Below are 144,179 nucleotides of genomic sequence, written 5' to 3' on the forward strand. Positions count from 1 at the left end.
GTCTTTGAGAGAGCACTAAGGCGCACAAGAACCAGAGTGACAACCATTACAAGTGGTAACTTGTGGGTAACCCTGTAACCATCTCCTGTGTGCTTCTTTGGGGTGCGCTCTGAATTGCAACACATAACAAGTTTCTCTTGAATTTTTAAGATTTTCTAACATGCATTACAGTGGTCTCCCGCATCCATGTGCCTGTGCAGTAGCACCCTATGGAGATTTCCCTCGCTGTCCCCAAGCTTGGTGGTCCCAGTGCAACTAGAGGCATTCCTGAACTCTGGGAAATTAGACAGCTTGCTAATTTATACTAACATTGCACCTATACGACAAGGAGACAAGGATCTGAGGATTCATATTAATACGACATTGCTGCTTTATCATTTAGGCAGAAATATCTAACGTTTAATTCAGGGAGGGAATGTCAGTATTTCTAGCAGTACCTAAAAGCAGGGGTTTTTCTCCACAATAATCTGTCCTGAATACATCATTTCAGTTCATCTGCCACCTACCATCAAACCTGGTATTCTAAGGCAAGCTCATACAGACTCCACTTACAAGTTTATTCATGTTAATCCAGGGTCAGAGGCGGCACAGACAGAGGCCAGGGCAGGATGCTGAATCTGTCTCTCTGGCACTGATGGATGACTGGCACAGAAGGTCTGTTGCTGTCAATGGATACAAGGGAGAAATCCATTCTTATTCTCCTTAATATCTTTGCAGTATTTGGCACTGTTGACCTTATGTCAAGTCTGACAGGTGGCATGAATCCAAAGTAAGTCTTCAAGTAGACAAAGACCCATTCTTTCTCTAGTCCCTTTCAATGTCTACATGAATCCAGCCACAAAGTGAGCTGGATTTAAAAGCCAGTGATATACAGATGGCACGGAACTGTACTTCACCTTCCCTACATATAAATTCTTTGTTATCACTGAGGTTTCTGAGTGCTTGGATATGGTCCAGTGCCTTGATTTTCTAGAATAATGACAATCTCTGCAGCAAGAATAACTCATTGCAATGCAGGATACAAAGCTTATCCATGCAGCAGAAAAGCAAGCACAGATAGTATTTTAGCTGTGGAAAATTCTTTTAGGGTTCTGGTTATGAAATCAAAAAAAAACCCAAAAAACAAACCAAAACAAACAAACCAAACAAAAAAAACCCCACCAAACAAAAACCAACCAACCAAAACAACCTCCCCCCCCCCCCCCCCCCCCCCAAACTTTTGTGTAAATTACAAAGCAGTTATTGGAAGTACACATGTAGTAATTTTTGGGGATAAAATAACACCTAGCTCTAGTATTTTATATTAGGGCTTAAATGGATGCTTCAATATTACATTTGGGTTTCCTTATGGACCAGAGACAAAAATGTCACACATGTTCAAACAACAAGAAGCATGTCAGAGTTCGAGTTTGGACAATGCTCTCAGGTACATGGTGTGATTCTTGGGGCGTCCTTTGCATGGAGTTGGGTTTCAACAATCTGGATGGGTCCCTTCTAGTTCAGCATATTCTATGATTCTATGGTAAATACTTTCACCCTATTGCAAATCACACTCTGATGAACTGCTTTATTACACTCCACCACTAAGCATTGATATTGATTAATGACAGATAAAAGCTGGCACCAAAAACTCCTCTGTCTGCCCACAGCAAAGTTAGTGAACATTTCATAATAAAGTTCTGCCTTGCATCATACAGTTTTTAATCCAAAATAGCAAGCAAAGGGGAATATGAAACCAAAGAAGTGCTCTGGGTCATTGCTACTCTGTCTTATTTCCTTGCATTTTAAACCGTAGGTGTCCCACACCGAGCAAAACACAGTGCAGTCTAAGCTTGGCTTGGCTCTGTTCAAGCCTGGGATTTGTTTTACAGTTTGAACTGAAGTTAAATAGGTAAAGTTCTTTGTCCTTAACCCTGGCGCTTATTAGGTGTGAACCACTGTCTACAGAGCTTCTAGAATAGGGCATAAGTCATACTTACGAAAAGTTTTCCTATTTAGCACATAATTCATTCTGGGCTAATTTTGACCTATAAGGCCCAACCCATTTTGAATCCTGTATATATTAATAAGATCATTGATTTCAACTTGACAGATAAAGAATTTAAAGAGACAAGGCTTGATGTGTGCATCTGGCTGGGGCTAAGTGCACACGGGATGGGCTTGCAACTGAGCAACTGCCAGCTCACCATCTGGTATGATCTGTGAGGGAGGGTGATGTCAAAGTGCACCCTACTTGCCAGGTCCTCTGGAAATTCACACCTGCGTCTCAAGACAGGACAACTTCAAGAAAAATAGTTTCATTATCTAGAACTACTTTCTAACACTCTGCTTAACAGAGCCCAGGTCTGTTTTTTCTGAAGATATGTTTTAAGACTAATTTTCTTTCCCAGATGATATTTTTTTCTTTTTTTTTTTTTTTTTTTCAGAGGAGGTTTTTGTGACAGACAAAGGCTTTCTTGCATTGATGAAGCAGGTTTGGCTACGCTGGCTAACACAGGATTAGCAGCTGTCTAGCAACAGGGATGCTCTGTGACATATCTCAAGGGCAGCTGTAGAAAGGGTACCTTGTACAGGGATTTTATACATCTCTGGTAAAGAGTACAACCTTCTGTATGTGCAGTCCATATATACAGAGGGTGAATAGTGTTCCTGTGTAAAGTATTTCTGTAACTTTCTTTCTCTCACCTCTGCTACCTAATGGTTCTGCTGTTTTTCAGGCTCTCTATATCCATCCAAGTGAGACAGGATTTCCTGTGAAACTAACACATCTGGAATTGCCTTTTTTTTTTTTTTTTTTTTTTTTTTTTTCCCAATTTCAGTGGGGCAATTTATTTACTTATTTTAAAATGTTCCCTTCATAAAGTTCTTACACAGGGTCTACCATTAAAGTTCCTGCTACCTTTGGCAGGAGTTGGGTTTTACAAGCATGAAGAGTACCATGAAAAGACAGTTTCTTTTCCAATAATTGCATCTAATTAAGGGTTTCAAGTTTTCTGAAAGCCTTGCTGTTCTCTCACATTCTGTGAGCCTTTTCTACTATGCCAGTATTATTTGTAAACTTTTGAGAGAATAAGGATGACGATGCTAGTAAAAGTACCTGGGCCCTGGGGGTACCTAGCAAAGCACCCACAGCCCTTTCTGGCCCTGCCTCTCCTGAGGCCTTTCCCCATCCCTGACCATGGCCCAGGACCTCATTTCAGCTCAGCCCGGGGCTGTGCCATGTGGCAGCTGCACCCTATCCAAATCTGCCTCTCCTTGTTTTGCCTTACAGCTGATTTTTGCAAGATACTCCTTGGAGATCAATTCAGTTTTAACCTTGCTGATATGATGCCAAATGTTCTCATTATTCATAAATATTTCCAGTTCTCTTCTAAATTAAAAAAAAAAAAAAAAAAAAAAGTTACTATAAACTTTGTTTTGTTTTTCTTCTAGTTACAAGGTTTGTAGACTAACTATGCTTTTTCATAGGTAAAATCAGGTAAAACACAATGAAGACTTCAATTTCTTGTGCAATTATTGCAATGTCCAAAACAGGAGGGAGAATTATATGGGCAACATACTGCAGTACACACCAATGTTTCCTTCAGAATACTTCTTCCCTACATATGAACTTTCTTTTCCCATATGGGGTGCAACAAGCCTAGCACAGACACAGGAAATACAGACAATATAGACACTACAGCTAGCTCAATCTCCAGTGTTAATAGCTGTCCAGTTGTTTTGTTACACTGCACTTCAGAAACCCTATATGATCTCAGGCATTGGTTTTAAGGTGTCAGATAAGTGCTCCACAGAAGAGAGTTTTGCATTCACCCTTTGCAGATATTGTTTCACCTTCATTGCCATGTGTGGGATACTGAACAACACAATTGTATGCTTGATTCTGTACTTCTTGACACTCACTGAAATCTCATTTCCAGAAATAGATGTGTACTGCTTTTTGGTCTTTGTTAACAGGAGAAGAGAAATTTGTTCTCAGGACAAGAGAAATAAACAGCCAGCATACCAAGTGATCACAAGGAATATTAGCTTAACCTTTGATTTGCAAACCTTTACTAGTAGTGTTATTTCCACTTAACTACTATGCACTGATTTCCAAACCTTTATTAGTAGTGTTATTTAAACTTGTATTAATTTAAGAATGTTCAGAGGATTTAGTTATAATAATTTATCCTTTTAGCCTAATAGGTCCTTTGTTTCTCTTATTGCTTATGCTTTTGTCATCTTCCCAGCCATGGTTCAGACTATTCCGATTACAAAATAGCCAGCAGTATCAGAATAATGAATATAGCATATAATCCCTGCAGCATGCAGTAAATACATGATAGCTGATAACAGCAAATAAAAACCCCCAGTAAATTATTAGCCCAGAGTCCATGTGGAGCAAACTCACATTTTGAGTCCAAAAACTTTGAGTTTCTCTTTGATACTTCATCAACTTTAATTGCCAGTGATCACAATGAAAAATCACTAATGTACCGGGCTGCAACTTGGTTTTGTCCCCGCTGTGAACTACAGGCAGTGTTGTGCAGTATTGAACTGGTCACCCCTTTTTGGGACAAAGAAGGGGAGCAAAATAACAAGAAACCTCATCAATAGGGGAGTGTCATGGGATTAAATGCTACCAAACTCTTTCACACTCCCAGCTGTTACAAATTCCACCTGAAAATACAAAATGTGCAATGCTTTCCCATCTGCAAAATCTCTCAAAAGACTGATAATTGTATTTAGTCAAGTTTGAAACACAGGTTAAGTGAGAATGGATGCCTTTCTGTGTCCTTCAGGAGTAAGTGCCTGGGACCCACACTGATTGCTAACATTGCCCATGTGTATGACTGAGAGACACACAGGATATTTATAGATGCCAGAAAGCAGAATTTTAAGCTTGGAGGTAATTCTTACACTTCAAAGCATGTTTCAGAACTAAATATTTAAATTCCTTTTTCCCTTAAAGAAAATGAAAGAAAAGAAAATAAATTTTCCCTGTGGAAATTTGATTTTGCAGAAACTGCTTTTCTGTCACAAAAGATTGTATTGAAAAAGCTCTTGAACTGCTCTGGGTGTTCACATAAAAAGTAAGGAAGAGAATATATATCTGCTTAAGTATTTCACATGAATGGACAGAAAGCCTTAGATTATTTTTCAAGAACAGAACAATTCACTTTCAAGGGCATTTATTTCTTTGCATCAAATTTGAAGATAATCTAATCCTCTTTTTTAAAAAAATAAAGGTATTAATATTTTCAACTTAATAATAAAGGTTTTTTTTAAAAGCAAACAGTCTAACTGTTAAAATAAGTACTCAGAGTTTTTCTGTGTAGTAATGTGTGTAGAACAAACAGGACATAGCTCACAAAGTTTGCTGTTGAGTATTTTGCAGTAGGGAAAATATATCGGGTTTCCCCTCACATAGGGTTAAGACCATATGAACGAATCTCCAGGACAAAGTGTAGCTGATTTCATTTATTGCAACATGCTTTAACTTTTGTCATTTGTTGCTTTTTCCATTGGCCATGTGCAGTAAGTTTTTTCAGCTGTTTCCCCTCCTACTCCAGAACATGTTTTTTGAAAGACTGAAAATAGTGGCTTTTCCCTGTGACAGTAAAATCCTCATTTATTAACCTACAGCAGTTAAATCACTCTTTCAAGGAACTTAGTAATATGAAGAACCCCTGCCAAGGAAAATTTAATGCAAATATAATGATTATATTGGATGGTAACACATACAGACTCTTGCACTTTATCTGTTCGGAGAGACTATGTAAGTCAATTGTCTGCCCAGAATTCAGCACTGACCCAAGGAACAACCTTGAATAAGGTGCCTTGCCTTCTCTCCACAATGATTTCTCCTGCCATTCTTTGTCTGCTTGTCTTGTTAAAAATTCATATTTTGTCTTGTGTTTGTGTAGCATCTTTTACACTGTCAAGTTCTGCTCACAGTTGGAGTGGTGAAATCAATCTATACTTAATGAGGGTAAAAATTTGCAACCTTAAAAATGGCAATTGCCATTATTAAAATGTTATTCATCTTCTTGCTGTGCAAAGGAGAAATGAATCTGTGGGAATTGCTCTGAAGTCTACAGACAATCTACCTTGTTGGTATGCAATGTGCTATGGATTTTCCCCTACTATGAATCAAGCTTTGCCTCCTAATTCACCTACCATGCACCTAACTGACCTCCTGAAGTTCCAAGCTGTCAGTCCTTTGCAGAAGGCGAGCCTGAGGAGATGTGGTTCACCACTGTGCTATGATTTGTTTGAATGGGATAGTGAGTCATAGCTGTTTGGATGTTCATTGCAATGTCCCTTTGCCTACTTTTCCAGTTTCTACAGAGCAGTCTGGGGAAGAACATGTGCCTCCTACCTCTCAGAAGTCAAGGCAAGGCAGAGCACACAAGCACCAGGTTTCTTTCTGCCTTCAATGAGGCGTGGGCTGTTGCCATCTCCCACTTGAGATCAGCACTGGCTGTGGAATGCATTTCTTCTTCTCCATCTGTATCTGCTGTGAAAGAGGTTACTTTAGTGCCTTGGAAGAATGGACCAGTGTCAAAGGAGCTCATCTTGATCAGCTCTGCCTGGTCAAAGAGGCAGTCACTGACTCTGACTTTTACTACATTTTGCCAGCGTGAATCATTCTTCATTTAAGATAAACTGATTGACTGATAGCAGCAATTTTGGTGGAGGCCTGGCGCTTGCTAGAGCATGATTCTTTTCAGAGGTGACTAGCAGAGCACGCAGATCCTGGGTTTGATTGAGGACTCGTCATTTTGAGTTGTTCCTGCTCTGGTGAGATGCATGTTTGAAAACTTGCAGTATTAAATTTTTACAGGTCAGGGAACTGCAGTGCACCATATGTAGAGATCATGAACTCCTCCTGCTGTGGCCACAGACTTGCAGAGCTTGGGTCAAGTTTTGCCAGTCTCATGCTCACAGACTCAAATTAAAGATTGACTCCTCGAGCGTTCTGTCAGTCCGGCTTCCTCACAGTGCACACAGAATAAATTACCTCCATGCTCTGTGGCTTGTTCCTGATCTCATTCTTTCTCCCATCTGAAAGGCATTTTTAGCACCCCTTTCCATGGCACATCACATTATAATGGAATAAATTTTTTTGTTTGATTTTCTTTTTTTAATTGGACATGCTGGGAAGTGGATTTGTATTTGGTTTTGAATTACAGCTTTCTCAGTCCTAAATATATGAGAAATTCAAACGTTTATCAAAAATTAATAATTTCAATGCAATGTAAATACTCTGAGTATATCTGCAGCAAATCTGTGCAGCCAGAAAACTTGGGGATCACTCTTTCAGACCTGTAACCCAGGCTCCAGGCATGGGTAGATAGAAATGATGGAATGATAAAAACAATCAGCTGCACAACGAGACCTGTCCTCTGCAGTGATTCCATGTGCCCACTAGCACAAAAGAAAACTAACTGGACCAAATGAGGTGGCTTAGAGCAAGACCTAGTGGGTGTTTAGTGAGTCAGGGTACCTCCTGGGAATGCTCTCCATGAGACACCTAGGGCAGAAAATGCATTTAAGATTGTGCAGTTGCCCTGGAGCAATAGCAGGATATACATGATAACTGAGTTTGCCAACTTGTTACTGGGCAAAGCTTCAAGCTGCTCTCGATTCTGGCCTTCCCTTCAGTTTTGGTTACTCTGACATTTATGGGAAGAGTCACAGCTGACAACTGAAGTGTTGAGGGAACAAAGTCTGAAGCAGCTGCAAAATGGGAGCAATGAGAGGACTCTGTGTCCTGAAACAGCCTTCTAAGAGCTTCCTTTGACCTGATCAGGTGTACAGCCTGAAGGGGCAATAGATCATCTCACTGGATCTCCCAGTTCAAATGGGAGATCCCACTTCTGCTCTATTACCCAGTAACTCATACACTGAGGTTTGGAGGGTTGACTACCATTTATGAAAGAGTGGCCAATCAAGCACTTTCCAGGCATCCAGTGTTGGCTAAGTTTCCGAGAGACAGAGGTTCTACCTTGGTTGTTTAATGATTCACAGTGTTAAATGTTACTTTATTTGTATTGTTAATAAACCTGACTTCAGACACTATTCTCTCTTCGACTAAACTGGGATTTTCATGGTTTCTTTGGGATTCATCATCCAATCTTCACTCTGGTCTCCATGCTATTTGTCAGTCAACATCTTACTAAAGAATCTGAAGGAGTCACAATGTCTTCTAGCATGTCTTCTCTAGGCTTCACATGAAGCTTAAGACTTTCTTCAAACTTTAAATTTCCAATTTAAAACTGTGCACACATGACCTGAACACATTTCCAATCATTAGTCTCTTCAGTGTTCTGGGACATATCCCCTTTTTGGCCCACCAAGTTACAAAGCTGAAACTAGATTCCTCTTGGGATTGCACTGAAAGCTCTAGATTAATTTCTATTAATTTTCTACCCTTGAATCTTCTTCTGAGTCCCTAGCTTCCAAGGTGTCATCCCTCATTCTTTAAATGTACCCTTCCTGCATCTTAAATGCAAAGAAGAAGTAAAAGAGTGGATCCAAATAAGTAAGAAGACCAGATATTTTTGAGTGTCTTATTCTCATTATAAAATGAACTATGCAAGAAATATTTTTGCTGGAGCATTAGAGAAGAGAAAAATCTTCATTGCATGAGTGCACTTGGGATTGAAACACTAAAATGAAAATTTTTTAAGCTATTCATACATTGTCATCTGGCATCTTCTCCCTGGATTTCCAAGGAGGCGTGGAGGTGATTCATAAGTATGTGGAACATTGTAAAGCACAAATAATTAGAAATTTATAGGATTGTCTGATTAAAACCACAACCTCTTGTATTTAATGCAGAGTTTATGGATAAAAAATAGATATAATTTTGCTGGTTTTCAAGCTGTACATTTTCTTCTCCCTTTTCTCCCTCCCCAGTTTGATAAAATTTACTGAAGTGACACATGAACATTTCCACATTGTGACAACCATGGTTAAAACATGCAAATTCAAGGAGTGGTTGCAGAGGAAGAGAAATGGAACATTACTTAAAAAACAAACAAACAAACAAGCAAACTCAAAAAAACCCAGACAACCCAGAAAGCAGTCAAATATTTATGCAAAATCAGTGTAGCTTTATACACTGGCACTGAACAACACAATGCTCTGTCTCACACAATACTGTCATTCATGTGCGTACATACTGCCACAGGCAAAAGTCCCACACAATGTATTTTTATACAATTGCTAGCATATTTCATTACAAGTTGTATTTTTAATTCCCTTATGCAGGGATTCTCATGATAGAGACATTCTGTCTCCCCAGAGTTTCCTAAAAGGAAGAAGGGTTGCTGTATAGAAACTAGAGAAAATCGTGGAATAAAACATTGAATTTCAGTTTTAAATAGCATTAGCAAAGAATAATGTTATAGCAATAACAAAGGAGATGGAAAGAAACTTCTTCTTCCCTTAAGAAAACACACTGAGTTCTATTGTGTGTTCTCAGAGCTATCATGTAAGCAATTAAAAACACAATGCAAAATAGAATTGCTAGTATTAAATTTATAATACACAGCACATTAGGACCTGAAATATCTTAGTGTAAATAAGAACTGGAGCATACCTCTGCAACTGAAACACAGAGCAGAAATACCCTTTTACCCCAAAAAGCAAATATTTAATATCATTCTACCCACCCAAGTAACAAGTGACATGATGACAGGAAATGGCCTCAAGTTGTGCTAAGGGAGGTATAGATTGAATATTAGGAAAGATTTCTTGACTAAAAGTATTGTCAAACATTGGAAACATCTACCCAGGGAAGCAGTAAAGTCACCATCAGTGGAGATATTTAAAAGATGTGTAGATGTCATGCTTAGGGACATGGTTTAGTGGTGGACTTGGCAGTGCTAACTTAATGGACTAAGTTATGGGTTTGGTGACTTTATAATTCTTCTACAGCCTAAATTATTCTACAATTCTACTTTGAAAGAATATTAAAAGGCAAATTTCCAAATACTTAAAATTTGGGCAAGGCTATAGAAAAGCATATGATATACTTCACTTTAGTTGTCTTGAAAGTAGTTGTGATGCAAAAGCCAGGGTTGAACACATAGCAGTCATATGCACGAGCTGAATCCTGGAGTGTGGGCTTTCTATTAAGCTGAAGCCCTGTGCACATCATGGGCAGTCTTCACAGGTCATTTGGTAGTATCTGGTCTCAATGTTCCTTGTTCCAGCACTTGGAACGCCTGTGAGTGAGGAAGGAATTACATATACCAGAAAATTGTGTGGCTTTCTCTGTTCTACCCTCCCAAACTGGGCTGCCCCTCTTCACTCAGCATGGGTTAGAAATCAGAAATATGGAAGCATTGTCTAGTTCTTTCCCCTACAAATAGACCCATAATTTCCTGGGGAAAATAAAATAAATTCTCTGTGGAAGTATCTAGTGAGGAACCAGCTGTTTGTTCTTCTCTGAGATACCAGAGACAATGAAATGATGAAATCTGCACACAAGACAAAGTCTGCTTCATAAATGAATAAAACATTGTTTTTAATTCCTCTGTGGGGGCTTTTCTGTGAAATCCAGGTGTCCTTTCCATTGAAACTCTCAGAAGAGGGAAAAATTGCACTATTCATTACTCCAGGCACAGCATTTGCATAGAACACTTTTCATACTGTGGCTCTTGTCAAAATATTCCTCTCTCTGCTACATCAGCTCCCCGCCACTATGTGCTATTTGTGACACCCTGACACGTGTTTCCTATGTCCACTACACTAGAGCACGCTAAACATCCCATACTGTGCATCCTCTTCCCCTTTGCAGCATGGTTAAGATTTACCTTCCTTCCTCTTCCTGGCAGACATCCTGCTTAAAATCCATAAATCTGCATGAAAACTTCAGGTCTTTATTAGAAGGGACACATTGAATGATTTGAAAGTGGACACCCTTCATGGTGGTTTTTTCTGAGATCATTTTTCTCTAACATTTTTCCCAGTGGTTCACAGATAATTGTTTTGGGGGCAACCAGTTTGTTTTGTTAGATTACAAGGCCTTCACATAGCTTTCAGTGTTATTATGAAGCATAGAATAGGTAGGGTTTAAACAAGCCAGTTCCTGTAACTTCATGCCTTTTAAATACATTACTCCTCTTTTATATCCTCTTAAATAATTTATGTACACATCATTATTGGACATATCATACTTTACATTCCTCATGTAGTGGCATAGGACACTCACAACAATGTGAGCTAATTAAAGCTACAGGGTAAAACTCTGACCCTGTTGATGTCAAAGGGAATTTTGTATCTTATTTCAACAGAGCAAGTATTTCACCCTGAGGCCCCTTCTGTCCCCCCTAGTCTTTCTGGTTGTTTGTGCAAAAAGTCCTGGAGAATATCAGGTCTCAGAGAATCAATTAGCCCAAGACAGCTGTATAACAAAGCTTCTCCAAGCCAATGTGGGGCGGGCAGCCCTCTGCCTCCAGGAATCAGGCCCAGGCTGGAAGAGTTCCGAGCCAGGATGGAACTGTGGCTCCAAGTGGCAGCCACCATGGGCAGAAGGTGAAGGCAGAGGAGCTGCTCTGCTGATGCAATGACACACAAGACTGGGTACAAAGCTCTGTGAAAGTCATTGAAGGTGAGAGGAAAGGGTCTTGAAGCTGTGTTGCCAGGGCAAGTGATCTGAACACTTGAAAGCCAGATGTTTCCCTAATTTCTATTTAAAATGACAACTCCTGACGAGGGGCCCCTAACCTTCCCCTCTGGGAGGGACACACAGCTCCCTGCAGTTGCCATTGAGGAGCAGTACATGATGACATATGCCCTGGGAAGGACCAGATGTCCTACACGTGCAGAGGACATGCAATATTTTGCTTTTATTTTCTGCTTTCCCAAGGGCTTCTTAACACAGCAGAGAGGGTAGGTAGCTGGCTGGAGAAATCACTCCTGCAGTGGCAATCCATTCCCAGTTGTTCTGTGTCCCATGGGGTCCTTCGGCCTCTCCTAGCTCATTTAATAGATGTGCACTTTCCACACAACAGGAAACTGGGTGGCAGGTGGGGCTAGAGCAATGGGTTGACCCATCTCCACATGAAAAAATGAAATGCCATGCGAGATCTCTAATCACCAACACCACTGGGTCATGGTTTTTAAAGCTTTAAAATGTGACCTACAAAGATAAGGGCTTGCATGTACAAACTCTCCAAGCTGATTGCTGCTGGGAGGGTTGTCTGAGTAGCCCAGCAGGACTAGTTGCACCAACTGTAAAGCTAGGGTTTGAAGAATGTAAGTGTATTCTGATCTGAAATATTGAATTAAAATTATATTTCCCCTTGACATATTTGGTTTCAACGGAAAGGATTTTGGCATGATCTGTTCTTAATATTGGACAGTACATTGCAGATCATGCAGCGGGAGGATCATACAATAATTACAAGCTGTTGAGTGCTTGGGTGGGTATACTGGTACTCATAGAATAGTGCACTTGGACTAATGTTCTTGGACCATAGTTACACTCACTGAAACTGAACCTAGAGAAGAAAAGCAATCCTTGAATGTGGTATTAGATCAAGGCTGTTTGGAGTTGTTTGAGATTCTTAAGCCTTATGAAAACGTGAATCAGACATTGTTCACCTTCCAAATGACTATGCCATGGCCTGAAGGCCTCCTTGGTGCTTGAAGTTCCTTGCTATTTTCACTTTACTTTTCTCTGTGGGAATTGAATGTGAACAAACAGTGTTCATTTTGGTACTCTTGTGCTGCAAAAGGTCAGGTCCAATTCTATAATTCTATGTATTCATCTTTACAAAGAAGTGTTGTGTTCAGTCTGGACAGAGAAAGATAGTGAAAGCTCTTTAAACTGGTCAAAGGAAGACATGGGCTCATTTATCCAGTTAATTTTGTTGTTTTAAGAATAGTGAAATACCGCTTTTGAAAAATCTTTGCTGAATCGCCTTGAGGAACCTTATTGAAACCAAAATCAATATACATGTAAATACTTAAAAAATTGCCCATGCCATCATGGCATGAAGTTTTTTTGTCTCCATACTGCAATCATTGGAGAAAATAACATAGAAGAGGAGCTCCACTGTATTCTTATCAAATATTTAGATTTTTTTTTTTTCTGAAATGCTTTATCAACATAGGGGTATGTTAGTAAGAAAGGAGGTCATTCGAAAAACAAAGTTATAAAAATGAATGACCATAAGTTTATGTATCCCTGGCAGTGTTATTGATGAAATACTCGAGTATTCCGCATCGTTGGATAAACTGGAAAGAAATAGCTCTATTCTAGGCCACATCAGCTGTGGAAGAGTTGTTTAATAATCCCTTTACAAATACAGACCAAATAATGAGATTACATAACCAACCCTTCCATTAATTTTATTTCTAGTGCTAATGTTAGCTAAAACCAACAATGCTCTTTTTTTTTATGACAATATTTTTTGGTATGCAGTAAGAATTAGTTTTTATTCTGGGCAAGCAGAACTGGGAAACTATCAGAAGACCACGATAGATGGTCAGGGGTCTCTTATAGATCGTACAGCAACAGCCTATATTCCGGGCTGTACAGGGAAAGACTTTCAAAAAGGGATTTTGGGTGCATTCTGGTGAAAAGATTTTTAGCCAACAGGGAAGAATTGGTCACTGTTTTTCCTCTCAAAGTCACTTTTGATTAGCTCTTGAATTTCTCAGGCACCTGAGATGCAGAGCTCAGTGAACTTGCAATCATCTTCATCATCAACGGAGTTAACTGAGTGTAACCCTAGGTAGAAACTGTTAGGCCAAACCCGGTCATCTTCCACAAAATATCACCACCATGCAATGTACCTCATGGAATGGTCTTTCATTGTAACAAAGTATGATGCATTGAACCGCATGATTTCTTCCCAATCTTAATTCCTGTCACACAGCAGCTCTGCTTTATGGGTGGTAGAACCAGCTATCCAGAGATACCAATCTTCACATGTCCAGGGACTTGCTAGGCACAAACTTTGTCCAACTGAGGATACTCTGAATTGCCAAGACCACCGCGGTCAATACGGTCATGGCATTCAGTGTAAATGCAGAACTAATCTTACAGCAGCTCCAGCTAAAAAGAGGCGTTTTCAAGGATTCACCAAGGCACTAACAAGAGGCATTTATGGAAAAAGAGGACCTTTGACTGAAATGCTCATGCCAGGAGTGTGACTGTTCTAATGCCCTTTCCTCTGGAGAATGAACAGGTTTTATTCACAGCACTTTGAACAGATGAAAGAAAAATTTCTTTAATCCCACGCTGTAAGCAGTACTGCTTGCACTGTCAGTGTCATGGCTTGCATTTTCAATCTGACCCGTTTTGTGATCCTCTGTGAAGGAGGTGTCTCACATGCTAACCAGGCAGTGGGGAGCCTGAGGACAGCGGCAGGGACTGTGATAAGCAGGGACCCGCTAGCATCTGCTGTACCTTGTGAGTTCCCAGAGCAGGACAGATGGATGTGCTGATGTGCTGTATGAGAGGGACTGAAAAGGAAAATGCAGTGCATTGGTCAAACCCAAGTCCATTAACGAAATCATTTGAAATCAGTGGGTCAGTCAACTGGAAGCACATGGTCAAGGCAAACATTCCCTGTTCACAGTCTATGATTCCTCCGCCCTCACTTTCCACATGGAATCTCCCTCCTATCAGCTGTGTGCTACCCTTCCAAAAGTTACCTTCAAAATAGAAGTTATTATACCAGATCGCTTGCTAAATTGACTGCTGTATCTATCTATTCCTTGACTGCTGTGAAGAATTGATCTCTTAAGACTGGATATGATCATAGTTCCTCCTCTATCCTGATATAAGCATGTCCTTCAAACGTGATATTTTTTGATCTTGTAAGATGACAGTTATACCACTATGTGTTTTTTGATTAACCAACGTGAGTAGCATCTTATTTTGCATACCTTCTGCAGCATTTTAAATGAAAGGCTGAAATATAATAGAGTCATGTATTTGGAAATGTAAAATCATATTTCCTTCCTCATATATATCATACTTTTCTGATGAACACCACCCAAACCCTGGCTTCCTTGACTGTTGAAAGGATTGATTTGCATCATTGAATAAGGATGGTTCTGCTGCCCAGCCATCTCCAAAACACTTGTTCTCTCCACTCTTTCTAGGTATTATAGGGAAGTGCTCTGGACTAATCTAAATTATGTAAATACTCTTTCCTATCAACGATGCTTCTCCTTAGAGCAAGATTAAAACAGTTAAGGAAGTGTGCTTGATATTCCCTTTAAAATTCTATGTACTTAAACTGTACTTTTTCATGGCTTTTCTACTGGAATGAATTAGGCAAAGCAGAATTAACCTTGTCCATCACCAAGTCAGTTTCTGTGACACAGAGTACTATAACTAAGAATACAGAAATAACAAGAGAGGGCCCCAATACATTCACCCTCCACTGATTCCTGCACAGAGTATGTAAAGTGCTTTGGGGTGCTCTGAGGAGATAGACTCAATATAAATGTAAAGTAATAGTTAGCAAAGCAAAGCCTTTTTTGCCTGGAAGCGAAGGGCAAGGGAAAGTATCATCAGGCAAAAAAAGAGTTTCATGTCCAAACCAATGGCTGGTGAGGGAAACTCGACACAGACCTGAGACACAGAAGCAAAGTACTGAGCTGCTGACTGGAATGTGTGCACTGAGCAGGAGTCTGGATAAAGGAAATAGGCTGCTTTATCACAAAGCAGAGGAAAAGGGAGAGACCAGAACGATGAAATGACTTAGAAGGGAGAGACCATGTACAAAGAGATGTGAAAACTGAGTCTGTGTGGGGGTAAACCAGCCTGAACCCCAAAGAACGGTTGCTAAACCTTCTTGTTCTGACTAATCTAGTCTGGTAAAGGCAGGTGATAAATGGGAGCAAGGCAACCATGTGCTTCTGGAAGTATGGTATCTGCCTTTCTGCTGATATAAAACCATAGGAACACCGTCTGCATTACAAAGGGAAATGGTTCTAATTTTATATGCACCTTATCTCTTTCTCTCTTGGCTGTCTGAAAGTCATAAGCCTTTACCAGCCCCTCAAGCCTCAGTTGTTATTCCAGTCACATGTTCCCAAACAAAGGGCAGGATGGATGCAGAACAACACAGCACTTGGAATGCTTCTGATGATGCTCTTGAAGTTGGGAAAGACTAACTTGTTCTCAGACTGGGGCAATCAGAAAAAAAGGGGAAGAATGAGGTGAAACACCAATTGAGAACTGTTGAACAATATTGTTAGATATCAGTATGTGACAGAATGCAAGGGGTTCTGTGTCAGAGACACCCTGGTCCATGCTGCTATTGAGCACAGACAGCAGCTGGGATAACAAGGCAGAAATCCTGTAGTTGGCTTCAGCACACTGACACAGCCCTAGGACAACTATTGCATCTGGCACTCATTTGGGTACCTCAGCATCACACCTTGTTGCATGGTAAAGACAGGACCATGGCTGACTGGTTACCAGGAGCTCCATCAGTACAGTTCCATGATACATTTGCTTTAGAAACTCAAATTTGAGTTCCACATTAGACAGGCTGTTCCTGGAGTAACTTGATGAAAACTATTCCCACTGCACACTTAAGAGAGTAGAGAGATTCTCTGAAAAAAGAGCTGAGGGTTTTGAATTTTTTAAAACAAACCAAACAGCAATTTCCAAAATTGTGGGGGTTTTAACGTTATCAAAAGTTCTTCTCTGCTGTCAAATTTGTGTTTTGAATTGACAGTGCTCCTACTTGGTAACTCTGAAAACATGATGCTCTTTACAAAGAGTATCTTCACAAAATTCATAGACTCATGTCACCTACTATAGAGCTCTGTAGTGATAGGATGTTCCCCAAATTGAAGATAAAGTGCGACGCAATAACCATTATGTAATCATTAGTAAGTAGCCATTTCAGTTTTGTGGCGTTTTCTTGCCACATCTGGTTAATAGAGAAAGGAAGTCCTGAACACTCTGAATGGGAGCTAGGGGTGCAATATCCTGCTTTTTTAGGAGCATTTTCCTGTAAAAAATTCAGTGCAGCTCAAACAAATCTAATTGTTAATGCACATGATTGACATAAACAGAAGTGCCTATAGTCAGATGGAGGATCCAACAAGGCTCAATGTATAATTGCTTCCAAAGCAAAAACAGATGACCAGAAGATCTGTCCTATAAAATTTATAAATTAAGTAAATACAGCTTTTGTTTCAGAGATCAAGTACTCCCCATTAACACTGGAGCACTTGACAAATCCAAATGTTTTCAGCAAGCTTTTCTTAATTCAGTCTTTCTAATAATGGCTAAAGCAATGAAAGTATCCTTTGGTGGAAGAAAAGGAGATAAACTCGAGCAAAGAAGAAGCTCCAAGGAGAATATGTTATTTCAAAAGGGCTTGCCTTCCTGAGCTTTAACAGAATAGCCTAATTTTCATTATAAAATGTTGCCAAAATAGAAGAAAAACATATCTCAAAATGCTCTTTGTCTGTGAATGCATGTTTGTGTAACAGCAGCAGCATCATTATTCTGTGTCAACCCTTGTTGACAAGCTTGTTTGAGTTCCAATAATGGAAAACTATCATGTTGATTTGCTTCAGATTAACCTCATCTTCTTGTCATACTACAGGTATTTTCCATTACAAGAAACAAATATATGGTGATAGGTAAAGGATTTTGATAAGGTCTGACAAATATTTTAAAACAGCTGCAGAGCCATTTATTTTGTTTGAGAAAAAGACAATAGCATCACAAAATGGCATCTGTCAGATGTCTTTGGTAATTTTATCATTAGGTGTTGTCATGACTTTCTACATCTGGCTATAAGATACAAATGCTTTTTTCTGTGTTATAAACATAATTTTGAATATCTTAGAATTCTAAACCAGTCTGTAAGAAGAGCTGAAAATAGTGAAATCACCATCAAAGATAACATTAAGGACTGTAAATAATTGCTCAAACCAATTATAATAGGTTAGCTTCAGACTGCAATAATTTTGTAGCCCAGGCACAGAACTGCTGATTGTTTAATTTATGTTTTCCCCTTCAGATGTAGGACGTGGGAAAAGTGAGTTATTCTGATCCTGTAAGGACAATACTAATGTCACAGTGCAGAAAGTACCAAAGCATACAGAGGTACACACTCATATGGTGTTTATAGTTAGTTACCAGAAGAGACTCAAAGTCAAAACTAGTTTTGGTTGTAACAACACTTACCTCTTCAGTCCTTTCCAATACAGCCACAACTCGCGCAATTGAAACTTTGGAATTCTGTTTCAGAAGGTAAGCTCTGCACTTACTTAAAATGTGTAGATGTTGCAAGCCTCTATTTATCCACACCCATACAGGCACTGTGGTGTGCACAGTAACCGCCTGTGAGGCAAATAAAATACTCACCCACTTGTGCTAAATGCTACCAGCACAGGGCTGAAACTTGAAGACAGTTTCTGCTCTTTTTCTACAAATTTACCCTTTCAACACCTTTTGTTTATCAAGGGATGGAGGATGCTTGGTTGGTAAAAAACTCTTGTGGTTTCAATCCTTCAGACTTCAGTGTGCAGCAGAACGTTGAATTGTGTTTGGGTTGGAGTCAAGTCACCGAGGAGAGAGCTTGAACAAAAATGGGACTATGTGAAAATCCTTGAGATGTCATCTATATTCCATAATAATATTGACTTCAGAGATTTTGAAACTACCAGTAAAGTTTGTAAGGAAATCTGCAGGTCTTGGTCTGGTATGGGAAAAATGTACCCAAACAAACAAAACCCATGTGCCTAAATGACAAACCTTATCTCCACTATAGAAGGACCTGGTGGTTTAATGCAGAGTGTTTTAAACCTGAATCTTATTGCTGTCTGGCAATAATGCCTAGCTGGTCCATGTGATAACATTTTTTGGTCTCTTTCCAACTATGATCAGAGAAACGGTCCATCTAAAAATTCCAGTATCATGATTAGCACTTAATGAGCCATCCTCAGAAAAAAAAGAGAAGGGCTGAACAGCCAGTAAGGCAGAGCTGAGTTCTCTGATGTGATACCTCTGAAATAGGATCTCCTTCCCTTGACCAAGGACAGGAAGGAAATTTACCTTGTCTCCACCCTCTCCATGGGTATCACTGTCATGCAATACCAGCTGACCAGCTCATGGGATGTAAGACAGAGACCCATTAAAGACCACAGCAGCTGAGAACAGGACTCCTCCTCTTGTTCTCAGTGCTCTGCAATCTCTGAGCACGTAACCCAGCTTGCCCCTTCAGTTTATGAGCGTCCTCTCTCACAGCCATGATCCCACTCTAGCATCCATTTCCTTTCTCCTACCTGTGCGAGGGAAGCACTTGGAATCGCATGAGGGTTTCTATTATTTCCTCCTTGGAAGATTTAGTGCATTTTTAGTGGCATTATCTGTCAGTCCAGGCACGAAAGTAAGGTCAGATCTATTCCTCAGGCCCTGTTGGCATCTATGACTGCCTGATTTGTGCTCTAACCATATGTGACACCCACCGAGTGAATTTATTGTAGCAATCACTTTGAGCATATCTCAAGGATTTCATCATGATATTTTCTTGTTTGCAATGCCAGAGAGAGAACAAGAGCATGGAATGCAATGCACAGAACTTCCCCTCTTATGAAAGAGAAATGAAGGAACAGAAAACAGGCTGAATTTCTCCAGGGTAATTTTATGTAAAAGAAAGACCAGCAACATCCTTTAAGGCCTGAAATGTCAAGCTTGTAAAAATAGTATTCTTGGGAGTTGTATTTGATCATTTGTTAAATACTGTGATATAAAATTTAGAAATCCATGTGTAATGCTTCAAATCCCTAATCTGGTTTAAAAGGTCAGTTGAAGCCTAAAAGGACTTGACATTTTCCCTTTAAAAATCTGACTTTTTGACTCAGAGCTAACAACATTTGAGCCTGAATGACCTGAAGGATAAATACAAAAGCTGATTTCAATTGAACTATTTAGAAAGCAGGGGATCTTCTAATTTGTAAGATAGCATTCAGGGAGGTTTTTCCATTAAGAACTCAATCGACTGAAAAATTATTTCCTTGGGTATTCCACAATCTTCAAATGCTTGTGTAAATTTTACACAGGAGGAGGCAGCGAGTGAGGCTGAAGATATACATAGCACAATGCCAAGGGAGCAGAAAGCCTCTTATGAAACACAGGTAACTGGTATTTGCCTCAAAACGATGTAGCCTTTTTACCTCCTCCTCCACTGCTTTGGCAGACTGGGTCTGCTTCAAAACCTTTTGTGTCCAGTGCAAATGAAGCTTGCAAGTGAGTGCTAGTGTCTTGATAAGCACGAGTACAGTCCTTTCCAGCAACACGCCTTCCCACAGACCTCATTTGGCTTGCAGTGAGAGCTCCATGGGGGTTTGATGGCTGCTTCTATGGAGGTGTGCACTCACCACATTCCCTGGCTGTGCCATGTGGTCCCACGCAGAGCCTCTGGCTCTTCTGCCTGGCTCCAGCTGCACCACAGGTTCACTGTAGCAAGTGAAAGCACAGTCCCTTTCTCTTCCCCAAGCCTCCATGGTTCTCTGATGGTCCCCCACCCTCGTGCCCTGCAGTGTCAGACCTCCTCCTGCCTGCTCTGCTCCCTCTCACCCGATTTTACCCACGCACTGGTGGAGAAAGTCGGGATGCCTGGTGGAGGGTCAGTCCCACCCCTTGGGCCGCTCACACCCGGGTGTTGGCCCTGCTGTGCACAGTCCTCCAAAGCGCCCCGCGAGGCAGCGGGTGATGGAGAGGTGACGCGCTGTGACCCCTCACTCTAGATCCCCCACGGAGGCTCTGCTCTGAGCGGGCAGGCTGTGAGGGTGCCTGCCCTCCCTGGATGATCGCCCATGGCTCCCCGAGGTGCGGGAGCGGGACCGCTGTGCCACACTGACACCCGTTAGACAGAGCACACCCATCAGTCACCCCTGGAACAGAACTACCATTGATTTAACAGAGTGCTGTCCCAGGATGAATGTCTCCCTTCTTCCCCCCGGTATTTGTTTTTGATAAATGCCTCCGTTTCGGCTCACATCCACCCAGCAGCTGGGGATTATTTTGCTGTGACAACCTTCTATTCCATTGTCACAGTGTCAGATGCCTGAAAAGGATAATAGGTAGATATTTCTGCTCTTTGGATATTAAGAAGTAAGTGGCATTCCTAGTCCTTATTTAGTTACTTCTTAATTTTAATTAATGGCTTTAGTGATAATTACCAGATTCCTATATTGATAAAAACTGGCACATTCTGCACGTTAATAATAGCACAAATTTGATATTTATGAACTGCTGTTCTTTTGCAAATACAGACATTTGGTAATCATCATTATGGTGATAAAATTCATTAGAATTTGAGAAACAACCTATTATCCCTTCTGCCCATCATCTTTTAATTAAGTAACACAAAAAGATTTTATAAGACTTTTCTACTCACACTGCAGAATATTGTTCCTCTAAGGGAGTCTTTCTGCATCAAAATACCTCCCTTTCAGTTTTGATAGACTTAGTGAAAAGACCAAAAGAAGACTGACAGTAGATTTATTCTAAAATGTTATTTCAGACATTTCAAAAATTCTAGCCATGCTTAGTTCAGCGCACACTTGAATCTGGTTTGGATGTAGACTGAAGTTTGTGTGTAAACTGGAGACTAACAATGTTAGAGTCAACAATACAATATGGTAGTTTGCAAAAGGGGAAAACATTTATGATAAATTATTCTTCAAAAATTTCTAGCAGTATGAATGCTGGAAAAATTGTGGAGTCAGTCACTCACATCAAAAGTTCAGTTGTATCTTATTAAGCCTCTCTTTTAATGTGGATTTAGTCAAAAAACAAAAAAAAGTATTAGGATGGATTAGATTCAGACACATTTAAACACTGCAGGCATTTGATGAGGTTCAGTTAGAGCTTTCAGTCCTCATCTACTTCTGATCTACATCATACTTAAAAATTGTAATCTGAATTTTGAATGACAAAAATATAAACAGCATTAAAATAAGCGGGGGGTGTGATATCTTAGATATTAATATCTGGACAGAATAGAGTTCTTAAGTAGTAGGAGTGTTTTGTTATTATGACCATGGCCTTTAGGACTACATCCACCATAGACACGGGTTTTTTTCTTTGATAATATCCTAAATTCAAGTCTCATTTTGTCAACATACACCTGAAGTTACATTTTTAGAGCATGTATTTCCATGGCTTAACCAAAGATTTATACTAATTTCCTTTGATGCTTTCTTCTACTGTAATCAGTAGAACTGTCAAAAGTATGGCTGAGAACTTATTTTTAGAGTTCTTTTGTATTTTCCTTTTATTCCTGATCACTTTGGTGCTAGAGAATAATTATGTGGGTAGCACAGCACAGGGAAATATTTCAGAGAAAGATGCAGGCTGTGCCTACCTATCTTTGCCTTTTTTTCTTAACCAGGCCCTAATATACTAACACATCCCGGCAGATTCTCATGCATACTGTGATATATCATCACTGTGTTCAGCCAAGAGTGAAGGAAGCAATTTTGTGAGGTCACAGGATGGTCAATGCTCTTCTATTTGAGATTTTCTTGGTTCATCCAGGCAATTTTAATCTCAAAAGGTTGTTCCCCTTTACATAGTTAATTCCTTCTTCCAAAAATCTGACATAACTCATTTGAAGAAAGCTACATAGGCGTTTCTTCTTCCAGACACAATCTGGTGTCAGAGAGAAACCATGATGACACAGTAACAGGAAAAATAATACAAAAAACCTCATGAAACAGAGGTTCCATGCTTAGCCCAAACTTCACCCTCATGTTTGTTTGGAAATTACTGAAGATAGCTAGGGAAGTAAAATTCCCAATACAAACAAACAAACAAACAAACAAAAAAAACCCAAACAAAGAAACAACCCTGAACAACAAACTCTCCCCACTATTTTAACAAAAAATAAATACTCAAGAGCTGAAATACTTTGTCCTGAATCCAAAGATTTAAAATGGAATATGATTCTGCACCTGGGATTTGCTTCCTTTCTGTTCCCACAATTTTCTGAGGGTTGACTTTCTCTGGCAAACTGGAGCATTCACTGATGCATAAGAACCACTTCTATTTTTGAAGAGTAATGGTATTTCATGGAAAATACCACCCTGTTCATCCAAACACCAGAAGGAGTCAACTGGACTGCAACATTCAGGATGCGCGAAAATTGTACCACAGACGTGGGGTAGGAAAACAAACCCAAACAATTGGATCCTCAAATTGGGATCTCTTCTGAAACATTTTCTTTAAAGTAAACAAATCAAAGCACAGTTATTTTTCCCAGCCTTTGTCTAAAAATCATGTAGAATCACAATTTTTCGATGAATTCTGTGATAATTTGCACATCAAGAGAAACCTGCTCGGTTTCCCTAAGTTTCAGAGTCTAAAGTTACCTGAAATTATGCTGAATTTCTGTGCAAACATTTTTACACAATTCTTGGTAAATACACAATTTTGTTGCTTTGAAATGGCAGATAAAGCAAGCTATTTTAGCACAGACAGTCTGTTCAAGTGCCATCTTTCACTAATAATAATAAAAAATGATGGGAATATGATTTATATCTCCAGAAATTTCCAAGGCACTGCCAAATGTTGTCTTCAAGCACCCTGCTTGTAGGCAGCCACTACAGTGAAAACATTCCCAACATCTTTCCAATGCAGCAAGCAGGAATAATGTAATACTCTTCCTCCAGATGCATTACATTGTTAAGCACTTAATCTCAAGGACCTTTTTGAAGTTCAGATAGTCCTACTTTATTCATCATCTAGTGTTTAGTTTAAAGTAACAAATGATTGAGCTGAAAGTCTTTCAGAAACAAAATTCCTTTTTTTCCCATACATAAACAGAGTTGCAGCCTTTGCATTTTTTGCCATCTGGCCCACAGTGTGAAATGACATTAGTAGCATGTCAGGTTTATTCCCTTTTCAAAGAGAGAAATAAAGAAAGCAAAAGAAAGAAAAAGCATAATCCTAATCTATAGTATGAAGAGTATTAAAATGAAACATCTGCCTTGCTGAAATGAGTGGATGAACTCTGAAGTCTACAAGCTGCTGGAGTTTGTCAAGTACATGTTTACATTGCTGACTGTCGTAAATTTGCAGGATGATGACAAGAAGTCCACAAACTAAAATATCTTATTCAAATGTTTTTAAGCATCTGTTTCAAACAGAAAAGGCCAGAACAATGAAGTGGCAGAGTGATCACAGGCAGACAAGGGACGCAATAATAAGACTAGGGTTACATAATAAAAGACGATGGCAACAGAGGCTTGTAACTGCAGTCACCAGCTTGTGCTCTAAAGTCAATTGATTGGAATGCTGAGAAGGTTGTGCTTGTCGTCAAACTATGTGACTCTATCCAGAGTAAGGACAAAATATGGTCAAATGCTCCTTAAAAAGCCCGCTTTTGCTAAAACACCTGCCGATTACAAAGCCAGATAAATTCTGTGCTCAGAACAGCTTTGAACACCTTCAAGAATGAAAGATGTCAGATTTCTCAAGAGCTTTGAACAACCAAGAAGCACTTGACCAATGAGATTATATTGTTTAGCAAATAGACTTGGTCTTTGTTATTGACGGACTTTCCTGCTTTTGCTTTGCAGGACTTCAGATTAAAGTCCTAGGATACAGATTTTTTTTATCACCAACATGAACTTGAGATGTTGCCATGTGCTGAATAGTAATCTTTATTCTCACCCTAAAAAATACTGAGATGATTTTAAAAAGGGTACTAGATTGTTTTGCTTCTCACTCTTTTGAGACACAGCCAAGAATGAAGCAAGAAACCTCAGTATCTTCCTGGTCAGTACTCTTTTATAAATCTATTAAAAAAAATATTATTACTCCTTAATTGTCTTCATGATATGATAAAATATTCTTCTGAAAATATCTGAAGTCCTTTGGAGAGTGCTGACACCTAAGCATTTTTATATGAAGTAGGGATTGATGTAAATCTTGGATTTTGATGTAAATCTGGGATTTATATAAATCCTTAGCTCTAGCAAAATTAAAATATTGCACTGTCTTCAAAATAACTTCGAACTGATGGAGCACAGTGCCAGGAAGCTGGGCAGGGTGATCATGGCAAAATATAGCTATGGCATAATTATGGCCAGGATTTTCTGGAGTATTTACTGTTATCATGTTCTCCCACCCAGCTTTGGCACATGTCGGTCAGCAACTGGCATGCAGAGTACTGAGGGAGACTGAAAGGAAATAGGATTGCTCACAGAGTGATTATGTTGGACAAAACTGTTCCTGTTTTATTTTGGAAACTAGAAGGCAATGTGAATTAAATTTTATCATATGGATATGAGATGTGTCACTTGCTTGAAAGTTAGCAAATAGTTCTTGGCCACTTTTATTTCCTAGTATCTGTATGATAATTTATTGCAACTAGCATTACCACAAGCAAGAAAATTTTACTGTGTATTTGATTAATCCAAATGATGATACAAGAGTATATTTGCTCTGTATCTCCCCCACATTATCCTGGAAGAATTAATTCCCAGCAACTTTATCTTTATGCACCCGGGGTAAGGACACTTGCTCATGTTTGTAAAGGAATGACACTATTACTGACCTCATCAGGACAGAGCAGGGTGAGCTGTCTACCTGCAAAGGAAGCGTGTGTTCCAGGCGTCCTGTCCAGGCTGCTCTGCCAGGATGCCCAACCTAGGTGCTAAAGCATAAATGTAGATGGAGTTTCTTGGGGCAGTCACATAGCAGCACGACCCAAATTGATGTTGAACCTTCAAGGAGAGGAAGTAAGATGAAAGCAGGAAAGGGAAGAGGGGTGATTTATAAGTTAATGATAAGGGAATGAATAAGGCTCCCTCATCCATCGCCCATTACAGGGCAGTACAGGTCTTTGTTCTGGAGACATAACTCAAGTTACAACTTATACCTAAGAATGCAGTTAAGCCTCACAGTTGAGCTTAGTTAACATAGTTATCTGATTGGTTTCAGATAGCTTTTATTATTATCTTTTCAAGATTAGTGCCTGATTTACTGCATCTTCACATTATCCCAGCCTTGCTAAACTTACAGTTAACACTACTGATTACAGGTTTTCTTCTTTATTTTTAGGGTTGTTGCCCTGGAATTCCTTTCAAGGGCAGGATCTCAGTAGCAAGTCTTCATTAAACTCTCTATGTAAAATAAATTATTTTCTCAGGGACCCTGTATGACTAAAAATTTAAGAGCATGGCTATCCCTTTGGATAAGATGTATTCCTTATTTGTGCTTGCTCACAGTCAGATCCAAGGCTAAGGATTTGGTTTCTGTAGTGTAGGATTTCACGTCATCCTTCAGGGTCCCGACAAACCTGGGCTACATTACACAGAGTAAGCATGGAAAAATAACAGCCCATATAGGAAATAACACAGGTCTTATGAGTGGTTTAGATAACATATATCTAAAGTAACTTAAATGAAGAAATTACTGAAAAAAATTACTTCTGTAAAGATCTTTTTTTCTCTAGAAGACTCCTAATAGACTTAGAAGGCTTCTTCATAGACTTAATGCCATTCTTCATACACTTAATAGTATCACTTGGTCACGTAAATACTTTTTTAAGCTGAGGTTGAACAGAGAGGTGGTGGTCATGTACTTGGAGAGGGAATTTTGGTAGAAAGCAAGCTATGGTTTTACAGAGGATACAGGAATGGATTGTTTATAAAGGTGTGAGAATCCAGCAGTAACTTAGGCAACTTGCTTAAAAGAATCTTCAGCAGCAGTAAGAACCACTGGTTTGTACTAACTGAAGCAAAGGACTGCAATTCTTAAATCTTCTGGTTAGTTGTCCCAGACTCGGCTCAGTTTCTGGTGAAATCATTGCTCTTGATCACATGATCCCAAGTTACTGTGAAAAATTTTTCTCCATCAAGATGAAATTTGCTCCATCTCTTTTTTATTAATGTTTTTTATTTCAGTTGAATGTAGTGCCCTCTTCTATCTAATTGTTCATTTATTAGGAAAAAAGACTGCTATCATGAACTTATGTACTGGATTTTCCAACACCTTGGTTGTCAGTGAGCAGTGTTCCTAATTTAGCCTACAGTCTAGCTCAGCTAAAAACGCTGGAGTAAAATCTTTCAGGGTGAAAATTTAAGAGCTAAGGGATATGTGGAATCTTCATTCACTTAGTAAATCTATTACTCAAAAAACCACAAAACTTACACAATTGCCAATGTGCAGGCATGCCTGATGATAGAAGGATGTTTCTTAAGCCTAGAAACAAATAATCACACTGTAGCTAATGACTTAAATGCTATTTAGATGGGAAAGAGTAGCTAAATACCCCAAAAGAAGTTTCATTTTCTGGCTGGTTCTCACACTTAATGTAGTCATATAAATATAAAGCAACCTTTACACACAGAACACAACTTTCTTTAATATGTCTTCTAGGTTCTCAGCTCATCAGACTGAAGTTCAAACAGAAGGCCAGAATAATGCAGAGAGTGTAGCAAATGCACAATCACAGAATCTTCTTCTGTGGCCATTATTCCAAGCAGTGGTGAAGTACTGCCTCATTGGATATAGGGATATAGGGATATATTAGGTATATGTAAATACATCTTGTGGAGATATGTGAACACAATGTGTGCAGAATACGCTCAATAAAAGGTCATTTGCTGGACTACTTTTATACTGAGGGGAAAATTCGCAGGGAAAGAATGAACAAGTGACCTCACTAAAAATATGCTTCCAGCACGCTGCCTGGGAGAGAGTGTGACAAGCCCCTGTGGTGCTGGGAGGCTAAACTGCATTTCATAAAGGGCCTTCTGAGAAGCTGTAGCAACACTAACAAAGATTTGTCATTCTGAGCACTCAGAAGCTGTGTCAGCTCCACACAAATGCAAGTACAGCACAAAGCCCACTGGATCCTCTGTAGAAGTCAGTGGAGTTACACAAATATATAATTTATTAAAATCTTTATCTAGACGCAAGGTTTCTGCTGTAGTTAGGCTGCCAGAAGCATTGTTAGCTTCTCCACTTCACTTTTCAATAAAGTAAAAGGAGTGATCAAGTACATCACATGCTTGGGTTCACCTGCTATACTGCATGGTTACAAAAGAACAAAAAATATTCATGAGAAGATAATGTTGTTGGAGAGTTCCTTCTTCATCTGTGAACAGAAAATTATTCCTCATAATTGTTGAAATAATGAAACAGATATTTAATGTTAGAACTGTATTTTGTGTATGCATTCAAAAATATTTGAACATAATTTGAATCAACAGCAGCATATTTTAACATTAATTTTTTTGCTGCAAATTAAAGAGAAAACATTTTTACATGAACAAACAATGGAAGAAATTGTGAACATCAAGATAAATTAAGTGAAGAAACCTTTCTTACTCACTGTTTTGGTTGGGAAAAGGGAAGGCTGAGGAAGGTGTCTTTGAAAACCAAACTCCAGACCACAATTTAAATTCCAGAGACTTTTAATCTACAGAATTTTGACCAAAAGAAAGCAAGCTGGCAATAGGGCAGCCCTTCAAAAGCATGAGTATTTGCAAAGAAGTAAAAAGTGCAGGGTTACTAAGACTGTTGTAGATAACAGTTTTCTGAATGAACAAGAATTGCATACAATGGAAAAAAATTATAACAGAGTATTTAAAGTATAGTAAAAAAAAATAAAATTGAGTTATGACTAAATATTTTGGGAAATACTTCATTCTATATAAAAATATTACAAAAGTTGAATAATATAATGTACATCACTACTGGCAGTGCTCTTGTTAAGGAAAATATCCAATTTGCCAAGTATCTTTTATTGAACATAGAATCCTTCAGCTTGACTTTAGCTCAGTAAAACTCTGAGTTTTCCTACAGTGTGTTTAATACTTCCCTGGTGGACTCCTGAGCCCTTCTCAAATGCAAAATATTTCATGAAGGGACAAGCTTTTTTAATCAAAGTGCTTCTGCTTTCCAGTTTCTCTAAAGTACATTATTGAAACCCTTTTCCTTTCACAGGAATTTTGTCTATTGTTTATATAGGTATCACAGAGAGATATGTTTGATACAAATTGTTTCAGTTGGAAAGAGCTCTGCCAAAGAAAACAGACAGGCAGCTGTTTGCATTGCATATAAAAATTTTGTTAAATATGGCTGCACCTGTGTAAACACAAATTTATTTCCAAGAAGTGCCCCTGCAGCTGCAAAAGCTTTCAGATGTTGCCAGACAAGTTATTTTTATTAAACCATGTAACATATTAAATAGCTCTTTCAATGGTTGTCATGCCGTAGGAACATTTAATGTAAAAAAATCTTGTCTGTTTTTAGGGAAGATTTATTTTGTTTTCATTTTTCGAAATCCAACAGAGCAATGGATCCACTCTATAAATCAGCATTATGCTATATTAGGATGAAAATTTAGGGAAGTGCATAGATGTATATACTTTATGAACACTATGCGTGTGTGCGCACACATATGTAGAGTTTAATTCTTTGTTAGAGCCTCAGCATCGGCCTAATCCAGAGTCTATCAGAGACGATAGAGAGATTTTTAACTGCCTGCAGCAGACTATGAAGCAGAGTTAACTTGAAATGCGTGTTACCTGGCATGGTATTTTATTTTCTGTGCTTCACCTCCAAAAAGCCTAAACAAGATCACGAGATGCTCAGATGCCCTGTGGTAGGCAGAGATGGAATCTGGGGAAGGCACAGGGTTCCTACTTTCCAGTATTCACCAACACACTGCTGCTTCAGCGAGACAGGAGAGAGAGCTAACAAACCTCCTGGAAACCTGCCTGGATTGTGAGGAACCTGCAACCAAATTAAATGCCCAAAGAAAGCAGAGTGCCCATGCAGGACATAAACAAGACAGTGCTTTCTAACCATAAGACAGAATTTCTTCCCCATCTCTGGTCACCCTTGAAGACACAAAACCACCTTGCCAAAGTGGGTAGAAACAAGTCTCCAGGGACCACCTCAGTGACCAGGGGCCACAGTCCGTATTTACAAGTATGCATTCTCCACCCTCTAGTAGCCTCTGGGGTAGGATTAATAGACATGGTGTGCCTCAGCTCTGGATTTCCCTATGCAGATGCATATTATGTAATTTGTCTGGGTATTTGCACTCACTCTGAGGTTCATCCTGGTCCTGTGCCAAACTTGAGACTGAAAATACAGATATCGTTATTTAAATATATACATACACACATTCAGTCTATGTGCAACCCATCAAGAGGTCTACCTGTGCTTAATAGGTTCACAGATCTCCCACTGACATTTATTTTAGTTACTTTTACTAAATCATTTTCAGAGAGAATAGAAGCTCTTTTATGCACTCTGGGCTATATGAATGGCTTCTCTAGAAAGGCAAAATCAATAGTGTTTAGTGATTCAATCAGTGTTAGGTGCAGCACCAATTCAAGGGTTAGGGAACTTCACTGGATGGGGTAATATGGTGCCAACGAACGCATCTGAGCTTAGCTCTCCTTCTGTCTCTCCAGGAGGATGCAGGGGACAGGGTGCTAGAGGCACTGATTCAATTATAAGGTGAAATAAAGGCCATTGTTTTAATTTACAAAGTGATCTAGCCATACATAATTATTTTTAAAGCATAATTCTGGTAATTAATGTGCAAATGCAAACACACATAGACACACATTATCAATATACTTTTTAAAGACATTTGTCAGTCATATCTCCCTTGACAGGTGTGTCTCTGTCACCAGTTTGAGCACTAGAGAATGGATCTCCAGTAAATGCCACAATACTTCTCGGTAGCCTCAATCTCACTACCCATGAAGATGTCAAAGGAAAACTAATTGGTAGGCAGGGTATCATGGAGCTGCCAGAGCAGCATTCAGTGAGCAATTTAGGCATCAAAGCAGGTTCTTACACATTTTAACACAAATGCAACCTGAATCAGTGGCACTATTAATTCACCTTTGCAGGAGGAACAAGCCTGAAGTTCTGAGGGAAGCAGACTAGATAGAATTGGCATGTACCTGCTTGAAATAAAGCAGCCATATTTCACATGCTGCTTCCCTTCTGAACAGAAGCTCTAAAATTGCAGGGGTGATAGAGAAACCAGTTTGGAGAGGGGAAAAAAATGAAGCCTACAGATGCAGGGAAGAAAGAAAAAGCAAAGGAAGCATGATGAAAGGTGATCACCAATGTTTGCTTCAATTCCAAAGGGAAGCTTTTTCTCTTCTTAACAAGAAAGTTGCCTTTGGCTCCTGCAAGCCTTTGGAGAATGATTTCTTTGAACGTGTCTGCAGCAACAAGCACTTGGATCTGCCATGCTAGGTCAGACAAGATCAGACACATGACGAAAATGTATATGGAACCTACAAGAGGCAAAGTTAGAAATAATTTGACTTTCAGAAGATCTCAGACAAGTCAAAAAAGTAGGGATTCCTGTACTTTTGAAGACTGAACTTTCAGACAGCTGTAAGAATGAAGTACTGAAATACTGTGATTCTGGAGAATCTTGCTACTAAAGTAAGTTCCACATATGCAAAAAACCAAGTAAAGTTTAAAGCTGTTCACCACTGAGGAACTTAACATTACTATTTCAAAATTTTAATAGTTGGTCAAAGAAATTAAATTATGGAGCAAGTTTCAAACAAATAGGGTTATAAATTCAGCCACAGTTGAAAAATTAATATATAAAAAAGATGAACCATACATTCACCCCCAAAAAAAAAAAAAAAAAAAAAAAAAAAAAAATCTCAAAACACAAAACCAGTAGGGGACAGGGGATGGGGGGAAAAAATCCCTGATCCAAAGAAACACCCTCCCACATTCATGTTTCTGCTGGTAGGGTAAAAATATGAACCTCAGACTGTATGTGCAGCTCTTCTACCTTGTAACAGATGAGTTCATGCAGAAAGTGTCCATCCCAGAATCAGACTGTAAATAAAGGACCACAAGACTGAATTAAATTGTGTCCAGATCCTGGCACCATGATGAGCAAAGAGTAACTGCTTTCTCCGCCATTAGTATATGAATGAAACTTTGGACCATGGTCTGGAAGTGGGTTACTCTGTATCTATGCTGATGGCTATAATTTGACATGTTTGAACTTGAGTTTTGTAAACAGCATATTTTTATGAGGCTGACTAGTTGGAAAATAGCACAAAGCTAACAGAAAAATAAAAAAGACAAGGTCAGTATGCTCCAGTATTCTTGGTAAGTAAAACTTAGGAACGAGGTTTGTCTCCACTCATTGAACAAGCCTTCTCCTTCAACACAGCGCTGTGTTAGGAGGCAACAGTAGAGTACAATGCAGGACGAAGAGTTTCCTCAGTGGGAGGCATGATGGCATCTGTGATGGAAAAACATGGCCATCAGTTTTCCTGCCAAATGGGTAAGGAAACTGATGACGGCCATCAATTTGGGGGTTTTGCTATCCAAAAAATGGATATGACATTTTTCTGACTGTCTGCACTGTCCAGAATGTACAGGAGTAATTCTGAGTTCCTTATTCCTGAGAGAAAGTGCAGCATGATTGCACAGCAATCACTGTGCGAAGCAATGCATTGTCCATGTGGTAATTCATATTTTATTGAAGAAAGCCCTAAAATATAAATTATGAGTATAAATTATGAGTTGATTATGAGTAACCAAATCACACTAGATGTCCATAAGCAATTTTAATAAAATATTAAAATAGTTTTATAGTCAAGCAAAAAAAAAAAAAAAAAAACAAAAAAAAAACACACCAACAAACAAAAATATAGATCCACATACTTTTGATTTAGTTGCTTCAATTTCTGTTCTTGTACATTAAAAATGTATACAGGAGCTGCCATTTCAGTTGCATAGGATATCAAGCCACTTTGTTTTTTGAGAAACATCAACCTAAGTACAGTTGATTTGCTAAGTCAGAAATATTTGCCCCTGCTAAGCTGCATATAACTGAGTTATGCTCATGATCTGTCCTTAAATAATAAATTTAGGATCCTTATTAGAAAAAGTGTTGCTGTCTAGCAGTTGGAGATAAACTATGCTGCAGAAGTCTCTCGAAAAAGATAGAAATAAGTCGCTTAATAAAGTCTGAATCATTCCTTAGGTTAGCTAATAGAAGCACCCCTGGTTATAAAATTAATCAGTCTCTGCTATTACAGCAAATTGGTGAAGATTGTATTGACACATCTTCATCTGCATGTCTCATCAGAGGTGTCCGTGCCATTTAGCTACAAAACCCTGGAGGCTTTACTCTGCACAGAATCTTATAATACTTCAATTAAGGGACACCAAGCTGCCAGCCAGACAGCAGAGCATTTATTTCTTGATGACTCCTTAAGTTGTGCCACAGGCCTATCATTAAGAGAATATTTTTCACAGCATGTTGCAAAGATCCTCATGCCATTAAAAGGAATTGAAAAAGCATCAATTTGTTGTTTCCACCTAACACAGATATTTTTCATTGCTGGAACAGCCATTAAAAACAATCTGTTTTATTGCGTTCTGAAAAGATCACAGGAAGTACACATTGTGATTTATTTTAAGTATGACAGTATTAAAGGTATAGCAAATCTGAAGTATTTGCAATAAAAACTTAAAAATGCATAGTATTAAATATGCTTTCTTAAAAATTTTGGTTAAAAATCCTTTACTATGACTTCATATGAGACCTTCAGAGATCCTTCAATGACCTTGAGGGGATCTTTGTGTTTTGAGAGAGGGTAAGACTGTTTTGGCCCTATGATATTCAGAACTAATGAACAACCCCATATAATGGTTACAAAACTTAAAAGTGAATTTTTGATCTCATATACCTCTCCTCGAGGTGGGGTAATACATCTAGACCAGGAAACAAGGAAGCTTTACATGGAATATTACATATATATATATATGTATGTATATGTATATATAGATGTATATATGTATATATACACATGCGCACATACACACCTATATATAAATTACATTTTCTCTAATAATCTAGAACTGATCTGCAAAGGGACTCAAGCATTGCTCAGCCACTTGAACTGCTTAACTTCAATAGCAGGAAAGCAACCAAATCCCCAAGTGCCCACATTTCCTTAGGCACCTCAGTTATCACCAATACATCTGCCAGTGTGAGAATGCATTTTAACTTTACTGACCAGCTGCGGGCCCAACACCTGGATGATCTGGAGAGCAGCAAACCCACAATGATGTCTCATGCAAACCCTAATCTAGGGCTCATTCCCAGACCTGCCTCCTCCCTGGACTCAGGATATTAGGGTCTAGCTGAATAACGCATACTGCACTGACCACTGGGACTCACAACATGGGAGGGACTTGGTCATGCTGGAGCAGGTCCAGAGGAAGGTTGTGAAGATGATCAGAGGACTGGAGCACCTCTCCAACGAGGACAGGCTGAGAGAGCTGGGGTTGTTCAGTCCGGAGAATGAAAGGCTACAGGGAGCACCTTCCAGCACCTACAAGAAGGCTGGAGAGGGGCTTTTGACAGTGGCATGTAGTGGTGGGACAAGGGGTATATAATAAAACTGAAAGGGGTTAGGTTTAGATTACATATTGGAAAACAATTCTTTACTGTGAGGGTGGTGAGGCACTGGAAGAGGTTGCTCAGAGAGGTGTATGCCCCATCTGTGGAAGTGTTCAAGGCCAGGCTGTATGAGGCTTTGAGCAACCTGGTCTAGTGGAAGATGTCACTGCACACGGTAGAGGGGGTTGAAACATCATAACCTTTAAAGTCCCTTCCAACCCAAGACATTCAATAATTACTATGTGATTCCATATGCTTGGCTTTACCAAATTGGTGGGTGAATGGTGCTCTCCTGATTTTTCTCATCATTCTGCCTGCTGTAAAGCAAGAATATAAGCAAAATCATCTCACACATCCCATGGGGATTCCCCCCTTCGCCAGGGTGTGCTCCCCTCTGGAGTGGGTCTCCTCTAGTGTCCCTGTTGGAAGTATTTTGCATCGCACAGCACTGTAAAGGTAAATAAGAAAATGAAGTGACTGTCTTCCTAAGCCAATGTGTTAGCTAGCACCTCAGGTAAGATTCCAAAAACAATGGGGTCAATACTCCAGACCTGGCAGTATGGGGATTTGAAGGATTTTGCATCCCCAGTGACTCAGTCATTGTGCTGTTGTCATGGGTTGACCCAGGCTCAGTGACAGGTGACCATCAAAACTGCTCCATCACTCCACCTCTCCACAGTCAGGGGAGAAAAAAATATAATAAAAAGCAGATGGGTTGAGATAAGGGCATAGAAAGATCACTCACCAGTTACTCTCACAGGTAAAACTGACTTAGGGAAGTTAACTGAATTTATTACCAATCAAATCAGAGCAGAATAATGAGAAATAAAACTGTATCTTATAAATAAAACTGTATCTTCCCCCCACACCTCCCTTCTTCCTGGGCTTAACTTCATCCCCAGTTCTCTTTCCCTCTTTCCTCTTGCCAGTGCAAGGGGACAGGGAATGGAGGTTCCTCACAGGTTATCTCTCACACTCCTTCCTCATCAGAGAAACAACTCCCCACACTCTGCTTCTGCTCCAGCATGGAATTCCTCCCATGAGGGACAGTCCTCCACAAACTTCTATAATGTGAATTCATTCCCTGGACTACAATTTTTCACAAACTGCTTCAGAGTGGGTCCCTTCCACAGGGTACAGTCCTTCAGGAACAGGCTGCTCCAGTGTTGGTCCCCTGTGGGTCAGAAGTCCTGCCAGCAAATGTGCTCCACAAGGACTGCTCTCACCATGGGGCCACAGGTCCTGTCAGGGGCCTGCACCAGCATGGACTTTCCAAGTGGTCACAGTCTCTTTCAGGAATCCTCCTACTATGGGGGTTGCAGGTGGATCTCTGCATCCCCGTAGGCCTCCATAGGCTGCAGGGGCACAGCTGCTTCACCACGGTTTGCACCACAGTCTGAAGGGAAATCTCTGCTCTAGCACCTGCAGCACCTTCTCTCCCTCCTTCTTCACTGACCCCGGTGACTGCAGAGATGTTGCTCTCACATATTCTCACTCTGTCTCTCTCTCTCTCTGGATGTAACTGTACAGCAACTTTCCCCCCCTTCTTAAATACATCATCCCAGAGGTGCCACCACTGTTGCTGACAGGCTCAGCATTGGCCAGTGGTGGGTCCATCTTCCACTGGCTCTGTTGAACATGGGAGAAGCTTCCGGCAGCTTCTCACAGAAGTCACCCCTGTAGCCCCTCTGTTACCAGAACCTTGCCAAGGTTCAAGAACTATGCTGCAGCTATTGTTTGGTCTTCATACTTTACCAGTTTCTCAGATTTTAATCCTGACTGTCCTAGGTACAGAGAGGTGGATAAGAGCCTCTTGAGAGCCCATAAAATGTTTAAGTTGCAATTTTCTCCTGAATACCACCACTGCTACTTTTGTGTCCCACGATAGCCTTCCAAGACACCTCATTCTGCTTGTGCATGAGGGAGAACTAACTGCCACCGAATATTAAAGTCCTGGATGATCTCAGCCCTGGCACACTAATGCTGTAGTTTCATGGGGAATTTTGGAGGAAGTGCTTCCCCCATTTTTAACTTTAAAAGGAGCATCACCTTCTCCCTGATGCTGGAACAGCTATTTGTACAGTCACGGACTTCATCTGGACAAACAGTGGGGATAGAAGCTAAACTGGCCCCAAGAAAACAGCTGGTTAGCTTTCAGCCAGATTGGTCCTTGACGTGATCAATGTATGGCTCCACAATGGCGTGAGTAGACAGGGCAGGGTGGGCTGAGAAGGCAGGAACAAACAACGTTGAGCAGAGAAAAGCAGAGCAGAAATCCTTTCACCTGGAATAGAGTCAAATTTATTACTCTCTCAGGGAATTGTACTGCTGGTATGTTGTTTAATTGCAGCTGATTAAGTATCATATCCTAAATCTTACAAAAAATTTGCTTCCTGAACATGCCTTACACAGAAATTAAACGTAGAACTGAAAGTGTTTGTCACCCAATTTTGATTCCTCAAATTGCTATTCCAATGGAAAATGTTTGCTTAATATGGACCAAAGAGCGATCAATTACATTAGCCATTTGTTTATCTGGCCTTGATATTGATCCTAGAATCTTGACTCATGAGCAATCCCACTAAATGAAATAAGATTCTTAACATGATTAAAATCTACTTCCTGAAGTAAAAATTTTCTGGGATTAAGCTTCTTATTTGTTGGAAGTTTTTTTAGGATGAGCCGTTAGCAAGAGACATCTCCAATTTAAATCAGCAACTAAACTATTATGTTAATATATGAGAGATTAAATTATCTGGCCTCCTACCCTTACTCATATATGTAAATTTTTGAAAATATATTGGAAGAAGTAGCATTTGGAATTTAATTTCCTCTGCAATTAATTTATTTAAAACTAACATGTATGGCAAGTGGCAATTTTGTTGAGAAAAAATACATTATATAATGAAGACCAGACTCTATAGCTCTAATTCATGTGAATAGCTTTGCCTGTGTGAATAGTCCCATTAGTTTCAATGGACTATTCACACCAGTTCAATGGGATTATTCATATATATAATACACTATAGTATTTGGGATGAAAGACGCTATATAAATGTAAACTGTTATAAAATATTAATAATTTGCATTTTAACTTACAGCTAAATATGCATTTATCCTAGTAGCCATTATAGCTGATAAGGTAAACCACGTTTGAGCTAAGAAACTCCAACTGTACATCCAAAACACTTATTTAACTGTGCTACTAATAAGTAGTCTTTTTGTGAAAATACAAATACACATTTACAAAAGTGAAAATACTACATGTACTTATGAAAAAGCTTTTGAGAGCTTTCAGGTAAATACTATGTATGTTTTCTTATTCCATAAAGGCAATATATTTTCTTTCTTCTTTTTTAGATTAAACAAAATACAAAGGTCCAAATTCATCTCTGCAGTAGTCCTATTGATTTCAGTCGAGTTTACCAAAACCAGGAAGGCAATTTCACAGAAAGGGTATCACAAAAAACCTCTACTGTCAACCATTTAGAGGACCAATTTGCAATGTAATGTGTGCAAGCAGTTCTTCCAAACCAGCATGCAAACCCTTCAGCAACTTCAGAGGAGCTGAATTGCACATTATGGCAACATTCACATTTCTAATGTCAAAACCTAAAAATCCATAGTTATCATAAATCCACAGAAATTCATGGATATCATTCATAGATTGCAGTAATAACAATAATTAGAGAAAAACTGACAGACAAGTTACATCTGAAGAACCATTCCCCAGTAAAATGGTGTATAAAAAAAAACTCTGTGGGGGCACATCCACAGCCACTGTGGCTCTGCAGTCTTCAATTCAAAGTCAGCCAACTCCTTAAGAATAAAAAAGGGGAGAGAAAGCATGTGAGTGATGTACAGCCTTGTGCCTCTCAAACTAATAGCGGTGCAGTGAATTAATATCATATAGTCTAGGAAATCAGTCACTGTCATGGAAACAGTCTGCTAATTTACTAGTTTATTATTAGTCTATTTTCTTATTGATTTATTTCTTGCCAATTCTTCAGGATGCCCAGTAAAGCAGTGAGTATAATGCAAATCCCAGCAGTGCCCCTTTGGTCTGAGAGGCAGACCTTTTTAGGTAACTGTTGCATATAGGTAAAGCCTGATAAAATAAGGGCCTTGTTACCCTTGTAAAACCATGGTTCAGGCCTGCTACTTAGGCTAAGTAGAAGGGAACTATGGGAGAGGGACTCAGCTGGAATAGGGGCAGAGAAACAGGACAGATGTGTGACCGCTGCACATCCACATCTTGGTGTCTGGTGGTTGGCTGACTTGGGCTTGTTTGTGCCTTAAAACTATGTAAACAGATAACTGGATAACTGCTTGAAAAGGCCTGGCTTCTGCAATAAAGGGGCTCTCCTTTGCACCTGCCTGGGGACTCTACATCACTTTGCTTCGTTCAGGTAACCAGCATGGCAACCTAGCACAATGACATTCAATGTTCGTGCTAGATGGGGTAGCTCCTCAGCTCTCTTCCCACTTCTTATTCATTCTGCATAGGAGAGAAAATCGGTCAGAGATAAGGGGGTGGTGGCTGGTCTTCAAACTTGTCCTTCAAATGTTGAGCACCATAACTTCCACTGGTGACACCACATGTGTGTCAGCACTTCTACCAGTGTATTTCATCAATGTGGTTTTTTGGTGTTTCTGTGTTGTGTTCTAACACATGTGGGTTTACAAAGACATGGAAGAGAGGGAGTGGGGCCTGTTCAGCCTTGGGAAGACAAGGGGACTTCATCAATATATGTAAGTATTTCAAGGGAAGGTGTGAAGAGGATAGAGCCAAGCTCCTCTCAGTGGTGCCAAACAATAGGACAAGAGGCAATGGGCAGAAATCAATGTACAGAAAGTTTCACCTGAATATGACAAAGAACTTCTTTACTCTGTGGGTGACTGAGCACTGGAACAGATTGTCCAGACAGGCTGTGAAGTCTCTCTGACTGGAGATATTCAAGAAGCTTCTGATGCAATCCATTCCATGTGCTCCAGGATGACTTTGCTTGAGCAGGGAGGTTGGACCAACCTGACCCATTCTGTGATTCTATGATTACCATAAATTAGTATGGCACAGAGTAGGAGGGGCTGAGGTTTGATTTACTGGGGCCTTGAATAGCTCCAGTATTGTAAGTCCACATTTTAGCTTCAATGGAGAGGAGAGGAAGTCTGGACAAGGTTCCAGTCTAGGCACACACTATCTGTCCACAAAGGACAAACTAGTGGAGGATTCTGAAGCCCCACTGTAGGTGGATCACACAAATTTTGTCACTCTGTGTCTTCAAGGGAAACTTCAAGTGTAATGGTGTGTATGAACGCATATTGTATTGCTCCATGTATAGTCATAAGGCAAATTTACACCCAAAAGAAGCCCTCCAATTCACTATATTGCCACTCTCAACTGAGACTTTAACCTTCTCCTTTCTTTCTTCCCTACTCCTGGTGCTGTGGCACCAGATAATTTTCACATGTTCTGCCCTACTTAAACGTACATCCCATGTGTCAGACTACAGAAGAGAGAAGAAATGGGTTAGAAGAAAAAATCAGAAGTTTCTCCCGGACACGTAATCTAAGTCCTGTCACTCTTACATTTTACAGGTACTAATTTTCCAAGCTCTTTCAAGCTATGCTGGACTTTCCAAATTGCATAATAAATGCTAATCTAAATGAGAACTACAGTGAAATTACTTCAAAGTAATAGCTGAACTTGAACCAGAAGCATGCTTATCCACATCCCTCTATTTGTCTCCTTTTCTTGGCTTGCCTTGTTTTTGTTTTCTCCATGAGGTGACGCATTTAATCTCATCCCTACATTTTCTTTTTCAGTTTTCCATCCTATTCCTTCACAAACAAACAAACCCCACAACAACCAAACAAACACTCCCCCCCCTCCCCCCCAAAAAACCCCAACCAAAAATACCCAACCAAAAAGCTCAACCCCCCCCAAGTAGTACATTATTCTGTAAGTACTCCAAAGTAAAATTTACTGGTCCCTGGGACTATTCTGTTTTCCTCTTTCCCCATTTGCAGTGGGGAAAGATGATTGATCAACTGAAAAGAATGAAGTTAATAGGAGGGCTGAAAGTGAATAACAAGGAGCTGCACAGCCCAACGAGAAACCTAATACAGTGACCTAAATCTTACACAGTTTCAGTCCTGAGCTTAGTGACTGGGGGAAAGGAGCTGGATGCCTGAGCTCTAGCAGGACACAGGAAGATCTGAGAAGTTGAAAAGGAAATGTGTTTTGTCCTGTCAGACCCAGCTCAAAATCTGGGCAGGCTTCAGTCTCTCAGAAAGATCAGGCAGACCCATTCCAGTGGCTTCAAAAGGGTGCTTGAAAGCCTGGAATTTTCATCAGCATCCTAGAAAGACTGGTATGTTCATCATCTTTAGTGACTCTTTTTGCACAGGACTCCTATCTGAAATCAAAGTAATAAGCAAGTGACAAGAAAAAAAAAAAAAAAATTTAAATCCACCATTGTTTACTGACTTAAGATAAAGGTCCCATTGGGTCAGTCATGTTTAATATGTATGAATGAACCAATCTTACATAAAAGTCTAATATCTTTGGAAAAAAACCCTGAAACCCAGCAAAAATCCTGAACAATAATGCACCACTTTTTAGTCTTCACAATCTTGTAGCAATGAGTCCCACAACTTCACTATATATTTTGTTTTAACTCCACTGCTTCATCTCCCCTAAGCCTCTAAAACAGTGACTGGAGAGTCACTCTTACTCTCTGCATTTGGTTAATCTCATCTTCCTCTTTCATCTGAATAGAAACCCAAATGTTTTTCTCATTTTAAAAGACTGCTCTTCAACTGTCACTGTATTTATTTCTTGTGTCTTCCATTCCAAAAATCTTGAGTTTTTCCTGTTCAAAATTTTTTTCTTCATCCTCTGCAATCTGACTTCTACACCACTAAGCCTAGAAAATTGCACTTGAATTTCCCATGAGGATTTTCTGGCCACTGAGGCACTGCATAAGAAAGAAGCAGTGGCATTAATTCTTCTCCCAGATGTGCTTTCTATGGGAAAACCAAATTTTCATAAAGCTGCATCTTATTATTCTCTGCACAGCCAGACTAGAATTCTCCTTTTTTTTTTTTTTTTTTTTTTTTTTTTTTTTTTTTTTTTTTAACCTACAGCAAACAATGCTAAGACTGCAGCTTGTTTTAATGTTCCATTTCACTTCCTTACATCCATCTGCCATATATTTTATCCTCTGAAACTTACTGAAGCATGTTTGGGTTTTTTTGTCCTCTGCTTGTGCCTCTCTTTGTACACAGAACTCTGCTGTGCAGCTGAGATTCCCAAATGCTACCAAGCTGCAAGAAGTACTAATAACTTCACATCCTGCAATCAGTTTTTTGAATGTGGAACATGCACATATTTCCACTTTGTATGCAATGTGAATCAAATTTTGTCACAGGTAGAATGGCACATTTTAAAAAAGCCAGGTACCTATTGGGAGGATGTTAAGTATAAATGCCAACATTTTTAACCAAGGGTTGGCGCCCCACCTGGGCTGGGGCAAGCTGCGTTATCAACACAGGCTGGGGATGTTGAGAGCAGCCCTACTGAGGAGGACTTGGGGGTGCTGGTGGATGAGAGGCTGGACATGACCCAGCCATGGGCCCTCACAGCCCAGAAAGGCAAGCGTGTCTTGGGCTGCATCCAAAGCAGTGTGGGCAACAGGGCCAGGAGGAGATTCTGCCTTTCTGCTCTGCTCTGGTGAGATCCAGCCTGGAGCCCCCAGCACAGGAAGGACATGGATCTTTTGGAACAAGCCCAAAGAAGGCCACCAAAATGACCAGAGGGATGAAGCACTTCTCCTATGAGAAAACGAGATCATTGGGATTGTTCAGCCTGAGAAGAGAGGACTTCAGCGTGACCTAACTGCAGCCTTCCAGTACCTGAAGGGAGCCTACAAGAAAGATGGAAAGGGCCATTCTACAAGAGCATGACAGGACAAGGGGAATGTGCTTCAATTGAAAGAGGAACAGAATAGGGAGAGTTTAAATTAGATACTAGGAAAAGCTTCTTTATTGTGAGGATGGTGAGGCACTGCAGCAGGTTGCCTGGAGAAGATGCCCCATCCTTGGAAGTATTTAAGGCCAGGTTGGATGGGGCTCTGAACAACTTGATCTAGTGGACAGTGTCTCCAGGTATGGCAGAGGGGTTGGAACTGGATGATCTTTAAGGTCCTTTCCAGCCCAAACCATTCCATGACTCTATGATTTTCTCCCGTTCTATCACTCATTTCTACAATATTTTACCCCTCTTTTCATGAAAGGGATGAAGCTGAGATACTTTTCCTCCTTTAAAAATAGTTCTGATGAGTACTAAACCATTTTTCATTCTTGCTGGAAGTTAGGGTCATGGTTACTGCTTGACTGGGGTTACCACCAAACTAGAGACGAAATTAGGGCATACTGAGATGCTCATCATTCAGCTACTTATTTACACGCACATGAAATATATGTGTTAATCTCAGAAGCTCAAATTATACCTAGGCACAGAATGAGAGTAATAACATCATACGTTAAATAAACAGGGGAAAGAAAGATGTAAATGCAGGTGTTTGTGGGAATTTTTGACACTGAAAGGAGAGAACATTGACAAGATATACCCAAATCCTGCAGACATTGGTTGGAATAACTCAGGCCCTCAGCGCAAAAATTTGTTTCAGCATCTGAGGTTCTGTAACCAGAAATGCGTGAATATTCAGCTGATTCTTTCTCTGTAAGAAGACACCATAACTGAGCCATGAAAACTTTCTAATCTCTACCAAAATATGCTTGTAAGTAGAATAATACCATAAACATAGATGAATGCTCATTCATGCTGCACTTTTTGCAATAGACTTGCAAGTCACTGTCAGATGATTTGTTTCTCTAAGATGTCTCATTATTCTTATATAATTTAGGCAGCTCAAGGCCTGTGCATTATCTCAATCTAGAAGGAAAAAAACCCCCTCCATATACAGAGTTTTGTCTTATTCTGGCAAAACTCCCCCACGAAAGAACTGATGTGCTTCAAGCACCCCACTAATGGTACAGTAAATTACATTTTCACATTTGGAACATTGTAATAGATTTCTCTACAGAGTGATTTATCATGCAACAATTAGGAACCCTAGGGAATTAGATGACCATTTTAAATTTTATCAGCTTGTTTCAATAAACTGTTAATGTGACCCTAATGTTTGGGAAGCACTTTAATATAATCAGATTTCAGTTGTTCAATCTACTGACATTAATGGCTACCTCATTAATCATGGGATTCTCACTGAGACCTCAGAGGCTGCACTAAGTTCAGTGGACCAGTCCTTACAATAAGAAAACCAGGCAATTTTCAACAGGGAAAAACTCTCACTTTAACCGAAAAACATTGGGTTTTGTTATCCTCCAGGAGACAACAAGGTCATTTAATAATCCTTAAAAGCGTGGAAAAAACATCATTTTTGTGTAGTTCATTTATTTGTAAAGTGGTCAATTAAAAATTGTAGTCATAAGAACTGCAATCTCATGCTTTAAACAAATAGTGCAGCCTAAGAGGTAAAACATGGGAGGAAGACAATGTAATAAATGGTTCAGAATGAGTACCACACGTACCCAGGGACAGCGATGTTTCCACCCTGAAAGCACATGCATCCCACTGTGGTGGCTCTCACCTTGCCAAATACACCACTAATTACTAAAAAAGCTTGCCAATATGTCAGATATTACTAAAATATTGCAGTGGCTTCCCTACCATGACCATCAAAGTATCTTGCTGTCCCAAGCTGTTTGATGGAAGACCAAAGCTTTGTATCAGATGGGGTGTTAGAGTTTGTGCCTCAAGGTCTAGGGAAATTTTTATGATATTCTTATAAAGGTCTTGACTGTAGGTGTTCATATGGAGTGTGTTAGGAAACACACAGACATATTTCAGTGCAAACCCTGAAGAAAGGTGTGGGCAAAGGATATGAAGAGCAAATTAAACAATTTCTGAGAAATTAGAACTGCAGCAAGAATTACTAGTATGATAAAGAACTGTAAACACAATTCAGTATGACTTTTTCCCATTCTGCACAAGCAGGTTTAGCAGCTGATGACCTGTTTGTCAGCCTTTGATGGACAAGCAGAATGGTGGAAAATTGCATTGCCTCTGAAAGAAAACACTTTTCCTAATGAAGTGTCTTCCGAAAATGTAGGACATTCAAGAGCAAAATAATTGCTCTTAACTCTTAACACACAGTCTGAGAGTATCAAATGGCAGTAAGCACTGAAACAGTTAATTTTAGAAGCTGATTTTAATAGGTCCAGGTTTCTTTATTGAAAATGTAATCTATTTTTGTATATGTACTTGATACGTTATTCATCTGACAGTCAATACAGTTAGTGTGTACTTGCCTTATTTGCTGAGTTAATCTGTCCAAAACAGGTACATGGTTGCAAGCAAAAGAGGGTATGTACAGTATTGACATATTTATCTAACAGTTTGTTGGAGCTTCAATAAAATTGGTTTTACCAAGTTAAAGTGTCAGTTCTTTAAGGCATTAGCAAGAATCATGCATTTTGATTCCTACATTGCTTAGTAATGAAGTTAACGAAGACCACAAAATTAAGTCTATTTTTCTAATACACTTGTAATAGAAATATATGACTTTGATCTTATCAAGTAGATGTGTTCAGAGGAGGAAATGTTATCAGCACTTTGAATAAACTGGAAGCAGCAACACAAAGCCATACAGCAGAGGTAATTGTTTATACAGCATCCAAGAAAGGGATGTAGAAATTTGCAGATATGTTTTCAAGGTCAGTGAAAAAAACCAAGGATCACTAAGTCTACCTCCTGGCTATCCAAGCACCACACCAGCACCTTTCCTTAATGCCTGTCTTAAAAAGGGTCAGTTTTCTTGCTATAAATGCTCTGATTGAAAGGTATTCTAGTCCTTCTGTTCTCAAATGGTTAGAAATCTTCTTAGTAATAAAATAAGTCATCCATGGTCAGTTTTACCATTGTATTACTTGTCCATAAAGGTATTACCATACTCCTTTTGCTATTTGATTAGCTTTATCATCTAGCTTAAATGTTTTCCTCCCAGGCTTTGCCATTCTCTGGGCATATATCCCACCAAACTTCAAGTTTTCTATTCCACTGCCATACAAAACATATCTTATTTACAAGAGTATCCAAAGCTTTTCCTTGTCTGTTCCACATTCACCTAATTCTTCTGGAACATGGCTGATGAATCTTGCAAAAGAGTGTCATCAGAAGAGAACCCAATATATGTGTGCAGAGGGTTATGACAAACATAATGGTAGATTTGTAATCAGTATAGAAAAGAGGACTCTGATTGAAGACCAAGAGCTGCTGCTCTGAACTAGCCAGATGAACATAGGTATGGCTATAGGAAAAATTGCATGAATTAGAGAAAGTAAATTCATGAGATAAGCTATTGTATGACAAGTTCTCAAAATCTTATCTTCTAGTTCTGTACAGATTTTTTACTTATCAGAAAAAAATCCTACTAAAAAATCCCAATTAATTTAAAAGGGACAATGTGTGAGAGCTGGGATTAGTTAGGGCAGAAGTAACGCTGTAACAGCCAGCATCAGAAGTTTGAAAGCTTCTTTAATAGAGGACCTTTCTATAATATGCAAGTGCAGGGACAAACTGGAGGGAAGAATTTCACAGAGGTGACTGGGGAGAGGAAAAAAGAGAGTATAGCACAATGATGAAATAAATCGGAACGAAGATACAGGAAAATTAATGGCCCTACAAGATTTGGAGAGATTAAGTAATTTTAATTTTGACAAAAATCCTTAAAAAAAATTTCAAGTTATAATCTGTTAGTGATTATGTATGTGGCCTTAGCTGATAGTCCAGTGCAGGAGTTACCTGATATATGGCTTTAGAGTGAAATGTGACATTTTTAGTGCATGTTATTGGCAGTGATCCATCACAGCATAATATGTAAGATTACCCACAGGTACCTGGTCATTTTGCTTCAAGTGTCTATCGTATTATAGCGTATATAGTTTGTGCAGAAGCAGATGAAGCAGTGAATCTAGGCTGGCATTGGAAGACTTCAAAAACAGAAGCACCTTCTTTCTGGATTGTGCTTTGAGATAGGATACTGTCAGTTGAACATCTCATGTTGAACAGATATTGTAAGCTTTAAAGGGACACTTAACTCCAGGACATAGATTTGGCTGTTTGTGTTTTGAGAGAGAGAGAGGGTATAATGAGTGTTGGTGTTTCAAGGGAGGATGGAATTGCTTGTATTTAATTTATTTTGCTCTTTCTCACTGCTGTTTGGGAAGGAATGGCTTTGAACTCTTAATTGTATATTTTGTTTTTATCAGACCACAGACCCATCCTGTCCTTTCTCACTCCCCCTCCTTTTCTCCTGCAGTCCTCACTTTACTGCTTTCTTCCTTCTCTTTTGCCTTTCATCTCCCACCCTGACAATAAACAGTCTGGAGTTGAATCCAGAGAGCAGAAATAGCTCTGATTTCCTCCCCATCCAATAGAGATCTCCATAAAACTTTAAAATGGCATCCAGATCTTTGCTGTGTGGAATAGGGTCTGTTTCTGGCACAAAAGAAAACACACCACAATTAGTCAGGGAGAGGGATTTTCCTCAAGCAGCCTTCCTCACTAAAGAAAGCGTTCAACTCCCACATTAACAGGAATGTTTTTGTATGAGGAAATGAGCACTAGGAATGGAAGAAGCAGCAGCTTGGGAAGAGGTGGAGCTTGTGCAGAAAGAATGATGAAGATGCTAAGGATTAAGAGACTGGATGCCTCTTGATGCACCAGGTATTTATGTCAGTAATTCTCATTAGATTTAATGTGAATAACAGTCACAAATCCCCTGAGGACTGAGAGAAGAACAGATTTCTTAATGTTTCCATGAGGAATACTTTGAAACCTTCATAAAACATTCATATTTGATGGAAAGGAAAACCTACTTTAATAAAACATGTTTACCACTATTATACAATCAGCAGTTGGTATTTTATTTACTTGAGTATAATGTATAACATTCTTGCATTGTTATTATATATTATTAGGCTAAGATTTCTTTACTTCATATTATTGGTTTGTTTATCTAACGTTAACAGTTCATTTTACTGTAACCTGGAAACTGAGCATTTTAACTAAGCAAGCCAGAATGAACCCAAGTTTACAGAACAGTTTCCTCTTCTTTCTCTAAGACACTGCTTCTGAATGTGGTTCAAAGGCAGATACAGGACTGATGAGTTCAAAGCAATTGCTGTTTAAGATTTATTTTGCTGCCTTAAAGACGAAGTTAGTTTGGGGTCCTTTGTTCTGGGCACTGAATAAATGCAGGAGATTTTCAGAGGGCTGGTTTGTTGAGTACAACCGTGTGTCACAAGACACCTGATGTACCCTAAGGTACTTCACTTGGCTGCTTCCAAAGGCAAAAAATCCTGCAGGCTCTGTGCCTTATATGACGGTCCTGGGGAGCAGGTTCTTAATACATACACCACAGCATGCAAAATAGCATTAGATGCCTAAATTCAGGCATCTTAATCCCATCTTTGAAACATTTGATGCTTCCAGAATACATCCAGGGACATTTTGCTTGTGACTGTACACCTTCAATGTCCTTTGGCTACAGAGTAGCACGAGAGCATTCATAAAACAATGCACACAGCGACTAAAAATACTCAGGTTGCACATACACTGGTACCAAAATAGATACAAATAATTCCAAGGAGAGCAAGAAAAACAAGCTCTGCTCCATAAAACCTTTCTCTGTCCCAATAGTATTCCAAGTCAAACTCATGAGTACCTTTTTTTGATGAAATTTACTTATCATAGGTTATTTTTAACTCATGTGTTTACATTTTAGAAATTGAGGATAAAACATGTTCAAGTTCCTGTGCAGCTGAGTACGTACAGGTGTGTGATCCCAGTGTTTTATATACCTTCTAAAGGTTGCTGGCATTGCAAACATTGTGAAAATAAGAGCAGCACACGTTTAAAGCTCACATATCATGAGTAAAATCTGCAACACTTCTTGAGGAAATGTTAAAATGTTCAACATCCATGTTCTCAACAAGTAAATAACACATTATGGGGCTACATTACGACCAGATTATATCTATTAGTTACTGCTGTGCACCATGTAAATCTCCAGATTCCCCTGGGAAATGAGAAAAAATCATTTCAGACTTCAATAACTAACAATCAGTTATTGCTCTGGGCAATAATAAAGCTGAATGCAATTACCTAAAGTGAAGTTAGCAGTGTAACAAATGAAATACAGATTTCTTTCTCTCCTAAAATAAATGTAGCATCTCCTCATCACACACTACTGCATGGTATAATAGGGTCTTCTAAACAGCGTTTTGTCTGAACAGCCTACTTGAAATTTGAAATATATGTAATTAAAACTTATATAAAAGTTACTTTTTATGACATCACTTGTACAATTAGTGCTAGAAAAAGACTAACGGCTATGAATCTGAAAAAGTAAAACAGTCATTCTAGAAAAACAGATTTCAGAAAAAGATTATCTGCTCCCAGTAGTACTCCTCTTCCCATAGTAAAGACAATTTACCCCAAAAGAGAAATAGAAAATTTTTATTCTTAAAATGCCTTTGATCAGATTTTTCTCAAAAATCATTAGAGCTGTAAATGCAGCATTTCAGTCTTCATACTTATCCTACCTCCTGTCACATTAATTTATTATTTATTCAGTTAACATGAAAATGTTCAGTCTGTTAAGAAGGGAAAAACTGTTTTTATTTTAAGATGTTTTTTAAAAGAAGTATTTGAGAACTGAAGTCCCTAGAAGTTAGAGCTTTTCTTAACTTAGCACAAGATTGTATAATATAAAGCACATACATAAATGTTTGCAGGATGAAAATTTTTTGCATATAACTCAGGAATTAATAATATTTCAGTAAGAATGAAGATATCAGATACTGGATGAAAGAATCATATGCACAAAAATATATAACTAAGAATAACAGTGTTTTCAGCTATACTACCTTTCACCTTATTATGTAGAGTAAGTATTATTTCTCCATGCTGAATTATTGATAATTAATTATTTGCATGTATTTTCTCTTTGTCACTACAGAATTCAATTATCCTGGAAAAGATTTCCCACTAGAAAGTTAATCCTAATTCCTGATCTTTCAAGAAAACATTTTTTTTTATTTATTTATAAATACAGAGTGGGCTTGAACCATGAATTTTCCAGTTATTTTGAGCTACTTGAGCCTTTATTTACACCTGATGTTTAAGAAATAGCTTCTTATTATGTAATGGGGTGTTTTTTCATATTTTATCCTACACTGGTGTTGACATCTTTTAACATGTCCTTGGAAGCTACTGACCCCCTTTGAAACTGTGTCCACTTTTTAGTTGTTGGACACTAGCTCACAGTGTTACATGAAGCTCATTTTCAGATATTTTCAGGCAAAGAATATCTTTCTTGTTGTATATTTATATAAAGCATAGTTCAATATATCATTAGTACTATCAGTATTAGTAATGATGTATTTACAAAATGTGTTGAAGATCCAGTCAAATCTGGCTGTCCTTCATTTTGGTACATGTTTTATCTGAATAAAAATACTGAAAAGATGGCTCACTTTGGCTGTACTAATCTTGAATATCCTTTTGAGGTAATTTTAGCTTATATTTAGATCATTCTGATACAAATCTCATTAAAAAAATAAAATCCATGCAGCCATTAAAGCGAAGGGAACATGAAGAAGAGCCTCAATATACAGCAGATAGGATAAAACATTACAGTGTGAAACTGCATCACTTTAGTTCACTATTGTCTCAGTTAAATGGAACAGCACCTGGCAATTACTTGTAAGGTTTGAGAAGTTCCAGCTTCTTTCTGCTCTAATCTTATTCTACCACTGCAAAACAAGGAGAACAGGGATGATCTCCAAGGATACTGTACCACTGTGCTGTTAAGATTCTGTATCCGAATTCTGGGTTTGATAACATTTAGACATAGGGGAGAATGAAACCCACAAAGCCACATCTCAGTAAAGGACAGTTCAGGACTTAATTACCTTACGTCTTTGGACCTGTGGCCAGCTAGCAAACATGGGTTATGTCTGTACTTACTTTAGTGGTTTGAAGTGCTGACAGAAAAAGCATCCACATTATTCTTGAATTCGGGCTGTGTAAAAATCCCATCTGTTTTCCCTCACAGGTGATGCCAGGATCTTTCTAGGAAGGATCCTTCTGTCTTGTGTCAATCATTACCAAAGAGAAAAGGTGTTGGGATGGGCAGCCTTGCCAGGAACAGCATGCCAGACACACAGCGAGTGAGCTGGTGCCTGTGTGGCTGCAGAGCACTTGCCATAATTCTGCTGTCATCCCTCCCAACAGCAGAAAAGGACCAGCAGCAAACATGGTACAGGGGATAGTCCTGAAATTGCTCTCACAATTCAATAGCCTGTAGTCACAGCACATGCCATAAGTAGGGAGAGGCTTAAGCTAAAAGACCTGCTTTCTAATTGTGAATTTGTTATTAAACTTACTGCACAATTTTGTCAGTCCACTTGTGTTTGTGGGAAGAAATTGTGAAGAGTGACTTTCCTAGTAACAAATCAATAGAGCACACATTAAAGATATTAAGAAATAGACAGTGAACCCAAAAAAATAGCTATTATTGATGACATACTTCTATTAAGGTTTTCCAGGAATGACAGTGAACCAAAGATGCTTTAAGGGTTTTGCCAAAGCTCCAGTTAGGAATATAAACCCATTTTTTATTAAAAAATGAGGACAAATATGTTGTTTAAAAGGCTGATGGCAAATAATATTGAGGATGGAAATAAAAGAGTGATAAGAATCTGTTGTTGGTCTGGAACCATTACACCATTTTTAAATGAAGCCAAACAAAGAATTACAAGGGATACTTAGAAAGGTGAAAAGTTTTTTCAGAAAACTAATGTTTTGAAACTATTATGGCCACTGCTTCCAAATGATTCAGTGTGGTTTGCCAAAACAAAGCTTTGACAAACTACATGCTTAATTGTTGGACATAAAACCATGAAATAAAGTAACTTCCAGGCTTAATGACATACTTTATTTCTGACTTTGTCACTGATGGGATAGTTTTTTGTAATCAATCATGCACTTCTATCATCTGTATTTTGGAAAGCATTTTGATATATTAGGCAGACCGCAGTAGACAGCTGTAAAAATTATGTGAGCTGAAGGAAATGCCTAGTGGTAAGAAATCTTAGCAAAACTTCCCAAATCTCAGTTTATTAAAAGTACGGTTAGTCTGTGGTCTGACTACAGTATATAAGCACCTCCCCAGCAAAAATATGCTGAAAACTTCTCTGATAGATAGACAGAAGAAGAACCATTAGCTGAAAGAGGGAATCAAACAGATTCAGATGAGATATTAGGAATAGTTTTTTTTATTATTTATTGGGTTTTTGATTTTAATTTCAAATGAGATTAACCATAGAAACAAACCAAAGAAGAAAAATGTCTAATTCTCCTTCTCCAGATTTTTTTGGAGAGCGTACAACACATTTTATTCAGACTTGTGTCCCCGTGCTCAGCAAAACTCAGCACAACAGTGAGTTGACAAGTTTTCATAGCACAGCATACACAGATCTGATCAAATGATCTAACATTCACTTCTGACTGTAAAATATGAATCTGGGGAATGTAGACAACATTGTACTGCTGTCTGTGACAAACTAAACCTTCTCTGAAACACATATCATGAGGAATGAGACAAACCTCTGTAGGAGCCTTACTTACTTTGGTCTGTATCATGTAATCATTTAATTGAGTAATTTTGTCCACTGTCCATAAAATTTATTAATTATATAAAAGTTTAACACTGCTCACGTTAAACAAACATTAGGTGAGAAGAAATATTTCCAAGTAGCATTAACCACTAACTATAATATAAATGCTAGTCTGATGGCAGTAACCTTAAAAAAATAGAAAATCTTTTGTATAAAAGAGATGAATGCCACATTTATCCACTCAAGATGCAAATCTACACAGAGTTTTAACATACATTGGGGTATGGAATTTCTGGCTAAATTAAAAATTTACTGTCAGAAAGGAACAAAGCGGGGCTCATCCACAAGGCTCAAGGCCAGGAGCTGGAGGCAGCCAGAGGGCAGGAACTGCCCTCACCAGCAGGACGCAAACCCATGGCATCTGATGGTCATAGAGTGTGGGCAGAGAGTGCGAGATAACTAGGTCCACTGATCACCACAAAGCAAGAAAACAGGTGCACAGTCCAGCAAAGATGTCTGTTTTTAACCTGCTGCCTGGGATGGTTTTTTTCCCTTGCTGTCCTCTTCTTTATTTGGTTTTGGAAAGCAACTAACAATTGCTCCTTATTTACACACTCTGCAAGCAATTACTTTCTCATGTTATCTTTGTTCCAGGATGAAGAGTGTTCATCTGTTTAATCTCTTCCACAGCAGCCACATCTGATCATTCTTGTTACCCACCTCTGTAAGGTTTTTAGGTTTTAGGTGTCTTTCCTGAGACAGGATGATAAGATATAATGAAACATATCGTGGTATAATAAGGACTTCTGTTTTGTTCTGTCCTCTGTTCCTTTCTGAGCAACTATGATTATTCAATTTTGATTTTTTAATCTGTGCCAGCTCTGAGCTGAAGTTTTCACATAACTACTTACAATGACTTCAGGATTTCTTTCTTGACTGGTAACACAGAGACAAAAGTAAAATGAGCTCTATCAAAGGCTGACGCTGGGCACTTGCATTTGATCATCTGTGCTACTAAATAGCTACAAAGTCACCAACACAGCCTTGGGTTTGGCAGTTCTGCCAAACTACTCCTGAAAGTGGTTCAAGCCTCCTGAAGCACCAATCATCACCCACTAGGGATGATTACTGACAGGTTGCTGGCATGTGAACACACTGTTCTAAAGGCTTAGAGGGCATATGCTACGACCTCAGTGTCAAACTACATCTTGAATAAAACATGCAAATATGTTTAGGCAAAAAAAGGAAGACAGGGAAAGTGTGAGCTCATTGCTCAGTGAGATAGGGGTCCTGGTTACACAGGACATGGTAAAGGTTGAGGTGCTATAGGGATACCTTTGCCTCAGTACTAGCAAAATGAGCCTTCATATTCACAGGTCCCAGAGACCAGGGGGAAACCACGGAGAAATGAAAGGTTGGAGCACTTCCCCTCTTTCTGTTCCATTAGAAACAAAGACAAGATTTTGGGTCCCACCCTCGCTAGGAGAGAGTCTAAAGGATTCTGCTGTTGGATAACTGGTGTAGTACAAAAAGCTCTCTGTTTATCCTACTGATGTGTTCAACTCCCTATTAGCTACTGGGACAGTGGTGTAGAAAGGGAGGTGGTGCATACTTAAGGCACACATCTGGGCTGGGAGAAAATTAAGTTCAAGTTCATACTTAATAGAATACTTTATTATTCATACAAATTGGAAGAGATTTCTCTGGGAAACTGAGGAGAACTGTATCAACCTAGTATATTTGGGGCACTATCATGCAATTTGGAGAGTATGGATCCTATTATATGATATTACATAACGTTCCATTATGATACTGTATTATAAATAACTTATAAAATTGTAAATAGGTTTTTGTTTCCTAGGTGACCACACTGATATTTGGAGGCAGAGTATTTCTTAGGTTAATTTTGTGCTTGCAAAACACACATTTATTCTTGGAAGGTGAGCTTTTTGTTTGATCCTGTAATAGATAACTATTATGTTGATACTTAGCAGGTTAGCTTTTCTTAAATAAAATGGACCAAACTAGTGTTAAGAGTAATTTTCAAAATATGCTATTTCCCCTAATATGGGGGGGGGGGGGGGGGGGGGGGGGGGGGGGAGGAATCATTGTAATTATCTAATCAAATCAGTAAATAAGAAAATTTTCTTCCATAACAGAGACGACAGTTGCTCAAGTATAACAACTATATTTACATAGAATAATATTTGCAAGCAGAAATTATAGCAGAAAAAGATTTTATTATAATGCTATTGATCTTCAGCTGGAATCAGGACATACAATATAGATATATGGGGATGTGTATATATATATACACACACACCTTTGAGGTAAGTGGGGACTTCTAAGTGTCCAAATTTGCTTCATAAGAATGGAAAATCTCTATCAAATAAGAAATCTGTTAATATTGTAGAATATAAATAAAGAGTTTTTTCCTTTTTTATTCTTCAAGGTCTCCAAACAAATCCCAGCTTACTTCTGTCTTGCAACAGGGCCTGTTGCAAAGACCTTTGATGCTTCCTATTGACTCAACAGGCTTTGGATCTGGTCCTAAAATAGTAAAACCTTTGCAGAATGTTTATAAATAACCACTTAGTCCATGCCAGCTTAAAGAAAGCAAAAGGAAATAAATTAAATGCATCTTCCAATGACATAAGTCTCATGAAGAATTAACTAGGATAAGCACTTACTTTAGTTGGTGCACTGTCGATCTGAACAATGCAGACAAAAATAATAATTAAAACATAGCTTCATGCTGAGATGAAACTTTCAAGAGTGTCTAGCGTGTTAAGATTATGATTTTTTTTTTGTTTTGTTTTGTTTTATATTTGCAAGCATAATTATGTCCCAGAGGCAACAGGAGCTAGAGTTTGTCAGCCCCCATTTCCCCCTCCAATAGGAGATTAATTTCTTTACATAGAAATCCAAAAGTTGATGCCAGAGCAATAATAACAATGTAAACAAGTATTTTATTCTTTTAATCTGGAATGCATAATTTAATGCCATAGTTGTGTAAATAATGAAAATATCATGTTTACTTTAGACAATTAAGGGTAAACTGAAGGTAACATTTAATGTAGTATTGATTGACCACATCAACAAAACAACGGCAGACATCTGTATGGATGACGGCAGCTAGGAAAATGCTACCGAGTCTATCAATACAGATTAAGCAGGGTGGGATGGAGCAGACTTGATGGCTCAGAGTCCTGGTAATGGAATATGAAGCCTTTCACCTCCAGCACGCTGACTTGAGCCAGCCTAGGTCAGCCTGTCACTGAAAGTCATTACCATCAGATGGTTCAGTGAAATGGGTTTGTCCTAATGGCAGGCTGCCTGTGTCACAAAATGCACCATCTATCATGACTGACATCACGTTGAGATTTTCAGCTGGGAGGCTGGAAGGAGAGTGGATGGGCTCCACAACACCCCTATCCCCGCAGGAAGCATGGGTAAGGACAGTTGTCTGGGGCTATGCTGCAGGGATTTCAGGAATGCCTGATTTTAGGGATAGTGGTGTCAACCACTAACCTAACGTACAGCAAGAGGAAGGTATCTGCACTGAAGAAACTGGAACTGAAATGTAAGACCAGACATGAACTAGAAAGAAAAAATGCTAAGTTACGGGAGAAGTGTGATAGGAGTAGGCACAGCACACCAGCAGCATGAAGTTACAGTAGCTCTCTTTTGGATGGATTTGAGAGAACCAGTGACACCTGGGAAAAGCAAAACAGGGCTTGTTAAAAAAAAAAAAAAAAAAAAAAAAAAAAAAAAAAAAAAAAAAAAAAAAAAAAAAAGATAAATTACAAAAAAAAAAAAAAATGGAATTAGGCAGAGGGGAGAAATTATATATGAAACAACACAGGATAGGAAGAAAGGATTTGAAAATTAAGGCAAAGTATATACAGAGCCAGCATTAGGAGACATTGGAGAGATGCAAAGTGAGGAATTACATGGATAAAGGGATGAGCTAAGGCAATTGTTTCTTTCAGTAGCAGTTCTGGTTGGATATGAGGAGAAGAAGACTCTATCTGTCAAAGCCACCAGAAACTACATTGTTAGGAAGTGACAGTAGCATGAAGTGAGTTTTAGCTTTGTGGTTAGATGGGGAATACTGTACCTTTTAAAAGTTCTGAGGTGAGGTATTACTTGAAAGTTTCAATGTTAGCCTGAACAGTAGCCCCAGTCAAATGGCTGTGTTATCAGCAATATTGGCTACAGTTCAGGATAAGAGATGGGACAAAACTCTTACTTGGTGATAGCAAAATTAATACAAGAAAAATAATTAAGAACATTGTTTTCCATCTTTGAGCTTAACTTGGTGTTTAGACATACTTAAGAAGACAGCAGGTTAGACAGTAGACAAGTTGTTGCACCTTGGGGAGATAGTTTTCTGTATGTTAATTTAATCTCTGTTGTCAACTTGGAACAAAGATGTTGAGCATCATGTTCCAACCTTTTACCGAAACTAACTAAACTCTAAAAGCTCAGGAACAGCTTCTCAGAGCTTCGTAAAACATAAATAAAAAAGGAAACCTATTTTCAATGGGCTTAACTACACATCTGTTAAAGAAAGTTTCACAAATCATAAACTTCAAAATCATTGCACGTGATGAGAACAAAAAGGGACAGATTCTTGTCAAATTGTCAGAAGAAGCTGAAGATCTTGTGAAAGAATGAAAACACGAGGAAAACCAGGAAAAGACAGTCATTGAAAACAATGGCTGATACATTTCCTTAAAAACTGTGAGATAAAACTATGTAATTTAAAAATACATTTAGAGTTTTACACTAATCTGATCCAGGGATATGACAGCAAATTGATGGGTGTGGCAAGATCAACAAAAATGTCTGATTGACAGGCATTTTAGTTACAATCACATAATAGTAATGGTACTTCTATTACTACCTGTAAGAAACAGATTAAAATTATCCTAGCACACACATATACCCAGGCTGCTTCTAATCCCACAAAACACAGCAAGCTTGTCGGTAGCACTTCACTGTCTAAAAGTTGTTTCCATTCTGACCAGTGTGAATCCTTTCTTGCAGAAAAAAATTGCAGTGGGAAACAATTTTTCCATAAAATAAGGGTTAAGAATGAAGACATGAAAGAGTGAAATGAAAATGGTGAAAACATCTCAGTGCTTATAGAGCTCTTTTTCATGAAGTCATAATTCCTTATGGCTTCTTTACAGATTATGTATTGAGGCTGCTGGGCATACGCTGGTTTATTACTTAGAAGAACAACTAAGTAGTGAAATTAATATTGTGATTAGGTCATATTAGGTGAAACTGAACTAAAACCAGATGTATTTTGCTACTAGGGCTCACATGGACAAAGTCCTCAGCAGTGGTTCACATATTACAAAATAATGTAGCCAAGAACACTTATCCTGGTATTTCTTCATGGAATTTTTTTGGTAGTGATTCTACAGTGAAAAACTATGTCTAATGTCTATTTGAATGTGATTGCTGTTTTTTACATAATACTATATTCAAATACCCATGAGCATATTCATGACTTGGGTTTAAGTGAATCTTATTAAAACAATCAAGGAAACAAAATGAAGTATTAAAGTATTTTATAAGTATATGGTTTCTGCCCTACCATTAAAAGTATGGATGAAATAAAATTATTGTTGAAAATTCTGAATGGAGAAATTAGAAAAATCAGAGAAGGTGCCCAAGTTGTAGCAACTCCAGCCCCAGAGGAGAACAAGATTTCTTGGGAAGAAGACTTGAGATTGTGTCCAAGGACCTGCCACATTCAAAGCAGCTAAACACCCTTAGTGTGAGATTTCTTGACAAAAGAAAAGGGTACAAAAAAAGTATTTTGTCTTGTCTCTCAAAATCAGGACAGGCTATCCTTCTAAGAAAGCTGTATCATTTAAAGCAGCTATTAAGTTGGCTGTAGAAACGACTGGAGAAAACTGGTTTGGTATGCGTGCCAGACACAAATCTTGAGTAATCAACTTTTCTGCAGGCTCATTCTCCACTCTGTACGCATGTCATTGAGAAAGATGAGAAAGTTCAGCTGGGTATGGCTTTCACTTCCAAAGTAGCAGAGGTAAACAAATGCAAATATTTCTTTTTCTGTGTATCTTTCCTTACTGGGGAGTGCTACACTTGGTTACCAAGTGCCATTTTGCAGGAACCAAGGCATGCGCTTGCAATATTAATCAGTAAACTGTTCTGAGTCAGTGGCTTGCTTCTCGCACAGAAGTAAAAGAATTATCTGTTGCAGAAGGCCTGGCACCTAAGGTAGGCAAAGAATTACCTGTTGGAGTTCATAATTTTCCATGTGTTTTGTTTCTAGGGCTTTGAATGTTAAGTTCCCACGTGGCTTGTGACGAGTGAGAATGATGGGGTGCTAGAATTAGATGATTTTGACGGGCCCTTCCAACCCAAACCATCCTGTGATTCTACATCATGAAAGCGGCTAATTGCTTTTTTGCTCTACAAGTCTGGAGCAACATCTCTAGCACAGTCAAGAAATGCAATGGTAAAAAGTAAGCAGTGAGTGGGGCATGCTGAAACATTCCGCGGCTGAGCTTTCAGCCTGCCCTAAAGCATCTTCCCCGGAAAACCCTGCAACACACTCGACTACCACAGACGAGCGAAAGCCACCTCAGGAGCCGCGGGGCCGGGACACGGCGGGCGGGACCGGGAGGCGGGGACGCTCGGGCAGGAGGTGGCGGGAGCCCCGCTAGCACAGGAAGTCGCCCCGGCGAGGGAGGAGGCGGAGCTCAGCCGCTCGGCCCGAGGTACCGCGCCGCGTCCCGGGGTGGGCGAGCGGCCGCGGCCGCCGGGCCCGAGCGGCCCCCGCCCCTCCCGCGCCGCGGGGGCGCCGCCATTGGCCCGCGGGCAGGGAGGGCTCGCTCCGGCGGCGAGCTCGGCCGGCCCGCTGACCGCCGCGGACCCGCCCTGCTATTGGCCGGCGGGAAGCGCGCGGCTCCGCGATTGGCCGGAGCGCGCTGTCAGTCCGGGCGGCCCCGCCCCCGAACCGCGGCTGGAGCGGCTGGGGTCGGAGAGGGTCGGCGATTCCGCCGCCATTTTGGGCGTGGGCGGGAATAGCTGCGGTGCTGCGTGCGCTGTCCCCCGCGGTCGGTGTTCTGTTTCACCGTACCGGGATCCCTCGACTACCAGGGCTGCTTTTCCGTGCTCGGAGAAGTACAACCCTCATCAGGCCGTCAAATTGGAGGGAAATAAACTTCTCGCCGGTGTCTCCTCGTGGGGGCCGTGTTCGAGGCCTGGCCTGGGCACGCCAGCGGAGCCGCGCTGGCCGAAGCCACGGTTGCCTCCATAGGAGGGTAGCTCACGGTGTTCTTCCGTGAGCACGACTGCTCACATGCTGCAGGCCCATGTGGTGTGGCTTGGTGTGTGTGTGAAAACACGTTTTGTGTGAGGTGTTAGGGTGTCTGGAGCTGGACAATCTGCTGCTCTGTGTATGCTGACCTCCCACGTGCAGTGTAGTGCTGCTGGATGTGGTCGGCTGGCTGTGGGTGTGCAGTAAATCTGATCCAACCTGGAGTGTTGAGCTGGCTGTGTTTGCCTTACAGGCGTGATGTGTTCCGGGTACATTGGACTCCTTTGTGTTCTCTGCAGAGTGCTCTGGTCATGCCTGTGCTCTGAAAATCCTGGACAGAAATATGTGACGATATGTGAGCTGCAAAAAACTTCTAAATGTGAAGTATTGGCAGGGGGTTCTCTGCCACGCTGTTCATGTGGCTCTCAAGCTGCTCCACCTTCCATCAGCCCACACAGTTACAAGGACAGATCGTAGTAGGATCAGAAGCCCCCTCTGAAAGAGCTTATGGTGTAATTGGGCTGTATATACAGTACACACCTTCACACTCAGTAATTCAATTGCATGTCATCGTTTTTGAGTTTCTTCCTGCTGGGGCCCTGTCTCATTTCTAAGGAGCTAATCAGAATGGAAGGGTACCTGCTATTAAAGATACACTGAATTCTAATGCAGCCTTTGTTACTGATATGTGGCTTATATAGTGGAAAACTGTATAGAGAGATGTTTAAGAGATATGCAAAATTCTCCAAATCTGAGGAAAATGGAACTGTTTCTTAGGTAATGCTGTTTGGCATGTTATCCTTGGCTGAATCGCTTTACTCTGGTACAAAATGGGCTGGGGACAAACCATTGTTCAGAAAACAGCTTGTCTGCTCACCTAAAGAGAAACTTGGCCAGCTTTTTTGTTGACATGATTGTCTTTCATCTTGTATTAATACCGCTTACCTTCTAGGACTTCTTTTCTGTCATTGTGGAAATTGGAAAGGTGTAAATCTACCTCAGATACAATTTAGTGTAGTCTTCTAGCTAAACCTGGTTGAGCAGGAGTAGACGAGCGGAAGTAGAGACACCCAAGAGGTCCATCAACAATCTTGGGAATTCTCTGAATTTGATTCATGCAGCTAAGAAGAGATAACCACAATATTCTACAACAGCTTTCTTACTGTGCTTGAAATAGTACTTTCTAGCTACAAAAACAGTATAGAAAATACTTTTTCAATGCAAATGTGGGAGCTCTTCAGACGTCTAGGTTTTGAAAGATTACTTCAAATCAGATTACTAAAGCAGAGATTCCTGTTAACGTGTATTTAGCTTTAAGTCTTATATTGAGTTTCGTACAAAGACATGTATGTGGCTTTTGTAAAGTCATATAAACAGGACCATGCCTTCTATTTCAGATACAAGCAACTGAGTTCCAGAGTTTATTACTGCATCACATTGAATGACCAGGATTTTCCCATACGTCTTTTCTTTAGAACATACTTTAGCAAAAGGTAATATGCAATGAGATATGTACTTTCTTCATAAAATCAGGAGTAAAGGCAGTATCTTTGTTACTGGTTTTTGTTTTGTTGGTTGTGGGGTTTTTTTTCCTATGAATTTGAACTCTTCAGAGTAAGTTTATAGGCACTGAAAGATGCTACACTCACTTCCACCAGTTCCGGATTTCGTACTTTTGTACTGCTGTTAGACACTGCAGCCTCTCCAGATAAGGAAGCCAGTTTGTGTGCCAGTTTGAAAATCTGCCTCACTATTGGTCAAAAATACAGAATGAAGTCTAGTCATGTAAGCTAATATATTTATCTGTGGTACTGACTCAGATTAATATCTGTGGAGTATCTTTAGGATATACTTAATTCAGATATTTCAGCCAGATTCCCATGGCCTGATCTAAAGGGCATCTGAAGCTCAGTGTACTTTATGGAAGTAGCTCCAGCAAACATCAGTTGTAGTAGACCCTATGTAGAAAATATGACAATGGTTGTTTTCTTTGGATTATATTTTTGCAGTGAAGATACTGTCCTTATATTTTTCTGTGAGATTTGTTTCTCTAGACCATGAATTCGTTTTGGTTAGATAATCTTAAATACCTTTCCAAATTAATTGATACTGTCAGGACAAGATACAGTCATAGTTACTGTTAATCGCAGTTAGGGTTTTAGAGTTTATGTGAGATTTTTATCATAACAGGGAAGTTGTTGGATTTTTTCATTTGGATATTTCCATATTAATCTAAGGTTTGCATTCAGCAAGGCAAGCTGTGAATTATAGGAGAAGATAGTAGTGGGCTAATATTACAAAATTTGGTTGCCTGTTAAAAAATTTTAACCGGTTTAATGTTGTAGGGAGCCGATTCACTCTGTTGTGAAGAAAAAATGAATTACTATGTTTACATGTTACGAGATACATAAAGAGAATGCAAGGCAGATGTGTGTAAGGTGTGGACAAAGAAGCCAGTGATTTCTATTTGCAGTAGAAGTCTCCCCCACCCCCCAACTCACATACAGTACTATTGTTGTAATGCAATTACTCCTGGGAAACAGAAGTGTGAAAGTCAATGTTTTCTGACCCAAACTCTGCCTTAAATTTTTCTGCTCTTGTGAATTTTTTCATTTGCTTTCAGGTTTACTTTGCTTGAGGAAAAAATGTGAAAAGATTTACAGAATAAATACTAGCTGATCATTTTTCAAAATAAAAAATGAAGTGCTTTTCAGTGAACGGCTATCCTCATTCCAAGTGAAGTCTGCAATGATTAAATATTAAAATGATCCATGGTTTAAATGAATACAAAAAATTTTCAGGAGATTATTACAAAGATTAACATTTTTAATGTTTTAATAGTCCCATAGTTTATCAATCACAGGCCCAGTGAAACTGCTTTTAGCTAACAAACCTGATGATCTCATATATCATTGCAGTAATATGTACAACATGTACCTCGTGGTATGGTTGGTAGAGATGAAGAAACAGTGTATCTTATAGCTCTTTAATAATCAGGTTTATTCTTGGAGTATTTTTTGACACACAGAATAAGCAGGTAACATTTTTTTTCCCCTATGGAAAAGAAAATAAGGAGGACAGTTAGTTCCAGAAAAACTGTGGTGTTTGCTGGAGAGGAAGGAGCTGTTGTTTGATGTAATGACAAACATAGATGGTCGCTGGTATGGCTGTGGAAGAATAATAAGTTCTTGCATGTGTGTTTTCAAATAGAACTTGCATTAGTGCAGCTTTAATATTGTGGAATTATCTGCAACAGCCTGATACATTTTTATTCTTTAGAATTATGTTTGAAGGTCATGGGAAAATGTCACGGAATCCCAGGTGCTTTTATATCACTAGCTGCGTGCAGATTCTCCTGTAATCAGTGAGTTGAGTAAATACTTGAGGCATTCCTGACATGGACTGTGCTAATTCCTTTGTTTCTCATTTGTCTTGCGTTTTTTTAGCCACAGGGCTAAAAATCTGCATTAATAATTTTTTGGATTCTGCCTTTCTAAACACACACTGCAGTGATACAGTGGAGCTTTGCATAATACCATTTATTGTGTCCTGAGATGTTTTTCAGTTTTAAATATAATTCATACATCATCAAAATAGTGTTCATCCATGCGTTGTGATTGTTCTTGTCATCGTCCTTCACTCAGTATGTTTTACAGTCAAAAAGAGGCTGAAGTGGGGAGAAAAGCTGATGAATTAGCCAATATAAACCCAGAAGGGTTTGTAAAGGATTGGAGATGGGAAAGGAAGGGTGAAGTAGAAATCCAGGCCTAGATGTTGAGCTGGTAAAATGATTAAATAGGGAAAGACTGTTCTGACAGCAGAAACCTACGGTGGAGAAGTCACAGCAGAAAAGACGAGTGTGAGAGGGGAAAAGAGCAAATGTTGGCAGTAGGTTAGTGTTGGGAATGATAGTTGGAAAATTGAAATCCAGAGAACAAGCTGAAGCACACCATTTTCTACACAAGTTAGTTGTCACTTATTAATGTTGTTATTTCTAGTCTTAGGTAAGACAGCAAATTAAAAATGACGTTGCATTATCTGTAGTTGGTTGCGTCTAACCAGAAAGCTAAATTAATCCTCATGTATTCCTATTGAAATAAAACAAATTGTGAAACAAAATAATAACCTTTTATGTCATGGACTGTTTTTTATATTGGGGAAACAGATAGGGTTGAAAATGTAGTAGATTTTGAAGTCTCAGTTGTTTTCTCCCTGGCTGTGCTGTGTGGTGTAAATGAAGAAAAGGTTAAGTTTGCCCCTGATAATTCCCTCTCACATTTTCATTATCAATCAGCCTTTGTAGGTTTTTTTGATTTTATCTATTGTGTTTTCATTGTAATAGTACATATGAAGTTCTCAATTCTACAAACTCTTATGCTGAGATTTATTCACAAACAGCTCTGACAGATGTACTCTGGAAACTTTAAATGCTGTCGTTTAAGATGGTGCCAGCTGGTCGCTTCTCCCCGCCCTCAGATTGCAGTCTGGATGGAGGAGCTGGCAATTCCTGCACCTCAGTTCAGTTCCTTCACCTGAAATGCGAAGAAATCCTTCGCATTTCTTTTAGGGTGCTGTGTGCTGATGTGGAGGCTGGGAATCAGGTCCTGGGTCCTGGGCACAGAACATACCCTCTTTTGTTGTCCTTTGCCTCCTAAACTGTGGCAGGACATTAAGCACCTGGGTTGTCTTAAAGCCTCTCAGACACCCAGAGGTTGTTGATGAGACTCCTCTGTAGTTTTGAGTTGAACATGTTTTAAACTTTTTTTTTAAAATTACCTATATTTTCAATTTGTCACTGTACCCAGTCAGTGAGAGGAGCATTTTCCAGCTTGGCTTTACCATATCACCATCTTTGCTTAAACTCTGACTTTTGCCTGCTTTTAAAAGTAGTCATGCCTAAAAGCTTGTATTAAAAACCATAGATCTTTCTTTCATGTAATATATATGCTCTAGAAATGTTTTAGTAAGGCGGTGTGTTTCTCTCATTGTTTGAGGAGCTGGTAACATTGCCTCCAATTAAGATTGCATCACTTACTTTACTGCTAGACTAGTTTTGTACTACTTAGGCTCTTGCCAAAAGGAAATTGTTAACCTGAAGCAGTGGATTACTTGTTTTATTTTTGTGTCTCGGCTGCCAAATTGAAAGCACAGTATTTATATAGCTAACATTTAAATTTGGTTAGGTCCTTGATTTACTGTTGCTCAACTAAAATTAATTTTAATATTAGAACTGTACAGTGACAATAAAATGGATAAAGAGCTGGTGAGCTGCCAGCACACAGAAGTAATGGCTGGGAGGCCTCTGTCAGTGGTTGAGAGCTTGTGGGGACTTTCCGCAGTTTTTGCATCAGGTGTGATGCGCTCGTCATTTTGGTCAGTTGTCTGTGCGTAAACATACAGTCAATAGTGGCAAATGGTGGATAGTTCAGTGATTGCTGGATTGATGAAGAAAGGATGAAGCCATCTCATGGCTGAGATTGTGGTAACATGAGTCTGTTAGAATGTAGTTAGTGTGCACGTGTCGAGGAACAAGGGGTGCTAGGTGTGTGTGCAGAAAGGAGAATTTTTGTCTTGTAGAGTTGTGGCTGAGGGAAGGCTTAAGAAGTTTGTGAGGAAGGTCCTGTAGAATAGGGGATTCAAGTGCAGGGCAGTGTCAACAAGGGCTGGTGCTGCCAAGGAGAGGTAGGAGCATGGTAAGAATAATAAGACCAGTGCAAGAATGTTGCATGTAGTTTTATTTCTGTGGAAAACATGTCCTGAAAAATTTGAAAACATGATGAAGGTCCTCAAAGACACAGACTTAGTTCAGTTAGTAGAACTGCCCTTAGGAGATGGGTTTGAGGTCGGGCTCACGCTTGCCGTGGTGTTTCTGACCACGCATCTGTCTTACTCTGTTAGCTCTGCCTCCCACCTGGTTGCTGCAGAGGCCTTCCTATGTACTGTTTAGTGTCCTAGGCAAGGCTATGCTGAATCTGTCTGAATTTGTAATTTCTTCCATTTGCAGAGGACATGAAAAGAATTGTTTCTGTTTTGTTGTGTATATATGCAACATGGAAAGCTTTCAAGAATGTTTTTTCAACGATTTTGTATTATTTTAATGGAACTACTAAGAATTGCAGCAACTAAGAGTTTACTGGTTTGTTTTTGGTTTTTTTTTTTTTCTGAAATCATGAAATTATAAAAGCAAGGGCGGGTGTTGCTTTGCTTGGAATTTTTTGACATGCTATTTAATTTATGAATAAATCTTTCTGTAATTTGGAGTGAAAAGGTTAATAAAATGTTCTTAGATTGATGCTTACTTTTTATTCTGAAAGATTGGATAATTTGAAAGCCTGGGTTCATTTGGTATCTTTTTGTATATACAAAGCTAGAGACCAACAGGCTAAAAAGGAATGGTATTCTGGAAAAATTATTATAGACACAAAACCTATTGAAAAAATCTTGAAACTATTTTCATTTCAAGTACACCAGTGGGGTTAAATAATAACAATAACTTCTGTTAGAGTAACAGATCATAATAATTTAAAACTAAAGTTCCCAGCACACTTGCTAATATCTTTTATGGCTTCATTAAAATACATCTGAAATAATTTACAGAGCAAAACTTCTGCGTGAATTCTTCCAGTTCTGCATGGGAAGAGTGCCTGTTTATCTTCATGCATGTTTATATAGACCCCTGGAAATTATGATGTAAATGTGGATGCCATACTAAAACATAGCCATATATGCAGAGTAAGGAATTCAAAGCATTTGTATTCTGTCATTTATTGCGCATAAGTAATATATATTGTATAGGCTTGGTTCAATTCTGTATCCTGACCATAGAAGGACACTAGAGAGTATGTAGTCTACCTTGAGGGGACCTTGAAGGGGAGGGAATAATGTGTGTAGGAAAAAGCTCAGGACAATGACTCTGACAAAACTTGTCTCTTTCCGGCTCTGGTTTTGAGCCTTCACATTTATGCACTGTCATTGCTGGAAATAGTGAAGAGCTGGAAGGGTGTTTCTCTTGTACTATACTGTTACACATTTTTATTTACTAACCTTATTAAAATAAATATGTAGATCACTGTGGAAACAATTTGGACAGCTGTAAAGCTGAGTGCGTGTGATAAAATCATCTGAAAGCTAAAAGAGGGCTTAGCTTTGTTTTCAGAGTTTACCCAGCTCTCCTTAAATTTTTAAACTTAGCTATAGAGCTGTTGGTACAGCAGTAGCCACACTGGGCAATTGTAGCAGGAAGAGAACAGAGCTGCAGTTTCTTGTGATGGTGCTGTGTTCCTAAGAAAACCAATCTGAACTCATTTTACTGTATGCTCTAGAAGATTTTTTGTCATTGTGTGTCATCTACAACACTAGGTTTCCAGCAGTGCAATCACCTTCTCCTAATAAAACTTTGTGGCAGAAGCACACATTCTGCTTTGACTCTAGCCAAGGGCATGTGCAAGCCCCTTCTCCTGGTTTGTCACCCCAGGTCACCCCTAGTGCTTAGAGAGGTGCACTCAGGCATTTTTTGGCATTCTTCTGGACAGTGAGCCCTGAAGCAAAATCTCTTCTTAAACAGACACCTGCATGCTGTTCAGGGGCAGAGGGAGGAGATGAGGATGCAGTCTCCTCCCACCCTTTTCCCATTAGTGGGAAGAGCCAGGAAATGGCACAAATGGTCATTTGCACAAATGGTTTAATCCCAAATCTTCATCTGGTCACATGACATTCTATTTCAACTGATACTTTTCTGCTGGTTGATAATTTTTCATTTTGCTGCCTTTCCTCCCAGCTGCACTCTACAATTGTTTCTGCCTTAAAATGAGTCAAGGAAACAGTTTACCAGATTTTTTGATTTTTATCAAAGCTTATTTTTTCATTTGGTGCATATAAAGGTTTTAGCCTGATTTTGATCCATTCATTTAATTTAATCTTTGTTCAAGGTTCAGGTTGTAGATAGGTATCAATGATCTTCTACTCCCCTTTTTGCCCAAAATATAACGTAAAGCTCCCAAAGAGATGTTATCATGTAAGCTATTACTTACTTCTTTATCTTAAAAATCATTACCTTTAATGGGATCTCTGGGTAGTTTTCAGGAGAGCCAAGCCTTGAGCAATTTAGATAAAATCTACAGGGAGTGTGCTTGGCCTATTGTTTTGAACTACTTTGGGAACTACTGTGCTGATGTTATTTACTCCATATTAAACTTTTCACCCAGTTATGGCCTAATCCTTCAAAACCAAGTAGGACTTTGTTTTGAAAATGCTGCTGTTAACATCTGTGGGTCTGTGTTCACTTAAGCTTGACTATTAGGCTCATTATTAAGTGTTGTAGGGCTGAACTTTACATTTTATTTGTTAACACTAAGTTAGCTACTGGTTATCTACTGGTTTTCGTCTAAATTTTAAAGCAAGAACGTGCCAAAAAGATGTATTGCGTTAAGGCTGAAGGAATGCATGCCAGCTTTTTGCTCTGATCTTTATGGGGAAGGTCTGCATCTGGATGCAGTCCTGTGCCACGTGTTCTAGGAAGACTGCTTGATCAGGCATGTTGGACCAGATGACCCACTCTGATCTCTTCCAACCTGATTGATTCTGTGGTTACTCTGTCTTTAATCAGATGTTGAATAATGGAGGAGAACATAAATACAAAAGCCAGCAAATTAAATCTCCTTACACTTCATGTTTCTTTGCCTGGTGACTAGACTAGATGATTTTTTTTCCTGAATGTCTAATACAGCATGTGGGGGGGGGGGGGGCGGGGGGAAGGCATAAAACTACTTTTCTTCATTCTTAGATCAGCCTATTTAATACTTATTGAGCTGCAGTAGCTTCAGAGAAAGGAAAAAATGCACATTTGTTCTGAATGCTGGACGGAGAGATTACCCTTTAAGTCCTTTTGAACACCAAGTTTAATAATGGAACTAATAATTCAGTTTTGCTAAGTGTTACAATTAGGTTTATGTGGACTGAAGTATTATTTGCTGCTGTCATTTGTAGAGTTGCTTTCAACTTTTGCAGGCTTGCTCAGGGTAAGAAGGGAAGCAGTCCTTAGGCTGTAAACGCAGTGACCAATTTTTGCAATATTATGACTTGAAATTGTGTGATGGAACGTTGTGTTATACTACAGTGAAATATGTTACAGAGGGGCACATTTGTCTGCCTCCCAGCTTTGGGCCTACATGGTGTATTTGTGGCTGTTTTCTCTTCTGGTTTTCAGTTCTTAAGATAATTTTATTTGCTGAGAGTTAGGTTTCTGCTTGAATGATAGACACATTCAAGGCAAGTGAGTAACAGTATTAGAATTAATAGAGAAAAACTGAGACTTAGCCTCACATACTTTAACGTTTGGGGGTTTTCTTATAAACAGTGTGAGAGCATGAAAAGAAAGGAACAATTGCTGTAGTTTCAAATTGTCTTGTTTTGATATATTACTTCAAAAAAACAATTCCAGTTTTTAAATAATTTACTCAGAAATTTTATGTTTTTAACAGTCTTTAGGTAAGGCAAGTGAAAAGAAAGGCACCATAGAAACAAAAGCGTGATAAATATGAAATTTGCTACCTGTTCCAATTTTTGTGTGTGTGTGAATAACTTTAGAAGTTACAAGATTTATTTTCAATAAAGGTCATTATCCCATTTTGCAGTACTGAAAACTTTTTGAAACACTGTTCTCTGGATGGTTGAGAGCTTTAGTTTAAGATGGATATACTAAAGGAGAGGATAATCCCTAAATACTTCTTCTCATTTGAGGAAGAAATCAGAATTTCATTTCCATCAAAAGTGAGCCTAAGCTTAAAAATCTACAAATGAGAAATTAACAAGTCTATATAATTAAAGCATTCAGGCTTATAGCAAGGCCATGGCTTGTGGCAGTCCCAGGAAAGAGTTAGCATTTAGGAAAAGTGGAATTTTTGTCAGTTCCCAAAACTAAAGAGGGGAGAATAGAGGGCCTAATTTCTCATTTAAAGAAGGGAAAGAAGTCACTCTTTCCTTGCTGTAACACCTAGGAGGGCAAAACAGAGTCTCCGAGATTTTGGAGTAAGACTTTGGTAGACCATATGGGACTCTATTGAATTTAAGAATAGCAATTTCATAACTTACTGGAAGTGACGTGCTTAGTCAGACTTAGCTGGTTTTGAAATTTAAGGTGTTTGACCTCTAGCTTCATACCTGTTATTTAAGTCCGTCCCTGCTTTGTCAAAGGAAATGTGTGCTGAAGGGGTATTTAGCAGGAATCAAAGAGGGAGTAAAATTGCTGGAATTTAACGGAACTGTAAAAATGTCCTCTGCTGATGCGTCAGTTACTGAGACAGAACAAATAATAGTTTCGCATTGTTGCTCCTGACACAATGAACTTTTAACTCTTGAGGCAGAGAGCTGTGTCCATACAGCATCTGCAGGCACTCCCATGAGAGCTGTATCCATCCTTGGTGGATCTGCTGCTGGGCAGTGGGGTGGTCTGGATGTCTTCTCCTTCTACCCTTTTTAGCTCTGATTTCTGCCATAGTCCCATGTCCTTCCCACTCACCCCAAAAATGTTTAGATAGATTCTGTTATTTTGAAGAATGTTACTCTGAAATATTGCATATAGTGTCATTTACTGTGTAATTTTGCCTTTAGTAGAGATTACTCTTCCTTCTGTGAAGTACTACGTTTTGAACTGTTTGGTAAGGCAGAAATGAAGCACATGTATGGTTTTTTTCCTTCGTGAACTTCTTTAAGGATATTTTCTTGACACATCAGTGCCATCATGGATTCATAAAAATGGGGGGGGGTGAAGAAAGTTCCTCTTTGAACATTTGGAATTTTAAATTTGCTCAGATGAATATCTATCTTCATATTTAATTGAATATATGTTTCACACATGCTGTAGCTCTACTGATCTCTGAAGTAAGTAGGAAATATTGTTCTGAAGGCATAACACTAAGGAAAACTAAATGTAAGGTGCATGGAATCACTACAGTTAGGAATATTCTTCTGCAAAATTTCCTACTATTTTATAACAAGAATGACATCAATTGCTAAATAGATCTCTTCTGTGTAAGTAGTGCTTTTATAAGTGTGTTTGGGCTGACTACGTTTTTATCCTGTAGAAGCAGAGACAAACTACTCTTCTAGGAATGGAAGGCTCCTTTTAACGTTTTTAATGCTCTGTTTTTGCTTAAGAAAGCAATTTTACATAAATATGAAGTCCTTTCAAAAAATCTTATTCAGGTTTTGCCATCCTTGAAATTTTCACTCTTTTCCTAGCTGTGAGTACATTTAAGGATAATCTTTTTCAGCCCTTGAGATGTTTAAAAACATTTTATGTTTAGCAAAATCATGTAGACTTTTCACTAGACAAGAAAATGCAAATATTTGGGTGTAAATAATCCCACCAAGTTTTAGGCACTCTGAGGAGGTTTAGGAACATGACAGGAAAGCAAGATTGCCAGAGGTGATTTGAATTCCTAACCATTACATTTCTTTCTCCACCCATTACAAAGGGAGTGGAGATGGCCTGCTGTGTAGCTTGTGTGTCTCAGTTACGTTCCTGAAATTTAGTGGAACTAATCTGGCTTGTTGATAAAATTAGTTTTTTGGAGTATATTGCCTTAGGATTTTGAAACATTGATGAGAATATGCTCAAAATTCCTATGAACTATTACCTGTTTATTACTTTTGTTAAATACATGCAGAGCTAATTTCATGCAGTTTGTGGGTATTAAAAAACTGCAGAGCAGCTCCTTTCCCTTAAGTGCAGAGGGTACTAATTGTAAGTAACAATGTGTGTTTTGTTCCTAGTGCTTACATGAAGCTATGAAACAGCCTGCTATTTGTCTGAGTAAAAGTTGTAGTTCCTATATCGTTTGAATCTTGGCATGTGGTACAGTGTTCGTTGTCCTTGTGTAGAACGTTGAAATTATTTTAATATCTGTTCTGACTGGAGTTATGGATCCTGTGTTTTTGATTCATTTTCCTAAATTTAATTAAATTTAAATCACCTCTGCTGCTTTCAAGCTTAAATTAAGTAAATAAGTATTACATTCCTTTTATTAACCAAAAAATAAATAAATCCCCAGATAAAGCAGAGATAGATTCTGCAAGAAGCACCATAGGCAGGGGACTCTTTCCTTTGAAGGAATAGTCTTGTTCTTTGAGAGAGAATTTCCAGAGGAATGGAAGACTACTGTAAGGCTTTCCAAAAGAACATGAATGTATTTTGTTTGTAGAAGTTTTTTTAAGGTAGTAATAGTAGTAAAGATTTTATAATTCTTTTTATTTGCTACAGTATGGTTAAATAATTAATCTACATTATTTTAACAATTTTGGCTGCAGGCTGCTTCCACTGCTGTGTAGACAGACTTTAGTTATGTACTTCAGCATTACTACCAAAGAAAAAAGCCAGTTATAATAACCAGCAGCAACAATTTCCAAAATACCTACATGCAGATGGCTTCCCACTTTAAATGTAGTGCTGCTGGTTCTTTGGGATAACTTGATGTTTGCAGATGATCTGATGTACTCCTTGAGTTTTACCTGAGGTGGATAAAAGGCTAGTTTTGCACTCTTGTAACTTGTAAATATTTTGATATCCATTAGTTATTAAACTATCAGCTATGGAGTTAACTGGGAGAAGACCAGTTCCTTCAATGATACCAGTAAGTTTTCATATCATCTTTGAATCATGTTAAAAACCACTTGACGTATGACTTCAGATGATCAACCTGCATTACATCCAACAAAGCAAACAAAAAAGGAGTTACATTTAAGGTAGATATCTATTTCCAATTAAAGATGACGAACTTCCGCATATATACAGATTCCAAAGACTTGGTCCGGTAGCTTTACATTCTGTTGTGGCTCTTTTCTGTCCTGAAGTTTTACTTGCTTTTCTCTCAGCTGACTAACTATATTTCATCTAGAAAACCAGTAATTTCATTGATTGTTTCTTTAATGTGCCCACTGTTAATATTTAGGCAACCTGCTGTTGAAGAGTGCAGACCTGCCATCAAATATCACTGCTAAGAGGGATCGCACACATGCAGATATGCACGTCTTTTGAGTATTCACTGATTTACGTTTTCAGGCTTACACTCTTATTGATCATTTGTATCACACCAGTAGTGTACAAAGTGCAATCTTAGAATATATAGATCCTATTCTCATTTTTTATTAGTATTTCTAAAGTCATTCATTGTAAGTTTATATTTCATTAAAGTAATTGCTTCAATTTTATTTTTTATTTAATTGGTGTAGAAGATGCTATGTATACATCAAGAACAGTGAATAGGGATTTAAAGTGTAGCCAGACCTTGAATGGACATTTAGGACCTATTTTAATCTCACAAAATGCTATTGACAGTTAGAGGTGATAATAAGCAATTTATTAACTGTTTTAATCATTAACAGCCACTGCTTAGGAATAAAAGAAGAGAAAAACAAAGTCATGTGTTTTTCTGAGTGTGTAACTTTCAAAGGTGGATTACTAGAGGGGAAGGCAAAGGTGGTGAAAAAATAGTGAAGGGTATCACAAAAACAAAGATTTTAATCTTGCAGTATCTCTGAACCAGAAATAAATAATAAAAAAAAATCACTCATTGGAGTCTTGCTTTTTTTCCTTAAAACCACAAAAGCTTGAAAGTTCAGGACAGCTCACATTGCTTTCATGTTATCTAAAATTCCTTTTCAAGTATTTTCAGTAGCCAGGAAAAGGAGCAGTGACAAACTCCTTTACAAGTGTTTTTAAATGGTTATGTAGTCATTAAAACTCCAGGGACTTGAAGGCTGCTTGGGATGCATGCAGTATGGCATGCTGCCTATCTCTTTGGTTTGGCGAAGAAAGGCGGAAGCCAGATCCTCCATTTGCTGATGTCAGAAGCAGCAAAAGGGTCAGAGACCTGGATGTAAATGTCTTCTACAGTAAAGATGACCAATTATTGTAGGATGACTATTCCTATTTTAAATGGAGAGAATTAGTTTTGTAACTCACAGAGGTTTCAGGCTTTTTCTTTATCAGGCAATGGTTGGAAAGTTGTATTGAAAACCGCTCCTACAGCAAGATTCATAAATAATAAATACTACCTCTTATTAATCCATATTTTAGTTTAAGTCTAGCTCATGGCAAGTTGCCTCTTTGGGGAATGTGGGATTCTTTACAAGAGAAGATGATGAGCCTTAGTCCCCAAGGAATTAAATTGTGAAAACAATCTAACGTACATGCTAATACAGATCTGTTGTTCTCTTTCCACATCTATCACAATGCATTCTAAATTGTGGCTGATCTTCTATGCAAATAGCTGTCTTATTAGACACTGGGCTCTGTGTGCCAGTGTCTCTGTGGGTTTCTCAAGCATTTGCTATGTAAACATCAAAGCAGTGGGAATGAATGATGATTGCTGCATCCCTTTGAAGAACAAAGGGGACTCGAGGTTTGAGGTTCTAGATGCTAGTCGGTGACTCTGAGCCACACAGGCAAACGCGAGTATCTCTGTGGCTTATTTTAAGTCAGGAGATAATTTTTGGCTGTATTTTCTTCTGTTTTATTTGCATTGCTAAAACTGCAAGCATCTTTCACAGCTGATGTTTTATTATAAACCATTAGTAGACTGGAAATTGCAAAAGGCCAGTCAAAGCAGTCTTTTAACAGTGGCAAAAAAAAGCCAAGAATTAGTTTTGCAGTGTAAAAATGTATCTTTTACCTCCTCAATTAGCTGGAAGTTCAAACAGTACTTTTATTTTTCCATTCTAATTATTATGATGTCAATGTTACGAAATGCAACCCAGTCTAGAGAATTTCTGTGAACCATAATAGAGGGGGAAAGAAATGCAACCCAGTGAATTACAGTTCACTGCTAACATGTTTTACATAAAAAAGGGAGTATTCTCTGAATTCAACCAAAGTAATGTATGGAAAAATTCAAACACTATAATTGAATTTTCAGTTCTGATTATTAGTGGTACTCTTCTCTACCTTGCTGTTATTCCTGAGTACGTTTTAAAAAAGGTTGCTGACTTTGGAGCATCCAAGTTCATTATATGCCATGTGTCCCAGAAATAAAATAAAGGAGCCTGGATTTGTCACTTGACGTCAAATGCCAGTAATTCCTGTAGAATAGATAAATATAAAATAATAAACTTTGTGGTTTTAAAATGCACAAATAACTAGTGGGTGTAATTCCTGCAGCTGTATTTTAAATCATGTTTAAAGCTATGGAGAAAATAATGGTGAATGCTTTAAATTTGGGATGCTGGCAGTAGTGTTGAGCAGTGCCACGGCATGCTTTTTGGGTCGTGATTTGGCATCTCAGTGTCTTCCAGGGCTGCACTTCCCAGAAAGCGTGCCTTGGCAGCGACCAGGGACGCTCGTCTTGCTGTAGCACAGCTGGTTATGCCTAACAGAAAAGTACAACTCTTGCAGTTACTCCACAGCCATATGTGCACAATCTGCACATGGTTTGTGGCTACCCAGGATGATTCAAGGTTTGCCCTTGGCATGGTGCTCACCAGGGCCAATTGGGAAGAGACAGAAGTTGGCTGCTGTGCATCTTCTGTGCTTGAAGAGTAAATCTGACACTTCTCAAAAACGTTAGTCCTCTCATGAAGTGGTGTTGATGTTGGGACTCTTGTGTTGTAGAGGCAGTCAGATGGTGGGGTTATCATCACCATGGCAAGTAATGTCTTCAGCCCAGCCAAAATGGTTCATTCCCAGTGTTTTGATCAATAAGCATTACTGTAACAGCCAGTTATTTCTTAACCAGGGAAAAAGAGCATGAAATGAGCATGTTTGTAGAATCTACCACTCGAGTGGCAGCCCTGTGAGGGATGAACATGAAACCATAAGGTTTTGCATGTTAAAAGATACGTCAGGAATTTGCTAGAATTTGTTCAGATGATGCTTTTCAGTTACATGAATGGTGTGGAAGCACCAATATACCAGAAAGAACATCTTTGTATGGATGATTATGCAGTTCCTTGTGCACCCCTAGTGTCCCCTCATTGTGAGGAAGGAGGTGTGCAACATGACTGTGCAACATGAGAATCCCATTCAAGAGTCGGGATGGGTGGTTTTAACTATCGCTACCATGCCCGAGAGGTGTAAAATGCATACAGCCCCAGCTCTGTTTTTGTTCTCCACTTCCTTCCTTTTCATTCACAGATATCTAGAGCCCATGGCAGGAAGATAGGAGAGTGTGGGGTTGCTGTGGTATCTGCTCCTCTCTTTTCTCAAGGTGGCTGGAGGGCTGCATCTGCAAGTGGGTTTCCTGAGCAGTTTCACCTGTGGATGCACACAGCCTAGTCCTGCCTCCAACTCCTGTGTGTGGTATAAATGTATTTTCAGTAATGGAAGCAGCTCACAATACATTCATTCCCTGGCTTACTGAAGAAATAAATTGTATGGGAATGTGATTCAGTGGTACCAAATGCTGAATTACAGTGCAATCAGTTTAAATCCTTTCTTTTTTCTTTATTTCCATTCAAACTAGCAGGCATTCTGTAATGTTAATACATGCAATAGAGAAAAAGGTATGTTTAGAATGTGTCTAATAGTCTTCAGAATAGTGATGATTAACTCCAGTGTCTCATTGTACTCTGGGAAGGCTTATGTTTTTGTGTACAATCATGTAAATGTTGCTTGTTACCGTTATTCTGATGTTATAAGCAATTGATTTTGTTAGTAATTTATTTAGGAATAATATTGTGGTTGTGTTTGTTTTTTTGGTTTTTTTTTTTCCTGATACTGACAGTGATTTTTGGATTGAAAACAATGGGTAGAAAAGATGCCTCTACATCAAGGACTCCTGTTGACCAGTACAGGAAACAAATAGGTAAGAGTTTGAAAGAAAAATTTATGTGCTTAAAATAAAAACAAATTATTTTTTTTTCCCAGCGAGGTCCACTAGTGTAACAAAATGTAGCATTCAAAAATGTAATTTTGTATATTCTGCTGAGTAATTCATTCGCCTTTATGAAGACCTTATTTTGAGCGAATTTAGATAAAGTATATGCTGTGTGTTTGGAAGCACTAATGAAATGTTGCAGTGAAGTGGCTTCACAGTATTTCTGAACTGCTGGAACTTTGCTGATTTTCCTCTTTGTCTCTAATTTCATATATGGGCATTTCTAACAAGATAACTTTTGTCATTCATAACAATTTTTGATACATTGAGTGTTACAGACCTTTGCATTGTATAACTGTGTTTACTGTCACACTAATGGATATTTTAAACATGTTAATTTTTTTCCTTAGGACTTTTTCTCTACTTACCGAGTACATATGTAGGTAACATGGATACAAAGTATGTCCAGGCACACATGTACCTTCACGTAGGTACTTACATAGCAAATGCAAATCCCTCTTTCTTTGCTTAAATGCAAAGGTGAGTTATTTTTGAAATCCGTATATGAAGATTCTATCTCTGTATGTTAAATAATATAAAAGAGTCACAGTATTTTGAAAGTTTATATATAAGATTAAGTACCTTCATCTGTACTCAGTTATTTAAGTAAATTACTTTGTTTTACAGTTGCTAAGCACACACATCTGCTTAAATATGCAGAAAACAACAAGTGTCTGGGGAAAAAAGGTTGTTTACAATGTGCATTCTCATGGTGAAAGAGCTAGAGTTATGTGAACAGTCTTATATTTGTAATATCTTAAATTTTTTTAAGTGCTGCCTGATTATTTTAATATAATTGTTTTGTGGTCTTCTCAACTTCTCATCAAGTTGTAAGTAAGGGATTATTTTGTATTTTATTTGTTTTAGATAGGTAGGGAGTTGTCTATGTTTGCTAATCTTGGGCAGTTTGTGTGGCTGATTTCCTAGGATCATTCTATGAGAAACATGGCTGAAAGCTTGTGACTGCCTTTTTGGATGGAAGATACAACAGAAAAATGTTATAAAATATGAACTCTCTGCTTTTGGATTTTTTAGGTTTTGTCTAGAAAACCTTGCAAGGAAACTGTTACGCAGTAGAAGATGACACCACAAATATTTCACCCAAGTGTGTTTGGTGAAAAATAGGAGCCCTGCAGCTTGTTTTTGGGACAATTCTTCCTATGTAACTGGGTGCTTGGATAGAGGATAATTGTATCAGCTTTTTTGGTATTTCTACCCTTGTTTTTCAACCACTACCTTTAGATTGTCTTTTGGGGGATTTTTTGTGAACACTTTCAGGTGACCATGGTTGGAGTTGTTTTTTGAAATCCCCTGCAGGGTGAAAGTGTGGTGGTCAGCCGGATACCTGGAGAGACTAGGGCAGGTGTAAAGCTTTATTTAAGTAGGATGCTCAAATAATTACCTCCCACTCTTTCACAGCTTGTGCTGTTTCATGCACATGACTGCTGCGTGGCACAGCTGAACTTCTCAAAGCTGTGAGATGCCAGGACTGATCAGCTGTGCCTTGAGCAGGGGAGAGGACACTGTGCTATTAGCGAGGTGCTAGGAGTATTAGTACTGGATCCAGCGCTCAAAGGTGCTGTTATGTTGCTGACTTGGCAGTTTTGGCCTGGTGTGTTGTCTGAACATTTTGGCACCTTCCCTGTTATACACTGCAGCATCATCATCATCCATTGGGTACTGCAGAATATGGAGGGGGTTCATTATCTCATTTTCTTTAGATGCAACACATTGCTCTTAACCTGGCGAAAGCAAGTGTTAAAAAATATTGTAGGGAAGAATGTCATGCTGGCAGGCAAATAAATTATATAACCTAGGAGGTGTTTCTGTGGTTGTAATACTCCTTAGAGGACAGAGAGTACAAATAGACTGCTCTGCCTTTTGCTCTGATAATTGTTGTTTCAGCTCCCACTCTGGTCATTTGCTGATACTGCTATAGAGTATGCCGGTGGAAATCAGTTCTCTGAACTTAATGAAAGTTTTGCAGGTGTGTTTGAGTTTTATGTGTAACCCTTTTGGGCTATCTTTAAGCCTGGTTGCTGAGTTTGGTGCAATGAGCCCTCTAGTCTCATTATGTTTTTAGGTGTGTTACAGGACAAATATCTGTATTATTGACAAATATCATCCAATATTGCCCTAATGAATATAAAAGTGGTGTTGTGGGGGTTTTTTGTCATTACTTCTTGATATTTTTATTCTTATATAGTTTTGCATAACTGTAATAATTCATCCATTTTTTACAGGATGGTTAAGGTTGACATGGACCAGTGGAGGTCATCTCATCCATCTGCCCTGCTCAAGCAGGGCCACTTAGAACTTGTTGCCCAGAACAGTGTTCAAAAGGCTTTTAAATATCTCCAAGGACAGGAACTCCACAACCTATCTTCCTGTGCTTGACTATCCTAGAAATAGAAGGTGTTTTTCTTACATGTTTCTGTGTGTGCCCATTGCTTCTAGTCCTGTGACAGGGCATCACTGAGAAGAGCCTGGCTCCGTCCTCTTTGCACCCTCTTTTCAAATATTTATATACACTGATGAAGTCCTCCTTGAGCCTATTCTTTTTCTCCTAGGTAAACAGTCTCTGATCTCTCAGACTTTCCTCATAGGAGAATGCTCTAGATTCTTCATTTTAACTCCTCTTGGCCTTCTTCTTGGCCTGGTTTCATTCAGGTATTTATTAGAAATTATACAGAAAGGTTTTTTTTTAAAACACAGTCATTCATTAAGACTTAGATTTGACATCTTAGGTACTTTTGCAGGGCTGTTTTAGTGTGAAGCTGTTCGACAGATGATCCCTCAGAACACAGAATTCCCTAATGCTCCAGACTCGTTTGTTTTGCAGCTGGACATTTGATCACCCTTTCTGAGGTAGATTATATCTAGAAACAGTAAAAGTGAGGCTGCACAGGGCCTGTCTTTAAAGAAATTAATTTATTAAATGCATTTAAATCTCAAAATCCATGCTTGGAGTGATTGCCGGCCTTCTTTTCCAGGCATTTGGTATCTATGGATTGTTGAAAACATTATGATAGATGCTGGCTGAATAGCTATCTCCTGCTGACTAATGGTGTGATGTTATTTTTTAGCTTACAGCTTAATGTTTTCTAGCCTTGCTGATTAGAAGGTAACCAGATTGAAACGTTTTTCATACCTTTTTTTTTGATGGAAAATGGCAGCCTTCAAGGAACAACATGTCACGAAGTCATATCAACTTCCAACACAATTTTCAGTTAGATGTTTAGTGGAGTAAATTGAAATAGAAGCAGATTTTTAATTTAATTTTGTTCCAAGCTTTCTGTTTTGTTCTGAGTTTCCATACGGCGTGCCACATGTTTGCCCTGTGCCATGGTTCAAGTTCATGTTGATTACTTCAGTTCAGCCGTTTGCCTTTTTCTCTTCTCCATGAGAACAGGATCACTCGTGTCTTGTTTGCCTCTGTGCCACTAGCGGTTGCTGTTTGCTTCAGTAGCATTTTCAGAGGATTTCCCTGCTCTTCTCTGTCAGCTGGCTTTCAGCCATCTCTCCTGCCACCAGCCAAAATTTGTCTGTAGTGCCACTTAAGCTAGTGCTCCAGTATCTGACAGTGGCACTGCCTTCTCAGTGGGGAACGGAGGCAGTCTTTTAGTTATCAGACCAAACTGGCAATGGTTTCGTGAAGCCTATCCCCAAGTGCACGGGGGTCAACCACAGCAACCTTTTCAAACTGGCTTCAGCTGTGCCTGGGGGAAGGAGGATGGCACCAAGGGATCTCTGCCTGTTCAAATCTCCATGAGCAGCCAAGGCTGCAGAAGAGACATGAGGAAAAGTAATTTTAACACTTCTTACTCATCTCTCACTCACATACCCAAATATATACCTGTAGTGCAGCAGCAAACAGGAAAGCTCTTCTGCAGAGCATTTCCTTCTCCCTGCTGCTGTTTGTGCTGCTGTGCTTAATTTGCTGGAATCAGAGGAAAGGTGTGAGGCAGTATGCGTCCTTCTGCATTTATGCAGCTTTGCTCCACAAATGCTGTGAAAATAGCAACAGGTTTTGTACCATATTTGCTTTGTTTACTGTTATGTGTGCTTTAAGTTCCCAGAACAATTCCACATGTATATTTTCCATCCTTCTTCATCTGGTGTGTCACTTGCTCGGCATGGAAGCTGCAGGATTTGTGGGTAGTGTTCATGACTTGTGTGATTGTGGGATCCTAAGCAGGCACACTGAGAGGATTATAGCATAACTAAAACCTGGTCTACAAATCAGGAATAGACATACTTTTGGCTCCCATTACTATTGTGTTGCTGTAGCATAATTTTTCATGAGGAGAGGTTGTTTGCCCAATCATTCAACCTTCAATTTGTAGATTCAAAGGTCTGCCTATTGTCTGCTCTGTATCTCCTGACTTGACAGCTTGATCTTTTAGGGGGTGGAGCTCATACAGGCATAGCCCAGGGGTTCTTTGGAGCAAATAAGGCTCCTCAAATCGCCTGGGGAGGAGTAAAAGTTATGAATGAAAATACATTCTCTTTTTGTTTTGAAAAGCACAAAGCTACTCACTTAGAGTGAGCATTGTGACTTGGTGATGGAGGTGGTGCTCATTGGCATCACATGTGTGGAGCAGTAGGGATGGGGACTGGGTAGGAGTCCTGAGTCCTGCTGTGGCAGCATAGGAGTGAAGAGAGCAATGCCCATCCGAACTAACAGATAAAATGTTTTGGGTAAAGCTGGGCCTTTTAAAAATTCCTTGGGGTGGCGACTGATGACTTGTCCAGAAGGAAGGTGCCTCATCCTAGAGCCAAGGCTGTGGTGTCAGTGTAGCCCTGAGATGGAGAAGAGCTGCCAGGGACTAGTGGCAGCACGAACATCTCCGGGCTTTCCCCCTCTAGCTACTATCTGGAGCATGTACCTGTTGCTTTCTTGTCTCCAGAGAGAAGCCCTTTTTGTGGCAGATTGCCATTTCCACTTGCCCTTCTGCTAAAGGAGTTGTCTTTACTCTCTACCACCTCATCTTTTCTCTTTTCTGTTACTGTTTTCCTTCTCTGTGTTTTTATGGAGTTAGTGTGCCTCTACCTTCCTTGTCCTGAATAGTGCTATTGCATACTCAAAAAAAGTGGCTGCTACCAACCTTCCTTTTCAGCTTAAAAAGAAGGAAAATGTTGTATTTTGATACTTTCATTGAAATACATTGCATACTTTGATGTGAAATGTGGCTGTTCTGTTTTGGATCAGGAAATATTTGTAATCAGCATGAAAATTTTAGATACAATTTCTGAAATAACAGCAGCAACAGCAAAAAATGTTTGAAGTGAATTTGTACTGAAAATTTCAAAATTCCACCCATTTGTCACAAGACAGCAATTCCTCTATCTTTAGTCTGTTAAAAAAAGGCACGGAACCAGCAAGCAACATCTACATCAATGAGATTGCTCTCCTCTGCCATAAGCAAATATGTAGCAGGACAGATGTCAATGAAATAAAAAATCTCCAGTCTCTTTTTTTAACTAGTCATATCTTTTTGCCCTATTTTAATGGCTGTCACCTATTTACTGAAAGGAAAGGAAAGGAGGGGAAAGGAGGGGAAAAGCACAGAAACAAATACTGACTACTTAGGAAGTCTTCTCCTACTGTTTATTTATAGTGAAAGAAACCCCAAGAAATAGACATTTCTGGTGTTCCCATTTTTTTTGCATAATGAAGCATTACATGTGCTCCCTTGAATTTTTCTAATAAAAATCTATTACTAAGCATGTATTAAAGAGAAGTAGGAAAAAAGGTCCTCCTTTTGCTCTTATTGGCAAGTTGGCAAGTTTTGGAATCTTAGTTTCGTACTTCACAGTGATAGACCACTGATACCATGTATAATTCCTTTTTTTGGGAGGAGGTTTTATGAAGAATGAATGTTGGTGTCACAGAAAATGAACTACATCCTTTGGTCAGTTAGTGCTGTTTTGATTTTAATTTTATGCCAGTGGAATCACTTTTTGGAAACTAAAGTGGGAGCAGCTGAGGAAAACACTGCTGTGAAGTAAAGCCTAGTCTGGCTATACTAATTTAATCCACATTTTTTGACGATTGGGATGTTTTTAAATATGTTCTGTGAAGACTGATGATGGATGTTAAGCACATGCAGCTTGTGATCACATAGTTTTTAAGTCCAAAGCAGCAGAGCTGTGTTTTATTGCCTTGGCTGAGAGCATGAAAGGTGATGGTAGATCTGGATATGTACTTAGGTTTGTGTGGATATTATTTAGTTTTCATTTGTTGGGCAGACATACACTCAGTCTCAGCAAGAATGGCAGGAGTGGCTGCAGATCCAGAGGACTGTGCGAGTGTGTTTGCACTCCTTGAAGAGAAGCTAAGGAGAAAGGTTGTGTATCTAAACCCTTGGCTCCTGTGCCTTCTCCACAGCAAAGGTTTCTTTGAGCTTGTTTGATTATACTGATTTTACTATATGTTCATACTGCTCTTGTTTAGTATTCTTATACCAAGGCTCATAGTCTAGTCTTTTTTTTAATTTCATCAATAATAACACTGTTTCACTCAGTGGATTTGCTACACATTTGTTATAGGTGTAAATGAGAGTGAAATTTAACATATTTCCAGTTGCTGAACTGGCTTTCTGTATGGTGTTATTTCAAGCACTTGCAATTCCTGTAAGGTATCCAGTGTCTACAGGGCTGTTGCAGTGTTACATATTTATGTTTGTAGTTACTCTCAGCTTCATTCAGTTCTTCAGTGAATTCATTTCTGCAGTCAAAGTCAGCTGAGAAAAACCTCTTATAATCCTTTACAAAATACATAAAGTTTTCACTGTAGACACATATAAGCATGTATATATTACATTCAGAGGCAGAGCAGTTTAACATTTTTAGAAATTCTTTCACCAAGTTTTGAAAATCTTAGCTCATGTGTGAAAGCTGGACTTCAAAGACTCTCATCTCAGTGTGAATATGTAAATCTAATTTTAGACGCCAATTTCTAAAAAATCTCAGACATAATTTTTTGGTGTGTACAGTGTTCATATATACACATTCTCTATGTGTGGTACATGTGTAGGTACTATTGCATTAATATAAATGCAAGGAGAGTTGGGCAGTGAGCTACAAATTGGATTTCCTCTTATTTCATCATAACAAAGCAGTGGAGCAGGCATGAGAATGAAATGCCCAGCACAAATGCATCTCTCAGGATGTGCTTGATAGATATTTAAGGTGAACATTGTAACTGCGTTTCTTTAGCTACAGTGCTGTGTAAAGTAGCTCTGGGGTTTTGGGGTGCAGTTATATTTTGTCCAGCCATTGTTCTCCCGTGGAAGGCGGTGGTCTGTTTAACCTCTGCCTGCTTCTCCCCTGTCTGGGCTAGCAGTAATGAAGGCAGCAAGGAGTCTGACAAGCATTGCAGGGGCAGTGGTCTAAGAAAGACATTAGAGTCACTTTGGATCAAGTCAAGAGATTTAACTGAAGGGATTTTTGTATTTCATGCTTCAGGATCTGACCATGTACATTATGTAGTTCATCAGGTATTGCATCTATTTATGGCCTTAAAAGAGCATGTTAGATGTCCATGTTCAGGGAACACATGACCACAGAATAGTCATCTGGCTTTTGTAATGAATTGAATGTAATGAATCATGTTGGTGATTGCTATCATGCAGTCCATGAATTGCGTGTTGTCATGGATTTCTCTAACTGGATTGTATTAAAAATATTTTTCTTTTCAGTGGAAGCTTTTGCTTGTATTATGCCTTATTTTGGAAGAAAGTTAGGAACTGGCTGCGTTGTGCTTTTTAAGGTCTTCAACTATTTATGGGATTGTCTGCTCAGCTCTACATATTGCCTGCAGGCTTAAAGTGTTGGATAAGAAAAGAACTTATGGGTCAGAAGGAGAATGGTCTTAGGAAGCTCAAGCTACTAGAATGAAAATAAGAAAGGCATTTGCTTGATTTGAATTACAGTTACAGAAATCTCAAACCTCATGTGACAAGCTTTTGCTTTTACTTGATGGTAAAGGCTGATTAAAATAAGCACCATTGAAAGTATCCACACATTCAAAGTTATTTTGAGATATTTCATTTGTGTAGTAGTTGAATCAATACAGAAAAGTGCTGTGAAGTGAACGAAGAGCTCTACAATAAGTGGAATGTGGGAAAACAAATAATTTGCCCTGATTGAGCACTCTGGTTTCAGTTAATAAGTTTACAGATAATATAAGGCAAGTCACTAATCTGTTGCTTAATTTTTTAAATACTTTACTTGAAATCTGGTCCTTGTCATTGTCTCAGTTACATAGATGCCCTATTCACTGTGGGACCAGCGGAGGGAATTTTGCTCAGCTAAGGTACTCATACTGTTCTAAAATAACTCCTAGAGCAAGCAATAGTATTTTCAAGGATTTTGACCGCTTAGTAAATAGGCAAATTGGAAAAGCCTATTTTCTGTGAATATTTTATCATTATCAGCATATTTGCATTGGTGCTGTAAGATTTGTACCAAAACTGATATCCTCAGTTGCAATATTTGATTTTTTCATTTACTAAGTAACAGGAAGTTTAGAATGCATGGAGGGGGATCATTAGAAATAATTTTCCTGTGGTATTTTAACCGAATACCTGTGGGCCATTCATAAGCATTGATGTTTGGATGATCTAGGGTGCGATGGCTAAGAGATTGTGACACAGATTGTCAGTAAATCACTTGCTTAGGTTCAGCCTGGGTGATAGTCATGGGAAGATGGTAACTGCCTGGCAGATGTTGGGTGGCATTTATGATGCGATGTTTGTGCATTCAGTTCCTAGTGGAGAAGTGTTGAAAAACATCATTATTTGTTGGCAGTCAAAACAGAGAGGAGCTGGATAATGAACTAGCATATGGAGTGAAACAGTGTCTCAGCATTAGACATGGTCCCTTCATCTCAAGGTTACAGCATACTGGTAAGAGTGTGGCACAGATTTACTGAAGCTGTTTGGAGTAAGTCTGAACTCACACTGTGCATTAAACCCTTCATCCTTGGGCCTCCTGAGCACAGTGCTTGTGTTGACCTCTTATCAGTGCTAATTAACTTGGCCATGTTGCTGTGTACTGTGGCAATGCATCTCCTGCTTGCATCTTACCGGTTCACATCATGGGCAGAATGAGTCTGCAGCTGTTAGTTTAGACCTGGCCTGAGAGACCGGTGGTCACTGTGAACTGAAGAGCAGGGAGAACTTTTAAAGTAGAATGTGAATGCTTTTGCAGACACTGAGATGTGTAAGAATGATCTCTACAGGCTTCTGTTCTAACAGGTGAAGGGTGAGAGTTTGGGCTGGTGATTCATGTCTGCACTTGTAGGTTAAGCAAGCATTGTACTGCTTTCTGGCAGAGAGGTCAAATAACCCTGATGGTACTGTTAAACTCTTTTATCCCTAAAACAGAGTGGCTGCTTGCACACTGCCTGTGGAAAATTGCTCCAGGCAATTTTCAGTTTCTTCTTGAGCCGTGTGTAGGAATTACCTGGGAGAGGGTGATAGTGGGCATATGTGTCAGGCACTGTTGTAACAATTGGAGTGAGCATACCCTTTATTTCCAGTTCCTATTCACATTGTCTAATACATCGGTGCACCTGCAGCCAGATAATCAGAGGGTGCAGTTCAGCATGAGAAAGTGACCTTCAACAGCACCTACCTCTCTCCTTGTTCCTGTGACATGTTCCGCCATGTCACAGTCTATAATACACCATCCTCGGGGATGGCAGAGCTGTTTTTTGCCATTTTGATCCAGCTTGAAGTAAAATATGTGCTGAGCAGTTTGTGAGTTGAGTGAACTCCCTGATCTGCTTCCTCATCTGGCTGAATGCACAAACTAATACACATCAAAGCCAGGACAGCACACTGCCGGATCTGAAGTGTGTGGCAAAACTCAGGCCAGCAAGTGCCATTAGCCAGTATTACTGTTGCATACGTGGCAAAGCCAAGCCACATGTCAACTGAGTTTAGGAAGAATCTTTATTCCATATAGCATGCAGATTGAACAAATTAGGAAGTGTAAGAAGGAAATCATGCCCTGTGTAAGTTTCCCTCAGCTTTTCAGAATCATTTTTGATTTCAATCTGGTGGCCTCTGTAGGTCAGATCGGGCCTGCTTTATCAATAATAACTACAATAGTTTAAATCCATGTATTTTTAAAGGTGGTATTTTACACTGTCATCAGTGAACAATGATGTTGCTTTTCATACGTGTGGAAGGCATAACAAAACCTGAATGCAATTCTTTTTTTGACACAGCCTTTTCCATAATGTTCAGGTATAGTACAATGGTGTTTAGTCTATTGAACTGTGGAAAGAAGTGGAGTGAAATGACTAGTGGGGTTGTCTCTGAAGAAATACTTTCACAGAAAAGATCGGCTGCAGTCCTCGCTGCCTTTTCTGGAATAGATGAGGACCGTGCAAACTAGAATGCACAGAGAGAAACATTGAATAAATTGCAAATCAAACAGAACTGGAGGTACAATCCTTAACATGCTTCATAGTGTGAAGTGTCTCAGAAAATCCACCTGTTAAGTACAATACCAGATGGAAAAGATTGGTAGAGTTACAAGAAAGTCTCATGTCTGTAATCCAGGAGGCTCTGTGTGTCTTGATAGGCAGCTTGGAAGACTACAGACCTTGTAGCATATACACACCATGAAAGAGCTTCTATCCAAATGGTTTAATGGAAGAAGGAAAAGTAACTCATATTTGTGTGGAGAAAATGATCAAATTCTGATGAGTAATCATCGTGAAAAGGACAAAGAGGGAAATACTTTCATGTATTCCTCGGAGAGGGAGGCTAAAACATTTTGGCTCTACAAAAGCAGAAAAAATGTATCCAACAGAGGATTTTCTTCCTCATATTATTTCTGTCACAGATGAAAAAAGAGAAATTAAAAGCATAGTTTAGTGTTAAATTTTTTGCTTTATTCAGCTACCTTTCAGGTAGTTTTTAGTCTGAAGAGAAACACTTCCTACAGTCAAGAGACCATGAGTAGGAAGGTTGGATTTTGTTGTGGAAATTTGGGACAGGTATCACACTACTGAATTTAGCAGTTATTTCAGATGCTTATCCTTGTAACTCGGAACAAAATCCAGTCCATAACTGTGAAGCTAAAATGAATAACATTTTGGTGCTGGAAAAGCTAATTGTTTCTTCACCATTTGTTGTTTATGGCCAAAGGGGTATCAAAGAACTGTGCACGTTGATGACCAGCTAGTTCACAACCAGTGATGTCAATTCATCAGCTGGAAATCTTAGTGGAAAGGTTTCCTTGTTCCTAGTGGTTACTCATGGTCATGAAAAATGTGTACTTTATCCTTGTATGTATTTAAAGTAATGATAAAAAATATTGAAGCCATTAAAAAGGGTACTAGGGACAGTGAGTTTGAAGTACTGAGAACTGTTTTGCTCATCTGTGTTTAAGAAAGATGAATTGAAAGAAATGCTGAAAGAACTACTAGGGAAGACCAAGAAGAGCCTTGTTTAACACAGCTGAACACAAATTAAGACAAATATGGTTCCTTTTGGAACTTCCCAAGTAAACACTTGGGGAAGACACAGTCCATATATATCCAGTCCATAAGTGTATAAATTGTCCATAAAGAAACATAACAGGAAACAGAAGGCAGTTTCTTACCAATAGGAGATTGAGCTTCTTGGGTAATGTTCTATTGGTAGGCTAAAGGAAAAAAAAAAAAAAAAGTCAAAACAAAACCAACCAACCAAAAAAAAAAAAAAAAAAAAAAAAACAAAAAACCCAAACCTCCAAATGCTTGAACTTGTTTTCCAACCTGTCATTTTCTATGATCCGTTTTAAAGAAAACATGTGCCTTCTCTAGCAAAGCACTGGATTTCAGTAGTTCCTCAAGTCCTTCCTAGTCATATGTTCCATATGGACAAAGTTTCACTGTGAAGTGGAGCAGCTTTCTGAGATATTTATAGCTAGAGAATGCATTTGGAAGGATTACCATAACTTTCTGACTGAAGTTTTACTTGTGGAAAAATTAATACTGAATATTTTTTTTACCAAAATCAAGATTTGAGGAGAACTGACAACATAATCTTGAATTTCATAGGTTTTTTCCTCTTTCTTTTTTTTTTTTTTTTTTTTTTTTTTTTTTTTTTTTTTTTTTTGAGAATGTGAAATTCATGCTGAAAGAAGGGAGATAAGGGAAAAGGGACACATTTTGATCATAACACTAAACTTCATATTTTAGTGCCTGTGCTCTCAACACAGTGTGGTGAAGCTATCACAATATTTCCACAGCATCATTTTTTTTCTGGTTTTGGGGGGTCTTAGTAATAAATTGTTGAGTATACATTTGGTGTTGCTGCATTTTTTGTTCTTTGTATTACAGAAGTCAGTACTTAACAGTCTAGTCGTAAGTGTGGTGTGCAGTTTATCAGAGGATGCCCAGTTGTGCACCTTAGATAGGACTTTCCTATGTTACCCATTGGTCCTAGCTGTTCCAGCATGTCCCAGTGGTAGGATGTGACACAGGCATTTTGTCATCAAAAAATCTCAGTCAGAAACTAAAAGGAGCTCATGCCACATACTTCTAGCAATTAGCTCATCTCCAGGGAGTGACAGAAAAGGAAAACACATAGTTTCTGTAGGTTGACAAGGAACCTGGGAACATAACTTTATTTAGTAAGTAGAAAGGAAGATTTTCAATGAGTTTACAGCAGGTGCCAAAGGTGGTGGCAAAGGGCACGGTATGTTCTGTCTCCACTGCATACATCACTGACTGAGGTGCTTTCTTTAGGTGGAGTTTTCTTTCTCCACATATTTACTTATTACACAGCGTATGCAAAATCAGTAATTTGCCAAGTATTATTTTAACTTAATCACATTTTGAAAGAAATTCATGCAAGTACGCAGCAGTTGCTGAAATCTTCCCCACAGAGTTGCTAGATCTTAGAAGTGTATAGCAGTATGGAGCAATTGGAAGAGCTCTGTTCTGTGAATCTTGGAATAGGTTGACATATTGGCAAGGGTGGGTTCTAGCAGAGTAAACACCTGGAGTGGAAAGTGATGAAGACACATGTATGACTGGGGGCTGTTGGTCACTAACATATCACACTAGTGTGTCGACTCGAGTTGCCATTTGAACAGTGTTTGAACTCAAATGTTGTAGTAATACTGTTTTAATAATTTAGTGTCATCTACTCTGCATTTGCAAAACCCCTTTGCTAAATTCTTAGAACTTGGCATAGTCAGATTCACTGGGTTGTTTTTTTGTTTCGTTTTGGTTTTTTTTGCTTTAGGAAAAGCATGTCTGTCACAAGGACCATGTTACTGAAAGTGACACTCTGTCTCTTTTCTTCTGATGAATGGAGCTGTTGAAAAATGGGCCAAAAGGGAGGGGGTGTGACTTTTTTTGTTGTTCTGTGTTCTTATATCTATCTATCTGCAAAAAGAGACATTCAGAAAAACATTTTATTCCAATTGTGAGACAAACCTCTAGGTTGCAAGGAACTGAAAAATTACTTTGAAAAAGAAATGTGTTGACTATTTTTCACTTGGCATGTTATGTATAATGAAAATGTCCTTTCTGGTTTGTTTAAACAGAATCAGCCAGATTGAGGAATGTCAATAGAGGACCATTCAGAGAGTTTACAAATAAACTCTCATGTGAACAGATCAATGCCTGTCCTGTCTTCTGTGAGCCCACCTGGGAGATGGGGGGTTCTCTGTGCCAATGGTTTGCACCAGGACTCTCTCACAGGAGATGGAGTTGAATTAAGACAAACCCCTGGCCACCTAACAGTGCATGGCTGGTGTTCTGTGTCCTGTGTCGCATGCCAGACCACATTAGGTAACTCTAGACAGACGGACTTCATCAAGGGAAGTGAGGAAGGGAGGTGGCACATAGGACTTTTGTGATCAGAACAATATTCACATACAGTTTGTGAGGAACAAAGCATAGCTAAAAGTTAGTTTTCTGTTTAATTCTGCTTAATTTTGTATGCTTTTAATTCCAGAAACTGAAATTGCTTTGTCCATGGGTTTATAAATATTTAACACACATTTTTAATGAATAAGAAATTGAATTTAAGGGTCAGAAGCAGATTCAGTTCCTTTTTCAGGTACTTGTTTAATTATTTCTCATTATATTTGTAAATGTAATTTTAAAATCTTTAAAAATAAATTAATGTAGGCCATCAGAGAATCATCTCTAATAGATAACATTCATGAGTGTTTTTTACTTCTATTATACCATTAGACTAGGATCTCAAGAGTTTTTGATGAGTAACAAAGTCTTGCAAGGAAAAGAGATTTCCCAAGGTCATACAGTAATTTTATGGGAGATTCAGAAATAGAAGACAGCTCCATGCTTTATCTGATCTAATCAAATAGTTTTCCAGATGGTAGAATTTTTTCCTTAACAGTCTTTCCATCTTTTGTATGTTTCCTACAAGAGACATCATACTTAAAAGATCATCCTGTGGAATAAAGATTTGGAAAAAACAGGTACTGGGAGCAACCCTCGATTTTTTGAATAGATTGCCCTAATACATGACTTCCATTATTTATATTATTTATAATACAGTGATGTTCAAAGTAAGGCTATTACTGAAACCAACTGATTTTATTCATTAAAATATCAACACAGCAATGATCCTGATGCAAATGGTGAAATAAAATCAAAGGGTCTCAGATAAAATCATTACCATCAGTCTGATGTCAGTTATTAAAAAAACTGCAACATAAAAATTACTTGATGAATTTGTATTTCTAAAGAGAAGGTTTGAAGTAAGGTCTAGCTATTCTTCATTGTGCATTTTAGACTGCAGTATTTGTGAAGGATTCCAGCCATTCACCTACTAGGCAGTAAATCCAGTCCAGAAGTCAGGAGTAAGATGCCATTATTTTACTATACACACACATGTAAATCCTTTTCTGTGAGCCTTCAGAAGGAGAAAAGGATGGAGTTGAAGGTCTGAAAAATTAACTTTAAAAGTTAGCCAGGCTTCTCTATCCTATTATCTTAACATCCATCTCATCACTGACAGAAGCCTGGTTTGGCTCTTGAAGGTAAAATTCTGTCTCCTAATATGCCTTCAAGTCATTATTAGTTCAAGACCTTTAGTTCTCAGGTCCATAAACCATTACTCTGCATGCTCATAAATATGCATTTCCTTTACGCTTTTAAATAAGCTCCTATTGCTGTCATTCACTTTTAGTTAAGACCTGTCAGGTGGTGTTTCTGTAGAAGGAAAGAAGTTTAAATTACAGGTAAACTGAAGATATGTCATTCTTAGGTGTGCTAAAATTATGAGTGAGTTGGAGGGATTATTCCTCACAAGTAATTTTAGGATCCCAAGGGATAATGGTGATGTGTACAAGAGATGTTCCCTTCTTGGCTAATTCCATTAAAAGCTTCTGATTTCTGCATTGCTGGAGTGAGACTCCAGAAATCTGCTTTTCCATCTTACATAATCACTTTCACAGTATCCTGTAACATCCACCTCTGCTACAACTGTCAGTGCATTGACTTCTGGAGTGACATTGATATGTAGGTCTGACGAAGCATCCTTTGCAATGGGCTTCATTGAGGTGAGAACTGCAAATGCTGTCAGTATTACTGGAAACCTTTTACTTAGGCAGAATTAATAAATGACAACTTTTGTTTTGGGATGGCCTTGCTGTATACAGCTGGCCCAAAATGATACAACTTACAAGTAAGAAATTACTGCATCTTGGCAGACAGCATTTTATTTATTTTCAATTCTGAAAAGAGCAGATAAGACACTGAGTCAAAAGTTAAGGCATTCAGGATCACATTTCTTCCATTCTTATGGTGCCTGACTTCTTGCAGGTCTCCTCACTCAGATATTTTCTTCCTTTCACTTCCCAAGTGCAGTTGTGACTTATTTGTAGGATATCCCCCTCAGCTCTTTAAGGTCTTCTGCCCCTAGGTGAACAACATGAATCCCATACTTGTACTAAATCCATAAATGGAGTCTGTTCCTCTCAAGTTCTAGCTCCAGTCCAGGCTTGCTTTGGTTCAGACCTGGGAAGCTTTTTCTTTAGTAAGCTGTGACCAGTGGTGAATTAACGTGAACTTGGCAGCAAAGTCTCAAGTTAACATTTAAAAGGGGTTTCTGCTCAACAAAACAGGTGTCACAGAGAAGTGACCTAGCTTCTCCTGAGCTGTACTCTCTCTGGTGCTCTGTCTCTGGTTCATCGTGCAACTTCGTTGGTCTTTGTTTACTGCAAGGCTTTGTTTGTTTTTCATAAAATCAGATACATGCTTTAATACTGTTCAAATAGTGGCATCCTATTGTGTGTGAGAGCAGAAAACTGAAGCTGATAGAAATAGATATGATGTGATATTTGTGGTGAAAGTCCAGTACTATATTTCATATGGCCTCATCGGCTCAGGTTTTCCATGCCACCTCCTATGCCACCCTGTTACTGTTGGGGAAAAAGAAGGTGTGGGTGGCAGATTGTGTCATTCCCTTCCTAGACTAGTTGTCACCATCACCCTTTTAAGCAAAGCCCCAGAGCAGAAAGGTTGGAGATGTTGGGGATCTCTGTGGCTCCTTGGAGGGCACTTGCGGAGGAGCGTTAGACATGGGAGAAGGGATGACTCCAGATTCCTGCGCTGCCACAGTCCCACTTTGTCATGGCCCAGTCACCTAATAAGGTTGGATTTGTCAGGTAGTGTGGTGCCAGCAACAGCAGAGAGACATCCTCCTCTCCTGAAACACCAGAGACTCTTTATCCAGAGGGTTTAATAGTGTTGCTGCAGTACTTGATGATATGGTGCTTATTCAAGCAACCATTTTTGGGAATGAGTTATTAATGTTGTCTGGCAGTAGCATGATGCACACCAGAGTAATTCGGAATAAATTTTAAATTACTGATGTTGAAGATGTTTTTCAGGCTGTGGTTGGTTTGGCCCTGCTTAATGCCAGGGATGTGGTCTGGAAGAATTTCTTGATAGTTCAGATGGGTTAAGGCTGCTGAACAGATTTTCTTCAGTGAGGAAAGAAAGAAGGTGGCATCCTTTTGACCAGGATCTTTTTGATGCTGGTGCTAGAATTATATACATGTATGTGGAATTTTTTGCTAAAAACATAACATAATCTGATTTCTCCTGTGATTTTAGTTGCTCCTGTTCTGTTCAAGGTCAAAAGACACTAATTAATATAAGACAATGGGAGAAATTTCTGGCTCTGTAGTTGCAGAGATAAGAAGAGCATAGAAGATACTCTGTGGAACATCTGTTACATGGATATGCTTGATTGTGGGCAACTGAATAGGATGACCTGGTCAGTCTATGTATTTTCCTTCATTGTCTCTAAGTGCTCTCAGTAGAGATCCATCAGTAGTATTTTCCTACCTCCCTGCCTAAGCACAGGCCAGCGTTTTTTGGAGCTAAACTCTGGTAATTATAAAGCTGACGTCACAGTAACAAGCACGCAGATGTAACATATAATATTCATAAATTATTGAATGCAGCTTCCTTATCCTTCACAGTAGCTCTCCAGGATAGGGACAGTTTCATGTAAGGATCCCCAGTCCCAACAAGATCAGCCACAACCAATGTGTTTTGTCAAATCAGTTCAATTTTCTTCTCTGATAGAGTAGCATACTTACCATTAATGGGGAAGAGGAAGAGGTGCCATTTACCTTGACCTTGTCAATGTATTCTGGTAAACAAACTAGAGATATATGAATATGAACCTACTGCAAGATGGGTACCAAACTGATATGGAAGCTATTTTCAGTAGTTACTAGTAGATCCACAATGGCCTGGACCCAGTATTTGAATAGCCAATGGGATGATGAATTTAGTCTACAAGTTCAAACTAAATTTGAGAAATCAGTGAAATGGCTTGGAAAAGTAGAATATAATGCAACAGAAAAAGGGCAAGTTTCTTAACTGTGGCATAAATACTCAACCTGCAAACTGAGTAAGCATAAGAAATGCTTATGCAATAATCTTGGAGAAAGGGTTTGTAACAGTGAGTAGAATCACAGGCAGACTGTGAATGTGTAAGAAGAGTATGTACATAAAAGATACCAATGAGATCCCGTTCCACTTTTGGGAGGTTGTATCACATTTCCTCTATTTGCAGCCAACTATTAATAAAATCAGTGTAAGCCAAATTGCAGCTGGGTGCAGCCTGAACCAGAGGCAGAAAGAAAGACTCGTGTTCTGTGTGTCTCTCTTACTCACACCCTATGCTGCCTTTTTCACACCTCTTATCACCAAAGAAATAATACAATTGTTTCTGTTGCCCAAAAATCATCTCATCAAATGTTGGATAGAAATATAGGTTTTAATAGTGAATACTTCAGAGAATCATGGAATGATTTGTGTTGGAAGGGATCTCATCTTGTTCCAAGCCCTGCCATGGGCAGAGACATCTCTCACGAGATGAGGTTACTCAGTGCTCTATCCAGTCTGATCTTAAAGACTTACAGGGATGGGGTATCCACAGCTTCTCTGGGCAACCTCTTCCAGTGCCACACCAACCTCACAGTAGAGAATTTTTTTCCTGATATCTAATCTAAACCTACTCTCTTCCAGTTTGACACTACTCTCCCTTTACCTGTAACTACATGCTCTTTTAAATCGTCTCTACAGTAGTAGTTTTGGTTTGCTTTTTCCATTTTCAGAATTTATACTAAAATATGGTTGTTTATATGAAGGTATAACTGTGAGCAGTTGTTCCATAGCAAAGTGGTACATGTACTCAAAACAACATATCCAAAGTAATGTATGTATATATTATGTAGGCAGAAAAGAAGTGAAATACCCACCCAGTGAACTGTTTCAAATTAATTGTGTTAATTTATTTTTAAGAAAGGTATTTAATGTTTTCATAGTTGTCTGTTTTAGTAGGAAACAAGCTTGTTGGAAAAATTAATTGAAAAGCTGCCATTGTGTGTGGAAGTTACTTTTACACGGAGCCAGTACTTTTTATTGGCTATAGCCATGCACGTGTTGGACTTTAGCACAGGATTGCAGCACTGAAAGGCATGAAAAAGGACTGCCTATCAAACAGTAGTAGTACACATCAATATTGTTAGTGCTTCTTCAGACCTTTCATTATAGTCTTGCAGTTAATTGACTATTACAATTCTACGGGTATTGAAAACAAATTACCTGAATAATTAGCTGATTTAAGGTATTGTCTTCAATTGTTGTTCTGTACATTATTGATAATTGGTTTCCTAAATTTATTTTCTTAAATGCTTATATAGATTTTTAAAATATTCCTTAAGTATCAGAAAAGATGCTAATTTAAATACTTAATCACTTGTTATAATCAAAGTATGTCTAATACAAATTTTAAATGTGAACCTTTTTTTTTTAATGAAGTGCTACTTTTCATGGCAACTCACAGAAAAATTGAGGGATTTTCTACTTCCAGTCAGAATATTATATTTAACAAATATTACCAGACTTCTGGTTTGGAATCAGGGAAAGATAGCAATAATGAAATGGGTATATTTTGGTGTACTTGAGAATGCATTATATTTTGGGGGTTTTAAATCTTGCATGCAGCATAAAATGAAGTTATTCATTTTAATGCATCCTTCTTGTTGGCTTAAAGCTGAAATATAGTTGCTTGAAAATTAATTTACCTCTCATGAATGACTAGTTGGATTATCTTTGTAGCATTAAATGTCAGCCCTGAGCTCAGAGCACATTGTGTCTACAGTAAAAAGTTGTCCCTGAGCACTTAATGTTGTGTTAAATGATGATGTGTCCTTTGCAAATGTATTATTAGTGTCAAGCTGTTCCGTCTCTCAAGATTGAAAAATGGTCACTGATTTGAGCTGCCATTAAACCTGAATAAAATAGAGAGGCTGTGGGGGGTTTTCATGCCTTTTCTGAGTACAGACACACACTTGTATAGGTATAAGATGTAAAAAAATATTTCTGTAAACCTAAGACTCCAAAAACTTCTTTTGGAATCACAGCAATTAAAAATAAGAAAATCTCACTTCTGCTTCTCATGAAAAGAATGGTCATTGAATTTATCTGTGTGACAATAATAACACAAAATACAGTAATAAATACTTGAGAGCATGATCATGTTTCCATAGATGTGAACTAGGGCTCTGTTGCCAATTCTCAGACATAGGTTATAAAACTGTTACTGCTGTGTGGTTTGTCAACTGATTCCATTCCTATGGAATTTTGTTTTTCTGAGGTTCCTCAACATTCTAAATAAATAGTTATTTTCAGAATGAAGCAGGCATGCTGAAGATTCATTCTGTGAGAGCAGACTTTCACAGTTTCACTGAGTTGAAGTTCTGATATTCAGTGAATATATGACTGGTTTAAAATCTCTCAAAGATCATAAAATTAAATACTTGTTCATGCACTTTGGGAGGCAGGCTTGTAGGTACTTCTGTGCTTTTCGATGGTGTTACAAAGCACTTAAAAAACTCTTCTTTTTCCAAGCCAGACACCTAACTTGTTGGCATTTAGAAAGGTACTTAAAGAAAAGTTGTACTACTGTGTAAGAGATGATAGAGCTCAGTTTTGGAACCCCAAGGCATGTAAAAAAATAAAGGCTTGTCTTTCCTCCTACTAAAACTACTCTAAAGTTTGGGAATTGGTGGTAGTGCAAACTGATTTGACCCTTTTAATCCACTGACTTGCTGTTTACAGACCCTACTGAATTCCTTTGGCGCACTTCAGTTCCATTGCAATGGTGACATTAAGCTACTTTAGCCAGTGCGATTTTATGACTAAATTCTCTCTCAGCTGTCAGCCATTTAGCTAGTTCCATGGAAGTGGTTCCCTGATAGTTGAAAAAGGCAAGTGGCATGCACTAGAAACATGGAGAACATGGACATACTAGAGTGAGTCCAGTGAAGAGTCAGGATGTCTGTCTGGAGCACAGAATGTACAAGAGGCTGAGAGAGCTGTCTTTTCAGCTTTAAGAAGAGAAAGCTCAGCTGAGATGTTACTTATGTCTACAAATACTTAGGCAGGGTGAAGCCTAACTTTTCTCAAAGATGCACAATGGCAAAATAAAAGGCAAGTTAGAACATGAAAATTCTCGGCAGGTGGGTGAAAAACATTTTTACCAGAGGCATGGCCAAATGTTGGGAAGAGTTTCTTAGGGCAGTTGTGGAATCTCTACCTTTGGAAATCCTAAAAACTCAACTGGATAAGCTCAGCTAGACTTGCTCCCAGAGTCACTGGAGCTGACTTTCAGGTTGAATACAGTTTAAAAATTGTCTATTCTGAGCAGAAGGATGGGTCATATGACCCCCAAGAATGTCTTCTAACCTAACCTATCCCCTGAGTCTGTAGCTTAAAGCAGGACCATAGTTGGTACATGGGAGCAGTCCTGAAGAAGCAGTGTGCTAATTAAGGTACAGAGTGCAGTGGCTCTGTAGCACAGGCATAACTAACTGGCTTGGGAACCACCATGTCATAGCTGAACAGGGACGGAATTCAGGCTGTGGTTTTCAATGCAATTTACAGTCCCTTTGTGGCTCTCTCGTGATTTTCTCTCTATAGTACTAGTAATACCCAAGATAATTACTTCAAAGTAATGTCTGTAAATATCTTGAATCAAGATAAAGTCATGTAGGAACTGGTTCTTCTCCATTTGACCCTTAGACCTATTTCCTTGGTTCATATTTAATCTGTTTAAACTTAAGACTTGAAGCCAACCCATCTGACTTGGGTTCCAAACATCTCTAGTTGTTCTTGACAGTAAAACAGGCAGCAGCAGGACGCTCTTTAGGCTATGCTAGGCTGCTATCACTCACTCTTTGGAGAATTCTCTATGGGAAGTAAAGAGAGACCCAAACTAGCAATCACCTAAAACTGAAATCAAGTGTAATGGGTGTGACTGTCTGTGTCTTGCATATAAGGAGGTTGTGGAGGATGGCATGACTGAACTTTCCTCTATCTTGAGCCATTGTCCCTGCTAATGAGATGTAATTCTTCCTTACCCCTGTTACTGCAGGGAAAAGGACAGGATGCTTGAAGTCAGACTGTGGAAACCCTGAAAAGACCAGAAGTCCATTTTCTTGTTCTGTTTGTTATGTGGGGTTTTGTGGAGGGTTCCTGGAACCTTCACTAATTCCTAATAATAATAATAATAGTAATAATAATAATAAACCAATTTATTCCAGCTTAACTAGGTGTGTGATTTCACACTTGCAGTTCATCAGTAAGTCTTGCCACAATCTGTCTCTAGTTTCTAATTAGATATGTATATATTTTAGTATGGTTTTCAGTATCAGTTACAGTAAGGTACTTTGATTAAACTACTACTGGTAATTAAAATTTACCCTCTAGTTTTATTTTTATTGATCCTTAAGCAGTATTTTAACATATGAAATGGATTGTTTATGTAGGTAAAATATCTTACTAATGTTTTGAGTATGATTGTAATACCAGCACAGAAACATTCAGGACAGCAGTTTGTTGGTTGTTGCGAATTGTCGTGAAAGTGTTGAAAGGAATTTTAAATCTGTAGCATTGATTAAAAAATTTAACTGTCTGTCAGGTTTTTTTTTAGCTGTAAATAACTAATCTTCAAATTATTTGAGTAATTAAATTTAGATTGCACATTTCTCATTTCAAATATTTTGACTCTTATCTATTTGGTTTTCCATTGTGGCTTAATTGGTGTGGTCTATATAAACGGACAATAAATTTATATACCTTTGTTATAAAGATCAGTCAGTGAATAGAACTTGGTATTCATCCCAGACAGAATTATGATTGAATGTATTTGCAAGATTAAAGCACTGAATTTACTTCTCTCTAATTAAAGGCAATTAAAGATTTGCAGACACAAATAAAAGACAATGAATTGAGGAATAAGTGTAGAAGCAAGTCCATTTGCAGGTGAAAAGAAGTGCCTTTGAAGCAGAACCAGCTGTATTTTCATTGAAAGAATAACAGTTTAGGAAGCTTTTCTGCATGTGCTTGCTTGATAGCATAATGTACTCATAAGCAGCTTACACAGTACAGTATTCAGAAAATAGCAGTGCATTAATTTTTAAAGTAGCAAATGCAGGCGAAGAGCAATGCTGCCACATGATGATAATGAAGGTGGATATTGTAAAGTCTGCTGAGAGAAAAGAAAGCAGGGAGCTCCTGAAATGTGAACATTTATAAAACAATAACTAGATATTCATATGATAATAAGCTTGGACAGCAGCATCAACAAAGACCAAAGATGCAGTCCTGTTTCTGCTTAAGCCTGATGAATTGAAAAGCAGAGAGGCAGTCTTTAGTGTGTTATTCAATTCCAGTAATGAGCTATTGTTAGAATGAAAGGGTAAGTATCTAGAAGGGTTGGAAATACAATTTTCTTGTGAAGTTATTCTGTAGATTTTTTCAGGTTGTGTCTTAAGCAGAAGCATCTTTAAACACAAACCTAAATGTAGTCAGTTTTCTGAAATACAGTGCTCAACATGCTGCATTCTCAGTTACATGTATAATGGAGCTTGGTATGTATGCAGAAGTACAGTGTTCTGCATACTACCTGGCAGTGTCACAGTATTTCTGTACACCAAAAAAAATTAACCCAGAACTCAAATGAACTTGTCTAGCTTATACGTATTATTTATTTATTTTGCATTTATCATCATGTCATTGGAGGTTTAATTAAAAAGAATATTGAATATGTAAGATCAGGTCATCTCTAATATGTTATTGAAATTATTGAACAGAAGATGTATGGGATCTCAATTTCCCTTGTAAGCAGAGTTAAATAATAAAATAATTAAAAAAAAACAAAAAACAAAAAACCCTCCCCAAACCCCCCCCCCAAAAAAACCAAACCAAACCAAAACAAAACAAAAACACCAAAAACACCAACTTGCAAAAATCCATGTATTTTTATTCCTAGTTACATGAAGAGAAACAAACTCACTTTGCATATTGTATGAATCTCTAATATCCCCTCTGAAGGAGACACTCTTTGGTATTTTTCACAATATAGCTGTTTTAGTAGCTAAAAAGCTCCCTTATCTTCACTGTGTTGTAATCCTACAGCTAGTAAAATAGTCTTCATTTCTACATGGGGAAAGTTTTCCAAACAGGATCTATAAACATGGCACAGCTCAGTTCAGGTGCTACTGAGGTGACTTTGCCACCAAAGGAGTGGAAAAGAAGGATGGAAGGAAGTGACAAGGTGCAGGGTAAGCTCTGTAGAGTTTCTGAAAGGAAAAGGCTACATCAGGCACTGAATGGGAAGGTGGATGATCTTTGGAGGGACTGTCAGGAAGCAGGACAAGTAGAGAGTTGTAGTCAGGAAAAATAGTTGCCTTATCATGGGGTGCTTCTTTGGCCTTAAAAATGCAAAGGAAGTGATGGACCTGAAAAAGGAACAAAGAGGCACATTTGTTTAAAAATAAATAAATAAATAAGGGTAGTTATTAAAAAAGTTAAGGGAAGCTGAAACTAGAGTTTAGAGTTTGGGAGATGACAAATTGGTAACAATAATGACTAGTCAAAGAGGTAAAGATTTTGTTTAAGTAATAAGAAAAGTAAGATTTGGTCTGGAAATCTTCCAGTTTATCTTTTTGGCTTCTTCTTGCCTTCATATATTCCATCAGAAAAACTTGGTGTCTCAGATAGGCATTGGATAAAGCAGACAAATGGGGCTTTGTCTGATGAATCTGTCTCAACTGGCTGTGGTGATCACTTTCTGAGAAAAAGAAATATCTTAAACTGATGACTCTGACAGATAAATGTACAAATCATCTTGCAGGGTAAGCGAGATAAAACTAGAAGATACTGAGAGTGTGAATATACTTATCCCAACTGGTTGAATTTGCAAGCCCAAAAGAAGGGAGGTTGTAGGGAGCCTGTATTACTTTTTTCTGCTTGTTTTCCAGGTGGTAATGATCAGTATTCACATGGCAGGAGCTTTGCATTTCATTGTTCTTTATAGTCCTGTAGAGCAGATGTCTTTCCCAAGGCCTCAGAAAGTTCACATGTGTTAAGAGTCTTTTAGTATGATTGCTGAATCTGGTTTTCATTACAAAGAAGTCCACAGATGCCCTTTTTAAACTTCTGCACTTGGTGGACTCAGACTGTTTCCCTACTGTATTTTTTTCCTTTGGTTATTACTTTAGCAAGGAGAGTAGTAAATTAATGGCAGGTACATGGATTTGGAGAACTACCAGCTCTAGAATCATGACTAAAATAGTCTGTTTGTTATAGGAGGGTTAGTTGTTCATATCAGACTTAATATAAATCTGGAAGTATTCTCTAGATAAGTAGAATCCAGTGTTAGCTATAGCAATGATACTGGAATAAAGAGTAGCAGGGTGCCAGAAACCAAGGGAAAGAGCACCAATAAGCTTTCTCATTTGGATAAACATGGTCTGCCCATAAATGTATTTCACAGATTGGGTCTTCTATGTAATATTTGCCCCTGCTCCCGTCACCTTCACACCTGAGCTGTGGAGATGAGGGAGAATGGGCAATGGGAGGAAAAGGAGGTGTTTTACTTGGTGACTTGTGTCCCTTTCCTAATGCACTTTACCAAGCTTTCTAGTTTTCATTATCTAATGCTGTTGCATCACTGGAAGAGAAATACCTGACTGTCTTTGTTTTATTTACCACTGATGGAAGAGCAGCAAACCTGAATTATGAGAACTGAGATTGAATTTAGTGCTTGTCAGTTACAAAGTTCCAAATTAAGATATTTTTCATGCTTTAAACATTTCAGATTGATAAATTTCTATAGTTTGTTCACAAGTAAGTAAGAACAGCTGCATCACTTATGAAAGTTGTCTTCCAGCAAACAAACAAAAAAATTTCAAACCTGGGGTGTGTCTATGCCAAATTTCAGCCTGGAGTGTACTTTTATGAGTAATAAACTCCTGCCATTTGTAATGGAAATTCTGAAAGATTTTTTTTAACGATTTCATGGCAAAAGTATGAGTGTGGGACTTTAGGGAGAAGAAGCACATTCTCTCTCTGGCTGGCTTCATCTCATGACTTAGCCATTTTTATGGTTTCTGCAAGTCTTTCCCCAGCTGTTCTAAAAAATTACTGTACTCCTGATGCATCCTATTAGCAGATATTACTGACTTTTGAAAAATAATGCTGCAGTGGTCTTGTCCTGCTAATAAGATGCATTGACTGGATGAATATATTGGAGCATCTGACATAAACGTTCTTTCTGTCATCCTTTCTTCACTCTGTCTTCTGAGTTTCCTTGGATATATGCTACCTTTTTTATTATTGTTCCTAATATATATAGTTTCAGTTATTTTTCCATTTTTTACTAGTTTTTTAAAGTTATTTCTGGTCTTTTATTAATAATATCTGACCAAAGAATAGTATGGAGACCTTCACAATATATAATCCATAGGATTGAGGAGAGATTATATAATGAAAGCAAATTTGTAGTGCGAGTTCAGCATTCACAGTATGCTACACAGACAATCTCTCTATTGAGTATGAGTGGGGTGATACAAGGAGTAGACAGTCAGAAGTGTGTTTCCATGAATCCAGTGTGATTCCATGAATCACTGGAAGAAGATATTCATGTTTCAAAATTTCATCACTACACTATAATATCCCAGTTTTCAAGGTAGCCATAAGATGAGAAGTTTGCATTGTTGATTATGAATGTAAAATCACATCTGCTTGGACAAATGGGATTTTTGTATACAAAACCACTGAACAGAGTTTTAGAGGAAAGGTTAAACTCTTTGACTGTAACAGTAATGAAAGCTAATGTACAGATAGATAAACTTAGTGATTTGAAAAAACCAGACACTCTGATTTAAGTATTATAGTTTAGCATTGGAATTAGGCATAAAGAACAAAAAATACATTTACGCATTAGGAGGGAAAAAATGAAAAGGACTTTTTAAAAATGCCAGAGCAGTTATACTGAGGCTCTGTCCCTCTGAGGAGTTTCTTCACAGATTCTTCTTTTTCTTGTCCTTTTGTGACTGTATCTGTACCTTGACTACTGTTAACTTAAAGAAGCTATGGTTAATAACAATATGGTTAATAACTAACAGGCCTTTCAGACAGCAGAAATATCCCTGAGAGATATCAAGTGGTTTATGTTTTGTTATTGAGATAAATGATTTATACCATTTTTAGCATTTCTGAATACTTATGTGTCCTCCTCTGAACTCAGTTTATATGGACTTATAGTAATCAAGCCCTGGGCTGCACTCTTTGTCTGCAAGACATAGTCCCTGTAACTTGTAGAAAGTTGGTCTAGAAGATTTTGTGTAATGTGTTTCTGTAAGCAGATGGTGTCAAGCAATGGTTTTATTAGCATTTACTTAGACTGATCTCCATATCTCTGAGTTCTGATACCTGCAAATAACATTCCAGTTCAGAATTATGAACCTTTACATTCACCAGAATGTCTTGTATTGCACATTTATATGTGCATTAGAGATGACTAACCAAGTAATTTTAATGAAAATTTTTGTTTTGATTTCAGTGAGAGGGAAGAACATAATCTACCTTTGATCTACTTATTTGCTGGCTGATTCCTATGGAGCAATTTATTAAATGTCGTTCTAGTGGATATCTATCCATACGTGTATTTTAATGTCACTCTGGAGTAACAGGTTCTACACTGATTTGTTGGATCTTGTTTCTGTCACTGTCTGTGTTAAGCGTGGTTATTCCAGAGATTCAATCCCTGTGTTACAGACTAGCTGTTGTTTAAAATGCTGGACTGTGGGGTGTTTTGAATATGTTAAATCTGACTTTTCAACTGAAATAAATCCTCACGTTCTTTATATTATTTTTGCTCTAGGGAAACAAGATTATAAGAAAACCAGGCCTATGTTAAGAGCTACAAGATTAAAAGCAGAAGCCAAGAAAACTGCACTAGGCGTAAAGGTAGAGACCTCTTTGATAGCTCAAACTACCTTTGTTTCTTTTCCCCATAGATATACTGTGTGAATATTGATTTCTGAGAGAGATTGTTTATGACACTTCAAAATCTAAGTAGTAACTAAAATATTTATGATTAACTTCTTTTACTTAACCCTAAAATTACTTGAATATTTGAAGTGCTGAAAGATTTTACGTAGTCTGTGAACTTGTTATGATGCATGCTTACTTTAGGGTTTAAAGTGCTGTTGGCTTAGAAAATTGATGGTTTTAGGGAGCCTGTCTACACACAGAACAATTTTTTTAACTATTCCATATAGTTAGACAAATTGCAATAAACATCTCCCATGTTCCTCTTCTCATCCTATTCCAGTAGTAATTTAAAGACTGAGTTTGTTAAGTATTGCTAATTCTCAGCATTATTGTCTCAGTCTGCATCCTTGTGTACTGCCTCTGACCTGGAAAAAGAAGGCTTAACTAACAACAAAACATATGAAAATGTTCCTTTTCAGGCAGGTATGACGTATAACAATTACTTTTGATCACAGCTGTGAATATGAGCAAGGAGGACAATTAGAAATAATTCCTGGTATCTACTACCCAGTGTGTCATCAAAATGGGATCTACCTGAACACACATTATTTATGTTGCTTACAGTATTTTTTCCTCAGACTTATTTTTTTAATCTAACTGATACACAAGCAAGAGTAAAACCTGAGGAAAGTTAAAAAGTGCATCCATTGCTTGGGTATTCTAGTAAAAGAAACTTCAGAAATATTAAAAGGAGAACATTTTCTTGTTTCTGGCAGATGAGAAATCAATTTTTTCAAGTTATAGCTTATAGCAAATGCCAAGGTATTACTACCAAGCTGTAACAGCTGTTAGGCTGCTAGATGATGTATTTGGTTGTCTTCCAGAATTTGCTATTATAATCACGAAACAGTGCTTTCTTTTTGCTCCTGATTGCTGATCTCGATCAAGCATTACCATGCGATGCAGTATGTTTTCACAACATAATCTCCTCAGTTAGTGCTGTGTGTCAGGTTTTAATGAGAAAAAGTAGATTGCCTTTTTTGTTTAAAGGATAGATTATTAACCTTTTGAGTTCCTTTTCCTTCCTTTCTTATTACATTTCCCTTTTTCTTTTCATTTTTCTTTCAATTATGTGACCTTTTTAAAGTGATGTTCTACTTGGAGACTTCGTGTACAGCCTAATTCTTTTAAAATGTACATGTGTTTTGCATGTCTTTCACAAGTGAGAAGAGTATGAGATTTGGTCCTTCAAAACCTGTTTCATTTCCTTATTTTCTTAAGTATCTCTTTCCTAAAAATGTGAATGAATGTGAAATCATATGCATAATCATATATGCAATGAGGGATTGAGTATTAGTGAATAAAGGACTTTCGCCATCAAGATGCGCATGTGCTCTCCAGGTCCTGAGTGGGTGTCTTTCTGGGACTGGGTGATGTCTGAGGTTTTGTGCTTCTGCCTTAAAAAACCAATTCTTTAAAGTATTTCCTTTTGGCTGTAATACTTTTTTGTGCTTCTGGACCTTAAACAAAACAAACAAACAAACAAACAAACAAACAAACAACAACAAAAAAAAAACCTGGCCCATCCCCAAATAGATCACAGTAATTTGTTTTGGTTTCAAATTGCTGAGAAAAGCTGACAGCGCTGAAGCAAAAAGGAAGGTAAGTTCGGCACCTTTCCCTTCAGGGATTTGCTTGTAGGGGAAGGAAAGCTGGGCTTTTGATTACATCCTTCTCACTGAGCCTGCTTAATGCCAACAACCTCAGGCCTGCTAAACTTCTACTAAAACACTGGCAATTTCTGTAAACTCTGCACTTCTGCTGACAGACCCTGCAGTACTCAGCATGGAAGTGAGGTTTATTTAATGTCTTGGAATAAAGGTCCACCTCTTCCGACCTCACAGTGACAGCTCTTCACCCTGCTCAATCCCTCCAGCAGCAGAACTTCACTGTGGGCAGTAGATGCTCCTTCCTTACCCCTAGAGAGCCTGCTTAGTTGTGAAGCTCCATGGCCTATACCCCTCTCTCAAGCACGGCTTGTTTTGCTCAGTCCAGTGTTAAGATCCTCCAGCTGTCCAAGTGCCATCTTTTTACAGCCATCCTCCACACCTATCATAAATACTCCTATGTTGTTTTCTGGATAATTTTTGAGATCATTCTTGACAACTTATATTTGGTATGACATCAACTGGCAGGACAGAAGAGAGCACAATTTGTTCTTCAGATCCCTTGACCAATTGTCCCAAGGCCCTGAAGTCCTGCTTGATCATCCTTAGTCTTGTTGGGACTTCGTATGTGTCCACCTGGAAAACCAGTGGAAAAATAATCAGTGGGCCATGCCAAGCTGGGAAGTTCCTTGGTGATTTACCCTAGGCTCACACACCTCCCTATGGGCTGGGTCCACTTGGCATATTGGGCCCTCCAATCCTCTCAAAAGGGAGTCACCAATGACTACCACCCTTCTTTTGTTCTTAATTGTGGAGGTTCTGATGTGGAGGGTAGGTTGCCCTGCCCTAGGAAACCCCTTCAACCTGGATGGATCTTCATCCACATTCTCATCTCCCTGGTCCTCAGATTCCAGGGCCTCACATCTGTTAAGGGCACCTGGAGAGGTGAGGTAGGTCAGAAGGAAATTCACCTGCCACTGCAAGCAGAAACCCATTTCCACTCCCCACTGTCTCTTAAGAGCTCCTTCTTTTCCCTGGGATGAGTAATGGTAATAAGCAACATTATTCACTTTCCAAAGGTGGGGATTTTAGTCTTTTATTATGTAGGCCTCAATTCTGTGGTGTAGCAGTTGATTAACTTCAATCTGTGTTGTGAGGGAAAAAAAGTGATGTAACTACAGTGCAATGTGGTAAGTAGGCGCTTTAAATAGAAATATCCAAAGTTCTTGTAAATCTTTGAGAAGAAACCAGGCACACACATGTATTTGGAATGTATTTTATTTTATATACGCATCTATTCAGTACATGATGCAGCATTTCAAAATAAACTGACCTTTTATTATAAAAGACTAAGTTGAAGCTAATAAAAATATTGTAGAGGAAGGATAAATGTGAAAGTTTAAACTCTGTGGGAAAGGGGAGTATGTTTGTAGTTCTGTGAAATATATACATACAATAAGCAAACACAATAAGCACCATACAGCCACTTTAAACAACAGGCTTTTTTATGTCATTGATAACTCTAGAATTGTTTTGCATTAGTGTCCTGAAGAACTTAAATGCCTGGCTGTAAACTAAGTGTAGTATTTAGGGAAGAAAAAAAGAGGACTGGAAAATAGTGAAGTGATTTTAGTCCTTAATGTCTATGAGGATAATTAAATTCAACTGTTGTGTATTTCACCATGAGAGCTGACAACATTAGCTTAACAAAAGGCCCTATAAATGACATAAAACTTTTGAGAACCAATCCCCTGGAGATTCTTCACATTTCATCGCTGGCATACTAATTAGCTTGTCTTGTCAAACTTTGATTGCCTTGTCATTTTAATGCAAGGTTTAAAGTAACAAAGTTTCTTTCAGTCACTGGCATTTAGTACTTTTTAATTTCCCCAATGAGGGATTTTTATCTGTGTTGATAATGTCAGAGAAGCAGCTGAGCACTAATAACTATCCAAAGTTAGTTCAAGCAGGGTGACCATGCTAGTACTTGGTATGTCATATTTGCTCTTTCAACATGTTTAAAGATTAAATATTGTAGTAGAGCTATTGTACTGGCTCTGTTTGCATATGTGACACTAATGTAGACAGTGCCAAAATACATTGTGTCTCTTCAAAAAACAGGACCCCTGTCTCGAGAAACAACTCCAAGTGAAAGCAGCATGCTGTATGTCTCCTGATGTTAGGATAAGACAAAATTCTTTGTAGCAGTACCAAAAAGGGAGCCTCTGAACTTTCTCTGAGTCATTTTGTTGGTCCCCCACATGGGGCTTGTGCTGGTAGGAGCCCAGCTGCCCATCCTTACCAAGTAGAGCGGGAAGGCCTTTCCAGTGCTAGCTTTGCTCTCAGTGGAGGAGGAAAACATGCCAGCCAGGAGGGTGACAAGCAGAAAATGGTTTGAGAAGTGTGGAAGCTTGGCCCCTGGATAGCTAGAGTTCGGTATGCGGAGACCAAAAGTTATGGGAGTTGTTTGGGAGAGATTTTTTTCACAGGCTGCAAGAACAAATCAGTGGTCTGTGGGACAAATTATGAAGTTTTCTATCTTCTTGAAAGGTAGGCACAAGTCTTAACAGTAGTATTTGCAAAGTACTTGCAAAGATATAATTGACTGCAGAATATCACTCCACAGAGAATTATTAGCAATACAGTACATCGATTCTGCTAAGGAAAAAATGTTTCCTAAATAAAGTGAGAGCTTACTTTCTGTCAGTCTTTTACATATCTGCTTAATCTGTTGTCTCCTCACTATGGAGACTTTTATCACTTCTGGAACAAGGTAGATAGGAATAGATAACAATACATTCCTAGTGTATTTTAGCAAAGGATATCTTCCATTTTCATGCTGTTCATAATTTGCTAAGTTAGTGAACTACATTTGTCAAGATACAGTTTCATAGCTTTGTAGAAATTAAGGCCACAGGAGACTATTAGATCATTTGATATGCACTTCTGTATGTGACAGATCATAAAATTTCATCCAAATACATTCTACAAAGTCCAAGCACTTTGTTATGGCCAAAATACTGGGTCTTCAACTTACATGTCTCACACAATGCAGAGCAGCTTAATGTGCCACCAAAGGATAAAGTGTGATATTCCCAGTTATCCCTGTAGTCAGGCTTTGATCCCTGACCATGAAATGAAAGGGAGGGGGAACAACATGTACAAAGAGAAGAACAAAATCAGACCCTTGCCTGACCTGAATACATAAGTATCATAATCATGGTGGTTTGAGATGTGAAGAAGATGCACCAAGCAAAATCTTAGGAGGATTTTCTGTACCAGCTTGGAGCAGTAGACCATCTTTCTCAAGCCTTCTTAGGCTTAGGACCAGTCTGTAGCACTTCAAAGAATAATCAACAGCAAAACCTCAAATCCTAGAAATGAAATCTGTATAACTGGAGGAAAACGTCAACATCAGAAAACTTTTCATGCTATATCAAAAAATCTGAGCAGTTAAACATAGGGGGCTATTACTTTTAATAAGTAGTATTAATATTAATATTGATAAGTAATATTAATACCCCTGATACTTCAGGGGTTCAGAATGTAGCACTGACCATAGAAGTAATCTGAGTTTTCTTAGGGCCCTGAAGGAGAGGAGCAGCTGGGAGAGCTGAGTTTGCTCACTCTTGGCAGCCAGGTCCTTCTTTTCACACAAGCCCAAGTGGAAGTATTCTCTCCAATTGTTAATAAAAATGTACTTTTTTGAGAGAGATCAGATGATAAAAGACTTGCAGGTATGGAAGTCCATGTTTTCCTGAAGAATAGTCAATCATTCTTGCTCCTAGAAAGTGGCATCTTAGTTCAAGGCTGAACTTATCTAACTGCAGCTGGGCCTTGAAAGTTTCTTGCAAACAGGACAAAAGGACCCCACACTGTAAAGTGCTTTACTTAAATACAGGTGTATATAATTATATGCTGTAACTAAACTACCTCTAATTCTTCTCTATGATAAAGTAAATACCAGTCATCTCCTTGCTGGAGATCCCTCCACCTTTGTACATCCAGAAATCACACTCAGGGAGTAGTTACCCATGAAATCCAAAGACCTTCTTAGAGTTGCAGTTTTTCAAGGCAGAGTACTCCACTTTAGAAGTACTGTCTGCATCTTTGTTACCTGTATATATTATTTTGTATTTAGCTGTTTTAAAATGAATCCTGTTGCTTTATAGGCATATAGCCAGGTGTTTTCAATGACTCCCTAATAGTACCTTGTTCTCATTATTTGAGACAACAGTGTTCTTTCTTCCATCTGAAATTTTCACACTAAAAAATTAGAACCTAAAAAGTCTGGCTAAAAGTTCATAAATGACTTTTGTTGCCTTCTGTTAGCTGTAGAATGTCCTACATTAATGAAGTAAACATTCATTTATAAATATGATTTTGTTGAAACTCTAAAACATGGTAGCAGTGAATATCCACCTCAAGTCTTCAGTTAAAAACTATATCAGATAAAAAGATTGTCAGTCCCTATATATTTATTTTTACAGGTATCCTTGGTCAGCATGATTTTTCTTTCTGTCTCTCTTCAGAAAGAGTTTGGGAGAATTTAGCATTTCAAAGAGAGCAATTTGTGGTACACTTTCACTTAGTTTTAAATGGTAAAAATGTGTGACTCTATTTGAAGGACAATTAAAAAACAAGTAAAAACTCCCTGACGTTTCCTGTAAGTATTATATTTCTCTATATATGTACGATATGATGCTGCCATACAGTGTCAGATTTGTGTTATCATAGCTAACATTTTTTTCTCATCCACTCTCCTGATTAATCTTGTTTAGATTCCAGCTCTGCCACTTGCTCCATCGGGGTGAATTTGAGGACATAATCCAAGTATTTTGGCATGAGAGACATAAAACTGACCAAAAATGATAAGAGAATTAAGCTACATAATTCTGTAATGGTATGCATTTCCTTTATGAAAAGCTGCTGGAAAATTTAACCAAACTGAAATCAGTAGGGTTCTACATAATGTTATTCTACATGTAAGAGAATAAAATAGAAAATTCTGTTCCTTTTTAAAGGCTTCTATGACTTTACTTTTGGATTTGAGAGTAGGAATGTTGTTTCCTAGTGTTCTGTACCATGACATAAAAGAAAAAAAAAAAAAAGGGAAAAAAACCCCTCTGATCATTTTGAGTTTATTTCTATAGGTCTTATTCTCTATTCTTTAATTATTCATGGTGAAATCCTTTGAGTAAATGGATTTTGCTAAGAATGATGGGGATGATCCACAAAGTGCAAGAGAAAGGGAGCTATATATGCCAAGCAGGGAGTATTTTAACATTTCATTTCTATGCATGACTTAAAATACAAATAGCAAAGCCTGAAAAGTAAAAAACAAATTAAAATGACAATATGTATCTGTTGTTGCAAATACAGTACAGTGGTGTAGCATCTCATTTGCTATTTATCTTGCAAAATTTATGTTTATAAAAGTTCATAAACTGGATGCAATTCTTAAGAGACTGCATATCCTTAGCTGAGAGCCAGATGTCCTTTGTAAGGCCATTTATTTTAGGTTTTTGTTACTCTGCCTTTTTCAGTAACTCAAAATTAAGGTCCTTGCATAATTTTCAAACCTGGAGTTTTAGTAAGACTTTTCATTCCCAGGGATAATAAATACTGATCCACCCACCCATTTCCTAATGACTATGCAAAGAAAATAGTATTGTTACCACAGTGCTACTCATTGTGAAACTTAGGCAGAGGAATTAAAGAACTGCTTCTGTCGAGCAGTTACTGAGCAGCCAGAGAATAAAATTCAAGATTTTCCCAATTCCACTTCCTTTGAAACAAATCTTTAATGCAGAGGTTCCTGAACTGTTTACTGCTGCTACCCACAGCATTTCATAAGGGAGACTGGGGAGAAGGGAGGGGAAAGGTAAACCTATTGTAAAGCAGAATGCGTGGGCAGTGTGGCATCCAAACAAGGGAAAAACTTTTTAATACTGGAATGAATTTGCTCTCTGTGTCAAGTGTGAATGGTGCCTGCACTGTACGGTTTTGTTGTCCACTCTCCTGAGCAGATGGAGCCTGCAGTTGTATGTCACTTGTTTATTACATCCTCTTAAGATTAGTAGCTGTGTGGCCAGATGGGTCTGGGAGCACAGCTGTGGATACAAGGAAATAAATGAAACCTGTCTGATGCTGCCATGCCCTTTTGTGAGGTACTGACGTGTTGCTACTGCAACAAAGCAAAAATCACTTTCCTTTAATATATGAATGAATTAGATGTACTTTTTTTTTTAATCAAATCATGAAATCAGGAAGTTGAAGTTCAGAGGATGGTACAATTCTAAGAGGAAAATTTAGTTGAAATCTGTAGCCAACAGCCTCAGCAAATTTGTGGGAGCAATTTTAATGTGGTTAAACAAAGTACATCTCAATCATCCATATAAAATATAAAGCAAAGGTTTCTATAGAGTAAAGAATATGCTCCTATAGAACATACGCCAACTAGGCAGAAGTATTTCAAAATTTATTAGATGGCATATGTTGAATTATTGATCCAACATTCTGATAAACTATATAATGCATTCATGTAAATGCAAATTAAATGCTGTTCTATAGAGGAATGCCAGATTATGGGCTAGACTTTAAAAAATGTAATGCACAGTTTTAACTCCTTTATGTCCATGGATGCAATGCTGGTCACAAAGCCACCACCAACCTAGAGATGCTGGGTAGGATGAATCCCACAGTGCACATGAGAGGTACCATCTGCACCCCTTTCTAGTCTAAGAGGAGAAATGGTCATTTTTGGGAGGAATTCACCGGGCCTCTCTTAGAGGACACAATGAATCTTACACCAAAGATGGACAGATTCTGTCCTTGGACAGTAAATGGTGTCTTGTTGTCTTGGTTCAGTGCAGGCATCTCCTTTCAGTCCCACTGACAGAATAGGTTTGCTGTGACATCTTCTGTACCAATTCAGATCAGTTGTTACAAAATCACTGAACTCTCTTTCTTCTCTCATTTTAAATGTACATTGGGATTGTTCTGATACAACTGTTTTATAGCTTAACATGAAGCTGAGAATTGAAGGGGAAGTTTTGCTTCTTTCCTTAGAGGGAGAGTGGAGTTTGGAGGTACAGACTAACCTTTGGAGCATCTTGAGTGCACAATTATAAAAATTCATCATGATGATCAGGAGTCAAGCAGTAGCTATAGCTACTGAGTCATACTTTTGTTAGCTATAGAGTCATACTTTCTGGGAGCTGGAAGGACATAAGGATTTTTCTCAAATTTATCTTTCATGTTTCACTGTCTGGTAAAATGAGAGTCAACACTAAAGGAAGCGTGCTGTGCCTTACAGAAAAATAAAAACTTAAAAATGTGAAATACAGTGTCTTTGAAAGAAATAAAAAGGAAAGAAATCTAGGAAATAAAATGAATATAATAAATAAATATAAATGCATTTAATATAATTAATATATAATATATAAGAAATATAATAAATATAAAAGAAATAAAAGTTATAAAATAAATATAATAATTATAAAATAAATATAAAGGGGATGATAACGATGTGATTATATTTCACAGAGGCCAGCCTTGAGATGATAGGCAGTCATCTAATGAGTATAATGTGTAGTCTAAAAACATTTTTCTGCTTCTGAAAGCTGCTATAAATCATGTATACATTGGAAGTCTCTTTTTTCTTAATTAAGGAAGATGCAGCACGTTGCAATATTTTATGGGAAGAGAGGCAAGTGCAAGTGCAAATTGTTGTGCTTTTTGCCTTATTGCAGAGCGGAAGAAAGAAAAGTTTCATCCAGTTCTGACGGAGTTTGTAATTCCATATTGTACTTCATGCCAGGAGGTTGGGAGGTAGAGGTAGCAATTTTCATTGACTTCCACCATACTGTGTTTGCTTCATTAAAAAATTACAAATTTGTTGGCAAAAAGCAGTAACATATTGCTAGAAAACATCAAAATTCACAGTGTAAATTCATAACTTAAATTTGTGTTCCAAACTGTGGTTTGTGAGTTCTGTCTTTTCCTTTAAAAAAGAAGGAATAGGATAGTAAAAAGATACAAAGCTCCTATTTCTAGGTAAGACTAAAGATTTTTAAGCTAAATATTCTCTTTCTGATGGCATATCAGATTCACCAAAATCTTTATTTAAAAGTGAATGGATTCTACAGCATTTGAACCACAATAGAGAAATCATTAAAGCATCAATGCCTTATGCAGTTAGATATGTCTGATGTACATTGTAGAAGGGAAATAATATTTATTCCTGATTAATCTGAAAATATGGTATTACTTCTAACAGGATTTTGTTTTTGTTTTCTTTTATTTCTACAGGAAGTTGCCCTTGTCCTTGCAGCTATACTGGTATTTTTGTTGGCTTTCTATGCTTTTTTTTATCTTAATGTTTCCAGTGAAGTTGACCTTGATCTGGATCCAGATGAAAACCAGCAAATGCAATGAATTTATCATCAAGATTTCTTCATCTTCAACAAGACTACATAGAAACACACAGTCCCTTCACTGTAAGATGGCAAACGATGCCATTTCTTGCATCCAAATTCATAGGAAAGTTTTGCAATACGTCAGTCACATTCCAAGTCTTCAAAATAAGAACACTTATGCCTGGCCGAGTGTATCTGTTTAACACCAAAGCCAGGAGCAGCAGTACAATACATGAAGTTTATTGTTTACATTATTTTTTTCTCAGGCAGAGAACTTTGATGTCAAAAGACAGGTGCTACTATTATCATGGGTATTGATGCTGACTTCACAGAAGGAGTGTCTGCCTTGACCAAATTTAGAAATCAGAGCTTCCTAATAACCAAATTAGTTTCCTGTTCCTTTCTGAAAAGAAAGCAGAAATACCAAATAAAAAGTGTTTTCTTCATTTGCGTTTAAAGTATATCAAAACCCCCTCATCCTTTCTCTCCCTTTTAATGTTCCTTGTGCATGTGTACACATGCATGAAGATGGAAGAAATTGTAGGAAAAAAATATCTTCTTACAAGCAGTCTGTCACCTTCTATATGGACTTAATTTTCTGTCATTCCAGATTCTGTGTGCCCATATATCTGCAGTAATCTTTTTCATTCTTTTGCCAACTGTTCAGCACACATGTGTTCTGTTAGAAATGGCACCTGGATGACAGAAGCTCTAACATTCACATATGCTTCTGAAATACAGTTTTTTGCCTCCTGTGCTGTCTGAACTAGTGTAAATAGAAAGTTTAGTTGATGTTGGTTTTAATTAGTGTATTGATCTACTATTAATATTAAGTCAAAATTGTATTTTAATTATGCTCTTCCTGATGGTTTTGGTATCAACTTGCTCTACCTGTTAGGGGCATGCTGTATAAAAACATTCCAGCTATACAAACATTTTAATAATCAGACTAATGTGAGAGGCTGTAAGTAATAAGAAAACACTTTTTCTGGCATACTACTTTACTAACTGGTAAATCTTGGCTCCATGACATCCTTCAGTTCTTGCAAAGTTCCTTTCAAATTAGGCACTGTAGATAGCATTTTTGTTCTTTTGATAGCCAAAAGCTACCTGAAGAATTTGGTGTGTCAGAGCAGCTGCAGGAAGCTTTAAAATTCTGGCTTTATCCTGTTCTGCTTTGAGTTTGGCATATAACTAAGCTTGTGGATGTAAAGACTCAGTTTTGATCCTCTTAAAAATGTGGTCCGTCTTTCTCTGCCTGGGCTTCAGTTCAGATTCAGTTTGGTATCAAGAACATGTAGAGCCATTGGTGCTCTGCACCAATGTGGTGTGGCAAGGAAATTTAGGCAGACTGACTTCCCGAAAAGTTTTTGTAATTCTGCAGTTAGTGAACTAGCTTGGTTTTACCTTTGACATAAATTCCAGAGCTGAATATTAGGTTTAATTGCAGCTGAGGTATTTACTGTCTTGTTCCTGAGATGCCTGACTAAGATTTCTTACAGTGATTTTGAACGCAAAAGGATACAAATCACAGCAAATATTGTAATGGAAAATACATTTCTTTTAAATTGACACAGTTCCATTATCACCATTTAAGAAATTGGATCAATACAGCTAATTTTTAAAATGTACAGTAACTATGACCATATACATTATGAGTCTCTAAGGATCCACTTCATATGTGTCACAGTCTTCATTCACTTTATGCAATGCAAAACAACGCCTCTAGAAATTCAGAGTACAACAGTCTTCCGAAAAATATATGAAAGAGAAATGTATTTATGCAAATTATCTCATTTTCTAATTATGACTGTTACAGACACAAAATCCTAACATCTATGCATGCATATGACTTACAGTCCGCTACTAGTCTCACACATCACCAACTTGTTGAATTTATGATAAAGCATTATCTGACACATGGCCCAACTTCCAGTGGAGGGAAAAGCATATCACAAGCTGTCTCCTTGGATGTGACATGTCTTTCACTTCACCGGCACCCAACCACATGTCACAGAAGCTGCAGACCTCTCCTGTTACTTTACATTAGCAGTTTTCATGTTCCATAACATGCTGGTAGGATTCCTTCCTTAATGTCAGCATATAGCTCTCTGGGTCATGTATGGTCTGAGAAAGAAATGTAGTTACTGCCTTCATGCAGGTCATCCTGTGACCTGCTCTCTCAATTGGTTGTGTTAAAAAGCAAGCAATTCTTATTATCAAATTTATGAACTTTAAGTTCCTAGAACAGGAATATTCCGTTTCCCATAACTATGAATCAGAACAAATCTGAAGTGTGTGTGTGTGTGTGTATGTGATTCTCTCAGCTTCCCCAATGTGTAGCTTATGAGTCCATATTGCCCACAGTTTGCAGTTTGTCTATTGGCTTTGTTTGGATTAGATCTTTTCATTTGTATGAAAGATCATAGAATCATGAAATCATTGAATGGTTTGGATTAGAAGGGATGCAAAAGGTCATCTAGTTCCAAAACCTCTGCTATGGGCAGAGTCACCTTCTAATAGGGCACATTGCTCAAAGCCCTGTCCTGGTCTCAAACACCTCCAGGGATGGGGCATCCACAGGTTCCCTGGGCAGCTTGTTCCAGTGCCTCACCACCCTCAGAATAAAAGGTTTTCTTAGTGTCTAATCTAAACTTACTCCCTTTTAGTATGAATCAACTCCCTCTTATGCTGTCACTACATGTTCTTGTAGAAAGTCCATCTTTTTTGCAGGCTCCCTTCCAGTACTAGGAGGATATTCTCATGTAACAGGAAAATTTCTTTTTGCTTAGACTGGTTAGACTTCTGTTCAGTGTACATATAGAAATACATGGTAAATATTGCAGCAAATACACCTATCAGTACAATAATTCCTAATGGGGCATGTAGCTTATTTTGCCCTTAATTATATCTGAGATTGAAATATGCCTTTTGGATTTTGGACCATCTATGTTTGTATGAGTTGCTCAGTGTCTATTTTATTGATAAATGTTTTTTGGGTATTTTTTCTATTTTGATTCTCTTATTAATGTTGAACACAATTATGTGTACATTTAAAAGGACATTAAAGCAATCTAAACAGCAAAATGTTCAAAAGTACACACTGATGTCAGTTTTAGAATATCTGGATTGCTTTAGGCAATTTTAGCTGCTAAACTCATAATAAAACTAAATGTGGCCTATAAATACTTAGAAGACAATGAAGAGAACTTCCCTTGGCACCCTATCCAATGCTAATAGATCAGGTCTCTTTCTGGAGTTCATCCATGCGCTCTATCACTTTTGTTATATAAGACTTTTTTTATTATAAAATTAGTCTTGTTATATGCTTGTTTCAAAGAAGGATTGCTGATCAAATAATTTACACAGCAAACCTGGCTTAATGAGTTTTTTCAAAGATACTCACCTGAAGGAAAAGGTAGACATCAGTAGTTGCCCTCTATTCCTGGAGTAAACTGTATTTCTTTCTAGCAGAGGTTGTGGAGGAGATGCCTATACTGAGTGCTTGTGCTGGGGTTGGGAGCAGATGTCCTGTCTGGAAAAATCTCTGGCTAGGAAGACATAACAGTCTCCCAGCAATGATTTTGCTCAGTAGATCTTCCTAAGTGGTTTTCCTTTTCTCTTTGATTCTTCAAAAGCAGAACCAGCATCTCAGGACAGAAGCCTCAGTCTAGTATTTTTACTGGTGCTTCTAGCGAACATTGCCAAGGAAAGGCTCTAGTTCTACTACCTAGAGCCCATAAACATGTTTTACTGGAAGATTAGGAGGCATGTTAAGCATTTCCCTAATAGAGATACGTTTAAGCTTTTCTTGAAGAATGCTGTAGTTAAAATTCAGTATTGCATATCATATAGTAGACATGTGATTCAGAATCAACTCCTTTCATGCATCAGACCAGCTGTAGCAGGTCTGTAGCAGGACATGTAGATTGGAAGATTGTGCTGCAACACCTGACTGCAGGTAGCTACAACACAAGCAAACTCATCTGTTTACTTAGGTATCCTCTAGAGCAGCTGACCTAAAAATTTTGTTTGAAAATATAGGTTTTGAACAATTCTACTAAGGAAAGCACAGTGAAAGCCCTACAAAACTCTTCATGCCTCTTCCATGAAAATTGCTACCATGGAAGAGGCTCATCTGCTGACTTAGGGCCAAGTTTTGAATGCTGCCATTTTCAGAAGGAAAATGCTTCTAGGATCTCGCAGTAGAGTCATCATCGATAAGGGATTGTCCCTGTAAGGCACAACTGAACCAGTCGGTGAAGGTCAAATGCATTTAGGAGATTCTCTGTAGAGAACTGAAAAGCAGAGTAGGCAAGTTAGACTGCCAGCAAAAAAGATACTACAGATCTTGATCACATTTCAAGTTCTACTTACAGTAGCATAGTAATTAGTGGTGCTTATGACTAAGAAAATAACAATATGGCACATCAATAAGACAGCAGAAATGTGATGTTGGAACTGCATCCTAAAAGATTTTACAGTGGATTGTGCCTGTACTTTGGGAAGTGAAGCCATGAGATGAATAAATTGGCAAAGATTATCTGTGATCTTATGCTTACAATATTTTTCCCTGAAAGAGCCAGCAGAGATATTTTGCAGTACTTTTCCCCATCATCCTCTTAGTTTGCTGTAATGCATTTTTGTAGATATATTTTTTCTACACATCTCCAAAAGTGAAAAAATATTTTTTGCAGTTCATCTATTCATTTAATTGACAGAATCCTCTACTCATCCTTTTATCCCCCCTTAATCACAATCAAATTAGTGGGGAGACAGCCAAAATGCTAGGTACCAGTGTCTCTCAAGCAGATGTCACACCACTATTTTTTAGCTCGTTTAAATGAATAAACATGTTAAACTGTGAAGTATTACATTTTAGATTTTTTCATTAAAAAAATGGGACAATCTGTTTACTGTCCTTAATTGAGACAACAATCCTGGTGGTTGCCAGTTTTGGCAGTTGTAATGATGAACTATAAATATTGGGACAGACTAACTGATGATTGTGGAGGATAGTTCAAGTACAATACTCATTCTGCATGAATACTTTTTTCAGTGCTACATTTTTTCTAGCTTCTGTGATTGTTGTACTGGTTTTGCATGTTAAAAACAAATAAATACCTGACTAGTCAATCAATAGGCTTGATTCTGTTGTCTTATTCTCTATAGCTACATACCGCATAGAAAAGCTGTGCACCCTGGACCGCAGTTCATGCCTTGCCCAAACGCTCCCTAAAAGGTGTATGTCCATGTCTGTTACAAATATGAGCTACAAAGAGCTGGTTTTTACTGGACTGTGGAAAAATAAGCAACATAAAGATCTTTTGTACTCTTTTTTCCATTTCACAAAGATATTGTAGAAATTTGAAATAGTGCGGCCGCCAGAGGTGAGTATGGAGTTTGCAGTTCGGTAACAAACAGATGTCGTTATTCTATTGCACTTCCTCCAGAAACAAGACTGGAAGAAAATCAAAGTGGAATTCCAGTTCTTCCAGGAGTCAACCACCTCACAACTCACCATGTTGGTCAAGAAGAGCTAAGTCTGATATCAAGTCAGAGCTACCAGAACAACTTCTTTTTCATAGGATGATGAAAGGGCTACAAGGAGATAAAGGTATCTGGAGCAAAGCAGCTCCTTCTTGGACCAGTGGGTGATTTATTTAAGTAAAAAAACCCAGGGTTTTGGGATTTACACAAAGCACAAGCCAGAGTAGCTGCTGCTGCCTTCATGTGTAAAAAAGTCACATTATGCCGAGCTAGAGTAGCTTTGTGTGTCTGTTACAGAGTTAAAGGTAAATGTTCTGATACTAGCCATGTCCACATTTCTCTAGAGGCACCTTCTCTGTACGACTATTAGCAGAGAGCAGGGATGTAGAAGGCAAAGGCAGGAGAGCTCTTTTGCTGATTCTGCACTCCTAAAGCTTCTCTCCTTCTCAGTGGGGAGCTGCTCGTGTTTAGAGTAGGACTGCAGTCCTGGATTGCTTTGGATAGGCTACAAAAAGAATAGAGCAGAGCTTAACCTACAAGGGTGAGTCTCCTACCATTACTGGTGCCTGATTTGTTACAAGTAAATAGAAGCTGAAACATTCAGCCTTTTCACTTTTATTAGGTTCTCAGGAAGGTGCCAGAAAAATTGTCTTTTGTTGTCCTTTTGAAACTGTTCTGCATGGTTGTTTTGCTTACTGTCTGTGGGACTCCTATCCAGTGAAAGAATGTCACACTCATGCCTACTGCTCTTTGGTAGTATGAGGCCTGCTGCCTTATCCTTTTGCAAAGGTGGGCTGGGGAGTGACCAGCCATCTCCCCTGATCTCACCGGTCTGAAGCTGAAGAGTTCTCAAGTCACTACTGCTGTGTAATGTAGAAAAACCTTTTCTGTTTTGGTGAGAACGGCAAATTTTGAATTCAGGACAGCTTTATTTAGCTTTTCCTGCCTGAGGAATCTTTAGAGCCACAAGCATGCTAAAACAGGTTTGTCCCAACTTCCCTTTTGGTGACTTCCTTCAACTTAAGATGAGCTAAGGTGCTATGCTTGCCTACTTAAGACAGGGCTGTTTTAACCCACAGTATCATGGGGTTTTGCTGCCCTAAAGAGCTCATGACTCCAGGTGACCATGTTTTTGTTTATCTGCTCATTAATCATAGCCTGTCTTGAGCTGCTCTTCTCAGGCAGTATTCTGCCTTTGTTCCACTCTGTCTCTGCTGCTCCAGTACTAACAGGATGCACTAAACAGAAAAAAGAGTAGAGCGGCTTTTTTAGATCATTACCAAAGCCACAGATTATATTAAATTTAGGCAATATATGTGGGGGCTTTCTCCCATTACACTGTATAGATGTTTATTTTGAAGAGCAGCCTGTTCTTGTGAATTACATTTGACAGTCCTTGCACTTATACATGGAGGCTTTTGAGTTCACATTAAAATAAGTTACAAATATGACTGTGTTATTCATGAGAATCCATTTAATTTTTTATTTTCTCTTAAACTGAGCATAATCTATCTTTAATTAATAGAAGAGTGGCCTTTATTTTTCAGTGATACAGTTCAGTCAAATATAGCTTCTCATCTGAAATGTTACAGTCACCACATTACAGAATGATAATTACATCCCTTTGGTTCAGGGTTACCTCAAAATAAGAATTACTTGTAGTATGTATCATTTTTTCTGAAGACTGTGATGATGAAATTTGATAAATTCTTCACAAATATCAGATGTATGACTCCAACAATAGCAATGGTTTTGAAATTTTTCCTTGTCAGCGGGTTTTATCTTCTGTCTTAGGAAATTTTCAAGTTGCTATCAGGATGGAGTGGGAAATGCCTGAAGGACAAATGAAAGGACTAAAATAAATGCTCAAAAGACTGTTCCCATGCATTATTCAACCTCTCATGTACACACGGCTGTAACTGGGCTTATGTCAGTGTTATGGGGTGATGGAAAGGCAGCACATCTGAGACAGCCCACTTTGCTTCTGAATGTAGCACCCTCAAACCCACAGTGCAAGTGTTTCTTCTACACTATATTAGGCTCATATACGCAGAAGATATGTCTTTTACTAAATTAATTCCTATCTACAGAAAATAGATAGATTCCATTTTATACATCTTTACAGATAGGAAAAAAAAGAAAAAAAAAATCCCCATGGGCAAGGGCATTTGGAAATAAGAATCATTCCTGCAGCATGGGAGTTGTGCATAGGCATCAAACATGTTAAATTTAAAAGATAATACAGATACAGAAAGGAAGATTTCATTGATCCGCCATTCCTTACAGTACAGATCTCTAGAATAATTTCCACAAATCTATTATTCCACCACTAGTTTAAGGATCATCACTGCCAGCTCCAAATGAAAAATGTATTTCCCAGAACTTAAACAAGAAAATTAATGTATCTCTGTTAAACACTGAGTTACTCAATTGATTTGAAAGGGTCTACCAGAGGGTGTTTACAATAATGTATAGCCCAAAGTGATGTAGACTAACAGGAAAATAAATAAATAAATAAATAAATAAATAACCTGGATTTCAGCCAAACAGCTACGGAGCTGGCGTGAAGACCTTCAGCACTTCCTTGCTGCTTCCTTGCAAAGCCTTGAGGAGCAGATCTGTCATATCCACACACTGACATTTAGATTAGTTACTTAGTTTTCCTGGCATTTGTAAAGAATTAAAACTCCTTGGTCATTGGTCTGGAGAAGGATAGATTTGATTTTTGCACCTAGATAAAGCTTTTCAGCTTGCTCAGATCAAGGTTCTTCATCTGGTTCCTTCCAGAGAGCCTAAGCAGTTTGAAGAGAGTATGAGTAGTCTTCCATCAGGTGAGCAATGAGGTAACACAGGATAAGAACGCTGAAAAACTGACACAGCCTCCCTTGGAGAGAGAAATATTTGCTGAGGTTGTCTGGCAGTGGGGTACATGATCTGTCAAGTTCTGTATGAAGGGAGGAGTGAGCCTGGGCAGACAGATCTCAGGATGTCAACAGGGACTTGATACAGATGTTCTGCCAGATGCTGCTGCTTATGGACTCCCTCTTCCAGTGGCAGAAACCCAAGAAAACTTAAGAGAGGACCCCAATGTGATCTTTTCATGAGTAAGATCATGAGAATTGTTTCTCATGCTAAGAAGGAGGAAAAGTTGTTCATTAACAACTCAGGAATATGGGAACTGCAGGTGCTGCAATAAACCATTCTTAGCCTAGCAGCAAAGGTTCTTTTGTAAAGCCTAACAAAAGTCTATGCACATTACAGATAACTAAACAATTTAATTCAGGAAATCGATGCAGCTGGATATGAGAGAAAAAAACCACACACCACAAACAAACAAACAAAAAATCGCAAAAACATTTCCATAAGAAGTATGCTAATTCTCTTCCAGAGGAACTACAGAGGCCCTAGCTCTGATGGAGTCTGAGGAAGGAGTCATGTACACTACTGATGTCTCCTTTCATCATGTGGTAGTCACAGGGTAACACATCTTTCCACCCAGCCAACAGGAATAATTAAGTAAAATAGAATTAGAAAACACTAGGCTACCTAACTGCCCCAGTTTAGAGACCTGCAGAAATAAAGCTCCCAGTTCACTGAATTATAGCTTATATAAATACCCTTCTATTACATCCCTCACAGCCAAACATCAAAAACAGATCCACCAACATATTTGTGCAACATATTTGTGCTCTGTCAAGTTCTCCCATGTCTCAGAAGTCTTGAGGAATACAAAGACACAGTGCGAGATTTTGTATTATATTGGTCCTCTCACAAGGTGTTTCTTGACCTTAGCATGGGCTGAGAGATGAATTTGGCAGGCTAATAAGGAGGAAAAAGAGGATAGTCTGTAAAAACCTCTACTTTATGCTTGTCTTAATTATTTGGAAGCTGTCCTGGTTTGGAAAGACAGGTGTTTGCTAAGGAAGGCAGGAGCCTTCCTTGGAATGGAGAATGTAACCCCCTCCCTCCGAATTATTATAATTGTGAAATTAAGGGGCTCTCAGGCAAAGATATAGGAATAGGTATAACAGTTATTTACTAGGAACATTAAAATAAAAATGCAGTAGTACCAAAAAAACCCCCCAACCAACCAAACAACAACAACAACACCACCAATAACAATAACAAAAACCCCCCCACTGACAGTCAGAAAACAACCTAACACCATATTGGTCAGGGTGTTGGTAGCAGTGCAATTAAAATTGTGGCTGCAGTCCTCCTGGAGTGACATGCTTTATTGTTGAAGTAATGATCCTGTGGAAGGGTGTCATTCTCTCTGAAGGTCCAGTGGTGGTGTAGATGAGTCTGGTCTTCCTCTGGGAATTCAGTGAAAACAGACTGCTCTGGTGTTCTGACTCAGGTTTTATCCAGGTAAGAATGGTTGGCTCCTCCCACTGTGTGGACCATCTCACAATGGAGTGATGTAATTTTATCAGTCATGCAATGAGACTCAATGACCCACTAACAGAAGATATCCCCCTGGAGGGAGGATGGATCATGGAAGAGATAAAGAACACTGCCCCACCTGGTTTTAACAGCTGGTAATTGAATACATACCCTCAGTTACATTTTGCATTGCAACCCAAGACAGAAGCAGATATCGCAGCTGTCCTTGGAGGTGGAACTATAATAAAGTATTTCCGGAAAGAGACTGCTGTTCCTCTTTGGAAAGCACAGTGGAAAAATCTTTGGGCCATCTATGTCCCAGTGGAGGAATATTCAGTGATGTGAAGGCTGAATAGAGGGTTCTGAAATGAAGAAAGCAATCAGGAAGCAGAGCAGACTCTTCTTCCAGAGTCTCAAATCCACAGCAGTGCCATGGCTTGGAGAAGCAGCACTTCCTCTCCATCTGAATCCTAAGCCTTTGGCCAGTTCACTCTGCCTGGGAGCTTGGGAAAAACAAACCTTGTGTGACCTTCAGCAGCAATTATGGAGGAGGACACTGCAAGAATGAAAATTTTCTCAAATGGAAGAAAAGAGCTTGGAAAACTGCATAATACTCCCACCCACTGACACTCCCTACTTGTGAACTGTATCATTGCTTTTCATCCTTCTGAAAAACAAAGTTCATTTGACTAATACTGCTATGCTCTTAATTACTTGTTTTGTGGATATATGGCAGCTGCATTAAAGGGGGAAAAAAAGCCCACACAGGTAGTGGCTTTATTCACTGCCTGGCACAGAGATGGGTGCAGTGTCTCTGGCAAGGAGCTTGTTTTGGAGAAGGCAGGAGTCTGTTCATGGTTACACCACCATGACACACTTCTCCCAGTGGTGTTGCATGCTCAGGAAGTCCAGAGTTCCTGCAGGGCCAGTGCAGCTGATGTGTTCTCTGCTGCTACATCCGCCTTCCAGGCAGGTTTAGTATTGACAGGGCTGGTCTCTGCAGTGGACCTGAGCAAGCAATACCCTGGAGACAAAACCAAGTCAGGAATGCCCATGGCAGGATGAGCAGAAGCCACGGGGGACACAGAACCTAGATTTGCTGAATTGTCAGGAGGCTGGTGTCTAAATCCAACTCTGGTCAGAAATTAAGGGAATTTAGAAGTTGGTTTGTTTAAGAGCTGATTCTCAACTGATCCTGAATGTACAATGAGCAGCTGGGCAGACCAGAAGTCTCTGTAGAGCAGAAGGCCGTCTGGGGTTGCAGATGTGTGAATTTGCCATCAAAGGGCCACCACCTGCCAGAATGTCTGCTGCCAGTGGAACTACAGGTGGCTTTTGCAACAGCCTGTCTGGTAATGCACTGACCCACTTCATGCCATAGCAATACTGAATTTACTTGTGGGTGTGCTTGGGTGTGTGGTCTCTGAAGGGCTTCTCCAGCTGCTCCCTGTGTTTGTTGCCTATAAGAGGGATGAATACACATAATTATGCATGATATTGTGCAGAGCAAGACTCTGTGGGCACATGCATAGAAACACAGGATGATTTAGCCTGGAAGGAACCTAAAAGATCATCTAGTTCACACTCCCATGCCATAAGCAGGGACACTTTCACTTAGACCAGGTGGCTCAAAGCTGCCTCCAACCTGGCCTGGAACACCTCCGGGGATGGGACATCCACAACTTCTGTGGGAAACTTGTTCCAATGTCTCACAGTGCCACCCTCACTGTAAAGAATTTTTTACTAATATCTAAACCTATCCATTTCCGATTTAACGCCATTACCTCTTGCCCTATCTCTAGTGGTATAAAAGTTGCAAATTTTCTCTGGCATAATTATAACCTTTTTGTTTATTGCTTGGATTTGTTTTTTTCCAGTGAATCCAGACCATTACTTGCAAAAAAATGAATTTGATAATATACATTATTCAGTCACTGATTAAAATACTTATTTCTAATTATTAAATCATTAATAATTTAAATACTCTAAATATCTTTAATTAAATCCACTATGTTGAATGATACCAAATTCATTAAGATAGAAGTGATAGGTTGGGATGAAAATAGTCATCTTAAAAACCGGTTCACTTCAATCAGTGCATGGTGCAAAAAGGCTTCCTCCTGAAACCTGCTCAGGATATGTTTTACAGCCATTGGGAAGTTACAGTGCTGGTATGTCACAGACAGGTTTTTTCCTTCCTCCACTATGGTGTTGGGATCACTGCATATCTTAAGGTTTTGCCATTAGGTTGAAGCAAAACTCAAAAACCTAATAATTACTAAACACCATTGTCTTGGTTTTGGAAGACAGTTGTCTGCCAAGGAAAGCTAGATCCTCCCTTGGCATGAAGAATGTAAACCTTCTTCCCTCCAAATTATTATCATTTTGCAATTAGGGGCTTTCAGGCAAAGATATGGGAATAGGAGTAACAGTTCTTTACTAGGAATATTAAAAAAAAAAAAAAAAAAAGGAAAATACAAAATAAAAAAACAAGCAAGGTAGCAAACAAAAATCCTGGAAAACCCTGACAGACAGAGTCAGGGATACGACCTGGCACCCTGTTGGTCAGGGTGCTGGAAGCAGTCCAAATAAGTCCTTCTGGAGTAACAGGTGTGGTTCTGTGGAGTAGAGATGATCCTGTAGAAAGTCCAGTGGTGATGAGATGGGTCCGGTCTTCCTCCACGAATCCAGTGGAAAAACCGGATACCTTGTGTCCTTCAGTCCCAGTTTTTATCTAGCTAGGAACAGCTGGCTCCTCCCCCACTGGGTGGAGCATCTCGCTGTGGGATGATGGAATGTGTCATGTCATTGGTGGGCCCTAATGGCTCATTATCAGAAGATGTCCCCCTGGAGGATGGAGGGGTGGTGAAAGAGATAAGAAACACTGCCCCACCTGGATTTAATGGCTGGGCCATTATCAGAAGGCATCCACCCCCCTCCCCCTTGGAGTTAGAAGGATAAAACATCTCCCAAAAAACAGCTTTCAACAGATGAAATAGAATACACATTTTTAGGTTACATAATCCAAGACAACCATGTAGGACTTTTCTCTGAAGCAAAGGGGTTTTAGCTGCTGTCTTCCTACAAACCTGAACTCAAATACTTTCCCTTTCATTATTACATAATAGTACTTATTCCTTCTCCTAATCATACAGGATTGACCTTATCATATTTGAGCAGATGTTGTGATTCACTCCAGAGGTGGCTGCATTTCAGTAACTGGTCCCACTGCATCATTTTGCAAAGTTTGTAGAATTATTTAATGGACACATTTTATTTAGATGTAAATTATTCCATAATTATCATCATGATCATCATCATTATTATTACTGTCATTGTCATCAGCTACTAGGGGTGAATACTAAGAATTTTTCTATCCACATAAGGAGTAGAAAAAAGCACACAAGAGTACAGCAGAGGTAATTGTCTGCCTATTCTTAAGTGTGAATAGACTCAGTTTACTATCAGCTTTGTATTTTTTACTTAACTCAGGTAGTATTAAATGTAATGAAAACAGTTCAGAAGTATTTGTCTGAGTTCAGTAAACAAGTTGTTTTAAACTGATTTTACATGAATTTTACATCTTAATTTTCCTAGTGGACTTTATTATTCCTTTGTAGGACATCATTACACTGCCTCTGTGAAGCCTTCAAACAAATATTTTACAGGTGCATCTCACCTGTTATTCATTGTGATGAAATTCATGCCATTAAGAGAATGGCTGTAAAATGTTCTACATGGAAGTGCATTACCTTGTTATCTAAACATAGTGTATAAAATTTATTCCTAATAAAATCTGTTAGTCATTATAAACATAGTCTGTTCTCCAACAGTGGGGAAAAGTTTGTTCTTTTTACTTTTGAAGCATGCTGGCCACTGGCAGAAAAATATATGGAGTTTCCCAAAAATATAAATCCCAGGATTTAAGAGGATTCAGAACCAGGGTAGGTTTTACCCATCACAACTCTCTACCGCTGATGTATGCAATTTCTTGGTCCCTGATCCTTGACTGTGTGCCCAGGGCCCATGAACAGCACGTAGAGGTGTTGGTGGGTGGAACATACCGGATGACAGGACATGGAGATGTGGAAGTCAGGAAGGAGCCTTTCTGAAATCCCATGCCCTTCCTCATTTTGGAAAGGCTTTTTAACAAGCTTTTAATTTCAATGCCATCAAGAAGACTTGTCCATTTCCCCACCATCTGAATGCTGTCTTGACGGCGGTAGGTGCCAGCTCTGTCAAAGGTGGAGCACCTTTTGGATCTCTTAATCATGGTCCTGATTGAAATTACCCTTCCTTTTCTATGAAAAGGGATGAGAAAATCTCACAATGACTTCCAGGGAGATGAAATTTTCTGACTACAGTTTATCATAAGAGAAACATGTTCCTCTGGGGGTCCTGGTCAGTGAAAAGTTGAATATGAGTCAGCAGTGGCCCAGCAGGCAGGAGGGCCAACCATGTCCTGGGGCGCATCAGGCACAGCATGGCCAGCCGGGCAAGGGACAGGATTGCTCTGCACTGGGGCAGCCTCGCCTCGAGTGCTGGGGGCAGTTTGGGTGCCACAATATAACACAGATAATAAAATATCAGAGAGTGTCCCAAGCAGCGCAGTAAGGAGCATGAAGGGTCTTGAGGGGAAGCTATGTGAGAAGCAGCTGAGGTAATTTGGTTGGATCAGCCTGGAGAAGAGGAAACTGAGGGGAGACCTCATTGCAGTTACAACTTCCTTGTGAGGGGAAGAGGAGGGGCAGGCACTGATCTCTTCTCTCTGGTGACCAGTGACAGGACCCAAGGGAATGGCCTGAATTTGTGTCAGGGGAGGTTTAGGTTGGCTATCAGGAAAAGGTTCTTCCCCCAGAGGGTGGTTTGGCACTCGAACAGTCTCCCCAGGGAAGTGGTCACAGCACCAAGCCTGACAGAGTTCCAGAACTGTTTGCACAATGCCATTGTGACTCTTGGAGAGGGTCCTATGCAGGGCTAGGAGTTGGACTTGATGATCCTTGTGGGTTGCTTTCAACTCAGGACACTCTACGGTTCTGTGAGCTCTGACTGGGCATAGTAAGGCGTTGAGCTGCTTCTCTCATATCCTGTTCAAATACTACAGTAGCTTAGACCAGGGGAGGACTCCAGCAGCCATATTTCAAAAGAAATCAATAGCTGCCATTGCGTTTTATGAAAAATCCAATTTCAGGGCTCTGGTAGAAATTCTTGGAGTGCTCAAACCAGCCCGGGGGGAAGATAAACAGAGGAACCTATTTTGTGTCTGAACTAAGGTGGTGCCTGACGTAGATGCCGAGCAACTTGACCTTTTTAACACCAAAGAGCTCTTGAGTATGACCAAATTCAAGATGCCTGGGAAGCTTTTGTACTTGTAGCTGAGCTTAGAGTTTGGAAACCTGCTGATGCAGACAGCAGAATTTCTCTTTTGGATGCAACCACATAAATTCCAACTCTGCCACATTTTAAGCACCTAATTCCTCTTCTGAGTATAAAGCCATGACAGATATATGCACACCCTTCCATCTGAACTCCAAGATTTCATTCTTATTGCACAAGTCAGGAAACTTTTAAACGTTAATTTATGCTGAATGTATATTGAAGAGTGTGCATGTTTTGGCTGGGGTAGAGTTCATTTTCTTCACAGTGGCTGGTATGGGGCTATGTTTTGGATTTGTGCTGAGCACAGGGCTGACCATATAGAGATGTTTTAGTTATTATTGAGCAGGGCTCACCCAGAACCAAAGCCTTTTCTGCTTCTTGTACTGCCATGACAGCGAGGAAGTTGGGAGTGCCTGGGAGAGTGGGAGGAGACACAGCCAGGATAGGTGACCCCAAATGACCAAAGGGATATTCCAGACCATGTGGCACCATGCTCAGTATATAAATGAGTTGGAAGAAGGAGAAAGGAGGGATGTTCGGATTGATGGTGTTTGTCTTCCCAAGTAACTATTATGTGTGATAGGGCCCTGCTCTCCTGGAGATGGCTGAACTGCCTGCCCATGGGAAGCAGTGAATGAATTCCTTGCTTTACTTTACTTGTGTTCGTGGCTTTTGCTTTCCCTGCTACGCTGGGAATCTTTATCTCAACCCATGGGTTTTCTACCTTTTCTCCTTGGATTCTCTCCCTGATCCTGCTGGTGGGGGAGTGAGCTAGCAGCTGCATGGGACTTGGCTGCTGGCTGGTGTTAGACCACAACAAATAGCATTTTCATCCTGAATTTTCCTTTCACTGTTTCTTGCTAAACTAGTATACAGCAGACATGAAAACACGAGGGGTTTCTATAACAACACTGTGAAATAATGAATTCCACAAAGCAACTGGAATCTACAAATGATGTAAATGTGTTGTTTTTTATTTCATTTAATTACTATCCACATTTGTGTCCAGCTTCAGAATAATGGAGCTGCAAAAGTAATTAATTAATATAGGAATGCAGTTTAATAACAGCGCGAGGGTTCTGTGTTCACCAGTTGGTTACGGGCACTAGCTAGCATGTTGATAACAGGTTGTTGCCATTGTTGCCACCTCATTAGAAAATTAGCATTTAATTAACTTAGGAAGATATGGAACAATTTTGGTATGGGAAATATTTGTACACATTGTCTATTGGAATTAAAAGCTCCCATCCAGCAAAAAGCACAGCAGCCTCTACAGCTGGTGGCTGTTGGCCCACAGAAACTAAACAGACTCGCTGGTCTGTGCAGCTGCAGCCGCTGCCTTTGATTTGGAGGGGAAAGGGAAGCTGTGAGACCGTTATCCAAGGCACCAGCTGAAAGGAGCGATCCAGCTGTGACGTCAGCGCTTGCCTTGCAGGCACCCAAAAGTATTAATGCGTAGACATTGCGGGCTCTGAACTGCCGAGCAAAAGTTTTAAAGGAAAGATGGCTTTGCTTCAAACTGGGCTTGATGCCGCCTCCGCTGAAGCCAGTGGGAGTATTTCCACTGACTTCACTGGGCTTTGGATAGCCCCGCTGGGGTTTCCTGGCCGGAGAGCATCGGTGCTGATTTGAGCCGGGAGCAGGGAGAGGCAGGTCAAGCTGCTCAAAGGTTAACCACTGCTGGTTTGGAGGGGCAGAGGGTGGGGAAGAGAAAGGGACAGCTAGGAGGGGAACGGATTGCTGAAAGGCAGCTGGCTTTTCTTGCTGTTGTTTTCTTCCTGGTAACACTGGCTGAATGGTCTGAGGTTTTGTATGTTCTTGTGGATGAAAAGATCCTCTTTAAACTTCAACGCTGAAAAATACCTCAAACCTCTTGCTGGCAAACACAAACCAGAAAAAAAAGCTCCTGGTTCCTAGGGTGAATTGTTTTTCTGACCAGCCTCTTCTATGTAGTTAGATACAAAACCAGAGGAACAGTCAGATGACATTGAGCCTCGCTCCTGCAGGGTAAGGAATTCACACTTATGTGTGCCAGCTCTGCCATGGGCATCTGTGGGGGATTCCTCCAGGCGGGGGTAAATGGTTATATCACCTCTGTCATCCCTTGGGCTCAGGAGCACGTACTGCAAACCCTCTGCACGTGTTTAATGTTGCACATGCAAAGCCATGGAGTCGTGCCAGCATCCCACAAGTTTCTCCCACTGACATCCCCTCGGCTGCAGCTGCAGCAGCAGGATCTGTCCTAACCCCAGGCTGAACCAGCCCTCTGCAGCAGCCAGCCTGCCTCAGCTGCTCTGGCAGCCCTGCTCCAGCGTCTCCAGGTACTTCTGAGAGAGATGTCACTGCCCTTGCCAGCAAAAGCTGCGCTCCCAGCTCTTCATTTGCCCTTCCCCCGTCCTGCCAAGCAGATTGCCACCTGCCAGAAGCGCTGCAGCAGGACATCAGGGTCTCGCTGAACAGGACGGGTGGGCTGTATTGTGTAAGGCTGCCTCCCCCGGGGGATCTCACTGCTGTCAGTGCAATGAGCTGACAGGTAGGGACCGACAACACCCATCAATCACACCCTTAAGAGCCTGAAATGCTGCCATTTCTCTTGTGGAGAGCAGCAGCCGAGCCGACAGGCTGCGTGGGGCTGTCAGTGAGGCAAATGTCCTCGTTGACAGAGCTGCTCCTGAGAGGATCTCCCACAGTCATTCCTGTTTATCCCGAGCAACTGCCCCCTATTCTTCCTCCCGGTGCGAGGTGAACACATGCCAGAGCTGGAGGGATTAAGAATAATTGTGCTGTGGTTGGCGCAGATGCTTTTTAAGGCAGACGCTGAGGTGTGTGACACTGCTCTGCGCTGCGTGTCAGGCCGTGAGGGAGGCAGATAAAACGCAGTGGCATTCCTTGACACAAGGACGGACAGACCCGGCACAGCGGGGGTGAGGGGTGCATGCCTGCACTACGCGCCTTTAATTGGTGGCAGCAATTAAAGGCTCTTCCTGCCTGTTGAAGGAAGGGATGTAGATGAGCATAAGTACCGAAGCTTCACCATTTCTTTGAGCGGAAAATTATTTGGGCTTGAGAACTGCGGCAGCATTTTATCACCCCCAAATCATCTGTCCCATTCACATTCAGATTAGTGCTGAAGGTCAAAGGTGCAGGTAATGCAACTCAAAGCCTTTTCACTGCCCAGCAACAATGGTTAAATTCGTGAAGGGAGGGACAAATAAATTAGGAAGCACCATATAAAGCAGGAAACAAACAAAACATCTCATTAAAATCTCATTCTGTTCGGTTGTATTTTTTTCCCACAACTAATTCAGAAGAACTGGCTGCTTCTACCTTAGGAGCAATCCCACGGGTTTATTGTACAGAGCACGTGTTGGGCCCTCATGGACAAGTGACTGGTGCTGTGTGCGTGGCCCCGTGGGAAGCAGAAGGACAGATCCCTGTCTAGCAGGACCTGATGAGCCACTGATGTATGACACAGACTGACCTGGGCTGGGGCCTTCAGAAAAAAACACCACATAGTCGTGCACTTTTACGCTGGCCTTTCCATTCACATTTTCCTCTGTTTACACATTGCTCTAACAGCCAGTAATTTATCTGTGGTGGAATTTGAACCACCGACTTTGGCACTGAAATACAAGAACATGACTTAAAAACCTACGGGCCACTGTAATTTAAGTCTAGAGTAACCCACATCTATTTTAGTAGACCCCAGAACTGCCAGAGGCAAATGCCTCCTATTCGTGGAAATATCTGGGCATTTAAAGGAGTACAAATTGGAACACAGAGCCATCATCTTGTCACCTCCCTGCTCCATATACTCCATTCCCCACACCCTGAATACCTGTGGGACACATCCACATAAGCAAACCATGCAGGGCAGAACACAGTTGTGCCTCCCGCAGTTGTCCAAAATGCTCCTTTGGCATGTTTCTTCCCAGCAAGATTCATGCTTCAGCCCACCTGCTATCACCAGTCAAGGTCTGGTGACAATCTGGGACACTATGTCCATCTCTGCTGGTCCTTTATCTACGAGCCACCTCTGCCATCCCTAGGTACAGACATGCAGTAGCCAAATCCTTACAGCCCATCCAGTCCCCACTCTCAGAAAATGTACGGAGAGTTATGCTGCTGAACACTGATGGAATTTCAGGTAGTGCTAAATCTACACACTACCTACAGTCTGGCATTTCACTAATTTGAATTGCTGATATATTTAAAATGTAAATTGCTGATCTATTTAAAAGGCTACAGCAGGAGCACAGTTTACACGGAGATCCAGCTGGGATGGAGGGTCAACATTCAAGTTCAGTGTTTTCTTTCTAAACAACTTGGCTGCTAGAACAACACCTCGAGGATTTGAATTTAGTAGATCAAATTTTCTTCACAGTACATTCCCACTGACACCACTTAGGTCAATGGACCAGCTTGTGAACTCAGTTAAATCAGCATGTATTGGGAGTAGCATTACAGAGAGTAGTGGAACTATTCCAGATTTAAATTGGTGATAATGAGACCAAAATTTCGTCCAATGTACTTACAGAGATCTGAGAGCAAAGCATTCATTTCAATCCTCAAGCAAAATATACCACCCTGCAGACCTTTTTAAATACTTGAACACAAGCCTCAGTGTAACAATAAGCATAAACAGAGTGAACACTAAGAGAATAAAAGATTAAAAGTTATCCGCTAGCTTATACCAAAGCTAGTAAAACCTGGGAATGTTCCTGGGTATATGCAAAAAAACAAAAAAACCCAAAACAAACAAACAAACAAACAAAAAACCCCAGGTAAGCTACATTAATTTTCAGATTATGAGCTTGCAAATATTTTCAAATGTTCTAGTTTAACACAGTATTTTGAGATGAGAACTATAATTCAGGGTTCCACCCTTGCAATAACTAGGTACACTACTTTTGTTAGTGGCACCCATTTATTTTATCCATGTTTTATTAATCACCTCTATGATTCTTTGTACTTCAGGACTTTGTACTTCTGACTAAATACTGGCCAATTCCTTTCCTTTTACTCTTCTCACCTTAACTGCTTACTGATTTACCAGCTTTTCCAGTGATTATTTCAGAAAGTGATTTTTTTACTATATGCATGAAAATTTTATTGTTGATTAGTTCAAGTTCTTGAATGCTTATTCATAGACGAGACCTTCCCTTCTTTAGCTTATTGGAAACATCTGTATTCTTCCTGTTTGGACAATGAAAAGTGATAACTAGCACTCTGACAGCTGAGCTCCCTGAGTTAATACATACGTGATGCAGTCATAGAAACCAATATGCCATTCAAAAATAAAAGTATGAACTGGAAGACAACCATAACAAGCTCCAGCTCCTCCAGCATTACTGGAGCTCAAAAACCCTGCCTATTTGGACAGAGGAACAAAAATCTCTATATTGCTCTCCATCAAATCAGTTACTTTGTCCAGGTGTGCAAAATGATAGTCTGTAAGGGTGGGATAAAAAAACAAAACAAACCAAAACAAACAAACAATCAAACAAAGCAGCAGAAACTATTTTTTGTGATTTGAAAAACAGAGAAAGAGAGAGATACAGCAAACTGTAAAAGCTAAGCTTTCCTGCCCCTTTCCTTTCAAATTAAATGAGAACACAGAAGTGGGTTGTAGGAGAGGGAGGTTAGGGCAGGGGAATACAGGAAAACTGAAGAAAAGTTTTAATTCCTTTTATTCAGAGGTACCTCTGAAGGAGGATGTTTCCTATCCTCCTGCTCTGGGAGTCCTATTTCTTGGGGCTTGCTTTTTTTTTTTTTTTTTTTTTTTTTTTTTTTTTTTTCCCCTCTTCTCCTTTCTTTTACAGTTATATCTACATGGACTGAAATTCAGTATAGAAGAATGTATATACACATGGGGAAGGCTCAGCTGTGTAAACCACTACAGTTTTTAAGGGAATAAGTGGAGCTGTGCTGATTTACATGACAAGAGGATCACACCTTTGTAACTGGTGTTTAAACTGAAATAGCAAACTACTGGTGCCCTAATTTGGACAAGGTTAGTATTTCTGTTTTAGCCAGTTTCTGATATGAACTAGGGGGGAAAAGCAGACATCTTTATTATCATCTCTAATAAAAATCTGAGCTCCAAATTTGATAGTATGTGACGGTGCATAAAATTAACTAGATGTGTCACTTAGCAGATCTGGCTGAAGTTCTGCCTGATTATATTCTGCATGCATATTTGTTTTCAGTCATATTTACAGGGGTGCCTCTATCCTGATGCTTCAGTTAACTGTTACTTTGAGGAAATAAACAGAGGTGAGGGTCCAGTCACCTTCAGCTGTTGGAAGTTAATAAGGTGTTAATGAAATGTTGGCAAATAGCAGCAGTTTAGCACTTGGTTGACACTTGATTTTTAAAAGAGACAGAGTGTAAATAAGCTGTGTTTGCAGTGAAAATTAGAAAAAGAGGGAAGGGGGGGAAAAAATAACACTCTCACAGCTTATTAGTTTTAAGCAGGAAATACTCGATAGACCACATCAGGGAGAGTAACTCTGATGCCGCAATCACTGGCAGCAAACAATGCCCGAAGGCAGAGGGGTCTGTTTTCATACAGGCTTTTTAAGACGCTCTTCTAATATAAGACCAGCTAATGCATGTAACGAGTGTAAGAGGACCCTTGGCACCGCTGCCTCTGACCTCTGGAAGTGCTCTGAGGGAGCATCTGGCCCGTTTCAGACCACAAATCCTATGAACCCTTGTGATTGTTTATGAGGGATGGGCAGTCTCTTTCTGCAGGACACTTAAGGCTGTCAAGGAACATGAACTCTGTTATTCCTGCTGCGTTAAGGACAACAAACTACACCTTGAGAAATGGTAGCACTCTGAAGATTTATTAACTACTCTGTGCTGTAGCAGGGTTGTGGGAGTCATCTTTGGGTTTAAGGGAGCAATTTAAGCTTGATATATATTAGGCAACTCTACATAAGATAGTGGAGGATCATCCTGAGTGATGATGCCTTTTTACACCTCTTGCAGTGTATGACTGTGTACAGGAGATGATACAGCCAAGATTTCTTTATGCAGTATCTTGCTCCTAGCTCTGAAGAAAGAGGAGGATAGTGATGAACCAGGAGCTTCCCTGGCGTGGGAGTAGAATTAAACAATAGTTTCGCAGGCTAGCATTTCAGTTGCTAATGGTCTGGGAAGATCATTAGCAACTTGTTTCAGAATGGCTTCATTGACATGGACACCTAGCACAGATTTAGGCTCAGCAGGAATTTGAATATTTGTAACTGCTGCACTGTTTATGCAATATAATCAGAAAGATTTCTTGATAAAATGTTCAACGAAGGAAGAGTTAATGCTAAGGCCGTTCAAAAAGGGAGCTACTCTAGGGACATGACTTTTTCTGCATAGTTACAAAGACACGGTTTGTTTTCACAGGTGAGTAGTGTGTGAGTGGTGTTTCTTTGCCAGGCTGGAGAGATTGGTGGGTGTACCTTACGAGCATAAGGTAGCTCCTTTGGCACACATACTGTATACCTCTTACAGTGCATTACCATTGTAAATTAGAGCTACCTTTAATTTAAAATGTAAAATTTCATTTTCCTGAGGTAAGCATTGTCAGAGGAATAAACCTGTGGGTGTAATATACCCTGGGGTATGAGCAATTCTAAAGTATTGAATAAATGAAAAGCACAAAGCCTATATTTTTGTGCAGGGTAAATAATGCCATAGATAAATATTGAAGTATTGGACATGAAATACTCTATGCAGAAACATAGACTTTGTTTGCTTGATTCTTCTGGTGTGTTAGAAAAGCTTTAACCCAAGGGGTAAGTGCAGTCTTTAAAATTAATTCAAGTATTGCATGTTGTCTATAAATTCCTGTATTAAATTTCTGTCTTATTTTAGTTCGAGGCAATATATTGTTTTGTTTATGAAGACTACTGTGTAGCAGGGATCCTTCTGATACCAACGCACTGTGAGATAAACATCTTGCAATATTTTTGAAAGAATCTGCAAATCCACGCTTCCCAAATGAGGCAGAATCTCAAATTCTGTTACTTCCCAGTAGCATTGGAGTTTGGCCACATTCAGAATTGGGATATTGGGCAAGGCACAGGGGTGTCCTAAGTTGATTGTAAAGCAGTTTGGGTACCTGTGTGTTTGATCACTGAGGACTTGAGGTCAGGATTTCCCTGATAGGCTGGCAAAGAAAGTTGAGGGTCCTTTCTCTGCCTTTGTAGTATATGGCCAATTTCCTAGGATAATCCATTTTTTCTCTAGCAGCTATTATGAGGCCATGAGACACCAGGAGGTGCACTTTGACCTCTCCTGTTCTCTTCTGTCATACACAGAGTATTTGAAGCTTTTGGCCTTTTGTACCAAAGGTCCAGTTTTGTTGTAGGATGTCAAGGCTCCTTTTGTAAGGGACACAGAGCATAATTCCTATGATGCTTTTGTCACAACAGTGTATTTGTTTTAATGACAAGTAAGCCACCTTTAGCAAAAGCAATTGACCCTTGGTGATGGATTGACTTGCTTGCCATCAGAGTATGGAACATTTGTTTTGACATTAATGCAATAATACCAGTACTTCTACTTTCTCTAAGTAATTTTCTCTTACTGTGTATCCACAAATTTTGAATGCAAAACTCTCATGTTCAATATAGGAACTGAGTGAAAAACCTTTTGCCAGTGGAACTTTAATCCTTTTTCTCCTTGTTTAGCTTTTTCTCCTTGTTTAAAATACAGACTACAAGTCGTGGGTTCTTTAAATCCAGGTTGATGTAGCAGAAGATTGTGTAACCACTTATAAAAAGAATCATTTGAGGCCATGAAACAAGAAGAGAGAGAAGGTGAAACAAAAATGCTGAAATTTATAGTGTAGCAGAAAGTAAAGAGGGGACCGTGATGAATAGAAGGAAAGGAGCACTAATATTACTTGAATTAAATTATTTCCTCTGGAATATTTTGAAGGCAAAAAACCCCCAAAAACGTAATAAGGGATTAATACCTGAGGAAGAACTGATATATGATTTTGCTGTGAGTTGTTCTTTGCTCACAAGGTTGAAAGTCTGAAAATGACACCCATTTGGGTTAGTCAGGAGCCAGAAAATTCCTGCACAGACTTCTGCTTGATTGCAGATCTTGGGGAAGATTATTTCAGGTACACCTTTTCCTCAGCTCACGAAGACAACATTTCCTAGGCTAGGCTAGAAGTTCAGGGCAGTGTTCAGTCTGATATTAAGACATGCATACTTGAGTACCTAAATGTTTTAATCTAAAACAAGTTTAAGCCATCTGACCCTCTGTGGCTATTCTGGACTAATGTTTCATTTCCATTTATGCACACTGAACATGAACAGTCCTCTCCAGAGGTATTGACATCCAAACAGTGGTCAGGATTTCAAATTAAGTGGGAACAAAATTCCTGGATACACTCAGGTGGCTAATTTGTACTGGACACCTAAATAAATTTCATTAAGATGTCTTCTACATCTAGCATTTAAAATTAACTTTTCAGCTATTCCAGAGTCCTGCGAGTCCTTGAGCATCTTTGAAAGAACACGTTGCCCTGTATTGGCATACACGTTTGTCATAGCACAAGGACACTGGTGTTTTACAGACACTTCTGGTGGGCAGGACGGCACATGCTGTTGGGGACAGATGTCAGCCTGTGAGCAGTAGTGTGCTGCATGTGCCAGAATTTCAACTTCTGCTCTGGGCAGCTCTGGAGGAACTTATGGCCTCCCCTTGTGGAATTGCCACCAGTTTGCTTGCAGTGTGCAGTGGAGAGTGGCTGTTTCCCATGCTCTGACCATTACTTTTAGTTAGCAGTATCTAGAATGTACTGCTTGTTTTGCTGCCCTTCTACACTATCTGTGAAACTAGCTTTTGGGCACACTTGGTGTTTGTTAGCTGTTTTCCCTGTTAGCTGTGGCACGAGGACTACATATATCGCTTGCACTCAGGCTGCTACCCTGCTTGGGTAACTTGTCTGGGGCTCATCAATATCTTGCACAAGCCCAGTCCCCCCATGCATAAATCACCACGCATAAAAATGGGAGGAAGGGAGGCAGGCCTGGAGGAATAGGCCAGGTTCCTAAACTAGCAGTGATACAAAGGAAGTTGAGACTGTTCTCCTATACGTAATAATACCTTGTGGTTTCTCTTGCTGTGGCTAGTTTGAGGTTTACACGGGTGATTTTCTGATGGATACCTCTTAGGTGCTCTGATGCCAAGCTGAACAACTAAAGCTGGAAGTTCTGTTTAACTGCATTCTCCGTGTCCAGATCAATAGTCATTCTGTTATGAAGCAACAAGCATGACTGTGCACAAAGGGTTGAGTCCTTTTTAATTAGGTGCTCCCATGATGACTATTTTCCTGACATACAAAAAAGGAAAATTAACCTACGTAGTTTGCCTCCAAGCACTCTTCAAGGGTTTCATTTAATTTGTCACTGATACAGAAAGAGGACTAATTTCTTAGTAGATATTTATCTGGAGGGAAGAAGGTGGTAAATAGTAACCCATGCCTGTGAAGTGCAGGTGTTCATTAAGTGTACCCTGACATAAATATCTTCCTTTTTTTTCTTCTGTCTCTTCTGTTTGTTTGCTCTCTGCTGTTTTATTCAGGAGCAGCCAAGTGTTACCCAGCAGGGATATCCACCTGTGGTCACTGGGGTAGATATGTCATAAACGTTCCTGGAAGCTCATTAAAATTAATCTAACTCCCAAGCAGCTTTTGTTTGCTTTCGAGCACTCTCTGAAGAAACTCTGTAGCCAACATTTTTCTTACATCAAAATATGAGTCCTTTCTTTTACATGGACTTGTCTTTCATATCACTTCAAAAAGAACTGGCTGTGCTCTTTCTTCGAAGAGAGAGTTAAAATTTCATTTGTAATTACAGCAAGACCACACTTCCTTAATCGGCTAGAACAAGAGCCTTAAAAGAAATTCAATTAGAAACAAACAAAATAAAACAAAAAAGTGCCCTCACAACCAAAAGCCAAAACTTCAGAAAGCTTTAAACTTTAGTCTGCAGTTTGCATGATTAACTTTTTGTTTGTTTTACTCTTTCACATTTTTGTCGGTTTGACTGTGTTTTTCTGATACGAATATTCTACAGGTATACCACAAATAATTGGGAAGCATTGCAGCAAAAGCAGGTTTAAGTCAAAAGGACCTTGGATATGGAGTCACTTTAAAAAAGAGTTGCACTTTGCATTTTTCTGACCTGTTTCTAGGTGTTAGTTTCACAGCTTCCACCTCTTCAAATATTCTACTTCCAAATTTCAATGGCCTTCATTATGGTTGCAACCACCTGCAGTAAACTTTAACACACGGAGTTACAGCTACCTTGGTGGTGTCTGAGTTGAAAGCAGCTATTATTATGACAATGACTTTACCTGTTATCTTCTTTGAAAATTAGAATCAAGGCACTTACCTCATGCACTTAGACTGAGAATTAGATGAGTTTGAATCACACAGAAACACCAGACCTTTACTGCCTTTCTCTTTTGTTAAAACCATAATTCCCATATTTCTATGCAACTTCAATAATATCTTAGAATTTCTGATACATGTGTGAAGCTTTTCCAAAAATAATTTAATTTGTTAATAAACAAAGTTATTATATAATAAAATATTGTTTTCCTGGTTTGTTAGGATTGTCATATGCAACCCAGTAATAAAATCCAAGTAGTTAAAACAGAAAACTCAGAGTGTTTCTTTGTTGTATTCAAGTTTGCAGAAAGGTGTTATTAAGGGACTGAATGCCATTAATTCTGAAGGTTTTTGGCACTTGGTCAAAAGAGAATAATGATGGTTTTGTTTGAATGCATATGGTTGTGTCTATATTTCACTAGAAAACAGCATTAAAGAGAAGAATAAAAGCAATAGGCACCAAAACCCAGTTGTCATCAACTTTGAGAGAAATTTCTCAAGGTGGGTCTGAAAGACAAGCAGAGAAGACCACAAAGACCAGGAGGGTGTCAGAGTTGAGGTCTAGGCATGATGAACTTGAATCAAACACAGCTTGAAGAATGGATTCTGCAAGGCCTGGGGACCCAATGTGGTCTACTGGTGGACTTTGCCCTTCCAGCTGGAGAACCCTTGGCAATGATGTCAAGTGTAAATCAGCTGCCAATGCAGACAGATGGTCCAAAGTGTGCCCATGCTTAAGGCATCACAACACACACAACACATAAAGCATATCTGCTGGGATGACACTGCTCTTTTCTGCCTATAATGGACAACTTCTCTTGCTTTGCCTAATTGATAATGAAGAGTTTGATCAGCAAACAGATATTGGAAAAGAATATTTGTCATTTAGATATTCATATAATTATTATTCAACATATATTATATTCCAGTGGGGAATAACGGGCTGGGGTGTTTGGGGATGAATGCATAAACCATTCAGGAACTGTTTGATAATAATTAAGGAAATAAGATGCCTAGTGTCTATAAAGTGGGCTTTTAATTATAATAGAAAAGAAATTCTTCAGGAATAATTTGTGAGATAACTTATTTTCAAGTGTGTTTTGGCAGCGTTTCAAATAATGTATGAGATAGTGATCACATATTCTGTGAATGGATTGCAGCTAACCCAACACATTATACAGGCCCAGCTACTGAAGCCCATCTCCCATGCAAATTTAATGGCATTCCAGGAAGATACCAGAAAATTTCAATCTGTGTGCAAGATCTTCTGAAATTGAGTCAGAAGTGGAGAAGTGTACTGTTTACTCTGACACACAAAATCCTGAAAGCATATTGGTGGGTGGTCTTTGCTGAGAATGTGAGAAGGACTTACTCCTCTTTGTAGGAAGGTGGTGGCTGCACAGGACAGTATTGGATCTGGTAAGTCCACATCTGATTTGGATCAAAAGCAAGTATGTGAACATTTCTGATAAATTAGCCAAACCATGCATTAGGGTTTATTCCTCATGTTTTTATATCATTCTTTGTCAGGACAAAGAATAGGACAAAGACATTAAGGCTGTCAGAAAATTTTGTCAGAACTTTTGCATGAATTTGTACTGGGAAAGTGAAAGCTTGATTAGCTCTTTTTATCATATGACTACTGGTAATTTTGACCCATCAGAATTTATATGAGGAAGCTTGTGTATGTTCTGTTTAGTGAACTTTGGAAAAGCTTATGCTTGTGAGGAGAGTTGGTGCTGCTGTTTTCTTTACTCAGAGTGTCAGAAGTTGGAGAATAATTGCAAGGGAGGATTGTCTTAGGTTTAACTTCCTCTTTGTTCATTTACAGGGATATGACATTCTAGCAGCAAACTCCCAGGAGACAGATGCAAGTGTCTGAAGACCTTATGGGATCTGGAGGCAAGCTGTTGGCAGTTCCTGGGACAAAAAAAAACAAGGCGGTTCAGTGGTTCTGGCATCATTCAGGAAAGAAATACTACATTTCCTGAGTTCCAAAACATGTTGCAGTGTGTATTTTGGTGTTTCATATGACAACATGAGTGTAGCAAAGCTACAGCTACTCCTTTTGTGTTCAGGCTTTCTACTGAGCACAGGAAGCCCAAGCTTGCTGTGTCTGTTCACTTACCATTAATACCATAATAACACCTACAGAGAAGATAGGAGAAATTCAGAAAAGGCCGTCTTAGATTTCAAGCTGCTGATTAAACTGATTAAAGTGTTTTCTCAAGAAGATGAAGGTGAAAAGGAAGATACCTTGGATTTGGTATGTCAGCAGCCATTCACGTGGCTGTGAGAGGGCACAAGGCTGTGCACCATAGCTGGTTGTGTATCACAATTACATGCCCAACACCTGAAGGCTAATTATTAGAGAATCATAAAACAGCTGAGGTTGGAAGGTGACTCTGGAGATTACCTAGTCCACCATTCTCCCACTCCAGTTTTGGGAATATTCCTACAGAACAGGGAATGATTCCTGCTTAGCTTTATGCTTTTGAAACCTCTAAACCTGTGATACTCTTGACAATATGACCTTTGCATATAATACCTTGAAAGTAATTATAATAAGATCTCCCTCTTGAAATACATATTTTTTATTTTTTTTAATTCTCTTTTCAATTCTCTGTCTTGGCTAAGGAACTAGTGTAATATTTGCAGTTGTTGTAAACTGCCCTTTGCAAATGATTTCTCCTCTTCAGCTGTGAATCTCGGGCTGTATACAAAGCCAAGGGTATAGCCCACAGTTTGCATTAAGTAGCATTTGATTAGGTGGTAATAACATTAATTGGCACCCAGAATCAGTTGGCTGTAGGTGATCTGAAGTGATAATGCACTAGAGCCTCGAACATTCTAAGTCAAAATGCTCCCTTAGCCTGGGGAAAGATGCAGGTGTTTGGGATAAAAGAGTGTTTTGTAAATGAAGGACTTGAACACTGTGATTCCACTTCATTGCTCCTCTCCTGATGCTTAATGTAAAATGATCACTTTATTGCCACCTCTCTTCTGTGTTTTAAAGTATTAGAAAATTAAACAGCAAACTTTAAAGGTAAAATATGTTATTAAAAAAAATCAAAGCATAGAAGAAAAAAGGACATTGAATAACTAAAAAATAATTTAAAAACATTCCAGATTCAAGCCAGCATATCTATTACTAAAATATACAATTATAAATGATCAATTCTTGATTAT

At 39.0% G+C, this 144,179-nt stretch overlaps 1 protein-coding gene and 1 long non-coding RNA gene across 3 annotated transcripts; both read left to right on the forward strand.

The window, feature by feature from the left end:
* The first annotated feature begins 58,880 nt into the window (after positions 1–58,880).
* Positions 58,881–119,462, forward strand: TRIQK (triple QxxK/R motif containing). Of its 2 annotated transcripts, none has more exons than XM_040065957.2 (4): positions 58,881–58,969; positions 76,227–76,307; positions 104,123–104,208; positions 114,216–119,462. In XM_040065957.2, the coding sequence occupies exons 2-4, from the start codon at positions 76,247–76,249 to the stop codon at positions 114,339–114,341; spliced, it is 273 nt and encodes a 90-aa protein (XP_039921891.1). In that variant the 5' UTR covers positions 58,881–58,969; positions 76,227–76,246; the 3' UTR covers positions 114,342–119,462. The 2 variants fall into 2 exon arrangements, with proteins under 2 accessions (XP_039921891.1, XP_039921900.1); XM_040065966.1 differs by lacking the exon at positions 58,881–58,969 and adding an exon at positions 75,865–76,005 and having other exon boundaries at positions 114,216–117,313.
* On the forward strand, positions 76,729–78,787 carry LOC120763898 (uncharacterized). The gene is made up of 4 exons (XR_005704145.1): positions 76,729–76,859; positions 77,415–77,955; positions 78,285–78,366; positions 78,623–78,787. It is a non-coding gene; the product is annotated as an uncharacterized LOC120763898 (long non-coding RNA).
* Positions 119,463–144,179: the final 24,717 nt, after the last annotated feature.

This window comes from Hirundo rustica, chromosome 1 (assembly GCF_015227805.2).
Source record: "Hirundo rustica isolate bHirRus1 chromosome 1, bHirRus1.pri.v3, whole genome shotgun sequence".
NCBI lineage: Eukaryota > Metazoa > Chordata > Aves > Passeriformes > Hirundinidae > Hirundo > Hirundo rustica.

Excerpts from the sequence above, each read along its gene's own strand:
- TRIQK (XM_040065957.2), top strand. The coding sequence starts at position 76,247 with ATGGGTAGAAAAGATGCCTCTACATCAAGGACTCCTGTTGACCAGTAC. Across the intron at positions 76,308-104,122 it reads CCAGTACAGGAAACAAATAG|GGAAACAAGATTATAAGAAA; the intron begins GTAAGAGTTTGA and ends TTTTTGCTCTAG. Across the intron at positions 104,209-114,215 it reads AAACTGCACTAGGCGTAAAG|GAAGTTGCCCTTGTCCTTGC; the intron begins GTAGAGACCTCT and ends TTATTTCTACAG.